Raw genomic sequence first — 139,540 nt, 5'->3', positions numbered from 1 at the left:
TGCACATGTGGCGTTTTCTGGCTGTGTGTCAAAACGAATCCGAGCCTCTCCCTGCGTGTGTGATTTTTTTTTTCCAAATTCTGGAGGCAGACCTGGTCTATTTCGCAGTACTTGATCACAGACGTCGTGTGTTGAATGTTTCGTTTTAAGGTGCACGGATGCTGCCTTGCACAGTGCACAATGAGTGAGAGGTGTACCTGACCCCCCGCTCATGCAGGTCTTCGGGTTCGATGATGCGACAGATTAGCCGTGTTGCTGTTGATCTCTGGCGCACCTGGAATTAGATCACATTACCACATGGCTGCGTGGGCGTCGCTGACTGGCAGCAGCTGTCTCTTGAGGTTTTGACCGAGCGGTTGGCACATCAGCCGGACGCCTTGCCACGGGCACTGAAGCAGCGACTAAAGGACACACGAGTCCTTCAGGGATTGAGATTTTTATGGCGACACAAACAAATATGCAGCGGGACTTTGGATGCGGCGGGCTGTGGATTCATGACAGAGGGAGATTATTGCCCACAGTATTTAAAAAAAAGCCCCTCTGATGCCAGTCACTGCTATACCATATCATGTTGCATGCAGCGTGCTCTGTTTAGACTGCAGAGAGGGAGAGAGACAGAAGCAGGGAGGGGGAGGTGGTGGTGCTGGTGCTGGTGGAGGGAGGGGATGTCGGGCCTATACTGCATACATTGTCGAGGGGCTGCCGTGTGGATAAATGGTGACTCACTACACCATCACCACTCGCTGATTGTTTCTTGGAAACACCCTGGCCATTGTTCGTCTCACGCCTGCTCGTGTCGTATCTGTCCCGCTTCACATGTGCACGAAACGCCGCCGGAACGCAGCCCGGCTGATTGATGCCGACAGAACCAGCCAGCTGCGCATTGCGTTGTTTTGGTGCAGGTACTGTTTGATTTCCCGTGTCTGGAAGCTCGTTTGTTCCAGACAGCACTCTCACGTGACGTGCACCGACTCCTCTTTCGCTGTAGCATGACAGTGTTTTGCTTTTTACACACGATGACATTGGGTGAAGAACATGCTTTTTACTACTCAACAGATGACGATCAAGCTCCAAATCTGTTCAGTTTGTAAATCCACAGGGGGGAGAGAATGGAGAAAGGGCATCAAGGGCTTGTTTTCAAGTCCCCTTGAACCAGAAACCAGATGACGGCCTGCATCCCCTTCAGTGAAGTGTGTGTGTGCTGAAAGCCGACTGCGGTTGTTTCGCAGCGCGGCTCAGGTTTTTTTAGCTGCATGACAAAATCCCCCTCATCGATTCAGCAGAGACTCTGTCGCATTAGCAGCTCTGAGATGTGCCAAAGATTCCCCGCGGTGGTCAGATGTGCCTTTCTCTCTGTTTTTTTCGTGAATGGTGACCCATATTCTGGGTTATAGGTCATAGGAAGGCTCGTCTGACCAGGATTTCCTCCCACGATGTTTGCATTATGATGACTTCAGTGCTAATTACCACACATTAGATACAGTAGGCTATATTTCACAGAGGTTAAAGATTTGAAACTGCATTTGTTACAAAAAAAGTCTTCATTTCATTGACAATTGTAGGTCATGAACTCGCCCTGAGCTTTCTTGATGAGAGATGAGTAAATAGTACAGCAAGGCAAAGTTCAGCAGCCACCAGCTTGTGGTTTACTGTAAAGACAAAGCAAACAGAAGTTGGAAGCAGCTTGCTAATCAAGCAGCTCGCACCTTCTAGCTTGTTTGTTTAGCTCGCACCAGAGCCGGAAGGTAAAGAAAAGAGTGCAGGATGATGAACACACGGCGGTTTTACACTGAAATTAAACCTCATGAGTGCTGAGGGTTTGATTTTTATTACCTGTAGACAGGATGCGCTTTTCTGTGTGGGTTATCCAAACAGGCTGTTAGCATTAGCAACAGACAGGAGAGCTCCATGTTTTTCCATGTTTGTCTGTTTGAACAAAACCAGACCCAATCCGGTGCCATGGAGATGATTTCAGACACATTTCATGCGTTCTGATTCAGGGTGAAGTTAAAAGAAAGTGTTGTTTTTCTCCGAATGTGTCAGCGACGTGAGCGTAAACAGCTCGGCAGCGGGGTGAATGGCAGGTCGGGTTCAGAGACCGCGTTGAGAGTTTTTTGTGTCCACTCAGCCCCCGCGGGACCACCTCTCACTTTCTCAAAGACGCTCCGCATGTAAACAAAAACAGAGGAACAAAATGGCCACCGCTGCAGGCTGCGGCCTTCAGAGACGAGGCGGCGGATCGTTTTCTCCTCCTGGTGAAGCATCACTTCTGACTTTATTTCCTCTCTGGGACACTTTACAGCATCTTCAGAGCATTTTCTCCTCCTGCAGCAGCCGACAAGCAGCATATAGTCAGCTAGCATGGTTCATAGATGTGACATACTTGTAAAATCTCTCTTCGGTGCTAAAACCAGCTTCTCTAAATTTAGTTCCATTCATCTCCTCACAGAAAGTTCATCTTAGCTCCCAAGTGATCTTTTCCCTTTTTGAAGCCTGAATGATAATAATAATAATAATAGTAATCAAAGGAGTGGAGGATTTCACAGTTAAAAGCAAACTGCAGTGAGAAGGTGATGTGTGCTGGCAGGTGCTGTCAACGTCTGTCCACCAGACTCTTCTCATCCATGAAAGTAACTCAGGGAGAGAAAATGAAAATGCTTAGAACAATTTGAAGTGGGGGGATGGAAAAAGAAACCAGAATGATTTCAAATGACAGATGAGAGCTGAGATGATCACTTAAAAACACATCAGGATCATTTGGTTCTGTTTTTTTTTTTCTTTGTTTACCAATGATGAATAAAACCACTAAACCAAAACTTTTCTGACAAGTGGACACATCTACTCAGCAGTGTATACCGTAAATGCAGTATAAATGCTGGTCTGCTCCAGATTCTGAGCAGACAAGCTCCTTGGACCACACCTGTGATTTCCGGTGTCCCTCCAAAAGGGTCCCATACCCCAAGTTGGGAACCACTGCACTGAAAAAGGAGATGCAACATTTGGTTCATGCACTTGGACTATTTTCAAGCATATTCATTAAAATAAAAGCTTTATTATAAAAGTATTTTGTATATAACAGCAGTGACAATTCAATTTAAAACTCTTTGGCATCAAACATAAAACATATGAATATATGTAAGCTATGCTAAAGTCATGCTATAAGTAAACTTTAAACGATACATATAATCACATGATCAGTCAAAACAGTAACCGTGACTTTTCTCTCTTTTATGAAAAAACTAAATTATAGTAGTATATCGCTCATTAAAACAGATGGATCGACGAAGAATAGATGAATGGACGGATGGACAAACATTTCTCCAGATTATAGACCGGTTTGCTTGAAAACGAGCGGATGGAGCTAATCGGTGACTTTATTTCTTCGTATTATCCTTTGAAATGAAGCTAAGTCAGTCAGGTAAACAGAAACACCCAAATAAAATCATCACTGGCCCACATCAGTTTCATATTTCCACACATACATGTGCACTTTGAGGGTCAGATTTCACTACAGTGAACAGATATTTCACACACACAGTGTGTGTGAGCTTTCAGTCTCACATTGACATATCATTTTCACCGCTCCATTAGCTGCATTGTATCGTATTTGTAAGCCTCCATTTCTCTGAATAACAGCGTTTGTGTACATCTTATCCACGCGTCGCTGGAGCGCAGTCTGACGTGACTCAGGCTTCAGGCTGAGCGTCACACGGACGGCAGTGTGTGTCCAGGTGTGCGGACGGTGTGTCCGTCCTGTCGAGCGCTCACACTCGTGGGGGACGTGCACGTGGGGTCTGTGTTTGTGGGCTCCCTGCTGTGTAATTTACGATGCTGCAGTGCAGCTGGGCAGGCTGTGGCTGCAGCGTTTCCTCTGCGATGCTTCTTCAGAAACACGGAACGTTTCCTCCGTCAGACGTGTCCGAAGGGGTTCCAATCCATGGCTCTGTCAGCAGGCTCGTTATCTGTTTTTGATTTTGTGTTTCAGGGTTAGTCTGAAGTCCCAGGTTGTACTGTGTGGATTGCTAATGGAAGATTATGTGCTAATATCAATGAATGAATGAATGAATGAATGCTCTGAAATGAATGAAAAACAAACAGTATCATCACTCCTGAGGACTATAGACCTTTTTTTTCTGTGCTTTCCTTTCATTAATCTTTAACTGTTTTTATTTTTTTTCAGATTCTTTTTTTTTCTGATTTTATTTTTTTCTTTCTGATTTATTTAATTCACTATTGAACAATATTCTTTTTATATTTCCAGTATTCATTGGCTGTTCACAACACCTTCATGAGGCATATCTATGTTTAATTTAACTATTGAGCAGCTTTAAATGTTTTTATTTCTATATTTTATTCTGTTGAATCGGTATCTCAGACAATAGAAGGAAGCAGAGGTGTGATTTGATATTTTTATCACCATATTTGTGGTTGAACTGTCCTCTCAGTGCCTCTAATAGCTTTTTAATGTTTTTTTATGGTTTCTGGAGTATTTTAATTGGTCAGACTTGTCCCTGTGGGATAAACCTGGAGAGATGAGAAGTCCTTCATATTATTCTGTCACTATCTGTGAAAATATGTGGGAGAAGAAATAGTACGAAGACAGAAAATAATCTGTAATTAAGAGTAAAATGCTGGCACACTGCACCAGCTTCATGTTAAAATGTTGGTTGAGAGCATGTCAAACATCATAGTGTTTCATAGCAAACATACAGTTCTGATTTGAGAACACATTTCCTTACAAATAAGGAAAATTGTAGATCATTTTAGAGATGATCTTTTAATGCACGGTGCATTCAGAATGACAGCATTTTAAATTTGAAACAAGACTTGCAATTAAGAAGTTGCAGTTAAGAACTTCATTGCAATTAAATCACAAAAATATGTGGGATTCATTAATTCAAAAAGTTCTTATCTCATTCCAAGGCACAAAGACGTTGAGAACATCTCTGTAAGTGTTTGTATTTACAGTGACTGAGTTTGTTATTGTCACATATCATTGAGAACTTACATATAGTTTCATTGATCACTGGATGTAATCAGTTTAAAAATGTACAACAGCATGCAGAATGACGGCCTGTTTGCAGAATTCGTTAATGTTCTTACATTTTTTACTTAATTTTACTACAAAAACTATATGTTGGTGCTTTTTAATTGAAGGTGATTTATTTTGTTGTTGTTCAGAAACATCATCAGCTGTTTTGGGTGCAGGTTTAAGAGTTACCACACTGGGCTCCATCTCTCTCTGTTGAGGATTCCTTATAAAAACAAATCTGGAGGTGTGCTGCATGTTTCGCCTCCGCATCGCCTCGCCCTGATGTTTATTGCCTCATAAAACAGGAAATCCACTGCAGGATGGCTGTCCACCAGATCTTCTGCTGCATGCTGGGGAACACCAGCAGCCCTCCGCGTCACGTTTTGGCTGAAACAGCCACGTGGTTTTCACTGTGGCCGGGTGACGGTGACGAGCTTGGGGGACGGCGGCGTGTTTCGGCGCTGATTCTCCTTCCCCTCGTGCTCTGCTAGCAGGCTGATGAGCGGCGGTGCAGCTCGGCGCCGACGGCGGCCTTAAATCACCTCCCGCCCTTCATGCGTCTGGCCTCCGGTGGAGCCGCAGCATCACCTGTCTGAGCTGCGGTTGTGACGATGGAGGCAGTTTGTACATTAACGAGGAATGAGACGCTACTAAAAGCGGCGCTTCCTGGATTCATCAGCGGTTTCTGAAACACCAACATCCACCCTGATTTATGGTAAAAGGGAGCAGAGCTCAGCGAACTCCGCCTCCCCTCCCCTCCGGGCGAGGCTGGAGCACGTCTTGTAGGATTTACGTATGTGTTGTATAATGTGCCCTGCAGGCCACCATGATCCAGATCGTGTCTGAGCGCCTGTGTTTCTCCACACGGAGGGAGTAGTGCTGGAAACCCTTGTGCAGCTTTTATAGTGAGTTTATTCATAATGCAGGGTGTGATTGTAGTAGAGGGGAAAGAACTAAACCGATTTCCAATCCAATGTGACGTTTAATAGTAACAGGTATGACAATACCTCATCTCAAAAAAGTTTCAGTACTTCCAAGTCCAAGTTAAAATTACAATACTTGTGTACATTCTTTTTTTTTTTTTTTTAGCTCTTTCTTCATTGATCTCAATCGGACTTTTCCCACATTTACTGTAGAATTCTTTAGCTCTCAGTGAGACCTAGAACATTTAATATGAAGACACACAAATTTGCAGTTCAAATATGCACAATTGCTATGTCATTTTCCACTGTTGCTCTGGATTTTTAAAGCTGTTTCTATGCTCATAAATAAAGAGCTTCATTGGTCATAAAATTCCTGCAAAGTCTTTCAGGATTTGAAATTGTCTGAAAGTCAAAGTATGTTTTGTAAAATGTTTAAATTTACATACTTGAAAAGATTTCTAAACCATATATAGTTGTGAAAAAAACCAACAAAAAACCAAATAATATATTTTGGAATAATGCCTAAAAATACATACACTATTAAAACATATAACAACAAACTGTAATTAAAGTATAGTGGACTAATAATTTGTCATAAATACAGCTTGCAATTTGAACTTTTTCATAATAGTTTTCAATAAATTGATTAACATAATTTCAAATTAAATGAAATAAGACTTCAAATTGGGACTAAACGTATTTAAAGTCTGATAATATCTGATCATGATAGTATTAAAGAAGTGAAATATTAGTTATTGAAATGCAAATTTGGAACAATAGTTGTGTGGGAGTTTCCATAATGTTGTTGACTTTCTGGTGCAGGTAGTGATATAGATTATGTTTCCAGCTAGTTTCTAAACTTACTGGTTCGTAATTCATCCATAAAATGTAAAAAAAGAGGAAACACTAATATATAACCATCACACTGCTTTATTCACCACCGGCCTAACAAGTAAAGCCAAGATCAGTTCTGGATTGACTTCAACATGAGGATAAAGAAGTGAAATGACACATCTGGGCTGGTTTTCAGTGTCTGCTGTCCAGTGTGAGAGTCGGGTGGGCTGCTCCTGTTCGGACCCTCAGACTCTACAGCGATGCAGCCCTGACCCTCTGAAAGCTCTGCTCTCTCTCACGCTCACGTCACAGTGTGGCTCTTCAGGCTGTCACGGTTCCTGGAAGGACGGTTCGGACTCATTGTTCTGTACCGTCCAACATCAGAAACACTCACATGATCCTGAATTATAAAGCCTTCCAGAGCAGAGATGGATTCTTTTAAATTATGAGGCGACTCTTGAAGTTGCAGCATGTAAAGTGTCAGTGCGTTCGACTCTGCAAAACAAAGAGCTGCTGTCTTGTTTTCCAGCATCACAAAGATCCATAGAGAATCCTCTCACACTGACAGCTAAGGAGGGCAACAAATAAGCCAGAAAACATTTTTGCCATCAGTTAGTTATATTTTACTTTTTTGTTATAAGTATGGGACATTTATCTAAACCTTTATGGAGCACTCATTAAATTCACTGGGATATTTTCAGATGAAGTACTTCATTGGCAGTAGAAATACTATTTCCCTGAAATTCTGTGAGGGGCTTTTTATTCACTGCCCAGTGTTTGTGTTTGATGTTACAATGTTTTTTGCAAAACAAAAAAAAAAAAACAAAAACAAAAAAAAAAAAAGTAGCCCAAATATCACTTTTTAGATGCACTGGGTGAAAAAACAAAACAGTATTTCTGTCAAGAGAAATGTGATGCAGAAAAGTTCTTGCACAAGTTCTGTGTATGTCATTTGTAAATATTGTGTTAAATCTGATGAGTGAATAGATAAATTGACCAAAATCAAACATATTTCACAGTTTATGTGCAATGTTTTTGACGGACAAAGCAGAGAAATGATCCCGTAGGAGTCTGATTTACAGTAAAATCCATGTTTCCTATGAATGCAATCATGCTCCAGTTGGACTTTTTTATGTAGAAAATCAAGAAACGACAATTTGTTCTCCACGGAACTTCTTACTTTTGTAGTCTTCTTGACATTAGTCTTTAGTTTGTTTTTGGCACATTCGATGTTGAAGACGGACTGAAGTCTTTTAATCCAGGACTGTGATCAGAGTCATCTTCATTTAAAAGCAACACGATAACCAATTAAATGACTCTTTCCTTAAATATAACATGTTATCAGCTAAAAATCCGCGCTCTCACAGCTCATCACTGCATTTCATTTTTGCATGATCTTGCTGTTTAGTGTAAAACAAGTGAGGAACGCTTTCATAATAAAAGTCTTTCTGTCGTTTCTCCCTAAGAAAAAGGATTGAGAGTAGATTATGTACACATTGATTTGAAAGTTGTCAGTTGTGTCTGATTTAAAGGGACAGGAGAGATATTAAAAGGCGAGACGGAGATTGGAAATGTTGAGGCGCAGCAGCTGTCGGGGGTTTGTAATCTCCCTGCGGTGGAGTGTAATTGGACAGGGTGTGAAATATGCAGAGGTAGGAGTGCGCAGGGACTGGAAATAAGGCCATCTTCATATCTTTTATTGTTGCTGTTGCAGCAGAGGCGCCGAGGACGGTGACGGATGGACGGACGGGGAGCTGGAAGCGCCGACGTCCTGTGAAACATTCATGAGCTCGCAGCGCCTCGGCTCCACATTAGCTCTTTCTCATTACAGATCAGTGTGGTTCTGCTCCGATAATTGCATCTAAACCTTCGACGGCCGCCGCGCAAAGTCACGTTTACACTGCGCCCCGCCATGAATTAACTCAGCAAAGCATGTCGAGAAGTGTTGACCGTTCACCTGAATCATGCTTCGGCCTGCAGAGGGCACGACCCTTGACGCCATCCACGTCAGACACGGGCGCAGTTTTTAGCGGTCTGTGGAGCCGCCTGTCTGGCAGATGTTTGGAGGAAAATGAAGGTGTTGATTACATGAAGGGTCCAGTCGCGTCGCTCATCCTGACAGATGGAGTTAGATTAGTCTGAGGAGGAGGCGGTCGCAGGGGGCAATAACTCATTTCACTCGGGGCAAGTTATTAACGCCGTAGCACAACTGCTCGGATCTGGTCCATCAGTGATTTAGTGCCTAATTATTTTGTAAAGGGTAAAGGTTAAGGTGACACCCAGCACGCACATTTACTACTACAGCAACATTCATGCTGTTATAGGAAGCGTTAAGCTCCTCACGCATTCAGAAACTAAGCAGAAAGCTGAACAAACTATACTGACAACAGAAGAATAAATATTTTAAATACTGTATAATGTGTATTTTTCATGCTCTGTTGTGCATATTGACGGCACAATAACCATAAAGTAGCGATATATTGCACAGCTCTAATTATAAGATATATTGGTTATTAGCTGATAAGAATTATTGACATTATAAATCAGTTCGATTCAGGCTTATTTTTTAATATTACACACTGTAGATTATAAACTTTTTGTATTAAAGAGAGAAAGTGGACAGTGCTTTAAAAGTTGATGTCAGTCAAATCTTTAAATTTATTGTGAAACTTTTACAGAGTAAATGAAGAAGGGCTGAAGCAGGTGAAATGTTTTCTTTCCAACTGCTGTATTTTCTACATTTTTATAAAGAGTAACCATAAACCCAAATCACATCGATCAATTACCATATTAACCTTTGAAACGTGCCATAATGTAACATCTTTATGGTGATCTAATAAACCAAACTACAGCAGTAATAGAGAGAGGGGCTTAATCCTTAATCCATCTAATATCCTTGATGCAAAAACCTGCAAAATAATATTTTATTTCCAAGAAATACACTTTTATTTGTGTATTATTTTTACATTATCAGCTGTGAATGCCAGTTTAATGATGTACTTACCTAAAATGTTTTTAGGTAAGTAGTATGACAAGTTCTTTCAATACTGGATTTGAAAATGGTTAAAAATGTGACGTTTTTGGCAGACGTTATATCATTGACTATCACTGCATTACTGCTACTAAATGGATATAAAAGTCACTATCAGCACATGTATGGCTCAGCCGGTGATGTATAGTTTTAATATGCGAATAAAGGAAATCTGGATTTCTGCCAACAGTTTCTATGCCCAACCAAACTGCCGTTAAAGTCCAATATGAACTCATGAGGCGCCTCTTGTCCAGTCAGGAGTTCGGACTTCCTGTGAGCGATCGCCAACGAGCTGCTCGGTCTTTAATCGGACGGGAATTCGTTTCACAGCTGACGGAGCAGCCTTCTGGTGAAAAGACTCTTGATCCCCGTCATGTTATCCGCCCGAAGCCATTGAAGTGGCGTGTCCACCTGATCTGGTCACTGCACACTCTAATAAAAAGATCTGTGCAGTTTATGGGAATCGAGCAGCAGCTGATCAGGGATGTAGTGAGAACATTTCACCGCTGGATGGGATTTCACTTTCGTGGTTCCTTGTGAACAATATTTAACATAAATGTATTTCACACCGTTTCTAGAGAATTAGCGTGTTTCTGCTAATTTATTTCTACTGTATATTTCAATAGCATCTGCCATGCGACCTTGCGATGCTTGTTATAATATCACATTTCTTTACGGTTTTCTCAGCAAACTGTTATTTGTTAATATATTTATGCATTTATTGGCGGTTTATATTATTCTATGGTCTGTTCCTGTGGCTTTTTGACAGTTTTTGTTACTTGTTTTTTTGTAAAAATGATTTGTTTACAGTGTTAAATGAGCGGTGTGGGAATTTAGAGGCCTGGGTTTATCCTTGATGGTCCACTTCAGTAGAGATTGTGTTTCTGTCGGTCTGAATCCCACAGTTTACATCAGCAGTCCCTCTCTGAGACGTTATGTAAAAAATTAGATGCACCTGTCAAAGAAAACCAGAATCAGACACTTTCTGTTGAAAGCTCCTGTGTTTTGGACAGTCAGCAGCGATCAGAGACGATCTGAGGGGACGCCAGGGTGGAAGGTGAGGAAACAGTGGTCTGGATGGTAGAAAATGAGATTGCACGCTCAGTGATCACCACGTGTGGTCAGACGATAACAGCTCTGCCTCTTTCCTCCGTCTGTTCTTATGTAAACCTGATAAGAGATTCATCCCAGCGCCGGAGCAGGCACTGCTGAGGGCAACTAAGACACAAAACATGAAGCTTGTAATTGAGATGTAAAGTAAAAGGTCATTGCAGCCTGTTAAAACTTAATTGCCTGAATTCGGTTATGTAAAGCGAGCGAGGCCGGCCGACCACGATTCCTTCTTCCTTCGGCGAGCCGTTTCTGGAGAGCGTTTGTGAGTCTGGCTGGATTCAGACATGAGGCGCTGCGCTGACCACGCTGAGCTTTATGTAACCCAACATGGCCGGCGCTGATGTGAAGCCATGCAGGGGAGCGAGAGGAGGGCGGAGAGGGAGGACCGTGTGAGAAAACAGTGCATGGAAGGCAGGGTCAAAAAAAAAAAAAAAAAAAGAGAGAGAGAGGAAAAAAAAACACTGTGCAAATATGGACGTTTCTGATTCAACTTCCGAGACCTTCATTTACATAACGCGACCTCTGAATGAGGAGTGCGATGCTGAAGGAGCTGTGCGGAGAGCGGGACGTGATCATTGCTATGCAGGACGTATACGCGGCTGATTCCCCCTGCAGAGACGCATGCGGCCGGATTAATGCACCAGTAATGACGCAGAGCTTCACGGCTTTTGTGATGTTGTCCCAGCAGTAAAAAGCGGCTTCATATCCTGCAGCAAGGCGGAGGCAAACACTGCAAAGTCTCCCTCTACCTGAGACAATACTCCAGCTCTCCCTATCATTACCACTTGATCAGCTTCTGTGTGGAAGCTCAGGGGTGATATTTTATTATTTTCTTGTGGGGGATGCAGGTCTACAGCAGCACACAGGTGACTGGAAGCAGTCGTGCATATTTGTCTGAAGCGAGAGTCAAATAATAGATCCTGGTCAAACTAAACTCCTGAAAGCTTGCCAGAGGCGCTGAAGGTCAAAGTAATGTCATCCTGCGTGACTATGTGTGTATATATAGTATTTATACAGTCACACTGGATTTTACATTGTAAAGTGTTAAAAGTATGGGTCCAAACACAGAACCCTGTGGCACTCCATGATTCATTTTATAAGCTGAAAAGACATCATTAACATGAACTAAGTGGATTTTGTCCTGTAACTATGATTAAAACCAGCTTCATGTGGCTCATTTATGTGAAACGACCTGTTAGAGTCTCTGTAGGAACATGTTATGGTCAATAGTGGGATGAGGCCATTATCGGTAACTTTGACCCAAACAATTCTGTATTTGACACACAGTTGAGAGAAATGAGTTCTCTGCATGAAGCACATCTCAAAAAAGTGTGAAGGTCTGGTGTAGAGGAGGGGAAGGATTTATTGCATAAGGTTACTTTATTTTTCTTACGTATTGAGTTAATATATCATGAATACAATACTCAAGAAAGTATTAAAGGGTGGAGCAATGATATAATCCTCTTTATTTGTTTGCAACTCTGCTCGTCTCACATGTGTTGTTGGTCAAGTCATTTTTTATTAGCATTAGTACAATGAAGCTAGTTTTCTACATACCTAGTGTTTCAAGTCCCTCAGGATGTGCATTAAAAAAGAAAGCTATTTGTTTTCTGAGGCTATTGAAGCAGGATTACTGCTGAGTCGAAAACCAGAGCATTTATAGAATTTAAAGTTGATTCTCAAAAGGCGTTAAATCACTCGGCAACACGGTTGACTTGTGTGTAAAACTTTTGCGACTGATGGCAGATTGATTTCATGATCATCTTTTATAAGGAGCTCGACAAACTGCTGGTTGTGTGATTCTGGTTCTTTGACCTCCAGAGATTGAAAGATGCTGACAAAATGTTTCTGTCTTTCTGTGGTCAATCCGTTAAAAATCGCAGTCAATGCTTGCTGCGTTCAAGCATCAGTCACCTCATATTCACTTTCCAACTAACAAGAAATGATCCTGCAGCCCCCCAACCCTCCATTACTGTATATCACCTCTTGCTTTTACAGAGTTCCTCAATTTGTTTTTCTTCTGCACTCAGCAGAACATATTTCCCTTCACCCTAAAGCAGCTGCTGCGTAATAAAACGGACATCAGCGGAGAGAAGACAGTTTATCACCTTGCTCAAGGGCAGAGTGACGGGACACATTTCCACTGATGGATGTGTTGGATCTCAAGGAAAAACTGCACTTTATATGATCAAGTGCGATTAAATTATTCTGTTAGTGTGGAAACGGGATCAGAGGATTAGTCTTTAAAGAGCTCCAGTGGCAGAGAAGAAGAATCCCGTGTCACCTGAACAGTTTCCCAACTTCTGTTTACCATCCCGTCTTTCAAAAACTGACAGTAAAAACATTTTATGTCAAATGATTTGGCAAGATAGACCATATATGCCAAAACATCTTTACAAATTGAAATCAATCATTCAATGTTTTACTTGGCTACAGTGTTTTGTACACAGATAAATGTATTTTCTGGCCGTGCTTTGTCTTTGTCTACTATCTTTGAGTATTAAACTCAACATCAGATTTTTTTTAAGATCATTTTTGCGCAGATGATGAAGTGATTGTATTGTTTGTGTTTTTTTTTTTATATCGGAACATTTTACATAATAACAATAAGAACATTTTTCATGGGGCTTTAAAAAAGTCATGTCTCATAAAATGCTTGAATAACTGTATGGCTAGACAGTCTCGTCATCTCGAAGAGGCTAGTGTCTGGGTGTGTGTGTGTGCGTGTGTGTGCGTGTGTGTGTGAGAGAGAGAGAGAGCTGCTGTATTAATAAGCAGGAACTGTCCGTGTTGTGAGAGTCAGCGGTTCTTTCTGTGGTTAGGGTCCTGACGTGACCTTCGAACAGTATCCTAGCAACCCAGTCTGAACTGGAACTAACGTTTGTGACCTCCTTATACGTTGTCTAACCAGGCAACTTAGCAGACGCATGAACCCAGAGGAGTAACGACTTCTGAAATGGTGATAATGCGTTCGACAGTGGTCCCACCTCGGTTATCCTCTCCTTTGTTTTCTTCTGAGAGATAAGCAGAGGAGATCAAACCAGTGTGAAACGTTGATCTGGCTCCTGGATGTGATCGCGACACGTTGCTTGGTATCACATTCGCCGTGTTATCTGAGAGCGTTAATGCATGAGAGGATTCAGCTCCAGGAGGAATCACAGTTGTCTTCTCTCGTCTCTCTTCCAGCCCTCCCCGGATTCCCACTAGGATCTTCTCTTCCCTGTTGGAGACCTTCTCCACCCCCCACATCCAGCAGCCATGGCAGATGACGCGGACATGCGCAATGAGCTGTCAGACATGCAGCAGCGCGCCGACCAGCTGGCCGATGAGGTGAGAACCGCACGTTCGCCACGTCAGATGTAAACAAACGGAAAAACATGTGAAAAAGATTCAGTTTCACAGTTTCTTCAAGTGGTCCAGAAGCAGCACTGATAGATTTCCACTGTGCAACGCAAGATCAGAATGAGCTTTATAAAGATCATCAATCTCCACATCATGCAAAGCTTTATTTGATAAAATAACTTCAAATGTTTCCTCTCTGGAACAGCAGCAGCCTTTCAGGGAGAATAGGCACATTAGCATGTTGGGATCGGCCTCGGTCTGTTTGTGTACGACGTGTGTGCAAGTGATCAAAACCGCAACCTGGACAAGACTTTATGTAACATCTCTAAGCAGGCGTGCGTGCGTGCGCACGTCAGTGCGTGTGACATGACTGTATCTGCTCATGTTGCATACAAAACTGGCTCACATTCCTGTAGGAATTCATGCATATGAGCGTGTGCATGTGTGCGTGCGTGCGTACGTGCACATGTACATGCGTGTGTGTATCCCGTCGCCAGTTACAGAAAAAAAAAAAAAGCAAGAGAGAAAGTCTCTGTCATGGCCCAGAGCAGATCATCCCACACCCCTCCAGCTCCACATATGACTCACAGAGGCACAGCTGAGCAGAATATTAAATACGCACAGACACACACACGCACTCACACACACACACACACACACACACACTCACACACACGCATACATAAGTCATGCACAAAATGGCGGCACCAGAATAACACTTTTTGCCTCTGTTGCGCTGACAGTCGCAGAAAGACGACAGCGTCTGGACGGCTCACATCAGAGGACCTGCAGACAGAAATCAGAATATCGGTGAAAGAGAGGATTCAGTTTGATGGAGAACAGGAGGAGGGATTTAAACTCACGCCAAATGAGAAGGGAAGGGGAAATATGGCTGCGCTGCGTCCGGACAGAGACGTTGCAGATCTGTCCCAGCACGTGCTAATAATAGGCCTCCCATGAGTTGGATGATTGGGGGCATCAAAGCCTGCTCTGATCATGAAGGTTTAATGTTTTTTATTGGCAGCGTTGCTCTTTTTCATGCTTACATTGCAGGTGTGTTTTCTCCAAGACATGCTAATCCAAATCCTCACCATTAGCACCATGTTAGCTAATCGACTGTTGGTTCATCTTATCATATTCAGGTCTGAGACCTCGGACGGTCTTTCTGTGTGAGCTCCAGCTGACACGGTGTCAATAAACGTCCAGCATTGATTATTTTCCGTCCTGCTAATTGCTCAAATCGACTCGCGAGCTAAGCTTAACAGGCCCAAGTGATATTGCGTTGTTTTTGTGTAAAACCCTGAATGATTCGATTAGCACTGATCAGAGAATCTAACTGTGCGTTTGTGTTTCTTCACAGTCACTGGAGAGTACTCGTCGTATGCTGCAGCTGGTGGAAGAGGTAAGAAGAAGCCACAATGCTCTCAGTCCTGCAGACCACGAACAGCTGTAAAAAAAAATATAAATTCAATTTAAGAGATCAGGTTTATGTAAATTACTCAAATCCAACTTCCTGCAGTATCTTTGATGAAACATTTTTGCAGAAGAAATAATTTAATGTGCTGAGATATCAAATTTCTTGCCGCTTTGGGAATTTAAAGTTCTCGTCTGCGTGGCTATTTCATTTAACTCCTGTCTTGTAATTCTGTTACTGTTATTAAAATGTTAATTTCTGGCAAATTTGTGGAGGCAAGAGTGACAAATACCTGGAGCAGGCACAGAAAATTAATCCACATGAACTTCAGTCGTACTTTTGATTACAGCTCCACAGATACTGTTTATGAACGATGGGAACTGGAAGCGGACTTTATTCAGCGGCCTCGTTATTTTCAGCTTCCATCAAAGAGCGCCGTGCCATCGGCGGCCGCACAGCCAGTGTGATCGTCTTATATCAGAAATCTGAGTTCCCGATGCGGCTGTGATATACGTAACATTGTTTTCATCTAAGTGCTTGAATCCATTAGTGCCTGTCAGGCAGGAGCGAGAGAGCGATGAGTCAACCGCGTTAATGGCACTTTACAGGAAGTGAGCTGGCGTCACGCTCGGCGGATCGTCGCCCGCTCATGCAACATTCATGGCAACAAATAAAACTGCGATCAAACTGGGAGCGGTGACGGCAACAAGCGGGAGCGAGGCGGACTGGAAGGAGGGCAGAGAGGGTGGGGAGGGGGAGGGGGGCAGATACCCGGCGCTCCTCTCAAGGTCATATTGATCATCAGCCGGCGTATCTCGGCGAGCAGCTCCACCCTGAAACTGCACCGCAGGCGAGGAGGAGGAGGAGGAGGAAGAGCAGAGCAGCGAGAGGAGAAAGTTTATTGCAGATGGTCAGAGAGACGGAGGGACAGCTGAATGTACGAGGCTTTTAAATATGATCGCACCGTGCGCAAACATCCAGCTGGAAACGTTACAGAGCAACAAAATGGAGGAAGTGAGCAAGGCAGTTGTACGTCGCAGCGTTATGTAACTGAACCCGTTGATTTTCTACTCTTCTTCACTGAACCGCTTCTGCTCACATGAAGCCTGCAGTCCAATTCACTCTTTGTGTAATTCACCTCGTTGTTTTTAGTCGGAAGTCATCTTTTTATTTAATTTTAAAGAGCATCAGATAGTAAGTGAAACGACTCTGTAACGATATTAAATACCTGCCAGTAGCGTTATAATTTTGGCCTTTTTCATAAAGCCTCTAACTTCATAGCACTCCAATAATGTAATCGGATATTTGATCTATTATCAGAACATTTTGTCGTTAATCATGAATGTGGCTGCAGTGTTCTGGATGAGCTTCTTCCTGTAAACACGGAATTAAAATAATACGTTCTACTGAATTCTCTGAACCTTGATCGGTCAGAAACCCATTAATTCTTGCAATATTTTCCAGATGGTAGTAATCTGATTTGACTCAAAAATATCCTTTTAAAATTTGATCACAGTGTCCTATAATGGTAAATGGATTTCTCTTATATTGCACTTTTCCTCCACTTGAGCGCTTTATGCTGTTACTGACATTCACACACCACTGGAGGCAGCTCCGTCCATCCACTGGGAGCAGTTTGGGATTCTGCGCCTTGCGTCTTGTCAGTTTCTTAAAGTTTCCGCCTTTAAAAAAAAAAAAAAATCTATATTTTCCATTCATTTTAATGGCACACTCTGCTGCTTCTTTAAACCTTTAAAACTCACAGTGACTCAGTGTACCACCTAGTGGCACAGTGTGGTTTTACAAGACAGTTTGTACAGAGATCAGCATATTTTCGACCAATAAAGTTTGATGTGAAATAAGCAACATTTTAATGTTTCCACATGGTACTGTATTATATTTCTTGACTGAGAAGCCACTTTTTACACGTGCCGTATGTAAGATTGCAGCTTTGTTTTTTGCATACGGCAATATATCAATGATGGTAAAACCAATAAATTTCAGGTATATCAGAAGGCATACAAAACAGCTCACTGTAACAACATGTGCAGCATAATGAAAGACTGCATTAAACACTCTATATAAACCGATCTGGAGAGATATTAGGACGATTTCTTTTCAGATTCTGTTTTCTGATAATTCATAGTGTTCACTGCAATATTCAATAAACTGACTTTTGAAGTTATTTCATCCCAGTGATTCTGTTTGATTACTTGATTTGATTCTATTGTCAATAAATGAAACAAACCTATTCAGGAGCTCTGTGAATAACAACCTGAACAAATCACATGAAATCACGCAAAATAACCATATAATGTGTGTTTCATGTTAAATATTCTGTTTAAAAGTCATTAAATGAACTTTTCTATCTCCTGGAAATGTCTCACCTTTAACAAGGAGCCAGTTATAACAAATTATATTTATCAGCTTGTCTTTTCCTGATTTTGCTCAGTTATTTGGTATTGAAGCTGACCTGCTGATTGTTGTGAAAGGGATTATTCTGAGAATTAAAGGATATTTACTGTATATAAAATACTCTGAAAGAAAGGTCCGAACTTGCACTAATTTTATATATACTGAATGTCCAAAACAGTTACTGATTCCTCTCATGTTAACATGCTCTCTGTGCTTTTTGTTTTTCTGAAAAAAAATAAGGAATATTAAAGTAAATACATTTTACTTGGAGAGAAGCTTCAACCTGTCAAATTATTTTAATCTTCTTAAAAATGCTGCGGCTCAGTTTGATTCAGCGGCGCTCCTGGGAGGGATCCTGCTCCATCGTTACGGGGTTTTTCCTCGGAGACACATTTGGGATTTCTCTCGGACAGAAGCTTACTGAGTTACAGAATAATTTATACATCCGTTTCCTTATTGCTCCCCGCTCACTTCGGTGTAGCTTTCCTCCCGAATCTGCTGAGGAGGCGAGAGGGAGCGTGTAATGGTGTGTGTGTGTGTGTGTGTGTGTACACACACCCTGGCCTGCAGAAGCAGATCTGTGCCTATCGGTGCGAGCCAGGTGCCTCGTCTTAGTGCTCATAGAGCAGCGTCTCAATCCGTCCCTCCTCAGACTCTGTTACAGGACCGCCGCGACGCCCAGCTGTCATCAATAGCTCCACCGCTGGAGGGGAAATGGAAATATGAAGGCTCACAGAATAGATATATTTTAAATTTCAGCGAAAAATAAGAAGATGTTAGAACTCCTGGGTCTTTGCTCCTGCACTGAGAAACACAAAGAAAAATGATATTTTTATTATATTTTAGATATATTTTCTTGCATGATTTATATCAGTGACAGCATTGGCAACATTAGTTGTATTTAGATATAAATTTCCAGTTCTTCTGTTCGTTACTGACCTTCATTCCGTTTTATCACCTCCCCTCCTGTGTTTTGTGGATTAGAGCAAAGATGCCGGCATCAGGACTCTGGTCATGCTGGACGAGCAGGGAGGTAAGTGTGTGAGTGTGTGTGCGGGGCAAACGGCCCACGGTGCAATAACTGAGCTGTTCACCACCATCAGTGTCGGCGTGAAGAAGATCCAGTAAATCATGACGATAGTCACACTCTGTCAGCAACACATGAACTCCTGTAGCTGCATTAATCGTAAAGAAGCCTTTGTGCATGCTTGAATTGTTGCTTGTTTTCATTTAACAGCTAAACAATTTCATTTTTTCCCCCCAGCTTTTGTTTTAAAGTGATTTCCCCTGGTTTTCATTTGACACGGTTTATTTTGAACACGGTGAAGGTCGCACACTTAACTTTGGGGACATTTTCTTTCTTTCAGCTTCTTTTGACTTTTGTTTCATTTGGCTAACAACTTTCTCCTTTCCTTTTTTTTTTTATTATTATTTAATTGCCTAACTGCTTTTTGTTTGCCAGCAGCTTTCCTTTTTTTTTTTTTTTTTTTTTTTTTTTTTTGGTTGTTTGTTTGTTACCCAAGAGTGACCGTGAGAGGAGATCTCAAAAGTGCCAAAACATGAACCAAAGTGCCAAAAACCTCCAGCTGGGCGAGCGAGGTTGTCTCTGAGGTAGTTTGTGGCAGCGTCATTTCCAGACTGCTCTCAGATCTGTTTGTGCCGTAAAAGCCTTGCAATTAAATAAAAAAATAATAAATAAATAACATACAGTTTTACCCCTTGTGGGGAAATACGTTGAATAAGTACTGCTGTTTTTTTCTCAAAGAAACATTGACTGCATCAGTCACTGAAAGTCAGTGAAAAACTATATTTTGTGCCTTTACAAAATAGAATGATTCTTTTTTAAAACTTAAAGAAGTATTATACAGAGCCAAATCACTCAAGTTTTACAATTTATAACTTACAACCCTTTAATGTTTGATAATCTTCTCTCTGGATTTCTGGAACTGAATGGCTGCATGTTATAAAGCACTTTGAATATGATTTATTGGGCATATCCCTCAAAAATAATAGCACGAGTCTTATGTGCACAGGGCTCTGCACATGCAGTTTTTCCCAATTTTTTAAATATTTTCAAGTTTAATGCATCGATCAGGTGAAGTGAGTGGAGGGAAAAGAGCAAAGTGGGCAAAATACACAGCAGCAGCAACATCAGTCTCCATGTTTCACAGTTCGATCGTGGATTGAAATCATTACTTTGAAATGAACAAGAAATAACACAGAGGTTGGTCTCATGAACAACAATATTACGAGAGTTCAGGATAGATTTCCAAGAGGCCGTGAAGCTCAAACAGGTCTGAGAGGAGCTGGATCATGTTCCATAATGAGCAGATTGAGGACGTGAGCGATCGAATTAGCTGGTAATGACAAAATTCTTCAGCCACATGCTGATTTGTACAGTCCCTGGGTTTTAATGAGCGAAGCCGCCTGACCGGACACACTGAGGCCACCTCTGACCCCTGGTGTATCGACCCCCGGTGTATCGACCCCCGGTGTATCGACCCCCGGTGCAGCCAGTCCACCTGTATCCCTGCAATCGATCACTCTCACGAAGGCTGGGGTTGCTTTGCTTCTGGTGACACCGCATATAAATCCCAGCTATTAACCGCCGCCTATTTTCCACACTGCCCCACTTCACTAACCCGAAGAGACCCCCCCCCCACCCACCCCCCACCCCGTTACCGGCTGAATACATTAACATAAATGCATGTGAACCGGGGATTTTACAAATCTGAGACAGTCAGCGAACTAATATGTGAATCCGTTCCATTTCTCATCACGCCTCACCCTCTCACACTCTGCCTGCTCCCGCGTTTCCGTTCATCGCGGTCAGGTTGGAGGTTCTTCGTGCCGCAGAGCCGCCGCCACCAACCCCTCAACCACCGCATCCGCATGACAGAAGCCCCCCCGACGCTGAGAAACCAAGAGCCCAGTCGAACTTCGAATCCTCTCAGTTGCACAGCTCTGGCAGAGAAATAGGTGAAATAGGCTGAGTCGGTCGTTTAATCCACAGACCATAACAACCTGATCGGTTCCCGCCACAGATACCATTAACATAAACAATGCTGAAAAGAAACACTATTTCAGTATTGAAAGAAAAAAAGGAGGACGCGTTATCAGATCTGCGACTGGCGCAAAATGTGTTAAACGGCTTTAGGTAAAATAAAAACAGCACGTTTACACAAACGTGGCCCCTGAAGTGAAAAGACGTCGACACCCCAGGGCCAGATCACCCTCCTGGGTTCAGCACTAGAAGCTTGTTAGCCGGGTGCGATAGCTCAGAATGGCTTATTGATCTGCAGGTCGTTTTATGTGAAAGTATGTATCACAATGAATATTTTTTTTTGGGGGGGGGGGGGAATCAATAAAATGGATGATATTTTCACTATTTGTAATGTGTGTGAAACAATTTTCACATCAGCCAGCTGAGCTTTCTAACAGCAGCACCGTTGTTCAAGAGTAGGATTGATCTGCTCATTTAAGAAAGTGGATGAACTCTTTGTGAGGCTCTCGCGCCGCTTCTTCAGCATCGCCCTGTTGAAAGAGTTTCACCGTTCAACCCAGTTCAGCAAATCGAGGGAGCGTGCTTACTGTCGTGATCTGATTTTCGAGGCTTTTTCAGCCCATTTTCAGACTCAAAATCTGCTCAAGAGCACGTAATTGTGTTTTACTCCACCGAATCGATGCACTCGGCAGAGACGTCGATTAGTGTTAATCTCACACACACACGCGCGCGCACAGACACACATACACACTCACACATACACACACACACACACACGGCTCAGTTGCTGCTCATCATAATTCATATTTCTGTGGATCAGTCAATGAAATTCATTCCGCTACTGTCATCCTTTGTCCTGACCAGAGCAACTCGATCGTGTCGAAGATGGCATGAACCATATCAACCAAGACATGAAGGAAGCCGAGAAAAATTTAAAAGATTTAGGGAAATGCTGTGGGCTTTTCATATGTCCATGTAACAAGTAGGTACTGACAACGTGCCCCAAAGGTTTTTTTTTTTTCCTACATATGTGGTGGCGTCCAGTTTTTCCTCTTGTTTTTTTTTTTTTAATTTAAATTTTTTTGTTTTACTTTCTTTCGTCATAGTGCGTGTCTGAAGTTGTTGTCTTCTCTCCTTTGTCCTCTCTTTATCTCTCTTCTCGTGCTTCGTTCTGTGGGGGAAATATGACTTGTGTTTAATCAGAGCAACTGGAGCGCATCGAGGAGGGAATGGACCAAATCAATAAGGACATGAAGGATGCAGAAAAGAATTTGAACGATCTAGGGAAATTCTGTGGTCTTTGCTCCTGTCCATGTAACAAGTAGGTGCTGCTTGCCTGCCTGCCTGCCTGCCATTCAAAAGATACCGATCAAATATCCAACTAATCAAACTATGATGATGATGATGATGATGATGTTGATGATGATGATGATGACTGAGGTAGAAGTGTCCGCTCTGCTCAAGCTCCAAATGCACTCTGACCCTGGCCCTTTGACAGCTGAATCACCCTCATGCTTTCAAAACACACACACACACACACACTGCATTAAAGTCCAACTGAAATCTGAATCCAGGTTGATTTTCAGGAAAATATTAATTGTACGTTTTCAGCACATCCGCATTTTGCCAGTTAAGCACACTATCCTGATTTAAAATGCAAAATTCAGTTTGAAATAAGAGCAAATAGAAACAGCAAATCCCAGTGCTTCATTCTTTTTGACACTTCTACGGCCATGCGATGTAAATATATCCCCTGAAGATGTTTATTGTTTGTGCACGGAGTCGGTAGCAGCTCCCACACGCGCCCGGCTGTGTTTGTCACACATTGCGGCTCGGAACAGGTGGAGCTGGTGCCGGCGGTCTCTGGTCCGTTTGGTTCAGACGTGACGATGGCGGACGGCCAAACTGTCACAACGCCTCGGCTCTGACGAGCCCGAGACGTGAAGCGCAACACAGAAGAGCGCAATAAAGAGCAGAGTGACGAACACCCAGCGTTAAACTGTCCATACCAAGAAAACAAACTGCAAAGAAAAAGTAATTTCAAATGGATTAAAGTATTCGTGATTTAAAAAAAGATTTTTAAAGTTAAAAATAACCAAAGAAAATTCAGTTTACTATATGTAATCTGGAACGACTGTAATTCTCTTTCAAATTTGATTTTCATCGAAGATTTCTCATTCAAGAAACCCGATATAGTGAATTATCACTCAGAATCTGCTCATCAGTGTGAGATCTGACAGTTAACAGGTCTACTTTACTTGGATTTAAATATTTAATGCTCTGTCTGATCGTGGGAAGATGTGAGGGGAAGATGTTCACCCCCTCCCTCTGTGATATGAATTATCCAGCAAAAAGGGGATGTGTTAACATTTCCATTCTTGTTACTGTGATTACAGAAAGAAAAGAGAGAATTTTGTTTCTTCGACAAAAATTCCAGATGATAACACTTTTGGGTGTGTAATCATGATCTCTTCTGCTGTTTGAACGGTAAATAATGTGATGAACGACAGGGTTATAATAATAATTGTCTTAATAAATTGGGAATGTTCAGCAACCAAACTCTAAAAAGACTACTTCAGTTCGACTTTAATGCAATTTCAGATCCTACATGTACACACAGTGTGGATATGCACATGCAGTCACCTCGGATTATTTTTTATTTCTTTTTCTACTGGATTGGCCTCCAAACACATCAATCCCCTGAGTTTAAAGCTCTGAGACTGCCGGTGCATCAGTCTGAGTCAGTGCTACACGATCAGCCCCGAGAAGCTGCACCACTTCTCCCAAAGTCTGTCCCATCGACACTCCAGTGTCTCATTCCGCACTGCCCATGCACTCTTGTGCAAGTAGGTTTGTGGCACCCGGGCCCAGAAAGTTCAGTCCTCCACGTACTAGACGCCCTCCTCCACTCAGCCAAGGCCACGGTTCATCGACAAGTGCCTCTTTTTTGACAAGTGCCCTTCTCCAAGTTCTCTCAAGCCTCCACTTCTCCAAACATCTTCATAGCAGGAGTCATTTACATGCAGCTCTGGCTGTTGTAGGAGTCCCTCTCCATACGTTTAGAGTCTCTTTTCTCTCAGCGCTGATGGGACTTCTACAATGTCATGTCTGCAGCTGTTATGACTTCCCAAATGTTAAAATATCAAAACACTGAGATTCAGCCCAAAAAACAAAATAAAGGAAAAAAAGAGCAGGGCTGGGGCTCCTGAGGCATCTTGGTGCTGTGATCACCTCTGTGCGTTCTTAGCCTCAACTGGGTTTGAAAAAAACAAGAAAACAAAAAGTGGTGATCTCAGTTCCAAAATGTCTCGGGTGACTCCTCCTGTTTGACACTTCTCCTCGTCTCTGCATGACCTCTACCACCACCGCGCCGCTCTAACATCCAGTAGATCCTCACCTTCTTTCGCAGGCTCCTCCTCCCCCCCCCACTCCCCTCCCCTCCCCCACCGCCATCTTTTCGGAAAGCCACAAGTGCCAATGGAATGGAATGAGTGGCGAGCATGACCCTCTGAATGCTCATGCATGCATGACGATGCAACTCATACAACAGCAATGCTACACCCGACGATGCTAAGATCATGATGCTGATGTGAACGATGAGGATAAATGTTGATGACGAGGATGAACGGACTCCTTTCTTATTCACGTCTGAGTGGTGAAGCCGGGGGGGCTTTCAGGCGAAAAGGAAACAATCGGCCCTGAAATGTAGGAATTTTAGATGGTTAGTTGGTTCAGAGTTCATGATATGTTTAATTCATGCAACAGCATTTCCAAAAATATTGGGACTTTGTGTGAAACGTGGATGGAAACAGGACACGGTTATGTGAAAATCATTTCAACTCTAAACTATCACTCATAACAAGTTGATGAAAACACTTCCAAAAAGCTTGGACCAGTAGAACCCTCCCACACTGCTGAATGTAATCCTGGTAGAGTATATTCTAACTAAATCAAGATGAATTTATTGCCTCAAACATCTTGATTTCCTTGCAGTGTAATGTTTGGGTCCAGTTTGTGTGTATTTCTTAGTAAATAGATTGAGTAACACCAGATTGTGGATATTTTTGTTATCACTGTACAGTGTTATTTAAAGGAATAATGTATGACTTGATTCAGACGTTTAAAACTGTTTAAAAGAAACAGAAATGATTGTGCTGTGCAATCAGAAACTCTTCATGCCAAAACAAACCACAGAATCTTTTAAAGGATTTCTTTGCTTCTACATGTGCTAAAAATTTCTTCAAGGGGGCTTTTTCTTAAGCAACAGGGAACAAGGAACGCACACTGTGTGTGTGACCTGTAGAAAAAGAGTTCAGTCTGAAAATGATGCACAGATTAGGAAATGCTTATAAATTATGACAAAAAAGACCCTTATGTGTAAAGTAGTATTAGTCAGTAGTAGGAAAGTTTTTCACTTTTCAGAAGAAAAGTGCTTTTTGAAACAGTTTTCATGTTGTGTTTGTACTATTTTCAAGTTTTGATCCTCAGCACGTCCCTGCTTCTTCCCTCAATTTACACTTCACACAATGTCTTAAATTCTGAGGAACTGCTGTTGCAAAGCAAGGATTTTGTAAATTCACCAGAAACAAACCCAGAAACATGTAATGTGTTTGTTACACGACAGCAGAAAGGAAAAACGCTTTCAGCGTGCCGGAGCTGTCAGACGTTAGGAGGCAGCGAACGCAGCACGGGAGGACAAAGAAACCGCAGCATGACTCGATGAAAGCAGAAAGAGACAAACGGGAGTGATCCGCAGTGTCGCTGCGAGCTGGAAACTGGGTTACAACACATGCGCAGTGTGATCTCTGAAGGGATGGAGTCATGTTAAGAGACGTTTGGAGGGAAGAAGAAAAAGAAAGAAAAAAGCGGGTGCATGCACGTCGTGGTTGGCCTGTCTTTACACGCCTCCATGCGGCGTTCCAGCTCGGTGCTTGCCCTGTGGTTTTTCTTTTTTTTTCTCTCTCTCTCTCTCTCTCCCTCTGTGATCCCTGCTGCAGTTTCTCCGTGGTGCCGCCTCTCCTGCAGAGCGCTGTGCTAAATTAACCTTTATCCAGCACAGGCCGCTCTCAGCTCAGGCTCCTTTGCTCCTCACATGTAGGTCAGCCATGACAGATCGCAGAACCATCACCTGTCGATCAACACCAGAATGCCAAAAAATAAATAAAATAAAACCCACAGATTTTCATGGGAGTGGAAGTGAGACTGCAGCTCGCTGGGTTTCTTAATCCCCTCAGCGTGCTGGATGTCTGTCAGAATTAGCTGACTCCAGGATTTTTGGCACTTAATGCCTCCATATTCTGTCCGCTGATTGGTGGACTTGCAGGTCACTCGAGGAATGAATTAGAGAGCGAGCGAGAGAGTTCAATTTCTCTCCAGGATCTAATCAGATCATCTCAGTTCAATCATGGCAGAAGTTGATTAGAGATGTGCGTCGCGTCTGTTTTTGCCGTGGCGGGAAAGTAGACGTTAAAGGAGGAGGAGGAGAGGACAAAAAAAACGTCAAGGAAGAAAGCGGAGTGAGAGGGAATGATGCAAAGAGCAGGGACTCAGACAAGGGAGGAGTGTGTGTTTACCACGCTGGTGTGTGTCAGCGGGGACAGAGAGCCCAGCAAAGCCTTGCCTCAGTCCATTTCTATTAATAAAAGCAGTGGAGGAGGCTGAGCCATCCCTGATACAGACAGAGTACATTCACACAGCTCTCCAAGGTTACACAGAACTCAGCAGAGACATTGTTAAAGCTGGCGGAGAAGCGACGGGATGCCGCTGAATGGACATTTCCTCCCAACGTGCCTTAAAATGGAAGAGACAGTGAGGCAGCGTTAACCGGAGAGGTGTAAAATGTGCGCCCTATCTATCAATCCCACGCTGTTTTGTTGCCGGATTTGAGAGTGAGAGGTCTGACAGACGCAGACGGCGAGGTGGCGTTTGCTGAGCCGCGTGGCTCGTGTATCGTGTTGGCGCAGCTGGATTTGTCAGCACAAGCTCTGCTGCTGAGACAAAAGCAGATAGATACCAGTTTCAACTCACTGTCAAAACACTGTCTCGCTGCTACCTGGCATCAAAGATCACCAAAACCTGGGAAAAGTGGCAATATTTTCTTTAAATCATCAACTCAAGGGCGGGTGGGGTGTCTGATGAGGCCTAGGTCTGTTAAAACATGGCGTTACTCTCTATTGACTCCCTCTAGTTTCCTGTTTTATTTTCTTTTGTCTTTTTGGCAGTTTGTTCTCTGCATTGGTCGTCGTCCCTCCTGACAGTGTGCCGGTCCTGTACACTCTGTGTTGTGTGTCTGCCGAAAGCTTGTCTCTTCTCTGTTCTCTGTCACGTCGGGACATTTTAAGTGTGGGAGTGGGGGAGGGGTGGATTATGGCCACACTGCAGAAGTAGGTTGATTCAAAAAAAGGAAAAAAAAAAAATGGGGGGGAGGGGGTAAACTCACTCCGAGTCATCCGAAAATCTTGCAACATTCAAAACAAGTGCATGTCTAGACGACGCCAAATTGTGACTTAGCATACAAGGCTTGCCTGATTCTGAACAGTATGTTATATACCTGCTCGATATAACATCACACACATAGCTGTGTTCCAGCAGAATGAGCCTGTACCCACGAAACCCAAACTACCAACCAGCCCATGCCTGCTACGCTTTGCTTGACTTAGTCTAGTCCCCACCATATATTTATGTGCTGGATGCATGAAACCAATTAACACCTCTGTGTCTACTGATCATGCTACATACTGATATATATCTCTTTACATGTGATATTGACGTACCTCGAATCTGGGGCTCTCTTTCTTAATGGGAATAAGGGGAAACTAGCCTGGTTGAGGGGACTGATGAGTCTCTCGGTCCAGCCGGCTGACTAACTGTCTCTCCTCGCCCTCCGCATCGCTGCCGTCGGCGGCCAGGATGAAGAGCGGAGCCAGCAAGGCCTGGGGGAACAACCAGGACGGGGTGGTGGCCAGCCAGCCCGCCCGTGTGGTGGATGAGCGCGAACAGATGGCCATCAGCGGAGGCTTCATCCGCAGGTAACTCCCAAAGCTTCTAGCAGGCAGGCGACGAGGCGAGTGACTGATTGATTGGTTGGTCGGTTAGTTGAGGACTGGATTGATCAAGTCTCTCAACAAAATACTTGTATTTTCTTCAAACTTATTGATGAGGTAATATCTTCTCTTTGATATGAAGGGCAGTTTCATGGATCAAGTTTCATCCACTCACCCACAGCACTTGACATAAGGAACACTTTGTTTTTATTTTATTTCATTATCTTGTTATTTTAGCTGGTACTATCACAATCACCCCGTCCATGAGAGCTCAGACTCAGGTACGTTTGGTTGTGACTTAACAGTGAGAGGACCGGGACCAAGCCAGTCTCTGCAAAACCTCTTTAAACAAGTTCTTAAGACAAGTACCCAAAAGGCTTGCTGGCTCACTGATTTCTTGAAAGAGTACAAAATTAGACAGTTCCCTGGATGGAGGTTCATTGAATCACTCGAGCCAGCTCTCCACAAACCTGTTTCTGTCCTCGGCCACTTGGGGGCAGCCTTTACACAACTTATTTTGAAATGGAAGGATGACATGGTGTAAAATTGACTTGTATTCAGAAACAGATACAAGAATCTTTTCTGTATTTGCTTCCCTTCATTGCACTCACAAACATATATATTCTACGGGTCGGATGACTCCCAATGAGCATCTGCTGCCAGTGTGTTGTAAACATCTTGAGAGAACACAGACTTAAAAATGCCTAAAAATGCTGGAGTTTTTTTCTTGTTTTTTTTCCTTGAATTTCCATTTTCCAGTATGAAAACAACATGAACAAACCAAAGTCTGAAGGCTTTCAAGTGAAAACATGAAACCATTCTGAGACCGCAGTGTATCATTAGAAAGTCCAGGCGTTAAGTCTCACTCTATCATTTTAGCATAAAAGGAGATTTTGAGGTGGATCTTTGTAAATTTAAAAGTAAAAATAAAAATGAAAAACTGAAAAAGCATTTATTACCATTTCAGTTCTTTAGCGATCCATCCTGATACTGACTTGTTAATGAAATTAATATCAATCAGTGAATCTGTATCAATCAGCCAAGCTGTTTGAAGTTTTAACAATTTGCAGATTTTAAAAATAATGATCTTTGTTTTGACTGAAGAAAAAGCAAAATATTTCATATTTTATTTTCATTTAACTCATTTAGATCAGCATTTTAAAGAAATATTAGTTATATGTGACTGTTAAATCTAACTAAACTCAGCAAACTGTTGCTACATGTTGCTACAACTTTTTCCACCTCGCAATGCAAGCTTACACCACCAGATGGTGTATTGAGTCCTTCAGAGAGACATCAAAGAAATATGTAACCCAATACAAGAAGAGCCTCAAGCTCCAGACTAATGACAGACCGGCTCTAAAATAAACCAACACTGCCACCTCATGTACAAATGAGGATATTTAATATTTTTCCATTCCTTGTGTTCAGGGTAACAGACGATGCCCGGGAAAATGAGATGGACGAGAACCTGGAGCAGGTGGGCGGCATCATCGGTAACCTGCGCCACATGGCCCTGGACATGGGCAACGAGATCGACACCCAGAACCGCCAGATCGACAGGATCATGGAGAAGGTGCGCATGCATGGCAGAGAGTCCTTATTCATTCACAATACATTATGACCCATTATATATAGGTTAAGGTGTTGTTCTAAATTGGTCAACTAAGCCACCCATTGCAAGTCTTGTTAGATAAGACAGTGGTGCTAGTCTCAAGTAGAAGCTATAATTGAACACATTTAAAGGACCAAATACTCACCCTCATCCACTCCTCCCCATTCTCCAGGCTGACTCCAACAAGACCAGGATTGACGAGGCCAACCAGCGCGCCACAAAGATGCTGGGCAGTGGCTAAGCGCCCTGCGCCCGGAGCGTGATCGTGGCTGGCGTCCCGCGCCACACATCGACAGGCGCTGACATGCTTTCATCATGGTATTGACCTTCTAGGTTTGCACACATGCACATATCACCTCCCCTCCCCATTGTAAATGTTGTTCTGTGTGTTGTCTGTCCAGCTTTTTCAAGATGATTGTCCTCGTAAAAAGATGATTTCTTATACTCCGTATATCATTCTTTCCAAAGGTTGTATATAGTGCTGACTTGATGGCTCTCTAGCTCACCTGTGAAGTTTTTATTCTCTTCTCATATATATATGTATATATATATATATATATATATATATATATATATATATATATATATATATATATATATATATATATATATATATGAGAAGTACACTGCTCTGGATGACAAGTATATAATAGGAATGCTATACAAGCTGTTTGTGTTTGTTTTGGTTCTTTTTCCTTTCCGGTATCTCAGTATCGTCTTAGTAAAACTGTGTCATTCCATCTAGGCTACTGTCACGCTCCTTATTTTGGTGTTGTCAGGACATATAAAAAAAAAAAGGGAGAGGACGGATGGAGAAGTTTTTACTAAACGGGCGGCACAGTCGAGGGGGATCGCAAAGAGCACTTACAATCAAAAAAAAAAATGGCAGTCGTTGGTCTATTTTCCTTCATCGCAATCATACTGAGTTACTGTTTAGACAATGTGCAACTAGACTCTCTGTAGCTGTATTAGACATTGCATTCCAAGTGATGTGAATTGTGCGTTTCTCTGCATGACAAATGGTAGATTTTAGTCTTCTAAATAAAACCTGTCTGAAAAATATATATAAAAAAACGATAACATGGCAGTAGCAAATTGACGAAAACGCATGCTCAGTATTAGGACACAGTTGATCGTTCCATACTCCTGCAAGTTTGCAATAGTGCCACTCTTTCTGTCTCGATATATTTACCGACTGTGACCATCTCGTTGTACGATAATGCAAAAGGGATCAAAACGGTGTGTTTGAAGTTGAAACAAAGAAAATAAAATGAAAAAGAAAAAAAAAAAAAAACATGAGGACTTGGGGTTGTATTGCAAAAAAAATTTAAAAAATGACCTGTTTTCTAAATGATTATGCAGTTCAGTGATGAAGATGTTGATTATGTGATGAAAGATGAGGACTGGTTGTGTACTGTAACATAGGTTTTGGATGCTCTGAAAAAAATAAAAATAAACGTTTGCAATGTAAAGCAAAGACGCATATTTCTGAGAGACCTTACTTTTATAAGAAGACTGTACCTGTAAGTTTATTCTCCCCGTGTGGTTTGTTATTGGTAAAAATAATGATACTATTGAATAACCATGGTAACTATACTCTGAAACAAACAAAAAAAAAAATACATACAAAAGGGTTTTTTTGTTGCTTCTGTACTTTAGAGCTATGCACACCAAATCGCCAAAATGTCGAGTAGTTAGAGTAAGGTGATTAAATACCTAAACCTGAATGACACCATAGGTTAAACTGTGAGATTGATGTCCTCAACGCATGTAATATTAAAGACTCCCTCTCTGTATTCTGTCAGTGTGTGAAGTGGTGGACATTTTGTAGCTAGCTGAATTGATTAAAAGTAATAAACCCTGGCCGCGCTGTGTCTGTCGTTATTGCTCACAGGCTTGTGTCTCCCCCTCTGTAGTCCAGGGCGACTTTTACAGACGACATGTCCCCATTTCCCCTGAACAGCCAACCACCCGCTCTTTAAGGGAGGCCAGCAAAGCCTTTGATTAGAGCACTGACAGTCCAGCAGATGGAAGAATTACATCTTCATCTCTCGTGTGGTTTTATTCTGGCCTAAAATACACAGTGAGTGAAATGGAGAAGGAGGAGGACAATGTAGGCTATGAACACTGAAAAGCCAGTGAGACAAAAGGAAAACTTTGTTCAGTGACTTGTTTTGCTGATATTTTGAAAGAAGCAGCTTTTATTTTGAAGTCATGATTGTGTGTCCCTCATCAGTGAAAACACCAACTTGACCAATAGAGAGGAAAACTGAACATCACAACGCTGCTTCTAAATAATAATGAATGAGAACTGAGTACAGACGTGAGCCCAGCCCTTCACAGGAATCCTAATTCTGTCCTGAAAGAATTAATCATCCAAGACTTTTGGATTGTTGAAACTTTATGATGCAACAAATATAATCTAGTCTGGGATAGTCCCCAGGTCACACATTTAAAATACTTGTGTTTGGAGTACGCCTCCTCTCCCCTCGGGTTTCTCCTTTTTGGATCTATTTTGTCTTTTGTGGGTAAATTAAGCTTAAACCAAATCAAACCAATTTTATATATAAAAAAACAGATTTTAGTTGCATGTGGGCCATTTACATGTAGTCGCACACTGACGATGTATCTAAAGAGTTATTTTTTGAAGTTGTGTTTTATTTATAGATTTGCTCAGAAACTTTTGGCTCTCATAAATTTACACTAACAAGTACCGCGATGGGAAGAATAAAAAAGACAGAACACCTGCATCAGTTTCCTCCATCTGACCGAGTGAAGCCTCCGCCCTGAATCTACCTGAATGGATCAAGACCAACTGGACAAAGAAACCAGCAGGGCGGCAGACATCAATTATTCCCAGTTTTCAATGAGGTTTTTACATTTCGAAGAACGTGAGGAGCTCACTGATGGAGCCAAACAGGAATTTCATCCTGCGTTTGATCCATGATTACAATAAATAAGGTAATCAGTGCAAGTTTCCATTAACAAAGTCATAACATCTAGTTGATTTATTGTGCCATAATTTCGTATTTAGGTGCAAATAAAATTGAAGGTGGAATAAAATGAAGGCAAATGAGAGTAAAACATCTGTCTGGATGTCAGAGATGGACTCTGGGGAGCTGATAAGAGCATTTAGGCTCATAAATGATGCTTCGATAAGCTTTAATACGCTTGAATCAATCAGGCTGAATGTACCAGTGCACCTTCACTATGAAGCATTTATATATGATAATATACTCCATGAACCAAATATCAAACATAACGCTGCGCAGACTAATATTTACCATACCATCTTTATTTATAAACACTTTCATACAACCATGGATGGAACACAGTGCTGTACATTTTAAATATAGAACACTAAACAAACAGGAATAAAAAAAAAAAAAAAATCATGAAAACAATGAAATATACTCATGCTGGGTGGAGAGCCAGTGAGTAAAAGAACGCCGATCGTCTGACCTGAGAGACCGAGCAGGAGCTCTGAAAGGTCGGGTGGAGCCGGATCGTTTAAGGATCGAACAAAACAAATTAAAAAAAGATTAAAATGAAGGCCTAAAACACACAGGCCGCCAGTGAAGCGAAGCCTCAGTGGGTGTTGTGTCGTCTCTCATCCGTTCTCCAGTTAAAAGACGCACAGCTGTATTTTGAACCAGCTGGAGACGTGAGAGGGAAGACTGGCCGACTCCGAAGTGACGAGAACCACAGTCCTCCAGACCAGAAGTGAACGACAGGAACCACGGGGACAATTCTTTTTTTTTTTAAATTGAGCTACCCAGGAATTAATGAAGTCGAGGTGTAACCGAGTATTCATCCTTCTGTTTCTGAGGAACATCGACTTGGCTGTCGTCTACAGAACAATGACAGGAGATAGTGGACAACAGGAGAAGCAAAAGAAGGGAGAAAAGAAAAAACACTAAGACTGAGACAGCAGTCAGAACTGTCAATATTTGATCGTTTTGTGAAGAGATTTTATACAGAAAACAATCATGTGAGAAGTTTTTAAAGGCTGATTTTAGGAAGCGGAGCATGAGGCTGTGATGTTTCCAGTCTACATGGAGGTGGGAGCTCCAGCAGCCTCCTCCTGCCTGCTTCTCACTGAGAACTTGATGCCGTAATTGTGGAGCCGGTCGATCAGGCCGGTCTGGCAGAAGGCCGCTCCGGGTGTGTAAACTCCTCCCCTGTCGATGGCAACACACACACACACGCTGAGATAAGAAGGAGGCTCATGGGCGGAGCGTTACAGGGAGGTGGAAACCAGGAGCGACTCCACTGACCTCCTGGGGAGAGAGTGCAGCTCGTTCAGCACCGTGAAGGCCGACTGGACCAAGGCGGAAACCGTGGCGACGTAACCGGGTTCTGTTCCCACAACAGAGAGGGAACCACAGCGAGGAGACACAGGTCTGATTTCAGGCTCGTGCTTTCCAGTGTGGAGGGAACTGCTTAAACCTCCGGGCAGTTTTCTTAAACTTACATTTACTAACCAGATAATTGTCACGATTTTTAGTTTTATTTTCAAACTGTTTGACAATGAAAATATTGGAGCAGACAAGGTGGTCTAACCTGCGCCCACAACCTGTGTGCAGATCTTGGCGTTGGGCCGTCCCTCGGCAGGGTCCGTCCCCTCCGAGTAGCCCTCCCCGTAGAACGTCATGCTGAAGCAGGTGTCCACAATCTGAGAGGACATGGAGAAGAAGACGCATGTCTCACCTCCATGTGTGGAATTAACAGCAATCCTGTCTTTTCAGCTGCTGCCTTAAAGGGAAATCTTTAGGATCAAACTCAAAATAGCTCAGGGAGAACATGCAATACAATTTCAAGAGAAATGAGCAAAATGAGAGCAAAGTAACCTTTAAAAACTTTCAACTCCAAACTTTTAACCTGTTTTTGTGTTTATACTTGATGCTTTTTCAAATAAATCTATAACGAACAGTTGGAAATTATCTTCAGGAAACAGGTTCAACCTGACATTATGTAACTTTCAGCATATTTCCATGAGCTCCTCCTCACTGATGCCGGTGCTATTTCAGTATCAATAAGGCAGCTTTCCAGGGATCGCTGCAGCTTCCTGCTGTTCTACTGAAACAACGTGAGCCTCAGTGGAAAAATCACAACCAGCCACTTTTTTAAAGGAAAAATTAGAGAGATGGCCTTTGATAGTTTGACACTTATCAAGGTTATCCAGAGGTCAAGCTGAGCCTGTTTCTGACACTCCTAACTTTAAATGAAGTGCACTCTAATCAACTTTGAGGGTCGAGTCTCTCTGAAGGGACAGGAAGCCACCACAGAAATCACATTCAACTGATCCAATCGTCCCTCTGTTTCATCAGTCACACACTGTGAGCAGTGGTAAATGGCTGACTGTAAAAAAACACCCAAGTACAAACAGACCTGTGCAGACAAAATGTACGGACTTTAAATGATTTCAGAACGACTTTGTTTACCACTTCTGATCAGTCATGACTTCATTCAGCAAACAACATATGTGTGTATGTAATAACTGTGTTACCTGTTTTGTAGTTGGACCGGCTTTGGAGAACAAACCAAAGGAGAAGAATGATGGAAACTTCAAAACAAAAGAAATAAACAGGGTCAGATACTGTACAAAAGCTAAAATATGATCTTAATTAAGCAATGTTCACTAATGATGTCAAAATCAATCTGCAATATTATTTTGGTGTATGCACCCTTTAAAGTGCTTCTTTGTTTATGGAAGAAACTCGTGAGGGGGACACACCATCGCTGCTCTTCTCCGTGCAGAAGAAAATATTCACTAATAAACGCTGGCTGTAGGTTTTGGATTTGTTTTCCTGTGCTGCAGAATAAAGTTGGAGCTAATCAGACGCCCTCCAGCGACCGATACATGACGGACGAGCAGCTTCATATCTCACCTCCTTAAAATTCTCCACACACGTCCCGGCATCTATATACAGAACGCATTTCCTCTCTCTGGCGTTACTGCTGACCACTAAACCCGATTACACCCTGAAGGAAACACACGAGCCATCAGGGAGCTGCAGGCACGGTGCTGGCTGGAGAACGGGGGCTCGGACCACGCCCTGTGGCGGCTCACCTGACTTCAATCAATCTTAGTAAAGATAAAACTACTATATTCAGGTCTACAAAGAACCTCAGGCTGAGCAGTGCGGACACACAGCTGAGACACAGGGCTGAGCTGAACTCACTGTAGTGAGCAGTTTCCTTCCCAGGCTGAATTTGACCATGACCCAGAAGAGGAGGCCGCCGCACAGGAGCTTGATCACAGAGAGGAGGCCGCCGACGCCAACGAAGGCGCTGTACTGGACCTGTGGAGGCGAGGGGGAGAGGCGGAGGAGGGAGGAAGCGCGGAGATGATAACGAGGGAAATTAATGGTGACAGGATCGGGGGAGGGGGGGGGGAAGATAAGGAGGGGGAGATTAGAGGTGCGCGAGAGAGAGGGAGAGGAAATGAGCAATGACGGACAAGAAATGAGCGGAGACGGGAGCGCAGTGATTAAAAAGTGGAAGTGGAGGATGGAGGGAAAGTGTGGAGGTGAGGGAAGGAAGTGAATGAGTGACGAAGGGGAGGAGAGGAAAGGCGTCAGAGGGAGTAATGAGTGGTGGGGGACGAAGTGACGAATCGCTACACATGACTCAACATTTTTTTCCACGCAGCTGGTAGATGGTGGCCTAAACAACCTAATGAGATAACTTTCATTAAGGCCGCCGTCTCCGGCTGGATCCGGATCAGGAAACCCACAGCTGACCCGGTGACGGCAGGAGCAGCAGAGCAAGAGAAAAAAATCTCCTCAGTGTGGGTGGAGAAGTCGATTCCCCAGAGTCAAAACTGAGTCGGAAAAAAAAAAAATAAAAGAAATGACCCTCTCTCTGGGTGCTGCACACTGAATCTGCATTAAAAAAATTTAACAAAGAACAAATTCCTGACAAAAATCAACGAGTGGCAATGAGGAAGGACTCTCCCAGAATTTTATTAGAGATTTTCTGAATGATAATGCTGAGTTGTGCCTGAGGTCTGAGCCCAATCACCTTTTATCATCAAAATCTCCTCAAACTGCAGAATACCATAAAACTCTACAATACCTCTGTCTGCCTGCAGGGGGCAGTGTTGAGTACAGGCTACATGTTTTACTGCTGCTTTTCTTCTCTGCTGAGGCAATAATTCATCTGTTTTGGATGACTGCAAGTAATGAAAATGTAGGATTTCATTAATGAAACATTTAGAAAATATACACTACTTTCAGCTTGGGTGTGGCATGAAGAAAAATCTGATATGAGATATGAAACAGTAATCAGTGTGCAAGCTGGTAATAAACAGAAAATTTAAGCTCTTTCATATATACTATATTTACAAATTTACCTGTGAAACAGTCACTATGGAAATATAAATATAATTATTTATTCAAAACGTATTCATGCAAAACAAAGTCACTGAAGTATTTAAACTGAACATCAGAAATACATTAGTAAACTCTGAACTTATGCTTAAAATACCTGAGGTTTTCAGGACTATTAAAGTCATATGTTGCCAGATAACAATGAAAATGAAAACTGGGGTTTTATTTTACAATAAACTTCATTGGATCCTGTAGAGAACTTTCCTCCAACTAACTCAAAACACAGGACAAACAGAGACACACGCATTTTCTTCAATTTGGGGTCACTAGTCAGTCTCAAATGTTTTTGACTGTGGGGATCTCTGGAGAAAACCCACACATACCGAGGTACAACACGCAAACTCGACACAGGATGAGACGGACCGACAGACGAACAGAAAACAGTCGTGTGAGGTGATGGTCGTGGGTCTTACTGGCGACTGCTGCTGCTCCTCATAAAGGAAACGTTGGGTTCTCCGAACAACGGAAGGGTCCGATCCCATAAAGGGGATGACGTACTGCTGCATCTCTTTACTGAAAAACAGAAAACCTCTGGACACACACACACACAAATACACATATTACTCCCAACAGAAAGCAAGAGTGATCTGTCCTCACCAAACCTGTCTCTGCCTGCAGCCTCAGCACTGTAGCATTCAAGCTCATTTCATCCATTGACAGCCTCCTAAATCTGTCTCTCCATCCCTGCCAGGCCCTGCGTTCCACTCAAATCTCATTACGATGAATATAAGTCACTCTGCGAGACGGTTAAAGTCTGCAAACTGCAGAGCTACAATCCTGCAGAAACGGTGCCAGAGTGAGCGCCACATTTTCATACTGACTTCAAAGCCCTGAAGTTAAACTGACAAGAGTACATCAAGACGCATTTGTACCACCAGATTTATTCAATCAGGACTGCAGTGTACTACTTTTATAGGACAGTAATTGTAATTAGAGTGGTATTCAGGGTTGGTTAAATTAAAAAAAAAAGGTACATAAATATCAGTGGGGATTTACTTTCTGCTCCGCGGAGTAAATTTGATTTACCTTGTACTTGGCTTCTTCGCTGCCAGACCCCATGTTCCAATAAAGTGAAGTGTCTCAGCCAGACAGTAATCGCTCTCTTATTGCCTCACCTCTTTTCCACTTTGGCTCCAACACGCGGCAGCGGCTTGTGGCCAAACTTCTTCCTCAGCTGGCGGAGGGACCCGCTGTCTGCGAAGCCGTAAACTGCAGACTGCCAGGTGGCGTCGTGGCCAGACGTGCCCTGCAAGATCACGTCACTGTGAGGGAAATCGACGATACACGGAACGCTCCTCCATTTAAAACTCAGATGCTCCATGAGGACCAACTAAAGGCTGTAACTTCATTAGAGCAGCTTTTCATGATTTATGGTTTAAAAAGTTCTTCATCATTCTACGGCTGGTCCGGCAGCACTGGACCTGCTGACACACAGCACCGAGTGCTTGTCATTTGACACCAGCCTCATCCTGTTTACTGATGACCATATCAAGAAATCTACGAAGAGGTCATTTAAACAAGACACATGTCCATTTACACTCTGTGTGTAGTTTGTCACAGCATTGTGAAGCCTGAGACTTTTTTTTAAGCAGATAATCTAATTTTTTAAGCCACATTTAATATACACATTTAACCTATGTTTTACATAGACAATAAAAACCAAATAGACATAACATTATAGGAGGTGAACTGAATCTCTTCTTCATGGCACCTGTCAGTAGGTGGGACCTGTCAGGCAGCAGGGGAACAGTTTTTCTTCAAAGTTGACTATAAGCAGATACAATGGACCAAGACTAAAAACTGCGATCTACTAAAACCACAAGAAAGGAAATGTGATCCAGATAAGAAGTGAAAGCTGTCAGTCGTGGTCTAATCCCACAAATCAAACTCCTGCAGAGGTCAAAGCGAGTTCTGATGCCAGTTTGTTGTGTAATGGGTGTCTGAAATCACTACAAGAACATTCAGAACTGGACCACTTCAATAACAAGTAAGACTAATGGATCACGGTTCCTTTAAGATCATGTGAATGGGAAAGTACAGGGCACCACTAAGCATTGTGGGAAGAAGGGAAGTCAGTGGTGGCCGTGTGAAGCTCTGCCAGAAAACCTTTGGTCCATCCATCTGTGAAGATATTCATTTGACTTGCAGTACCTACCTACGCACAACAACTAGTTTGACGTTGCCTTGGATTAAAATCTTAATCCGATCCAGCAAACAAGTCCAACCCATGCAGGCTCCACTTAACAAAGGACTTAAAGGATCTGCTGTATCTCTCAATGTTTGACATGTTTCCTCTCGATTGGTGCAGGACACTGCAGTACTGCTGCACACTCGTTCGCTATTGGGATTTCTTAAAATGGATTGTAGGGAAAAATGGATTGTAGGGAAATAAACTAAGAAAAAGTTGCGTGTATGCAGGTGCGGTTTCTGACCGCTGCACTTTACCGGAACACAATTCCTGCCATGTGCCTCAAGTGATAACACCACATTTACATTGCAGGTAAATGTGCTAATCTGAAATTGATGAAAATATGAAAATCGAAATATTGAGGTCTGTTTCAGAATTTACAGACACACACAACTCTCCATAGAAAGAACCTAAAGCTCAAAATAGAAACAGATATAATCTCACTGCAAGGAAAGAATGTTAATTGCTACAGCGTTGTATGGCTCAGAAGGGTTTTTTTTTTTTTTTCCAAGTCAGAAAATTTGATTCAAAGGGAACTAAAGCATTCCAGCAGTCCAACAAGGAGAACCAGTGGTGAACCGAAAGTTTTCCTTAGATGTGTTTGTTGGTATGTGTGGTTGACTGTTTCTCTCTGTTTGCTCTGTGATGAACTGGAGGGAGGGATGAAGCGGTATAGATGACGAATGAATGAATGAATGAATGAATGAATGAATGAATGAATGAATGAGGGCTGTGGTTTGGAATTGAATGCTGTGGTGGTTCGGATTACCTCAGGTCCACTGATAATGTCCAGGAAGCTCTCCACTGCTGTCAGAGTTCCTAAAATGCACAGATCGCACAAAAAGATTTTCAAAAAAAGTTCAAGAGCTCCAATGAGCAGAGAAAAATCTGTGCAAAAATACAATACAAAGAGTGAAGTCCAGGTTGTGTTTCCCACCTTTGAACTGCCTCTGTGTGTAGATAATACCCAGATCGGCTGGAATGGAGTCAAAGCCGCAGCTGCCGATCACATACACTCCTCTGTCCAAGGCTTTACTGTGATACTCCAGCTGCATGCGCTCCAGGAACTGTGGGGAGTATATGCACAAGCACAAACAAGTCAGTCATTGCAAAAAAGAAATAAAAAAATGCACTCACTCTTCGGTATCCAAATATTCACTTCCTGCTCACTACATCCTACCTGAGGCTCCCCGCAGATGTCCAAGTAGTGAGCTCCATTCTCTATGCAAGCTCGGACCACTGGCTCTCCATAAAACCTGTACTGGGAGGAGATGGACAGAGTAAAGACACGTATATGCAATTTATTGCGTTCATAGTACAGGTTGTGTAAAGCAGCATCTCGAACTTACTGGTCCAACACAGTTGAGAATCACCACACCTTGCTGACACATGACGGCCAGCGACTCCTCGACAGACACATCCGCAACAATGATTTCAATGTCTGTCCTCAGCTCCGGCATCGCTGACAAGAGAACAGAAAGGAGAAATATGTCACTGACAGTAAAGTCAATCCGAGGTCTGAACCTTGGATGTGTGATATTATATCGCAATAAACACCTGTAAGAGTTCCATTGAAACATGAAAGTATAATAGACAAGTTTTTTTATTGTCAGTTACTTCATAAAATCACCTAATCTCAAAATATCATAAATGTTAGCTTGGATTATATCTTCATTTGTGCAGTAGAGATGAAATGAATTTGTGTGTCAGGGAAAGTAAACCTGACAGTCATCATGGGAACCACTGCTGACTCAGCAGTTCTCAATCACAGCCTTCGCAGAGAGGGTAATTCCCAAAAGATGACTGTTGAAAGAGCTGCGTTTAGATTCATGGAAAGCTGACTAGAAGAAGCGTCAGTCTGAGGAGAAGTTGGTCATTTAGAAAGTTGACGGAGCCTCACAAGGACCAGACTGAGGGTAGACTAAGATCGTCACGAGCCTGGAAACAGAGATGGACTGGACCAAAGAGGAGTGAAGAGGCTGTTTCGAATCCAGAGTGAAGGGTCCCAAATGCCTTTTCTCTTATCTGCTGACAAGCTGTATGGAGGAGATGCTGCTTTCCTGTTCCAGCAAGATTTCCCAGCTCTCCACTGTGCCCATATACCCCAGAGCGGCCTTACTGAGCTGTGATTGGCCGGTCGTTTAGCCTGACCTGACCCCTGCAGACAGGCTGTGAGTTTTTGTCAAGAGAAAACAGAGAGATTTCACAGCCAGATGAGACGAAGGCTGCCGTCAAAGAAACACACCTGCGGGTTGATCTTGTCCGTTCCACTAAACACGAATGCAAGACATCGTGCAAAAAGATTGAGTACATTTAAACATTAAGAATAAATATTATAGTACTGCAGGACATTAAGGTGAAATTTGACAGAAACGTTTTGTCTTAGTTTGAGAAAATGATCTAAGTGCATTGACAAGTGGAATATAGTTACTACTGATGCTATTGCTTTAATATACCCAATTCGGATACTTATTAATACTACTGATAATTATCCAAATATAATGAGTCAGGAGGGCACTGTAAAACCTACATAAATTTGGAGGAATATCTGTGAAGTCTGAAGAGTCATACTGTATGTATTGTAAAAACAAAAGATAAAAATTATCATGTAAAAAATGACAATTAATCGGACCAATGTCCAGCAGTACGTTTCAAGACCTTTATTTACCACAAACACAAGTATAAACAGCTCAACGAGCATTGAAACAAATGTGTTTTGCACCTGTTCCAGTCTGACACATAATCAATGGTGATCATAAAAATTAAGATTAAAAACAGCTTAGAGATTAGAGCAAGTCCAAATGAATGTGAGTGACCTGCTAGCGTTTCAATAGAGCTTGTAGATGTGAGGCCGCGCAATTACATTTAGAGTTCAATTCCAGCTGCAGTGTGTGTGGAGTGAGGTGGTTTGGCTGCAGGGGGCTCCAGCCTGACAGCGGACACTGAGCTAACAGCTAGCCGCTCTGCAGGACACTCCGTCCCGGAGACCTACCCAGCTTCTCCGCGGTTCGTCTCAGCACGTCCTCCAAGCGCGGTCTGCTTCTGCCGGCCACGGCCCATTTCAGAAGGCCAGTACCCTCCGCTGCACACCGTGCCACCTCTTCCACCACAAACTGTCCGGTGAAGCCGGTAGCACCGAAAATAACAATGTGATACGGCCTGTCAGTCGCCATTGTTTTCGTGTTTTTAAACAACTTTATGGCAGTGTGCAGGTTTACTTTAAGGTCCCGCCCATTACGCAGGGATGTTAGGTTGATTCTGTCCGATGATTGGCTGAGCAATGAACGTAACAGTGATGACGTATGAATGGCACCAGTGGGAATCGACGCCACATTGAAGCGATACGTCAACGCGTCCGCCATTTTGGACCGGGCAAGAAATCGCACTACAGGAGTTTCATTCACAATATGCCTTCATTAGGATCAGGACAGCTAGTGATTAAACACACACACACACACACACACACACACACACACACACACACAGTCAGAGACAGGTGTGTATTTACTCTCCGAATTACTTACATTAGACTGTTAATTAGACTGCACTGGTAAAAAGGTTTTTTTTACACATTTCAGCTTCGAACATGTTAAGTTCACCAACTTTTCAATACTGAGAAAAAGCAGCTATAAAAGCTAACAAAATACAGAGACACTGACAATGAGTATGCGCTATGTATTTCAAAGGACTGTAAGGATGCATCATACTGAGGCCGCAGAGGGTCCCTACAAAAAAAAAAGTAAAAAGAAAAAAAAATAGCCCAACCATGTGGGTAAATGTGTTTTCTTGCCAAATGAAGATTCTGAGTTTTTTCAAACATGCATAAGGACATCTGGTCCATTACATAAACATTTAGATTTTATAGATTTGTTGACCTGACAGTTGTTTTTTTTTTAACTCCTGTCAGTCAGAATTTGTCATCTGTCCTGACCAAAGAAATGAACTGTGAGTAAATAGTATAAAGACAAACTGGTTAGGATTTTAACTTTTTGTCAGGCAGACAGTAACTCAAAGAGAAACCACTTTACACAATGCATTTTTTCCAGGAATTTGTGAAAGCAATTTTACCAACTGAAGTCTGAATAAAAAAAAAAAAAAACACTTTGAACATTTCTGCATTTTAAGCTTAGAGTTCATTAAAAGCAGCATTCACTAGTTCTTTTTTTTTTCCAGGAGGCATTTTACATTTTCTAAACTGTCAGTATCTGAATTATTCATATTTGCAACTATTCATGTCAAAACATGTTTTTTCTTTCTAAAATATTAAAGACTTGCATAACAATATTTCTACACATACATTTTTTGGGGAAATAATGGAGAATGTGAACTGGGTTCAGAGATCTCAAACTCAGATCCTGGAGGGAGGCAGCCTTCCATTTCAACACACCTGAATCTCACGAAAGTTCCATCAAGATTGAGCAGAAAGCCGAGCGTCACTGCAATCAGCTGTGTTGAAGCAGGGAGACATGGAAAACATGCAGGGCTGCAGTCCTCCAGGAATGGAGTTTGAGACCTCTAAACAACCGTCATGAGACAAGTTAGTTTTTGCTTATGTGTTGCAGCAATAGTCATCCCCCAATAACCCCATTCGTCAATACAAAATTAAGCATTGCCCTAGATCAAACCATCCTAGTGTGCAGTGGCTCTATTTAACAGCACATGAACTCAAACCACTTATCTTGACATATTTAAGGGGATTTTGCAAAATACACTTTTAAATCTCAAGTACCCCCACTTGAGAACCACTGACCTAGAAGCTACTGCAAACATTTCCAAGCAGCTCAGACAAAAATACTTTATTCTGGGCCAAACACAAAGTAGGAACACCACAACCTGACATATTTTTGAAATGAAGAAAGGAAGCATGTAGTCATTCAGCAAATCTTTATTTATGACATCAATATAGGACATATGGAGAAAAAAAAAAATCTGCTCAATACTCCTCTCCCTCGTCTTCCTCTGCTGCACTATCCGTTCCAACCTCCTCATAATCCTTCTCCAGGGCGGCCATGTCCTCTCTGGCCTCGGAGAACTCTCCCTCCTCCATACCCTCGCCCACATACCAGTGCACAAAGGCTCGTTTGGCATACATCAAGTCGAACTTGTGGTCAAGCCGAGCCCAGGCCTCTGCAATGGCAGTGGTGTTGCTCAGCATGCACACAGCTCTTTGCACCTTTGCCAGATCACCACCAGGAACCACAGTGGGGGGCTGGTAGTTGATGCCCACCTTAAAACCAGTGGGGCACCAGTCCACGAACTGGATGGAACGCTTGGTTTTGATGGCCGCGATGGCTGCGTTCACGTCTTTTGGCACCACATCACCACGGTACAGGAGGCAGCAGGCCATGTATTTACCGTGGCGAGGGTCACATTTCACCATCTGATTGGCTGGCTCGAAGCAGGCGTTGGTGATCTCGGATACTGAGAGCTGCTCATGGTAAGCCTTCTCAGCGGAGATGACGGGGGCGTAGGTGGCCAGCGGGAAGTGGATGCGAGGGTATGGCACCAAGTTGGTCTGGAACTCGGTCAGATCAACATTGAGGGCACCGTCAAAACGAAGGGATGCGGTGATGGAGGACACAATCTGACTGATCAGCCTGTTCAGGTTGGTGTAAGTAGGACGCTCAATGTCGAGGTTCCTACGGCAAATATCATAGATGGCCTCATTATCTACCATGAAGGCACAGTCGGAGTGCTCCAGGGTGGTGTGGGTGGTCAGGATGGAGTTGTAGGGCTCCACCACAGCAGTGGACACCTGGGGAGCTGGGTAGATGGAGAACTCCAGCTTGGACTTCTTCCCATAGTCCACAGACAGACGCTCCATCAGCAGAGAGGTGAAGCCAGACCCGGTGCCACCACCGAAGCTGTGGAAGACCAGGAAACCCTGAAGACCAGTGCACTGGTCAGCCTGCAGACACAGCAGAGAACTGTTACTGTACTGGTCATTTTCAGGGAATAATTTAAGACCACTCCAAAACAACTTGCCATTTTACGGATCCTGTCCAGAACCAGGTCAATGATCTCCTTGCCGATGGTGTAATGTCCACGGGCGTAGTTGTTGGCAGCGTCCTCCTTGCCAGTGATCAGCTGCTCAGGGTGGAACAGCTGGCGGTAAGTCCCAGTGCGCACCTCATCTAATAAGACGAAAGGTCATCGAGTCAACTGATCAGTTTTACAGTTTCTCACTTTAGCGACGATCCTTACCGATGACGGAGGGCTCCAGGTCCACAAATACCGCTCTGGGGACATGCTTCCCAGCACCGGTCTCGCTGAAGAATGTGTTGAACGAGTCATCTCCTCCACCAATGGTTTTATCGCTGGGCATCTGACCGTCTGGCTGGATCCCATGCTCAAGGCAGTACAACTCCCAGCATGCATTTCCGATCTGGACTCCAGCCTGGCCAACGTGGATAGAGATGCACTCACGCTGTGGAAAGAGGAGGAAGAAACTCAATCATGGATGTTTTATTAGTTTATTCAAGGTGAGATGAGGGAGTCGGGGGGGGGGCATCAAACTTATGAGACAGCGCTGCCTCACATTTGTGAATAATCCCCCTCCTGGAGACTGAAGTCCCAAATCAACCCAGCCTATAAGCCGGGAGGAGGTGACCTCATGGAAACTTCAAAAGCAGCCGAAATTCCAGACACAGCGGATAGAAACAATGTGCCGACGCTCTCTCTCTGAGCCCATTATCGTCACCACACACAAAAAATGTGGCAAAAAGAGAGAGAGACAAAGCCAGAGCAAACACTGCAGTATTCAAGTGGACAGTCAGTCCAGATTTAACCTGCTGAGTGTTACTCATCACATGTCAGGCCCGGGTCAATGCAAGGTCCTAATAGGAAGAAAAAGGCTCTTTTGTTAAGAATCAGACACCAGAACATCATGACTAGTCACCTGACATGTTTCTCAGGCATTCACCCTCCACGTTTAACCCTTTTCTAAAGATATAGCCAAGAGGATGTTTACTTCAGGCATTTAATGTACTTTGAGAACAATCCCTCTCTCATCAAGGTTCAATGATTAGACAAACACAGCTGCAGCTGATTAAAGAGATGCATTAGAAGAAGAGCAGACTGAACACACTCCCAACCCTGCAAGATTAAACCTCTGAAGTTTTCTGTGAACGGGGTTTGTTCAAAAAGCCTGTGGTTGCAGTTTCATAAAGGCCTGGCCCCCACAAAGAGGGAGAGCTTCAGGCTGAATGAACATTGACCTTAGCAAACTGGGTCAACAAGTGCAGAGAAAGCAAAACCTGAACTTGAGCACGAGGCATTACAGCAAAATTTAAACTTCAAAAATATCATGTTTTGAGTCCAAATCCATACTAAAATACAGGATGATTAAAAAAAAAAAAATCTTTAGATTCAACTAGTTAAAAACAACCCGTTTGAGAGGAGTCATTAAAACTCCGAACTCACCATGTTTCCTGAAGTTGAGGGGTTTTATTTTCTTAAGTAGAGGAATGAGGAAGAGGCAGAATGAACTCCCACAGATGGCCTTCAATGCGTCCTGAGTGAGAGTGAATGGAGAAGTGCAGCTGGAAGGGCGTTCTTATAACAAGTTCAAGGCTTATCTCATTGGTGCAAAGTGCCACAGGCCCAAATCCTATTGGTTAGAATGTGGATCACTTTGGTTGACACTCCCAGAACTGATTAAAGTGAAGGAACTCAGCTGACTGCTTGTTTTACTTACTGGCTTTACAATGTCTGCAAAGTAAATAAAACTAGCTTGTAATGTAATCCAAAACCCACATCCAGAACAGAACACACTCAAGATCAGATGGTGTCTTCTTTTTTTTTTAAACAACTGTCAATTGCCACTTAAAATTGCAGCATGACTGAGTTTAATTCAAAAATCAATAAATACTCTGTTCTGCAGTGTGTTTTTTATATTATTCTTATTTCTGTTCTTTAATTCTCCCGGCACATCAGCCTGCTGACATGTGAGCAGTGATCTGTGTCGAACCGGCGCAGAGAGTTCTGATCCTGCAGGGCCGCATTCCTCCACAGATTCAAGGTGTTCTCAGCTGGGTGTCAGGCTTTCTGCAGAGCTCGATCCACTCATTAAATTCAAACATATCAGAGCAGGGGAGCATTGAAAACAAGCAGGACTGCAGCTCTCTGATATATACTATAACTTGTTAACTTTTGGTAACTGATAATTGTGAAACTTCTCTTGCAACAAAATAGCCTTTTATAGGATTTTGATACACACTGACTGTTGGCAGAGTTTTCAGTCAGCAACTACATTATTTTTCAACTGCAAAAAAATGGGTAATGTAGAGGTTGGAAGAGATATTGAGCCAGATTTAAAGGTGTAAGGAGTAGATTGTACACTTGTTAGTGTCAGGCGGTAAAAGAAAAAGAAAAACTGAAAAATATTCGAGTACATCTACTAAAATAATCTACTTAAGTAAAGTTCTGTTGGGGCTGTGCAAGCAGTTCAACATGGTGGATGGGAGGGAGCTCAGGCCGACACTGCAGAAGAAATGGGAGAGAGGAGGACATTAACCAAACTGAAATCCCTTACAGACAGCTCCTCTCACCTCCAGCATGAGAGGCTGTGTGCACAGAGCGACTCATTCAGCAGCAAATCGCTGTATCTGCAGTGTCAAGAGAGAAAACTGCTACAGGCCCTCCGTCCCCGCAGCAGTTCAATTCTTCAGTAATGATGTTATCAAGCATAGCATGACCTTATGTAAGCCCATTTATGTACATGTGTATGGGCCATAAGGTGTACATATACTGCACAAATGCAGTTTTTCTGGGGCCTGGCCATCTGTGTGGTGTGTGTATGTGAGTGTATGTGCTTGTTCCCTTCCACAGTATTTGAGGTTAACTGGTCCCGTAGGTGTGACTGTGAGCGACTTTCTTTCTCTCTGCAGTTGTCCTGTGACTTGCCCAGAATGCAACCTGTAGCCTACCTCTTAACTGGGCTTTGCTCTGCTGTCCTGTGACCCTGAACAGCAGTTGGAGGATGAATGGAAAAATGGAAAAATGTATTTCTACATACAGTTGTCTTTTTTTTTTTCAGATGATCTCTGGGTGTGGTATTCAAAAATTAAACTTATCTTATAGTATTTACCTTAGTATATTGCAAATACTTTACTTCCCATTTCTGGAGTTTGATGTGCAGATACATTTAGTGTCAAGATAAAAGCATGTGTTGGATATAAAATATTTTTCTAATTGTTTATTTTATGAATATTTTTATTCTACAGTAATTTTACTGAAATGTGGACACATAATTGTTTGCTGGTTGATAAAGTGATTTGTTGCAGTATTTTTAATTGAATCGTGAACTCAAATATGGGCCATTTGCCCGGTCCAATATGGCGGCGACGTTGACGTACGATGACCAAAGACGCGTCTATGCAGTGACTTCATGCGACCTGTAGGGGTCACAATGCTGCAACGATATTAAGTCTGCATTTTTATCATCAATAGACTGCTTTGTGGTTCAAGAACAGTTTGCAAATGGCAATCAAATAACTTTAAATGCTCATGTCGACCTTCTAAATCTTACTTGTAAACATGTTTATCAAGAAAGAAGCGACTGCATGCCTCCATCCACACTGCAGCATTATATCACACACACGTTTAAGGATAAATGCATCCAAAAGATGAATCAAACGTTTTTTTTATAAACAAAATAATGTAAAACAGGATCGGAGAGAAAAGCATAACGACTGTAATAAAATCTGCAGGTAATATTTGGCAGTTTTGCAGCATTGCAGCAGTTTTTAATTTGGTGTAAACAGCGACACTACGTGGCAAAAGTTAGGAATTACAAGCACTATCTCCTCGAGCACAGTCGCATAAAAATCTTTTTATTATCACGTTTAAAATGACATTTAGGAGCATTCTGTCAAGGTTCTGCATCAATAAATCTTGAACATAAATACAGACACGCATAAAGGTGGACTGCATAATGCAACTCATGTTGGTAAACAAAAACCACAGTGAGAATACACATATAACATCTATCACAAACTAAATCTTCAGTTTTAAATGAAGAAACATGCCCGTTTCATGTCGCTTTCTCTGCTGAGAGTAATATTTTTAGTTGTGTTTCCTGATCCAGCCAGAATCTACACCTGATGGCTCACTGAGTCTTTTTTGAATGGAATGAAATTGTGATTTGGTCCCTAAAATCCATACAAAGCTTCATTTTCTTTCAGTGTCATTGTATATCTGTTAGGACATGGGTAGAAAAATATCATACTACAAATCCTGACAAAAAGAAAATAACTTTTGGGCTGCACACTGAGGGATGAAAACTGTAAAACACAGAGCACCAAAAGTATAAAAAGGCGGTGAGTGCCTGAGGTTGTGGAGGGTCTCTGAGATCACTGCACAGCATGAGAACAAGTACGATCACTCAACTTAAGACTGGCTGTCTATGAATCATATTGTGATGCCTAATTTTTCTCAGGATATTCATATATGAAAGATTTTCCCCAAAAAACTAAGTGGAAGAGGGCCTTGGGGTTTGTTTTGTTTTTGTGTGTGTATGTTTTGCTGAATTTCTCTTAAGTGCGAAATGTAAAAAAAACAAAAAAACAAAAAAAAAAAGTTGTTAGCTGACTTTTACTTTGTTTTAGCGATGTCTTTTTTTTTTTTTAGCAGTAATGCTTATCCCATTGGGAATTCAGCTTAATGCCACTAAAATTTGGTTTGCCAGAAAGCTTTTTTTATTTTTTTGGTTGACATCGAGACTAAATAAAGAAGATTTTGGAGAATAAAGCACAAGGCTTTAGTCTGCGAAACATTAAACCCTCAATATAGGAGAAATAAAGTCTGTGCAACATCATTCTGAATGTGTTCAGTACTTAAGTACACACAAAAAGTTCAAGATCTTTGAGTTGGACAGATCATTTCTTTGTTATAACAATGTGTTGTGGAAATAAATCATACAAATTTTGAGAATGTTTGAGAATAATCAGACTTTCCAATGATCTAAATGAGCAATCGAACAAATAAATCCTTTTTTTGAGTGTAGTTTACATTAAAAACAAATCTCAGATGTGTAGCCCTGTCAGGGGTTTTAACATTTTTCTCTGAGAAACCATGATATGAAAATATCATCCAGGTCATGATGCTTCAGTCTCTCCTGCTCATATTATCCAGACTGTACTTCTAAACTTTCAAGTGAAAGTAGGTCTGCATCTACAATTTATGTCAGATGAGAGTAAAGTTAAACAACAGTTTGCTTCATAATTCATTCAAAAAAAAAAAAAAAAAAAAAAATTAATGCACAAATACGATCCTGTTGATTCTAACAATATCCTCACTTCCTCTCCTACACAGAAGAGTCAGGAGTGCTACAGCTGTGGGGGAAACACGACTACAAAGACCATCTAGTTCTCTGAGCGAGAGTACTGGTGTGTGGCGTAAACAGCAGTAAACAGGGTTTGGTTTTTTTTAATTTCACTGGTCAGGCGACACGCCACATTGTTCTTCTGGAACGCCTGAGCGCCTCTTCAGTCACACACAGAAAGGATGCGAGCTCTTCCCTTCAGACCGGCCGTGGAGCATCCGGGCGGCGCGTCCATCCGTCCACGTCTGACGCAGCTCTTGTGTGGATTGTGGATCACAGGTGACGGTGGGTCGAGGTGGGGGGGGGGGTCTACGTCCGGAGGGGCAGCCAGCGGCCCAGCCCTTCGAACACCCTCCGCACGGACGTGACGTAGACGTCCACGTTGTGAGTGAAGTCGGTGCAGATGTTGGAGTAAGTGTCCACCAGGGTGCAGTAGAGCGCGGTGCCGCCCACGCTGATCACCACGGTGACCAGACAGAGCAGCAGCAGGATGAGGCAGGAGTCTCCGCCCACTTCATCTGCAGGGAGGAGAAGGAAACCGGTCACCTGTGTGGAGTCCCAATAAAGAGCCCACAAAATTCTATTCTTCTGGATGGATGGAGGGAAAAAAAAACAAAGAGTGATGCCCTGCAGCACTTGTGCCAGCTTTTCCGGTCACCGTACCTTGCTCTATGCCGTCGTCCGGCTCGCTGAAGCGAACTTTGCGTTTGGAGTTCTGTTTGACGGCAGTCGTGCTCGGCGGAGGCAAACCGTCGAGAGACGCTCGCCTCCGCTTCAGGATGGAGACCAGGCCGTCCGGGGAGGAGTTCTACAGGGGAAGAAATGACCAGTCAAGACTTAGTGAAATAAAACAAACATAAATAAGGATTGTAGTGACTTCGGGGTGGGAAACATAAGGCTCAAACTGGCTGCTGGGATAAAAGTAACAGAGAAGTGAACTACAGTTAATAAATGAATAAGTGTATGAGCATCAAGCTTTGTGAATTTTACCTATTCTGTGTAAATATTCTCATTTACATTGACTGGCAGTGAAGGAAGTAAGAGAGAGCATTTAACACCACAGCTGTTCATTAGTGGAAGCTTGAGAGGCTTGTGAAGACCAGGCAGTGTTTACAACCAACAGCTCAGGTAACAATTTCATCACTTTGTTTGTTTGTGATGGTGTGGAGAGGCTCTCCGGGGAGCAGGCTGCCTTTCAGCCAGCGTCAGCTGGGAGGGGCTGCAGCCCCCCGAGAGCCCCCATGGGGTGAAGCAGGTAACATCCCAGAGGCATCACATGATCATACGTTTGACAATACTTTTCAAATCAGCTTTCATGCTATGTATTTCTTTATTTGCTCTTTACGCCTATATCCATCCTGAAGTCTGATCGCTTGCTTCTCCATTGAGACGTGGAAACGCCGGTTTAAGAGCTAAAAATAAAGAGCAAAGCTCAAACGCCGCCCTGCCGCTCACTCTCCTTCATAACGGACTCATGTGACGGCCGTCGGCATCGCCTGCTGCTCTAACATATGGGTCAGTTGTTACGTGAGGTCAGTGGGTCGCAGCAGGCAGGCACACTGCAGAAACATGCAAACTTCCATCAGTCACACTTTGTTATTTGAAATACATATATTGACGCGATGAAGTGATTTATAAAACATTTGCATTTAAGGAAAAACCTCTACAGGGTCGAGGTTTGACAAGCGAGTTTGCGTTTGGTGTTTTGCAGGATTAGGTGATCCCTGTGGGTGACCTTGGACCCCTACCTGCCACTCTGGACACTGCACAGTGGCTTCTTATGCATCGGTTTGAACAATGTTTGCTTCATTTGTGTCCATTCTGAGTAGCGTTTACCCTCCAGTGACTTTAAATGTCTCAAAAAAAATCCAAAAAAAAAATCAGAATATGCAAATATGTGGCTGAAGCTCTGAGTGACCTCTGAACCCGAGAGAATTTGAGCTACGGAGCATTTGGATCTGGAGCGCAGTGGCTGAGGGGCTAACAGAGCAACAGCAGCGTGATTTAACCATGACAGAGGAACACATCTCTCACATACTTGTCGTGTTTTAACGTCCTCCCAGGGCTTCTCGGGGGACACAGCGCAGTCTGTTACACACATCGCTCTGTCCACAGCCGTCTATTATACGGGCTGTAAAATCACGCTGCTCGGCCGCGGCTGAATAAGCGATGACGCCCTACTCAATGGCTTTTCTGTGAGGATGTAAATTGATGTATTTCCATGACTTCCGTCCTCTTTGCTGACGGTAATGTATGTTTAAAACCCCAGCAAATGAATAGATGACTCACAAATGCTAATACTAATGAATAGAAATATAAAATCTTGCTTGAAGAAAAGGGAAAAGGAGCCCTTCCCAGTTAAACTTCTTCTTTCTTTCTGTTCAGTGCTGCACGTATTCTGAAAGGCTCTAATTTCCAGGACCTGATGTTTCCAATCAGGCTTTGGCTCGTTGATGCAGCACTTTTTTTTTTTGGCAGGGCAGACGTCCCCAGAGGGAGGACACACCAACGAACACGGGTGGAGTCGGGGGGTTTCTCCACAGAGAGGCTCAGGATGAGCTCACGGATCGTTGACGGGTGTGTCCCGGCAAAGACACAGAGCCGGGGAGGGTGTGGGATTTACAGGAATATTTTCTATTACGGTGAAAACAGAAGAAACCAGAGAGAGAGGGAGGAAGACAGGCTCGCAGATGGGTGGAAAGAAGGCAATAAATGAGGTTTCAAATAGAAATAAGTGTCCAGGTTTTTTTGTTTGTGAGTTTTTGTAGTTGCTTTTAAAAGAAAAGAACTAAATGTTGGAAAGAGTGAAACTGATTTATATAATATTCTTCAAACTTCCAGTAAAAATCATCTCTGAAAAGGCAGAAAGTCCCACTTGAGGCCTTCAAAAAAAGGCTTTAAAATCATTCTAATCACCACATGGGAAAAATCCTTACTAACCTACACATCAAGGTAAATTTAAGGTAATTTTTATTTTTTCCCCCCAAACACATTCATGTCAGATAATATTTGTCAGACCTTGCAAACAGCACTGAACGCTTTACTTTCAAGCAAGTGTGTGTGTGTGAAATTCTGAGTCATGTGACCATGTGGCGTTGTTTGATTGGCCACAGTGAGTCAGGAGCAGCAACTCTCTCCATCGAAGCAAAATGAGATTATTTCAATACATTCCAGTCAACAGAAACGGTTAAATCCAGACTGATGCAGTGAGAAGCAGTTTTTGTATGAAAATATGTCATAAAAAGTAAAACTGAACTCGTACCCCTCCCTTGTTGGACAGTTTGGCCAGGTCCTTGTCTGAGGCCTGCGGGACTCCTGTTGGCCACTCCACCTTCACCTCCTCCTCCTCCGGCGTCTCCTCGCACTGCTCCTCCTCCTCCTCCACCTCCTCCTCCTCCTCCTCCTCCACCTCCTGCCCTTCCTCACAGACCTCCTGCTCTCCTCCGTCCTCCTCCTCCTCCCTGCAGCCCGTCTGTGTTGAGGAGCCCTCGGAGGTCTTGCTTCGCTCTGCTGCTACGTCCCAGCATGCCGTTGCAGGTTTTCTGGCTGGAAAGTGGAAGAAAAACAACTGAAAAATGAGAATGACTGATTAATGTCGGGGTGACTAAAGATTAATTAATCACATAATTAGGCTTCGGGCTAGACTTTGAATTTAGACTTTAAATTCAGGTTTTGAACTGATTGTTTGGACTGATGAATGCTTTACGCTACGGGCTGAACACTGCCTCTAACTGCAAAACAACAGAATTTAAAACATGCAATTTACAGCGCGAGTAATTGTGATAAACCGTGGAAATAATGCAATTAATCATGATTAAAAAAAAATATCTTTTGCCAGCCCTATTGGTAAGTTTTCGAAGTTTCAATTGATCATTTTTATGACTTTGATTAGCAATCATCGCATGATTACACACCACACTCTTGGCTAATGTGGTAAATATTGGAATTAATAATAATTAAAAAAATCATTATTATCATATTTTCTATAATATACAGTAAGTCACTGGCATAAAGGGACATTTTTTTTTTCTATTTCCAGATGTAACGGCACTGCTGATAATCCAAAACCTTAAAATCAGCATAATGTGCAGTTTACAGGAGAATATAAAGAACACAGATCCTGATGCTTCGAATGTTGGTTGAGCTCAGTAACAAACACGAATCCCGGATCCCTGGTCTCTGGCCGTCCTCCAGCGTCGTTCCTGTGGTTGTTTACCTTTGTCGTGTCTTGGCTGCAGCGTCTGGTTCCTGGTCTGAACTCCTCTCAGCATGGCCATGAGCTCGTTCTCCTGAACGAAGCGAAGTCACAGTTCACCAAGCGGGGAAAGTTTTGAACTGAGCTCAACAGTGAAGCAGAAGGTCGGAGCGTCTTACCTCTTCCTCGCTGACGGACGGTCTGAGAGCCAAAGACGAGACAAACCAGAGGAGGACAGAGAGACACAGAAGTCAAGAAAGGTCACAGAAACTTTCCGACTTTATTACTCCGAACATCAGTGAAGCTTTTGCATCAGAACGTGACACACGCTGTCCGTTCTGATCGAAAACACCTGCAGTGAAAACAGCTGAGGCCTGAGCTGAGGGACAGAACATCGTCTGGTATTTGTCTGCGTCCAGCAGGAAATGATCCTCCTGCGGAAATCTCAGGAATATTGATTCGCCCGGCTCATCCCTCCACATGCACGCCTCTCCCTTTCTTTTTTTGTTTTTAATAAATCAAAGTCTGGGTTTGATTTAGGACTGCGGGAATGGGAGGAATGTGTGTTGCTGTTGACGTACCTGAGGTGGTTTCTGCAGATCTGGCTCAGGGTCTCCATGTGGTTCAGGCCGATGGTTTCAGCCTCAGCTGGAGGAGGAGGAGGAGGAGGAGGAGGAGGAGGAGGAGGAGGAGGAGGAGGACTCCCCTCTGCGCCTCTCCTCTCGCTCCACTGGCTCTCTAAAAGAGCAACACACAAATCAAATGCACCCTCTTCCACAGAATCACACTGCTTTTAATCAGCGGAGACATGAAAAAGAGGAGACGGGTACCCCAGTCCTCCTGCAGCGTGGAGAGGTTGGCGAGCAGCCGTTCATGGTAGAGCTTCTCCAGCTGGAGGAACCGGATGGCCCACTGGTCTGGTGCCACCGCCGGTTAAGGACAACAACCATGAATATTCCAACAAGTCTATATGCTGTGTTGCTCAAAGTGACCTTGAGAGAGCCAGATCAGTGTAAAGAAATACGAAAACATGAAAAGTGAAATGTGAATGAGGTCAAATTTAAACATTTAACGATCCAACTTTGTCCATTTTTGAGGTTTTTCAGGTTTATTTGTCAGGTTTACACCTTGAAAGGCCGGACTGGACTGACTTTCAGGCCCGTGGGCCGTACGTTTGACATCCCTACCATCTTTTTGACCAAAAAAACACCAAATTAAACTTGTGCGGAGCAGAAAAATACATTCAGCTTTTAAAATGAGGATAACACAGCTCATAAATGTGTATCTATAGTTGAGCCATACATATGTACACTTTTTAATCGCTTCAGTCTTTCTGGACAATTTTAAGAATTTTAGTTTTGTTTGGTTTTTATTTAGATATTTTCTTTTCAGTATTCAGTCATTTTTAGCTATTTAGCCTTTTCCACCATTCAACTGTTAAATGTGTCTTTCGCTTTCTCAGTCACAGTTATTTACTTCTTTTAGCTGCTTTAACTGTTTTTTTTTTCAAACAGTAATCACTCTTTTGAGTTGTTCTGCATTTTTCTACTCACAATATGTATTGGCAAATGAAGAGAAGGCAGAATTACACCAACGGGAACATTTTTAAATATACTTGTAAACAACACATTGTATTATTTCTATAAAATACTGGGGTAAAGGGAAGAAGCCACAGATGAGCCAATCCAAAAGTCGTCAGTTGTCATTTTTTTGACCGATCCACTTCAGCAAAACAAGTGAGAATAGGGCTTTAAATGCACACACACACACACACACACACACACACACACACACACACACACACACACACACACACCCACACACACACACAACACACACACATTCATTCAAGCAAACTGAGCTGCATTGGGTGACATTTAAAGGAGACTTATGTTAATCTCCGTTATGTTTTCTTCTCTCATTTTGAAGCTCCACTAACGTGACCTTTCATGTTTCTCAGCTCAAGTCTATTTTAGACGAGATTTTCATGCAACCTCGAAACAAGAATTTAGCTATATGCTGCTTGTAATTTGGCATCAGCTTCACTTCTTGTAAGTCACAGCCTGAAGAAAAGAACCATTAAAAAGAAAAAAAATTCAAAATTCAAAAGAGTGAGCGACACCAACAGCGACTTCGTTCATCCATCATTTTAGTCGATCTGTGTGCAGAACTACGTGCAGCACCAGTGTTTAAGAAATAGTCTGACTTTGTCAGTAACAGAAAGCTTCAAGCTCTTCTTTCTGAGTTCCTGTGCCTTTACTGTCCTATATACCACAAAATCTCTCTCTGACAGACACACATGAACATATAAACACACACACCATCCTCCTCACAGCCAACAGCTGTTTCCAGGACAACGGGACAAACAGCCTCATAGGAAACGACCACGGCGAGGCCTTAAGGGCTTTGAGCCAAAGTGTGGGGAACACCCAGTGAATGAGAGGCAAACGAGGCCGAACAATAAACCCGAGGCACACAAGGAGAAACGCTTTTCACCCTCTGACATCCTGCTCTTTAGCCTTCACTCGCTGGTCTGACCAGGGCGAAGCCAGAGGTTCGATTCTGGAGTCATGTGAACATACTAACCATAAGACACAACATGGTTTTTGGTGTTTTGTTTTTTGTTGTTTACTCTTTTCGGCACATTTGAACATGTTAATAGTTTAAAACCAGTGTAAGTGCTCTCAGTTTTGGCTCTTTTCCTTGATGAATAATTGCTGTTTCATATTGGCAGGAACTTGTGCAACCTTTGGATCATTCCCAGACTTCAGCATGAGCTTTGTAAAACAACAATTATCTTAAAATAAATGTGTTTTTGCTTTCAACCTGCTCAGTGAGCAGTATTTTGTGAGCGCACACACTGAAAACCAAACATCCAGGGGTCAAACGGACCGGCCCAACGCTGTAAATCAAGATTCAAAGGACAGATGGTTTACAAGACGGGTAATAGAAGAACACAATAATATGAAATGGACAACAGCACAGAAATATCGAAATTTTTGTACATCTATCATGTAGGCAACACCACGTCTGTGCAGTAAACATGGAGCTTCGACCATTGAAGAGTGACATTTTTCTGTTTCTCTAACTGACCCAATACACCATCTAGTGGTGGAAACTTGAATTGCAACAGGCTGCAGAAAATTGGAAAACTCGCTGAATTTGGTAAACAATACATGCTGTAAATCGTTTAATTTAACAGATACTTGAATACGAGGAGGAGGGGGAAGTCGGGAGGTCAAGTTTACCCATGATGATTGTGTGTTTTAATGATCCAGGTTTCTCTCTCATTACGTGCGCCCGTCAGGCTCTGTCACGACTCTGCTGGAAAAGCCTGGTAACTGACTAATGTCACAGAGCATTAAAGCAGACAGCTCAGGTCACAGTGATCTGGAAAGGATACAGTCCTGCTTGTGCGAGTAGGCCACTGCAATCTGAGGAGGAAAAAAGCCAATCGATTAAACAGGGGCGAGTGAAATCACTCAGTGGCACAAAGTACAAGTCATTAAATCACATTTCTGCATGCTGAACATGTAAGATAGTCAGAGAAATGTTTCTTTTTTTTTTTTTTTTGCAGAATTGGACCAAATCCCTTCAAAGACGAGGATCACATGTTGGTGTCACACCAGAAAACAGACATGCAGGCAACCTGTGAGACAAGAAGTCACATGCAGCTACTCAGGACAGGGATTAACATGTCTCCATAGGCTTTTTTCCCCCCATCCAGCCTCATAGCTTCATATCCACCACCAGACTGCATCATCTAGTCAAGCTTTCATCAACATTCTGTAATTGAGCGTCTTTCGCTTATTTCCTAAAGTGATGCCTTGCAATGTGATTGAACAGTCATCCTTTCACACCATAGGAGAAGACCAGTGCAAACGTTACTAATCGAACATGAAACAATACGAGTAAGACAGAGAACATCAGGTTTAGATTTCTTCATACTGAGGAGGATAAAAACATCAAGATGAAGACATCAAAGCTGGAGCTGCTGCTTGGTTTTCTTAAAGTATTTATAAAGTTTTGACTCTGATCAGTTCAAATGTCACAGTCGCACTGTCATGACTGCTTTATCTTAAAAATATTAGACAGCTTAAGTTTGATTCCTGGTGACACCCAAAGCAGAAAAGAGGACAAGCATGATGATTTAAACATGTTTGACAGGGACAAAAGCAGCACGGCTGAATCAGAGCAGTTCCTGGTCTGCAGTGTCTCTCAGAAAGGAAACCAAGACTAATGGATGCAAACTCAGTACTAAATAATTCACTCTGATTGTACTATGCTGCAAATGTTTTTGTCTAATTTCCAGCAATGCTGCACCTCATTTGCTGTTAAGACTGCTGCTGCCGGCAGCAGCGACTCGCTCCTGCGCTCGCTGAGACAAATGAATCACGTTGTGAACGTCGGGAGGAAGCTGCGCTCCGCAAACCGTCGCACGCTCCACATGAAAGACGCTGATGTCTCGCTGCCATCCTTTTCAACCCAGAGCACAGGCTATATTTATCACACTGCTTATTAGTGTGTCTGTTGAGCACTGCGATCGTCATGTGCAGGAAACCAAACCGTTAAGGGTTGCCGGTTGAAATCCAGGTAATATCTTAGCTCCTTTACATGACGCATGAAAACTATCCAGGAAAACCTGGAGTTTAAGAACCAAACCAACCAGCAGGACCGCCACAGAAACATGCACAGATCACAGAGACAGAATATTCCTCTCAGAGACACACACACACACACACACCTGGTGCAGGGAGTGTGGCAGCAGTGTGTAGTCGCTGTGTTCTCCCAGGGACTGCAGCGAGGCCAGCAGCTCCGTGCTGAGGCCCTCAGGTCCGCCTGCAGAGCCTTCTGGAAACAGAAAACACACACACACACAAAAAACAGGTTAATATAAAGCTTCACAATATTCACATCTTCAAGTTGACTTCCCATCCTTTGTGGAAGAATACATGTGATTGTATAATTACATCAACTGTGTAAATCCATTAAATTCAAACCAGTGGTATCATGTGCAAAATGTGCTGGAGGAGCTTTCTCTAGATAGAGACATGGAATTGATAAACCTGATTAGATCCTGAAATGCAGAATGTCTTCATGCAGCCAACGGTGCAACAGGGATTGGTCTGTTTCTGTTGAATTGTTCTGTTTACTGAGAACACCAGAACATTTAACCCTTCCATAATGCTCATTTTTAATGCTATCACTGTCTGGTAACAGCTGTTTTTAGAGCATATGGCAAGATTAATAATTGGTAAAAAAATTTACAAAGCAGAGACTCTTTTTTAGGGTTGAAAAAAACATACGTTATCACTCAATACTTCAGTGTTTTGCATAGAACATGAAAAAATAACAGCTGACAGTCAAATGTGAGCACTGCTGAACCAACTTTCTCCTTAATCGGACACATGCTGGTGGATCGAACAAATATGTTCATTTTTTGTGGTTGTACAAATAATAAATATTATTTTTATGAAAAGTTACTTAAAAAAAATGAAAATTCAAGTTCAGATATTTAAATTTAGGGAAAATTTGGCCAAAGCAAAATGTCAGAACAGGTCAATTTTCACCCAAACTGTAATGTAATGGTGTTGAAGTTAAAGATATGTTGCTGTGATTATGTGTGTGTGTGTGTGTGTGTGTGTGTGTGTGTGTGTGTGTGTGTGTGTGTGTGTGTGTGTGTGTGTGTGTGTGTCTTCCCCAGAGGATACACTCCACGATAAGAGCTCGGGGGGGCTGCGATCAGTGGCGCCAGCAACAATTAGCGGGAGCTTTATGGTGCAGCTCTTATATAACGCTGCTTATCAGCCGCGGCTCTACAGTGACCGTATGGAGCATCGTCCTGATCATCTTAACCAGATGCTGAGCTTCAGGAAAGCTTTCCATTGTGCGTTCTCAATCTCGTGAACATATGATACTCAATATAATGAGTATTGCGATAACGATTTGAGATTTGTTCTTTCAAACGACTGCGCTCTGGTTTTAGCCCCTTATTTACACATCATATGATTCAGAAGAAGAGCAGTTTGGGCTTTATTGTTGTTTTTGATCATTTTTTAATTGAATTATGTGCTTAAAATAAATGAATTAAAAGTCTTTTACCTGTGTTGCCGTCTACGAACAGCCCTCCGTCTTTGTGCGCGTCCCCGCTCCCAGGACGCCTGGCCGGACTGGCATTTTTGTTCCCCATCACCTCGGCGACTGCGGCGCTCTCCCCCTCGGAGCCCCTCCGGTGGGCCGTGGCTGGGTCTCCCCTCCTCTTCAGGCCCTCACTGGGAAAACATTGACTTCGATCGCGATGCTTCTAAGGGAATTACTTTGGGAGTTGTTTGCACTTGTGAGAGTTCCTGAAGGGACCAGGGGGGGGGGGGGGGGGGGGACGCCGCGAACGCGAGTGGAGGTGGTCTCGGCAGGTCCGGCTTGCGGTCACTCTCAACAAAGCATGTGATTTAATCCTCCATCACCTCTCCCCGGGTGGCCAGGAACAGACGACACAGAGCGGGAAGGCGGGACTGGAGACCAACTCACTCCCAGCTCCTGCAGGATATTTTCAGTCCTTTAAAAACTGTTGAAGAAAATGAGGCACATTTTAACAATGGAACAAATCACGTCTCATGTATGCAGCACGTTCTGTTCTGGATGCAAAGCGAAGGTGAAGTGTACCTCATGCCATTGAGTAAATGGGTCTAAGCTGTGACGAGCAGCTGATGCACGGCGGAGTGCTTCATTCTTAAGGACGCTGGGGTTGTAAACATTAATGCGGCAGCTCACACAACAGGAGCGTGTCGGTTTACATAACCTCGGCTGTCAGTCTACAGAGCTGTGGTCAGGGTGTTTCCCAGTCAGCTCAGGCGAAACACACCAGTCACAAGCACGAGCTGAACAATCACAGTCTGCAAGCCTCTGATAGTTCGAGCGTTCAAGCGTTAAAACCGAGCTTGAGCCACGTTAAAGGAGGATGTATTAAGGGTCTCAATACATCAGACAACAGATATTCAAAGGTAGCGTCTCCCTCTGCAGGACATATACAGTTTGGATATAGATTCTAAAGGCCCGACATGGACGTCTCCGCCGGTTGACAACACGCGGCTGTCGAGTTGATGATGAAGATATTTCTGCATCACGAGATTTACATTTTCAGGCCGGGTGGTTTGAGGGTATGAAAGCGGTGCGACAGTACGCAGTCATGTGAACCGGGTGAATTCTCCAACCGGGAACGAGACACAGAGTACAAACAGCAGCTGCAGAGACCGACTGAAAGATGAAAAGGCTCTAATCCTCTCTGTCTCCTTAGCTTTGAATACATTTCAATTGATTTGGTGAACACATTAAAGGTTTTCAAAAGAGCTCATCTTTATATTAGTAGATATTTAGATACTTGATCCTACAAAAATAAGACTTGGATGTAACAAATCAACTACTCTATATCAGTAAGTGTAAAAAAAATAAGATGGGTAAAGAAATGAAGTCAAGTACAAAAGTAAAGATTTTTAACCCTCATATTAATCAGATTAACTCCTACACTTAAATAAAGCAGCCTTGTATGAACATGTCAATGGTCTTTAAACATCAGTTTCCACATTTTAATCATTTCCAAACAGGGTTCCTGAAATTTTCTAAGAATTAATCATACAAAGATAGATTGACAAAGATAGAAAAGGGGAACCTAAAACTAATATTTACTAAGATCATCTGGTTAAGTTTTTAGTTGAGTGTTTTTTAAGACACATTTCTCAAACTCAGTGTGCTGTTATTGTAATTAAAATGAAATAAGATGTAGTGAAATCTATAATCAGGCAGGATTCCAAGTGTGGCTTGGGAGTTTCTAAATTACAATCCTTTGTTCTAAACCACTAATTGTTTGGGGAAGAATAGTGTGGATGAATTGGAAATGGAGCCTAAAGTGTTAACTGAATAGTTGTACATTAGATGGCGGTATTAGCTTTGACTTTATTCTTTGTGTCCCTGTAATTTTTTATTTTTTTTTCTGGAAATCATCACATGTGCGCAGGGAGAACATGCAAACACAACATAAACCCATCTCCCTGGAAGACTAGGGCACTACCCACTTTGTATTAAAATGAAGAAGCAGTGAAAATCAGTGTGAATAACTGTAAAATCAGGACACGCGTGTTACAGTCATCCAGCTTTCCGCTGGAGCTGAGTTGTTGGTGTGATTCCCGTTATTTCCCTTCACCTCGTGGATAAAATGTAAAGAAATGTCGCACCAGTGGGTGGCGGGCACAGGCACGTGTCCGTGACGCCGACGCCGCTGCCGCGCGCAGCCGCTCGCTCGCGCTGCATTAACCCGATTTACACCAGCTTAACTCGATTTTTAGCATTCAAAATCAACATTCAGACCAGAAACCGGCTCGGCTGAGTAGAAACGAGCTCTCTGCGTGTCTGGGTCGGCTTGTCTAAGACAGGGTGTCGAGTTTATTGCGTTTTTGTTCTTTTTTTCTGCGCCTGATCTCCGCAGGAAGATAACAAATCAGTACACTTGTCACTTTGTGCTCGTGACATCCCGCTAACACCCCTCTGAGGGGGAGCATATGTGTGTGTGTGGCGGTGTGGAGGAGGATGGAGATGTACTCACCGCTGGAGGAGGTCTGGGGGTCCGGGTGGGCCTCCACAGCTGTTCTCCGGCTCTCTCTCCCCTCCTGCTCCGTGTTTACAGTCCAATCCGGGGATTTCTCTCTCTGCGCTCCCCTCCTAATCGCAGACACACAAACATCTGCCCTGCGTGCTCACTGCGGGGTTTACTGCGCCGCTTTATCCTGAACATTACGGTAAAACATCAGGAAGCGCAGTTTGGATAGATCGGTGGATGAACACTTTTATTTTCAGAAGGGTTTTTTTTTTTTTCGTAATTTGCTTCTTATGTAATCTGTCCTCCATATCTTGAAATATCGTCATTAATCCATTCAAGACTGACATCAATTAGAAATTCCTATATCCCATTCACTGATTCCGTTTACACTAAGTAAAAGTGCTACTAAGAACTGAATAAAATAAAATAAGAGTTTGAAATAATCACGGTACGTTTTGAAGCCTTTTGAAAATAATGGATGTGATTTGTGGGAAAACACTGACGCCTGGTGGAAAAATGCAGTACTGCAGGGGGTGGTGGGTCCATGGCTCAGGGCTCCATGCACTGATTGTGAGAAAGTTATCAGTTTATCGAAGCAACTGTACATGTCATCCCCTGGATTAGAGCATAAATTGTACCTTTAGAAAATATATATTGACTTATTTTTAACTAATTTGTAAGATTTTAGTTTTTTTTATCTAATGTTTTCCTAAAACAGAGTTGCACGATTGTCCTAATGCCTGTGTCTGTGTCAGGGGTTTGTAACTCCAGGTAACAAGATCTCCTCTAGACTGCCATGTGTTTTATTATGCAAAACGGGTGAATCCATTGTTTCCCAAGGGAGTTTTAAATGCAGAGACACACCACACACACACAAACCACAAAGCAAAACCAGCTAATGGTGTTCATACAGCAAACAAAAGATTGTCTTCAGTTTCTTCACTTCTTTGTGATCTCAATGTTTGAGTTGGAACAGGTTTTCCACAAAAAAAAGTGTCCCAATCAACAAGACTGGAACGCAAATCCAGTGATGAGTCCTCAGAGGGATCACAGCTCTACACTATGATGACATTGGAATAAAATAAATTCGCTATTGACATTTTCCTAGAGGATCATGTAGCAAAGGACTGAGCCAGCATTTCACCAAATGGCATCCAAAAATCCAAACTTTCATTTTAAGCCTCCACAACCTACGGGGATTTTCACTGGGATTAAATAAGAGCAGATCAGAGAGAAAAGCTGAGGCTGAGCAGTTTAGAGATAAAACTAGACAGGAAAAGTCAACCTGGTTTGAGGAAAGATGGCAGATATTTTGGTAGAAAGATGGAGATGGAGGGAGATTCTGAGCAAAAAGAAAACTTGAAAGAGTAAAAGTTGCATTGGTGTTGAAGATTTCTGCTATTTAAAGACGTTGAATTGAGACTCCTCGATGCTTGGAGCTCTAAGCAGCTGCTAACATCTGGGTCAGAGCAGCATTTGGTCAGAATTTGCTTCACCAGAGACCGATCCCAACCGCGAAGCAGTCAAATCAGACGTCCCTTGATCGTGTTCGGTTTTATTATTAATTCAGTAAACAGAGAAAACAAGGTAAAAACAAACGTACCGATAACATTGCATTTCCCTTTAATGTATTCATGTTCCGCAGCCCGCCCCTCCGGGCCGTGCCGATCCGCACAACGCCTTCCAAACATTCATGTAACATACTATGTACTGGACGTGTTGGCTGAAAAAACACACACACACCAACACACGAGTGTGTTTTCAGCTCCAATTTAGTCAAACGATAGCTTAAAATAATGCAAACCGTCAGCAACATCTGATTCTTCCTTTATAAATCCCCTATATCGTTCACTGTCTGATGGTTTTATCTCCCATGTCATATTTATGCATTTTAAAGTCATGTTTGCCTCATGTGTAAAAACTACAGTCATGGTTTAAAGCAGGTCCACTCGACTCCGGGCTCCTGCTGGAGCGGAAAGACCTAAAACGTGCAGGAGGTCGGCCCTCGAGGCCGAGCAGCTCCGGTTTGAAGGTTAAAAATCCCACATGGAGCCAGAGGGCTGTGAAATAAAAACACTGCGACTGAAATAAAACCAGACATTAAATAAAAGATATGGTCGATAATGTTTCGCCGTACAGATCCCAAACATTTCCCCAGCAGGCCGTTAGCCGTTTGGGAGTTTTGTGTATCAGACAATCATTCAGGCACTCAAACGATCCGTGGACACACGGATCACATGGAACCCTCGGGGGGGCTTCTTCTTCATGTAAAGAGTCAAAACTGCAGAATTCCTTTCTGAACCATTTCAAGCATTAAAAAAAAAAAAAGACAAACAAAAAAAAAACAATGAAATAAACATAGAACACATGAAAAGACCAAATAGCACCACAGAAAACGTGGCCTTATTTCCCAGTTTGGTGGAACTTCACCCAGTTACACCTTCTGCACCGCCGGCTGCCCCGCCCGCCGGCCCGACTTGACGCGGCTGCGCGCGTACACCCGTAAGAAAAGTGCCAGGAAAACCACGGCGACGCCGAAGCCGCCCACCACGCTGATGGCGTGGCCGTAGAGGAAACACGACAGGAGGATGGCGATGGCCTGCCGCAGCGTCATGATGATGGTGAAGACGGCGGCGCCGAACTGGTTGATGGTGTAGAAGATGAAGAGCTGGCCGAACGCCGAGCACACCGACAGCAGCACGGCGTGGAAGGCGAACTCGGAGTGGCGCGTCATGAACGCCAGCGAGTCGAAGAAGGCGCCCTGCTCCAGCAGCGAGCCCACGGTGAACAGGCAGGAGAACAGGTTGACCCCGAACATCATCTGCACCGACGACATCTTGTACTTGAAGAGGTTGTCCTGCCAGTTGGAGGTGAAGCTGTCGAAGACGATGTAGCCCACGAGGATGACCACGCCGCTGAAGGTGGTGACGGTGGACGGGTGCTTGTTGGCGGTGCTGGTGAGGAGGAACATGCTGACGCCCACCGAGATGAGCGCGGCGGTGAGGTACTCCCAGTACTCGTAGCTCTTCCGGGACACGATCTTCCCCATGAGCATGACGGGGATGACCTTGGAGGCCTTGGCCAGCACCTGGGTGGGGAAGCTGATGTACTTGAGCGCCTCGTACTGGCACCAGCTGCTCATGATGTTGGAGAGCGAGGCGAAGGAGTATTTGTACATGGGCACGCCGTGGCGGAGCTGCTTGAACATGACGCACCACAGGCCCGACACGGTCAGGGCCAGGATGCGGTTCATGAAGACCAAGAACTGCGAGTCCTTGAATCGCTCTCCCTGCTCGTCTGGGGATTTGGCGCCGTACGAACGGGTCATCACCCGCTCCTGCAGGACCCCCCACGTCAGGTACGACGCCTGAGAACAAAAAAAAAGTCAGTGACTTTTCAGTTTTCTTAAAGAAATGTGCAAATTAAAAATATTTTGCAAAGCTGTGGTTAAAGACGCGCCGCATCACGTTTAATTGCTGCCACTTTAGTGCATCAAGAGTCATTGTAATCACCACTTCGTTCTTAGTTCACCTCTTCTGAACTGTCAGGGTTTTACTGTTTATTGGATAATTAAAAACAACTCGGCTTTTATTGTGTTTGTTCGTCGTAAAAACTCACCAGTCTGTGTCTCATTTCCAGTTTTTGTTCAATGATCAGTACCGACGTTATCGAATGAATGAATGTTGATTTTCCACCATGTTGTTTCATTTGTGTTGTTTTGAGCTAAAAATGTTGTTTTTCTCCCCTTTAATAGCTTCAATTACTTCAACACTCTGTACAATTCAACATTAAATAAATTGCATTTTATATAATAAATCTCACACTGAGCCTGACCAGAGCATACCCCCCCCCCCCCATGTTAGAAGTACAAGAGACCAACTTCAGCCAAGTTCACGTAAAAATGACTCATTTTACTCAACAGAGAAACTCCGTCCTGAATCAGCAGGAACCGATGTTATCTGAGACGGCTGCTGGGGGCGAACGGTTACAGAAAAAAACCTAGATTTTTTCATTCATACATGTTGTTAAACTACGTCATCCAAGTTAAAGCCACAGTAACTCCACACGGTCTAAAAGAAGCACTGAAACCAGATCGCGATCCTTAACGGCTTGTTTTTCCAACAAACTGGTGTTTCATCAACCACAGTTACTCATAAGATTCTGATTATGGAGCGAGTGTTTGTTCCTGGCTGGATGACCCACCTGCAGTCCGGCAGTGCAGATGATTAGCTTGACGGCTTGTTTAACCGATGAGCCCGACTCCCCGTCGAGCCTGGTTGTAACAGACGCTTCGTCCAGCTGACTGGTCTTGGCCTCGTTGCCAAACACGCAGGTCTTTATGAGCGGATAGCAGATCCCGCTACCTGAATGAAACCAACACACCCAAAACACATCGTGACGCTTTTTCTGTCGCCGCTGGGACGCACTCGAAAACGAGATGCCAGTGTGAGACGCGCACCGACCTGTTTCTAGGTAATTGGTACGTTTGAAGTAAGAGATGAGGAGGTAGCCGGGGATGATGATGGTGGAGTATCCCAGAATGTTGACGAAGAATCGGAAGAGCCAGACATCGTACCAGCTGTCCAGTGAGAGGCTCTCCGCCGCCACGGTGGGAGCAAGCAGAAGTAACACGAGTGCATGGCAAACCCTAGAGAGTGAAACAGCGCAGCGCGTCAAAAACAAACCATCGCTTTAAATACAATAATGTAGTCGCACATTCTGTTTTAGCCTGGTGTAATAAAACACCAATCAACCAGCAGGAAGGAGTCTGACAGGCTTGAAATCGGTCCTGCAGCAGAAGAAAACAGCTGCAAACATAAAGTCAATGAAGAATTTTTGCGGTGCACATGAAGAAACAGCATGATGTGAACCAGAATACATCCACAGAGGACCTGTACTCCGTCTTCTGTCGTGCTCTAATAGGAAAAAAATAGGAGCTTTTCCAGGTATTGCCAGAAAAGAGTACCAGTGTGTTTATTTATGGGTTTGCTGACAGGTTTCAAATGAGTATTTAGGAAAGAAAAAAGATATGTGCATATGGTTTGTACGCAATCATTATTCAAAATGAAAGGACACATTTTGAGAACCAGACTGGTACAGGATGTCATAATGGAGACATGAACCCAAAGCATCAGTCATCACAACGTCAGGTTTAGACGCATGTCATCGTCTGATGAATGCCTCAGACAGAATAATGCGTCATTGTCACAAAGCTCAAACTGGTTTCTTCAACATGCCGATAAGATCACTGTACTTAACTAGATTCCAGTCACCTCCCCATTCAATCAGAACACAGCTGAAGCATGAGACAATAAATATCAGGAGCTACATCAAGCTATCAAGTCAATCTGGAGAAAAATCAGATCAATCTTTCTATAAGTGAGTGTATGAGTGAAAGTCGTATCGTGATCGTGGTTGTCTACTTCATTTTCCATTGGATCAGGAGCACATGGCCTAGATCTGCACAAGTCTTTTCTGTCTGTCAGTAACACAGATTTTTGTGGAGAGTTTGCACCATCAACCACAAAGCACACCTGGGATTATATCACTGTCCTCCATCAGGGCTTGAAATACCAAAGGCGTGCAATTATAAAGAAATCCATAACCCATCCAACCAGTCATAATCCTACGAGACACTGATATCTCTGACACACCTGTGGCCCAGGGTTGCTGTGTAAAGGTGTGCTTCTTGCAGTCGTGGCAGTGAGATGGATCCTGTTTAACCAGAGGGAGAGCGAGAGAGAGAGAGAGAGAGAGAGGCAGGGCCTCCTCCCAGGGGGGCCTGCGAGCCGGAGCAACACAGAGCCTCTTTGTGTGCGACTCGGCTGTGGCCCGGTCAGCCAATAGCCCACTGCAGCGGGACCTGGGCTCCGAACAAGAAGCTTATTACATGGAGGAATTCACTGCACTGGACGGGCGGCCAACCCACAGGCTGCCGTACCAGAGAGCGAGAGAGTGCAACGGCCAGAATTCACCTGAGAGGAAAACGAACTCCTCTAAACAAGACGTTCACATGATGGATCAAAGCAGCCAATTATGGAAGTGTTGCAGGAAGAGCTCAGGATGATTTAATGTTGCAACAGGGAACACACCATTACAGAGTGAAACACAAGCACATAAATACTCTGACAACAATATTACGCAACATGTTTTCATATCATGAAAATATTACTTATTACACTAAAATAAATGACATACAAGGTGGTCAAACTCTGCAGCTATTTAAAGTTCACTGTCTTGCTTTAAAAAATGGAGTTGCAAAGATGAGGGTCTTGAACCTCAAAACTTATTGGAAAACAATCCGCTCAAAAAAAAAATTCTTTGCATTTAAAAACAAGACAGTAACAGCACTGACATAAAGCAGGATGACAGCTGAGGGTGTGTTTCTGCGACTTCTTTTGTCTTTTAATGACTTCACATGCCATCCTTAAATATTTTGCTCATACCATATTTCAGTACACCTTAAACACACATTTAAACTCCTTACATTTACTCTGCGCTCCTCTTTCACAAATACCACACTTCCAACAACAAACGATCACTTGCTTTAAGCTTTTATCACTTGTTTCTTGCTATATATCACTGTAAACGCACTTCCCTTCTAGGATTGTGAGAAAGTACATTACTATACGTATGGACGAATTCATCTATTTGTTTCAGCCTCTTGGCCAGCAAGTCATTGTAAATAAGAACTGGTTGTTAATAGACCTACCTGGTAAAATAAAGAAATATATCAACCACTCAAACAGGTCTATTGTGTACATCTACTTTGACACACCTTAAGTTAAACTTAAATCGGGTGATGTCTGATTACAGTGGTTAATGGTTAATAAAAAAAAAGTACAGTTAGATGCTAAACCCATCCATTTGTTCGTTTTCCTTTCCAGACTTGGTTAACATGTGTAAAATGTTATCAGACCTCCCAGCTCAGTGTGAAACCTGTCAGCTCAGATTTTGCTTCTCAGAAGACGTTTTTTTTTTTTTTTTTTTTTTACCTCCATGAAAAAGTCTTCATCTTCCCTCACGGCACGGCCGAGCCCCGGCGCGGCGACTCCCGTCCACACAGTCAGACGTGCCCGCGGCGAGCCGGCCCGAGGCCGCGGCGGCTCCACCACTGGAGGCTCCTCGGCAGGCGGGGGTACGGTGCTCCGGGAAGGCGGCCGCCGCCTTCAGGTCCGGGACGTCTCAGACTGCTCTCCTCCACGGCAAAACTGGTCGGAGGGACCGGAACCGCAGCACGGGAAGCCGGAGAACGGGAGACGGGAGGCGGCTGACAGCGACACTCGCTCCCCCTGCTGGCGCGGAGGAGGAACTGCAATGTTCTCAGCTCCATATTATAATTTTTAATATTTCAAAAGAAAATAACAATGATTACAATTTGCTGTTAAAATAGCATAGCAAAAGTAAAAACTAAATGATGGATTTTCATGCAAAGAAAAAATAAAAATACAACCAAAAATTCATAGGTTTCTGTTCAGATTTCACTGCAAATAAAGAAACAAATAACACAAGACAGGCTTTATCTTACATTGGTTTCACAGCAGCCTCAATTTTTAGGTTTCTTTACCTCACATTTGTCGTAACCCAGATGATGAATGTGGAACTTTTCAGTTCCTGTGAAACTCAGCCGCTGTTTGGGGGAAGATCAGAGTCAGAGCTGCTCCAATCTGTGATCCCTCTGTGAGTGTGACAGGGCCGCCCACAAGGCGTCAAAGTACTCTATGTAAAATGCTTGTTAATTTAAATATATTGACAGTTCTTTGAATAACAGTCTTTCTGTTTAATTTGCATGTTCTGTCTGCTTGTGGTTTTACCCACTCATGTGATATTCATCTGTGGCCTTAAATTGCCCATAAGTGTGAATTTGTGTGATTCTGTACTTTCTGACTTGTTGACATGGATACATGTTCAAATAATGGCCCGAACAGCAGACATCACACTCACGTCATGACTCTGGTACAGGAAATTCACAAAACTGGGAACTCAAAATATTACTAGTTGGAAAAATTCCCACTTTCAAGGTAGAAGCATTCATATCAAAACAGGAAGCTGCAAACATATTTTTAGAAATGAACCTCTTTGTTTTTGGGTGGGCGGGGGGGGGGCTCGTATGCACTCTCACCTCATAAAGTTCAGGTAATTTTAGTGGAACACTGAAAAGGTTGCTTTATTACACACAGTAATAGAAATACAAAGGGAAATAAAAAAAAAACATGCTTTGTTTGAACGTATCTTCACAATGACAGGATAAAAAGCCAAAAAGTCAGTTTGAAAAACAATCTGTGGATGAATTATTAAAAAAAAAAAAAAAAAAGTTATTGCCCAAAATGAAGCAAATCCATTCATGAATCACTTCCTTACCAAATATCCAACTCAGGATTGACGGCACTGGAGCAGATCTCAGCTGAGTACAGGTGAAGGCCGCATGCACAGCTCACCAGTCCGTCACAGGGCAAAGAGAAGCAGACAATCCCGTTCACACACATATAAAACAAACATAGTAATAAACAGAAGTCAGGAATCAGATGTCCAGTACAGTTATAATTCAACTTGTGTGAATTAAAAAACGTCATTCGTTTAAAGTTCGGATGTTCATTAAAAGTACAGAATTGAGTTTTTCACAAAACTCATTGTGCCGTAATTCAGTGCTGCTCACGTATCTTTGAAATGAGGTCTGTCTCCTTTTCAAAAGGCAGGTATGAGCTACAGAACTCGAATCCTTTCCCATCACCGCTGTCTGCCTCGGGGCAACACTATTACGACCTACTAGATGTCTCACAAATAACTTCAGAGTTTCCCAGGTCACAGCTGAATGGGGAAGTGCAGTTTGTTTTGGAACTCTTTGTTCTAGCTGATAACCAGGGATCTGTCTGAGAGCTGCCTGCACCAGAATCCGCGTTTGCACATGAATGTTTTCCTAAAGCGTTTCGCAAAACTGTTCAAAGGGAGAGTCATTTTCTAACAGCCAAAGAGATCGAGTTTTTCTGGCCGATTCTGCGCTCCACTCAGCTTCATGTTCCTGCGGGAGCACAGAGCAAACCTGTTCGGCTCCGAGGGCGTGTTTATAAAAGAAAGATCAAGTTGAGTGGAAATTCCAGGTGTCCAACGGTCACTCAACGAGAGGAGCCAACCAAAAAAAAAAAAAAAAAAACGATACACCTCGACAACAGGAAGCAGAGAAAAGAGCTCTGTCATCAGATATCATTCCCGTCACATGTGGAGGATCATAAAAATCCCCACAGAGTTTTACCGAACATGCCCAGTGTCTAAATACATAAAGAAAGCTGTGTTTCCACACAGCATCCCACCTCGACAGTCACGCAGGATGTCGTGCATATCTGGAATAGCTCCTGCGAAAACTCTGAGGGAAGCTGTCTGCTAACAGCAGATCAAACCTGTGGCGTCCGGGTGTGTGCAGACATCAAGTCAGTTAAAATCTCCTTGTTAAAAACACAAAAACAACCCCACAAGAATCATGAGTTTTCGTCATTTTATTACAAAATAAATGAACTGCTCATATTTACTAGACAGGCCAGTGTAATTATGGACAAGAGAACAATAAGTTTGCAGCAGATGAAGGCAAAGATGAGATAAATAGAGACAAACCGTGACACAACGTAAAGCAGCAATCTTAAAACTCAAAGAGAAGAAGCTTCATTTTTGGGTTATATATTACATTTCTGCCTGTGCTCATCTGCAAAAAAAAGAAAAAAAAGAAGGGCTTCAACAATCTTTTTCTAGGTTTCAGATTTTTCTCCGTCTCTGGTCACATTTGTCAAAAAGTCTTGCTACAACATGACAATTTAAGGCCCAAATTTAAAAAAAGATGAAAAATAAAAATCATAAAATCTCCAAAGCAGTAAAAGTTTGAGAAACGATGGAGGTTACATTTCAAGCCACTGGAACAGGATTAATATGTTAAAGAGGTAGAATTTTCTTAATGGAAACTTGCTGATGCTGTTGGCGCTCACAGTGAGGCGGGTTTGTGGCCGAGTCCGACCCTCCAGATGCACGGGAAGAAAAATACACATAGATAGCAAAAATAATTCCTCTGATAGATTTCCTTTCATATCAGTGTTCAGTGAATGAGAATTACTCTTTTTTTCTGAGGGAAGTAGGATTTATGTGGTGCGCGTACAGTATTGTCTACGTATTAGAGTATACTACAGATAGACGACTATTTAATGAAAAATCAGCTTGAATAAAGCTTTTTTTTTTTTTTTTTTTTTTTTTTAATCGATGGCTTCAGGAAACGGTGCAGCTCAATACCTCACGCTAACCACCGACCGACCAGAGATCTGGATGTCGTCGAAGGGAAAAAGAGCCAGAATCTGAAAGACAGATGAAAAAAAGGATCATTGAGGCGAAGAGGGAAAAAAAACACTTAAAAAAACGTTTTATTTGAAAAACCTTTAAAGATATTTTCACTATTTAAAGTAGTTTTAGTCTCTTCACAAGACAATCGCCCGGGCCAGCGCCTCTCGGTCAACAATAAAAGCTCACATCGTCGTTGCCGTCCGCCAGATCCAGCGCCGTCTCGTCCTCCATGTTCCGCAGCATCGTGTCGGCGCCAGACTGGCAGAGGAGGTTGGCGATGGGCGCGTCCTGCCGCCCCACCGCCAGGTGCAGCGGCGTGCAGCCGTTGAACATGGCGGCGTCCACGTTGGCGCCCCTGCTCAGCAGCAGCTTCACCAAGGCGATGTCGCGCAGCTCCACGGCGAAGTGGAGCGCCGTTTTCCCGCTGGTTCCCTCCTGTCGGGGGGGGGGGGGGAAGTTGGTACGTTTAAATGCTGCACGACAAGAGGCGGATACCGAAAGGAAAAGCTGGAGATTGTAAAGTTTGACTCAGTTACGCAAAAAACGAGAACAATTAGAGGAATAACGATTCGGTACTGTGGATGTGACGCACGGCGTTATGTTCAGCCGGTGATTTAAATCAAGGGGAATGTCTGGGCCGGTTTTGGGACTGACCGCCATGTTCCCTTCCATCAATAGAAAGTTAAGAGCAGCTGGCGAGCCGAGCCCTAATCATATCTCAGATCTAATTATGTCTCCCTGAATCTTGCAGGAAGCGCTGAGCTCAGCTCATATCACTGTCAGCGTTGCACAAGTGCAACAGCTTTGATGACCAGAGCGCAGCGTGAGGCCAGACACGAGCAGGACTACAGATATTCAGAGTACTGGTTCAGACCGAGTCATTTCAGAATGAAACACTGAAAGACACAAAACAGGAGATGCTCTCAAGTGAGGAGCCACAGACTCACCTGGATATTTAGGTCCGCCTCCTTTTTCATGAGGAGCTTCATAACTTGATGTTGCCTGTTGAGGGCAGCCAAGTGAAGGCAGGCCAGACCTGCAAGCACACTTCATTTCAGAAATACAAACTACTACAGGTCACATCTGCTTTTTGACGAGGAAAAAGGGTAATTCCCAATTCTTTTCTGGATTAACCTCAAAATCGCCAGTCAAACTGACCAGGAAGAGTCCACTGCATCGATAGTCTCTCCTCACCTCTCCAGTTCTGGGTCTCCAGGACCGGCACGAGCTCGCCGGGGGAGACGTCTCTGGTCATCTCGGTGGCGCAGTCCGTCTGGCCGTGCTGGCAGGCCACGTGCAGCGCCGTGTTCCCGTCCTGGTCCTGCAGCTCCAGGCTGACCCCCTTCTTCACCAGGCCCCTGACCACGTCCGTCAGGTTCAGGTAGGTGGCCAGGTGTAGAGGACTCTGGAGACCACAGAGGAAGACACGCTGGGATGCAGTTCAAAGCTAAAATAGTTCACTGGGCTTCAAAGTGTGGGGCCAGTGAAGATTGAGGGGCAGCCTTCACATTCTTTGACTATTTAGAACATAAAAACAATTCAAAACAACGCAATCGATTGAAGTTTTGTGCAATATCCTCACGTGCTATTTCTACAACATCACTGTTCGAAGCTTACTTTGTGAAATATTCCAATTCTGCACATAATGCTGCTTTAACTGCGGCGTTGGACGATACGGACGATGCTGCCTTGACCACCTCCACATCAGCGACTTATATCTGGATCTGTTATCACACTCCCACCTTCTGCTCTTTTGCCCACCTAACTGCCCCTCGGGGCTAAATAAAGCATTTCCTGGTTCTGATGTGGCGACCTGATTAACACCTCAGGATTGTGAAAGCTGCATGAAAAAATCCGGTGATAATTTTAGCCTTTCTGAAGAATTTTTCTCAAACTATACATGTTGTTTAGGTAACCGTTATACTGGAAAACTGATTTTTATTACCTATACATAGCATCTAGTTGCGTCTTTGACCAAGAGTATATAACACTGAACTGTCGGTTATACATATAAATGAAGAGAGTGATAAAGAGCTATTTCAGAAGAGGAAGTGACTGTTGGATCTTTGATCTAAAACCGGCAGTGAGGCTGCACTCATCCATCCTGTTCAGTCTTTTACGCTTCTGTATCACCTTTGAGCAGGGGCTGGTGGTGACGCCAGCTGACTGAGGGTGACAGCAGGGTGAAACGTGGCCACCAGGTCAAATAAAAAGATCCAATCTCTTTCACACCGATGGGCTGATAAGCTATGTGTTCTGCAATCGTACAAAAAAGCAGCCGTGCAAACATAGAGGAAAAAGGAAAAAAGAAAAGAAAAGAAAAGAAAAGCCGTATTTGTGCATTTATGAGGGGGATTTTCTTCAACTTGAAGCTTTTGCTGGTGTCTAAATGTAAAGTCTCAAAATGACTACTGAGAGGAAATTAGGCAACAAAAAAAATGAGTCAGTGCAAGGCTAAGTGCTGATTCTTCATTTCACACATTTCCTTCTGTCATATCTGTTAGTTTTCTCTTCACTTCAGGTTAAAAGAAAAAAATCTCTGCTCTGACTTTCTGAAAAGCGCTGGAACGAATCCTCCACCCACATCCACACAAGGATCCACTGCACAGCTCCCTGTGGTTCTATTTCTACATGAGGTAGAGGAGGGGAGTTTCCATGCAAAGTCCCTTATGAGCTAACACTGTAGCCACCCACAGTGACGCCCCTGTGAGAGGCCCGACTGCAAATAAAGAGGAACAGCAGTTCTCTAGAAGAACACAGATATAAATAATGCCGCGGAATAATGAGGAAGTGCTTTTCAATTACAAAAATTCCAGCAGAAGCTGCAAAAACCGAAAAAAAAAAAATAAAAAAAAATCCTGCTGCACTCACCTGGTATAGATTGTTTTGGATGTCGAGCACTTCTTTTGGGAATAGCTGTATCAACTCCTGAGCGAAGGACGTTTCTTCATGGATGATTGCTAAGTGCAGGATTCTACAGGACAGCAAAGGAAAATTAACGTTCTCATTCTGAAAGCCCGGTTTTGCTCACGCTGAGCAATCAATACCCCTCCCAAAAAAAAAAAAAAAAAAAAGTGGAACATTTAGCTTGTTGACAGAAACCGAGCATTTCAGCAAAATGTTGCATCACAGGTTTCCTCAGTATTCAACTCGAAGTCTCACATCAAGTAGGCTGAATGGCAAGACTGAGTGGCTGGAATATTGAGCAATCCAAACGCAGCAGTGCAGCAGGTTGCTACTGGATACCCAAAGGGAAAAAAAAAAAAAAAATCACCTAAAACTGTGAAAACAAAAAACACACAAACCTCAAAACCAGAGCGGGAAGTTGTAGCAAACAAATATGTGCACAAAGCAGGAAATGGAACAGAGCTTTGGTGCTTAATTTAGACAAGTCAACAAAGCTCTGATATGGCAAATGATTTCAAAAGATAAAGGTTCGTGTGTAAGCTGATCGATTTGCATGCCGTTGTGTGCAAATTGTAGGCAGAATTTATATTCTAAGAGGCTGGAACTGATGCTACAAGAGAGCGATTGCAGCTGCACGCGTTTAACTGTGAAAGTTGAGTTGTGAGTGGTTCTTCTTTCATGTAAATGTCATGTAACCAAAGATCGGACGTCAACCGTCTGCTGCACAGACAGCGGGGAATGAAAAGTTTCCACAAAATGTAGCAGCGCGCACATAGAGGTTCAACTTTCACCTCCATGCATTCACTGCTCATTTTAATGTGCAGTGCTACTAGACAATAAAAACAGTGCCTGGGGTCTGTTGTCAGTGATTAGAAGAAGACGGCTTGTTCAAAAAATACATTTCATTCATTTAATGGCTAAAAAATGAGTATCTAATGAAACCAAACAGACTCACTACAAAAGACCTCATATCTGCTTAAAAGGAAAAGGTTTTAAATGTTCAATTGAATCACTTACGGTTGTGTAATTCAGAGTTTTACAATCTTAACACTGAAAATTGTTAATTTATTAATAAAGAATAAAAGTCTTGAAGTGTGTGTTCGGGCCATGTCAGTCCCGTAAAATTTGCCTCAAAACTAATTTCAAACGTGGTAAAATGGCTTTTGAAGAAGACACTCACTGCTGAAGAACTGTACACTGTTCTCCAACAAAAAAAAAAAAAAAGCCAAAAAGTGACCACTTCCAAGAAGGGATTTTCTACTTCATCTGCAATTCGGTTCTGGAAAATAGAGCCGGATCTTTTGCACTATGAATGAAATTAAAGAAGTGAGGCACAAACTTAATTCCAACCAACAGCATAAAACTACATAACTTCACCCTTAAGATTTCTTGATAGCGGTTACATAATCTATTTTCGCGGCAGCATGTCATAGCTGGATGATTGGAATATCTGCAGGCAAACATATCTGCACAGATCGTCAACACTGCGTGCAAATGTCTCAGAGAGACTTCCTGGTTTGAGTAAGACTTGAATGAATATGAACTAAAAAAAAAAAAAAAAAAAAAATCCCACAGGGGAAAATGTGCTACTTAGACCGACAGCAAAAACTCAGAGTGATGTGTTTCAGGTGTGAGAACGAAAGCATGTGGCCCTGACAAACAAATGAAATGGAAACGCAAAGAGGTCAGAGACGCGACGACACTTCTGCAAGCACTATGACTGCGCAGGTCGTCGGCGAAGGCCACGGGGCTCATCGACGAGTCGTGAAAACGCAGCGATGACACAGCCATCTCTGTATGAGTGGGTCAACCGAGGTCTTGCAGGGGCTGATGGGGCGACGTGTGAAGCATGAGGCGCTTCGAATACGCTCTGAGTCAAACTGGGAAAAGAAGAGCAGCAAAAAGTCCACTAAGCCACAACTGTTGTCTTTTTAAAAAAAAACAAGTCTGCAAGAAAAAAAAGGGAGGAAGATGAAGAGAGAAGATGGTGGATTGTGGGAATTAAAACATGCACACACTGTCCTATCCTGATCAACGAGTTTCTTAGATCAAAAGTGGTGCTGCTACCTCACAGCATGTGCTTTGTCTGAGCTGCAGGGGGAAGTCCAGGCCTATCTGTTTCACTTCTGTTTTCTGAGAGGCGCCTCACAGGAGCCCATCCACTTTCATGACATGGACAAAGTTCATGATATGTAATATAAAAAAAAAAAAACAGCAACTCTGCAGTATCACACTATGCTATAAAATCCCCTTCAAAACCAGTATCACGGGAAAACGATGTCTCACATTCTGTGAGATTTATAGACTCCATAAACATTTACGGGTGTATTAAGTACTCAAGTTGGACAGAAAAGTAATGGACAGCTGTGTGACGGACTGCCTTTAAATGAGTTAGGACCATTTTACATGCAAAACGCCACTGTTTCAATTCATATGAACTATCATGGGGAAAAAAACATTTTCTACACTAATTAGCAGGATGAGCATCAGCGTTCTTCAAGTAACAGATGTGCTGAATCAAAGTTAAGTATGACCACCCAGGAGAAGTCGCTCAAACTTCAGAGCTTGGATGTGAGTGTAGACAGGAACCTACGTGTCTCCCTCCTCTGTGATAGTCCTCAGTAAGTCCTCCTGCTCAGAGAGTTCACAGGTCTGAGGCTGCTCCTGGACGGCCTCTGCGCCGGAGAGCGTGAAGGACTGCACGATCTCCGACAGGCTCTCCACTATGGACGAGGAGCCGTACGCCGAGTCCAGGCGCTCCTCCCCGGCCGTGGAGAACTTGTCCCGGGGTGCGGGGAACTCGTCGCGGGGCTCCTCGGACTTCACTATGGAGCGGTACGACTCGATGCCCGAGTCGGTGCGGTTCTCCTCCAGCAGGTCATCTTTGCTGCAGCCGTCGCTCGCCATGGCGGCCTCTGTCTCACCTCTTCTCGGTCTCAGTCTCTCTGTCCTTCCCGGAGGACTCAGCGGCTCGCTGCGGGGGTCGTCGCCGCTCGGTGCTCGGCGGTGCGAGCGGGGGGCAGCCTGCTGCGGACACCGGAGGAAACCACCAGGAAGGAGCCGCCGCCGCGTCTCATGCCACTTCCACGCCGAAGACCCGAGAGCCGCGCGGCGTTCCGCTTTCCACGCAACTTCACGCGCGTTCAAAACATGGCAGCGGCGGCGGTTAAAAGGCAGACGAGCCGAGCCGAGCGAGGCGAGTCCGGTAACAGCACGAGCTCCGGGCGGAGGGCATATGAGCAATGAAAGGCGATAAGGGGGAAGAGCTGTTTTTGTCACGCGGGGGAATCCCCAGTGCGCGTGACTATACGTACACAAACACGGCCGCGCGTGCACAAAACTCAAGCGCGCGGTGACGGTGACGCGCTCAGAGGAAACTCAAGAGGGCTTTTTCAAGTTAAAGGTCTAAAGTAGAGACTAGAATATTAGTACTATTTTACTCCCTAATAAATAAATAAGTAGAAATATCACTTTGCACTGGACCTTTTCAGTTTTCTGGTTGAAGCAGTGACTTGTTGAAAATGTTTATAGAAAGCATTTTGGTTCAAGATTTTGTTATTTCTTTGGGAATTCAAAACTTTGAAGTATCCCCCTATAAGTAAATGAATCATAGGTTGTAAGGTATATTTTACATTTATGTTTAAATTTGGTAGAGATTCAGTGTCGCAGGCACACCATCTCAGTATTTCAGCTGACTCATTTTACAGTTTTTTTAATATTAATCACTGGATTATTTACTGTGAACACCTTTATCAATTCATTTTCTGCTAAGGCTGTTGTTGTTAGTATCACTTTTATCATTATATTCTGAATTTCTTTCCAGTGAGAGGTGTAGGATGAGGTACATAGAACAGTGATCTTACCTGTGCTGTACAGTAATATTTTTGCATGGATTGGGAAGGAGATCCAAACCCTTGCTGTTATGTAAAGTGATATATTTGATCCAGGGCTTTCTTTCCCCACTACACAGATGTCATCTAAGATATCATGTATGTACTGTCTAGAGCTTCAAATGTCCCAGTAAATAATTTATGAAAACCAAATCTTGGAACACTTTATATGAAAAAGACCTTCTCATAGAGTCAAAGGTCTTTTCAGCATCTAATAATGGTTATTTGTGTTTGTATTAGTGTGATCTAACTAAATATATATCATGTTCTCCAGACAGACTGATGAAACCAGTAGATAAGAGCTGTTAAAATATTTTTGATTCTTCTCATACCACAGATGTGCAGTGAATGTGAACTGTCACAGTGTACTTTATCTTCTCCATCTTTTTTGTTAAAACAATATTGATCACATGGAGTTGGAATTTATTTTCTCTCTTGGAAGCTTTTTAAAATGTTGGGGTTAGCTGTTTTCTCATATTTTCATACCATTCCAAAGTGACAGGCAAGTCCCCGAGCACAGACGGGTTCACTTAGGAAGCATAGTTCACGTAGTTCACACTGAGTATAGGGATATGCCTACACTGAGAGTTGCTCCTTAAACCAAGACATCGGACTTTGGTCAAACCTTGACCAGTGGTCGAATCTCTCGGACCATTGAAGATCTTCACTTTCCCGCATCATTTAACAAGCATACCATTATAACACCAGTATGGATGTTACCCAAATGGATTGGCAACCAGGATCAGGAACCAGAACGATCTGATGAGAAGTTAGCTCCGGGAACGCTCCGAGAACTGAATCACTCTGTGTTGTGACCTCCAAACTGGGAGAGTGGCTTCAGCAGATTCCTGGTAAAACATGGGAGACGTCTGTCCAGAAGACCGCAGCCCTCGGAATAGCTCAGATACTGTACATAACCCTGAACTTCCAGGAAGCCCGTAGCTGACTCAAACTTTAAAGCTGGAGAAGATATTAGATATGCATGATTCATATATGAAAATGAACAAATAATCAAGTGTTTTTAGAGTTTTACATAGTACAGACAGAGCCATATGCATTGGTTCAATATGCACAACAGCTGATAACATTACATGGTAGTCTTATTCAAACAACTATTTTTGCAGTTAAAGTATCATATCTTACTTGTAAATTTAAAAACCCATACTTCCCTTTGGCACACTGCCTATTTTCAGCAGCAACAGCCTGTGAGTTTTATTTTTAAGGGCAGCACCGGAAGACTCGTCCCTCCAGCTGTAAATGGTAGCAGCAAGAAACAACACACACAATATTATTCATGGACTTAAGCCCTTTTTCTGAGAAGCAGCAAAACCTGAGCTTGGTTTATAAAAGGCATGCACATTTCCAGCTAAGTTTAAAGATGTAGCCACACTGTCAGTTTGCAATTTCACATATGATATTACACATTTGTACAATACCTTAACTTATAGTTCAATAATTAGCCTGGATAGTCATTGTTCCCGGCCTCAAGTCAACAAGAAACAATACAACTTGTGCACTGAACTTAAAACTGTAACCCCAAGGAATTCCGAAGTATTGTGTGTTGTTTCTTCCCAACTTTATTTGAAAGTGCTTGTTGTGGTTTGGCCTTTAGAGGGCTCACTTCCACAGCAGCTGATCTGCTCTCTGACAACCACATTCATCATATATGCAGGCTTTAAAACCCAACTGGCTGTCAGAGGCTGTCAGGGAAAAGCGCTCACTGCTGCCACGAGCTGCCATCTGTTTTCATCATCTGCTCTTATGTTTACTTATTCCACTTTATGCCAGCAGTCAAGTCCAATGTCCACATTGTGGGCTGTGATACACAAAGGCTGGTGTGTGTGTGTGTGTGTGTGTGTGTGTGTGTGTGTGTGTGTGTGTGTGTGTGTGTGTGTGTGTGTGTTCTTGTATTTCTATCCTTGTCGGGGCCAAATGTCCCCAGAAGGATAGCAAAACGTGGAACGACGTGCCTTGTGGGGACCTTTTTCCGGTCCTAAGTAGGAGAAACAGCATTTTCTTGGCCATGTTGTTGTTACTGAAAAAAGTAAAAGTGCAAAAACATTTCTTTCGGGTTAGGCTTTGTTGTGGTGTGGGTTAGGGTTAGGGTAAGGGTCAGGGTTAGGGGCCAGACATGAATGGGAGTCAATGGACGGTCCCCACAAGGATAGAAATACAAGACTGTGTGTGTGTGTGTGTGTGTGTGTGTGTGTGTGTGTGTGTGTGTGTGTGCCTGGATTTCAAAGGGAGGATTTCTTTTTGTGTGTAAAAACATGTGGTGTGTGAGGAAAAAAAATTAGGCCATTTTCTTTGATACACATTTAATCTTCTTAATGCCACATTTATTGGATTCCACATTGAAATTGTTCATCTAATCTCATGAGGAAGGCATGAGGAGGCTGAGTGTTAAAATAACACTATCAAACGAAAGCAGGGAAACACGGAGTCTGTAATTTAGCTGGAACTGAGAATGTGTGTGTGTGTGTGTGTGTGTGTGTGTGTGTGTGTGTGTGTTTAGGCTGTCTGCGAAGGAGTTTGAAAACCATATAGCCAAAATGTTGGTTTTTCTTGTGTGGGATTTCAGAACAATAACCACAATTCAGGATGGACTTCAACTTTTGTTAAGTGCAGGGAAGATCATTCAGATTTGTTTCTAAAAATAGCAGACTGTGATCAAGTTAAATGTGCAAAGCATGTCATCTTTCCAGTTCCCAGAGTAGGCTATATTCAAAGAGATAAGATATGAAGAATTAGGTCAGACCTCAAGTAAAGTAAGTAAAGCAGAAGCAAAATATCTCTGCAAGCACATCTTATGTCTGAAATAAGTACTTTTGATTCAGAATATTAAATCATTGAGGTTTACACTTTAAACTCAAACATTAAAATAACAATAACTGGCTCTGGAGATTGAACCCTGCTTCACTTGGAAAACAAACTGTGTGATTTCACCTCTTTGTTGAGTCTCTGGATCCCGTGTTCTGAAGTCATGCCAGATAGTTACTTAACAGTAAAATTCCCCGGGGTTTATTTGTGTTGTTTTAGCACTGGCGTGATGACAGGAGCAGTAACAACATGTGGGGAATAATAAGAAAACTTCAAACTGCTCTGGCCAGGCTACACAAAAACAACAATGACAGTTGAAAGGAGCTACAGCGTTCTCCGCATGCATACTATAGTTAGTTTTATTACATAAAAACAGTGCCCACTAATGGCCAAACAGGAAAACTACACAGTATTCAGAGTTTCTGTGGTTAAATGAATGGACATCTTCGAAACGTTGGCATTTAAACGAGAGGCTTTTGTGAACTGAAAACGCAAAAAAAGACGCTTTTGCAGTTGAAACATTGTCATGCGAATAGAGTCTAAATTAAATTGCCTGCAAGTGTAAATCAGATTAATTGTGCCTTGATCTGATCCTTAAACCTGAATTTGTAAAGACGGATGGATGGATGACAATATTTTTGATTTTTGTAAAACTTGATAACCAAGCTGTTTTCCAGTTTTCACCCCATCAGTTTATTTATACATTGATATACAATCAACATGCTTTCTTGGAAATCATCAATTTCTTGAACATTCTTGAGGCAAAGGTTGAGATTCCATATGTTAAATTCTAGCATAAAGTATTAACCTCTGCATATAAATTGTGACAGGAGCAGGCTGGGTTGTAGACAGTGCACAGCTAATGGGATGCTGAGGTCGGGGTGGGGTGGGGTGGGGTGGGGATTTGGGGGTGTCCCTTTCTTTAGCAGCGCCCCTGTGCGTCATTTGCATAAAAACGCGCATGTGCGCAGGGAAATGTGTGTATGTTTATGTGTGTGTGCGTGTGTGTGGTTGTTATTTACAGCCTGGTGTCGAGCTGGCAGCTTCACACGTGCCGCTGTTCGTCGCCTTTGTCCCGGATCGCGGCTCCCGGGCTGCCATGGCCACGGTCTGTCTGCGGGGAGAGGAGCCGACCGCCGCCTTTGTCGTCTCCTAACATCACATCCCTCCTCCTCCTCTTCCTCCTCCTCCTCCTCCTCCTCCTCCAGTCTGTGCAGCTCTCTGTTCCGTGCGCCTCGCGGGGAGACAGGAATGACCGCGGCTGAGGTGGAGCGCACCTGAAGACCGGGTTCGGATGACGCGCCCTCGTGGCGGCTCCCCTCGCGCGCCCGGCGCGCTGCCTCCTTCTCTCGGATGATGCGCGCAGGGAGGATTCTCGGCGCGTCTGTCCATCGCCCCGCTCGGGAAACCCCCCAGTCCCATGCACCGGTGTTTGTGTCGTTACCACCATGTCCCCCGCGTCGGCTGCGACTGCCAGTGAGAGCAGCACCACCACGGTCCCGGAAGAGGAGCCCGACGCCCCCCGCGAGGAGGTGAGGACCCTCTGATGATCGTGGCACGCGCCACCGGCAGCAGGCTGTGATCATCACAGTTTGGAGATTAGGAATTTGCCTGGTGCGCGCACATGTTTCTACTCCAGATTTATTGGCCTAATAAGCACAAACACATGAACCTGTGACCAGGCGCGCGCCCGAGCTCGTGGACGAGGATGGATTTGCGCTCCTTTTTTTTGTGTCTACCCTCCAGGAAAGTGTTTTACAAAACGGGGATGGGAGAGCAAAAAAAAAAAAAAAAAAAGGGTCCCACACGGGATCTAGTCAGGCCACAGAGTGAAGAGGAGATCAAATAATAGTTTTTTTTTCTAATTCACCAAATACTCATCTCTAATGAAACACAGCCAGAGGCACAATATCTCAGCAATTTCAGACAAAGAAATCTGGCTCCAGACAGTGCCTGTCTGAAAAGGAGGGACGTGAAATCTTTAAATAAACATGAAAAGTCTGCTGAATTCCACATCCTTGCATTTGAAGCCCACAAATAAAACAGGCTCATTAGAGTGTCTTTAATTTTGGCTTCTAAGGATTCAGCTTGACTGCATGGTTAAATACTCCTCATGAGGCTTTTCTCTTATCTTTAAAGACACAGTGTAGACCTCAGCTACAAACACACATGCTGGATAAGTTACATATCCATTACACAAGAGGCTTTTTATATAACCTGGCTGTTCTTATTATGTCAAAAGAAAGTGTGTGTGAGTGTGAGAGGCATGAGTCCTGAAGACTTCCTTTACTTAGATGTTTTCATGCATTAGAGTATGGGGCAGAGCTTTATGAATAGGTTTATAAAAAAATACAAAAAAGATATATTGAATAAAATATGCAGCTATGTTGAATGTTGTTTCTGCAGTTTTGAGGCTTGAAGAGCTGTTCTGTTTTCTGGTTGATATAAATCAGTTAAATAAATACAAAAAATAGCTATAAAATGTCCAAAAAGATAGAGAGTGACCAGACCTTTTATTCAATTTTATTCTGGTTCTATTCAGAGTAATTTGTTACACATTTCTAAACCATTTCACAAAGCAAGAATACCCATTTCTCAAGTACATCTCCAGATACATTTTAAATTTCTCTCCTCATTTTTGTGCAGTGTGTCTCCTCCTTTTAATGATTAATGAGAAGTCATCTTCACGACCTGCTCGTCAGGTCACAGGAATGTTTTAGTCTAATGTATGAAGACGGTCAGCACCGCTGCGTCCGTGGTGGTTTGTCAGTTCCTTTCTTTTCTGCTGTCCACTGACTTAATGAGCGGCCCTCTTCCTGCTCTTTCTACAAACCTGCACGGTGTCACGTCCCTGTATGCAAAATTACTGAATGAACAAAAACAAGACTTGCTTTACTGTCGGAATTTAACGAGAGCTTGTGAAATGTAACGTGAGCGCCAAAGTATGTCATGTAGTATTGATTGGATTCATGGAGCACGCACAGGATGCTGCTGAGTAAATACCCTTCCTGGAGCAGGTTTATCTCACTGGTGAGTTCCAGTGTTAATCCCTTTACGCCCTGTGCGGCGCAGCCTTGGCGAGGGCCTCGGGGACCATGTGACCAAGGTGGGGAAGGTAATTATGCAGGAACAGCATCTATTATTTATGTTTTCCTGTCACTTGAAGAGGACGGAGCTGACATGTTGGGTTCAATACATCAATGCAGTGATGCTGCTGTGGTCGACGTTGATCTATGGACTCTCACATGTGCAGTATTAGCTGATAAAGGTCAGATGAACAGCTCTGCGTGGAGTATTCGGTGTTTATAAATGGCAGACCGTGTCCCACCGCCATGTTTATATGCAAATTGTTTTTAAATGGATTTTATTCAAATGCCCTCCCTCCAGGGGCTTTGAATCTCTGCCAGGTTGGTGTGTTGCTGACTGTGCCCGTACAGGGCGTGACGAGCTCTGGAGCTCTCGACGCGACCACTGGGGCTTCCTGTACCCCGAGGTGATAAAGGATGGCACTGGCGCTTTACTGCCAGAGACAAACGGCTGCTTTTTTCTGCCCAGCTTAGCATTTAAAGAAAAAAAAAATAGCCAGAATGGAGATGGGTAGAGGTTCGCCAGTGTCAAAAATTGACCCAAAAAATTGCAGTACAGTCAAAATGCTCCTCAAGTTTTAAGATCCCATTATCTTCAACGCTGGATGCCTGAGATCTTCAAGCTCCCAGGAGACCCTGCTTTAAGGACAGACGTGTTTTTGTATGAGGAGCCACTGCACGGAGCTCAGAATTGATCCCATAAATCATTGCCTGTGAACACAGCCCAGTGAGCAATAAACCGATGCAAGTTAACGCTACACCGTGGAAAGAAGATACGTGAAAACAGCTCCGTCCTCTAAGAGCCACAACTTACCTGAAATGGTCCGAGGCAAGAATGAAAACTGTTCTTTGGTCAGATGACTCAAAATTAGATTAAAAAATATATATTTTTGGCAAACCCCAAACATGTCATTTGTGCTGTTTTTGTTATTAGTTATTTATTGCATGAGGTTACATGTTGTCTTTGTGCCTGTCTGAATTTCATATCTTTTATTAATAGAAAACATGAAATGAAAACACAGGTAAAGATTGTTTAACCGCTCAAATATTCAGAACATGCTAATATTTTACATGGAATGATAAAATGTCAGACTGAAATCTTGCATGTGTTGTTCAATGTTTCAACTTTTGCTGGAACTGGGGTTGTGAATGCGCAGCCACCCAACAGTCGAACAAAATATTGCTCAGCTCTGAGCTCACAGCAACATGTTTTGTAAATTTGTACATATCTAATTGGGTTTTATCACTAAATTGGAGGGCGAATATTGTGATTATAAGAAGCACAGACCAAGACATGAGCAACCGGCTCGTGTCTCATGCATAAACTATGCAAAAGCACTTACAACGCAGAATATTTCCTTAAATATTTTATATGCGTGAGTCACTGCTTTTTAAGTCGGTTCTAACAAGGCATTTAGGTCATGGTTTTTTTTTTTCTTTTTAATTTAGTTTGTCTTTCTATCAGAAATATGTTTTTTTTACATAATTCTTCAAGGTCCTCGTTGTGTACAGAAATATTTATCCACATGAGTCGATTTGCACTAACTATGTTTCTTTCTCATGTGTTTTGCAGCAGCAGCCTCAGAAACAGTCTCTGGCCAAATCCTTGTGTCAGGAGACGCACTGGAAATGCCTGCTGCTGTCCCTGCTGATGTACGGCTGCGTGGGCGTGATGGCCTGGTGCCAGGTGACCAAGGTCACGCGCCTGTCCTTCGACAGCGCGTACAAGGGCAAGTCCATGATGTACCACGACAGCCCCTGCTCCAACGGCTACATCTACATCCCGCTGGCCTTCCTGGTCATGCTCTACGTGGTCTACCTGGTGGAGTGCTGGCACTGCCACACCCGCAACGAGCTGCAGCACAAGGTGGACCTGGACAGCGTGGCGGAGCGCGTCCAGCGCATGCAGCAGGCCACGCCCTGCATCTGGTGGAAGGCCATCAGCTACCACTACGTGCGGCGGACGCGGCAGGTGACGCGGTACCGCAACGGGGACGCCTACACCACCACGCAGGTTTACCACGAGAGGGTCAACACGCACGTGGCGGAGGCGGAGTTCGACTACGGGAACTGCGGCGTGAAGGACATCTCCAAGACCCTGCTGGGCCTGGAGGGCTTCCCCGTCACCCGGCTGAGGTTCACCAAGTGCTTTAGCTTCGCCAACGTGGAGTCGGAGAACTCCTACCTGACGCAGCGCGCCAGGTTCTTCACGGAAAACGAAGGCCTGGACGATTACATGGAGGCCCGAGAGGGGATGCACCTGAAGAATGTAGACTTCAAGGAGTACATGATTGCCTTTTCCGACCCCGGCCGGCTCCCCTGGTACGCCACCAACTCCGCCTTCTGGGCGGCGGCGGCTCTCACCTTCTCCTGGCCCCTGCGGGTGCTGACGGAGTACCGCACCGCCTGCGTGCACTACCACGTGGAGAAGCTGTTCGGCTTCGACTACGTGCCGGCGACGCCGTCCGAGGAGCGGCCGTACTGCAGACACATCCCGCGGGTCAACACCATCGACAGCACGGAGCTGGAGTGGCACATCCGCTCCAACCAGCAGCTGGTGCCCAGCTACTCGGAGGCGGTGCTCATGGACCTGGCCCAGCTCTCCGGGAGCTGCAACAGCTACTCGGTGTGCGGCGGCGGCTACCGGCAGAACTGCGAGCGCTGCCACCGCGCCATCAGCAGCTCGTCCATCTTCTCGCGCAGTGCCCTCAGCATCTGCAACCCGGGCAGCCCCCGCATCCCCTTCAGCGCCAGCCGCTTCTCGCTGGGCCGGCTGTACGGCTCGCAGCGCAGCTGCCTGTGGAGGAGCAGCGGCAGCCTGAGCGAGCGGCCCCGCGCCACCGAGAGCACCCGCTGCCTGTCGGGCCAGCAGGCCGGCGAGGAGAACCCCCCCGCCTACCAGGACGCCCTCTACTTCCCCGTCCTCATCGTGCACCGGAACGAAGGCTGCCTCAACCACGACCACCGCTCCCTCCACAGGAACGGCTCCTGTGTGGAGACTTCTCTATGACCCGGAGTGAAGAGCCACGTTGGAGCCGGGTCTGGACAACACAGAGCTCCAGGCCGGTCGTTTAAAGAGCCATCTACAGAAACTAGAAACATCTACAGACCATACTGCCAAAGCGTCACATACCACAGAGTCACGTTCTACTGTAAATGTGATATTTGTACATCTTGGACATTTTACCAGGACGTGACTCACACTTCCTAGTATTTGAAACCTAAAAAAGGTCATGACTCAGCAGCAGCCAAAGAAATTGGTGAGAAATTCGAGCGGAAACTACAAGTAAAGGTCATTAAACCGTGAGGCAGACATGAAGTTCTTCATGTGATTTGGCTGAATAGAAATATATGAACAGTTTTACTAAAACAAACAATGTCTTGAAGGTCATGTTTACTAAAATCTAACGTAATTCTCTGCATGTAAAACATTCTGACAGTGTGGCTGATTGATCCAATACGTTCACTTGTACAGTCAATACTACAATCTATTTTAAAAAGAAAAAAAGAAAAGGTCTGGTGCAGATTAAATATCAGCTTGGTTGCAATGACATTATACTCCCCTCTTGCCAAATATAGCACAGGAGGAACATGAATAATTTAGTACGGGAGGACTAAAGGACACGGTAACATTAAATCAATCAACACTTCCTCAGACTGTCTCCGATGTACATTTCGCAAACTCACCAACGATATATAGTGATTTCTTCAAAATTTCATTTAATTTCACGATTGGGAACGTTTTGTATTCAGCCTACCTCCCATTTAAGTGCCTCACATCAGCTGTTACTCACAGATTCAAGCAGAATAGTAGCATGTAAGAGGAGACGCCGACATTGCTGGATCAGATCTGACTTCACGAGCCAAATTCTCGACAGTGGGGCGGTAAAATGTTTTTCACATGATTTATTTATTTATTTTATTTATTTTTTTTTTTTGCTGACAATAAAGCAGGTCTTGTGTTTCCAGCTCCGGGCTGCTGCTGATGCGTATCAGAGAGACAGCCAGAGAAGTGGCCATCAAAGATGCTGGAAATAGGCATGGCCCTGGATTCACTACTGATAGTGTCACATTTAATAACAAGACAGGATCACTTTTAAAGAAAACCACGTCCTCTCAGCTCACTGCGTGCGGCTTCTTACGGTGGATTTTCTTTTACAGCCAAGCCACGGACAATTATCCGAGTAATGTTTGACTTCGACAGCAATGACAATTAGGCACGCCTCAACTTCCTGTTCTGTTACTTTTTAATCTTTTTAAATAGTTTTATAGTGCTTGGTTTAATGGTTTTAAAGGAAATAACTACCTGACATCCCTACCTGACAAATTTAATCAACCCTTGCATCTGATAAGTTCAGAAACCAAGTGTTTAACTGTTTGACTTCTTTTCACAGCTCTAATTCATCTATGCAAGCTCCCCAAAACTCAGGATGGTTTTCAGGGTAACGATTTCAGCAACACTAAAACACCCAGTTAGCACTTCTCCCTCCTTTCAACTCTACTTCTGCACCATGGATCCCGTTTCACGCCTCTGTTTTATGAATATGAGGTGTAGTTTTAAAAAGAAAGGATGTTCAGCTAAACTCATCACTTTATAGCAAAAGTTAACAACAAAAAAAGTATATGTGGCTGTAAAAATGAGTTTTTACTTCAGGATTTGATTCAGGTTTATTTCTGGTTGCACAAGTTTGTTTATTTATTATATGATATTGTGTTATTTATTTGTTTATTTATACATCACTTCATTCTATGAGCCTCATCTATGAGTTACTTGTTTGTTTTTCAGGCCTGTTTGCGAGATTTTGTAGCTTCTTGCTGTTATTTCCTTCTGTAATAAACGGTTTTTATACGGTGCACTTCATTTGAATTCAGACATGCAAATCCCCCCTTCATAACGATTTAAACACTTTATATTTCGCTTCAGACTCCGGCTGCTGGGTTTCCTACAAATAGTTATGCACCTGAACTATTTTTGTGTCTCATTTGTTTTAACTGTTTTGAAACCGAGGCGTAAAAAAGACAACACAGAGGTTTGTTTCCGAGCAGCGCGGGGCGATCTGTCGCACAGACGAGTGAATACAGCGTACATTTAGCTATGTGAGGACTCACTGTGTCATTCATTCACAGGGATGGAGAAATGTGTTTACCAGTGCAGTGTTTACACAGCAAAAGTGGCAAAAAATAACAAAAACAAAAAACTATCAGAGTTGAAATGATCAAAAAACTTGTGAATAGATGTAGGCATCAAAGTTCTTTGACTCCCTTCTTTCATGTTGAGTTTAGTTTTTCTGGCATATTCAGGAAATGATCTGTTCATTTAAAAGCCGTCCGGTGTCGGCCGCCTGTCTTCACGAAGCTCCCTGAGTTCAGCAGGACCATGATGCTTTGGGACGCATCTCTTTACATTTAAACCCATTTTTAGATTTCTCAAATCTGTAGAGAAGAAAGGCTTTGTACTGTAAATAAAATAGAGATGGGCGTGTAGAACGGGTGTTGATGTGGATGTTGATTGTGAATGTGTGCGTGTTTCACACACACACACACACACACACACACATGCACATACTGTTGATAAACTGTTTATCTGCTTTTTCCAATGACTTTATTTCCCTTTAAACATGTTTCTACGTCGTTTTTGTACATCTTTGAATACTTTAGCTTTCAGGAGGATCTGACTTCATTAGAACACCTAAACACAAGAAGTACTCATCTTTTTAAAAGACTGTTAATTGATTTGTCAGTGTCTACTTTGAAATTTTGTAATTTTGACTAAATAGGTTCACCAGAGCGTGCAGAGTATAGCCTCAGTCGACATGACTGGACACAGTGTGACAGTAAAAACCTTATTACATGATTTTTCACTTGAGGTGTTTTCTGTTGCTGCCTGCAAAGTAGTTACACTGTTTAGAGGTAGATATAGTTTAAAATACTCTTATGTATCCCAACACAACCACAACGTTGCCTTGATGTTACATAAGGACTAAATACCAAATATGTATATCATAGTTGAAAAAAAAGGCTCAATAAAATGAAATTCTCACTGAAATGTCTGGTGTGTGTTTCAATATGACAAAACCATAAACTGAGGTTTTGTGTCTTTGAAATGACTTTTTTTTTCCATTAACATTTCCCGAGAAGACATTTGATTTGGTTTGATTTCTACTGTCATTCCAAATATATTTTAATTTGAGATGCTTTGTAATCAGACAGCAGTCAGACATTGGTGATGCCAGGTTGTTTTTTTTTAATTTGCGTTCCTACTCTTTTCCTTCCTCGAGCCTTTTCTTGTTCTCTGAACCCTGGTTTCTGCGAACCATCTTGCCGATGAAGGAGAGACTCCGCTTGTCTGCTTCTGTCAGGCTGAGGTCAAGTTCTGTCAAGCTGGTGTTTTCCGACACACCCTCCTCCAGAGCCTTGCCTCCAACCTGCACACACACACACACACACAAACAGGGGAGTGAGCAGACAAAGGAGCACTGATGCATGTTCATGTTCACACATCACAGGATGTTGCTCCTTCAGACCCCCATAAACCTTGAAAAGTCTCCTCTCAGCAACTCTTCCCCTTCGAAAATCACATAGATCCTACTATATTTACTGTTAGCGTCACTAATGTTTTATTGTTTGGTCTGAAACAGCCGTTTCTATTTCGGTGCAGCACGGACCAAGGTAGGAGATACTGATGGTGCTGCATGTTGCGTTTCTGCGACGTGGCTGATTTTTGATCCTCCGCAGTGTATTCCAGTCAGAGACACGGTCGTGAAATCTTGGAAGAGGAGGGAGCGTGAGGAGCAGTGAAATTCAGATCTACCTCTCACGGGGGAGACAACACTTACTCAGTTTTCCATTATTGCATGTTTTCCCCCCACATGTCCATTAATAATTTACAGTCCCTGTAGTTTAAATATGTTGTGCCAGTTTCACTGTGCGGCACGATGATCACGTTTCCACATGTCATACTGCATCAACTTAACTTTCAGGTTGAAAAAATTCACCTTTTTCCCTCTTCTCATCAACCTTTTGAGGGTCACCACTTAACTGGACACACCTTCAAAACACACACCTGCGCAGGTAGAAAGGAAAACTGCTGTACTGCTTGTAGGATAGTGAACCTGCTGCTTACGTCTCCCAGGATGTTACAGGAGAGAACGAGGCTCCTCAGCGTGTCATTCTGTGGCAGCACCTTGGCGAGGGAAGCGGCAGTGCGCCAGGTGACACCAGTGCCTCCCAGGTGCAGGCGACGGAGGGTTCGATTGCTCATCAGTGCCTTGCCGATGGCCTGACCGCCCTCATCCATCAGGGGGTTGAGACGCAGGTTGAGAGACAGAAGAGTGGAGTTTTTGGACAGGGCGTGAGCGATGGCTTGGGCTCCATGGCTGCTGATTTTGTTGTCAGACATGTCGAGGATCTGCAGTTTGCTCCTGTTGAGGAGTTTGCCGACGGCTCTGGCTCCTCTGTCCGCAACCCGGTTGTAGGAAAAATCCAGCTGGCTCAGAGACGGGTGGTCCAGGAGGGACTTCACCAGCACCCGGCACTTTTTATCCTCAACCTGGCTGAAGCGGAGCCTCAGGACCTGGAGAAAAAATAACACAAAATGAGTCACAGCCGTTCCCTAATTGACCACAAGGGTAAATATTCAGTCACATTCAGATGAGGCTCCATCATCTGTCAAGTTTTAGAGCTATGTGCTCACCTTCAGAGTCTGACAGGACTTCAGAGCCTTGGCCAGGGACTCGCAGTCTTGGTCCGTCATCTCAAACATCTTCCATTCAAAGTTCATCCCGCATTGTCTGACTCTGTACACCAAGCTGAGCTCCTCCAGGCTCGTCAGCTTGTCCAGCAGGATACTGAAGTCAAAGTGGGCCATTTTAGAAGGGCTGAACTCATTCTCGGGCTCTGAATCCGATTCGAACTCCTCTTCCTCCTGCTTGGGCTCTTTGATTGGCAGCAGCAGCTGGGCGACGTCCAGCCTCTTCACGTAGTTCCGACAGAGCGGGACCATGTCCAGGACCGTTTTGGGTTCCGTCAGTCCAGGAATGAACAGCTCAATCAGGTTCTCCAAGTGCCTCTCGAAGAACATTCGCTTCCAGCTGTGGCTGTAGTGAGACACATCGCACAGCTTCCACCTCTGCTCGCAGCACCGCCTCCAGTAGAGCCCGTCAGAGACCAGGGTGGCTGTCAGGCGCAGAGGCAGGGCCGGGGACAGTCTCTCCTCCATGAAGGCTTTCTCAGAAGGGTTAAGTCTTTCAAAGATGGGCATATTTGCAACAGCTGAAAGGGAAGAAATAGACATTCCCTTATTGCACACACCTATTCGGGGTGTATTCTGGTGTAAATCACGTAAGACATGAAAAATATGATCCACATTGATCATTTTTAAATTAAACTAATTTTTTTTTTAAAAAAAGTTGTCCATCCTCACATTTCTAAATCAAAATCCAGTCATGAGATCAAAACAATAAAAAGCAGCATACCTTCAAAGTTATCTACCATGGAGAGCAGACAGAGTTTGGACAACCTCGGCACTAAAGCCAGGGTCCAGCTCGGATCTTCAGCAAGGATCCTCCTCTTCATCTCTGCTGTGTCCAGCAGGCCTCCTCTTGTCCGCGCTTCAGAGACTAGTCCTGCTATATTCGTTCACTTCTCTGCTGCTTAATAAAAATAAATAAATTAAAGACATAAACTTGTTGTGTCAGCAGGTTTCGACTGAATATATTCCCGTTTGAAGTTCAGAAGCCAGCAGACTATTTTGGCGTGCATCGGTCTCCACGGTAACCGCACGCATGGTGTATTCAGAGTTTCAAGGGAATTCGGGTTTTCTATCTTAAGTTTCTATTGTACAAATGAATAATTACGTTTATCCTTCATTTAGTTTGGTGTTATGTTCAAGAAGGCTATAAGCGAACACATCTGGGAAAACGCAGTGACAAGAATGGGGAGAAATTCCTGGTGTGAGTCCCGACTCTGCATTGAAAAGCCAAATTTCCGAGGAGTCCTGAATGCAACTTACCTGGTGCGTTCATAGTACACTATACAAGTGTGTAAAAACAATAACTACATGTTGTTTTTTTTTATTGTGAGAATATGTTTAGAAAAATAAATGTAATCTCATGACTCATAAAGCCACAGCATATAAATTAATTAGTCTTTAATAATGGTGGAATAAACTGCAGACATATTTACAAATCAATTACTATAATTTTTTTTTTTCACTTGAAAATAAAAACAACAACATTGAGAGAAGTGTAAAGAGTGTTTGAGCTTGTTGCTTTGTCTGAGTGTGACTGAGCACCGATCAAGCTGTGAAACAGTCACACTTCACAAAACTGCCAGATGGACTTCGGAAATGGACCGTGGCTCTTTTGGAAAAGAGCATATTGGAGAGGATCCATGAGCAATACAAACAACAACACGAAGCAGGTGCACAGCTACAGTGCAGAGTGAAGAGACTCGCGGCTGTGAGTCACTTAAAGCCAAGTTCTTTTCTATGTAAAGCATATCCAGTGACCCAGATCGAGACTGGCATTTCACATTTGGTTATAAGAGATAATTGCATCTGGAGGATGTGGAGTTAGAATCTGATATTGCTGCTATCATATAAGATTCGTATTACACTCTACATCCCATAACCACATCTGTGATAATGTGAAAGATACTGTATACCATTACAGAAAGAGAACATAAAGTCTTACTGCTTCACTGTCTGAATGGAAGCTGAAGCAACATCAGTGAGAAATTTATCACAGTTACACATATTTATCACAGATGAACTTCCTGTTGACAAGTTATTCCTTTCAGCTCGAGCTGCTTTCAGTGTGAGAAGCATTTCACATGAAGACAGGTATGCAGTAAAGCTGCCTGTGTTTCTGTCTTCAGGGGAAGAGATGGCAGAGAGACAGAGAGAGGTGGCTGCTGCTGGAATGGCGAGGGCGCTCAGAGGCCGGACGGAGGAGTGAGAGGCTCCGACTGCAGCCCCGAGGGAGGCCGTCACTGTCGTCCTGCCGTAACGCGGCCTGACAGACACACGCTTCCCTCGTACTCCGGCTTTAATGGACTGGCCTGACAGCGGCCAGCCACGGCACAGGAGGAAAACCCCCAGTGCACTCTGGGTAAAGTCAGAGGTGGGGGGGTTCCTGCATCACACAGGAACTGCACAGGATCCCCCGTCAGCCTGGTACGCCTGCTACATGGCATAAGGAAACTGTTAAAGATTTTTAGTAGAAACAGAATGAAAAACGGGGACTAAATAATAAAATTGGCTACTTTTCTGACAAGAAATCTTCCTGGAGTTGAAAAAGATGTAACCCAAAGTAAATGCAAACAGAATTTTATTTCCTGCTTTCTATGCATGGATTTACTTAAAAATCAGAAAAGGCAAAATGTCAGCTTTTTAACCTTAGTTTCCCCTTTAAAGAAGTTCAGTTTCTGAATTCCTGTTGTTTTGTTTTTAATTTACATGCAAATATAAAATATGAAGATAATAAAAATGAACAATTTTATTGAATTTTCCCTTTAATACACTGCATTAAAAACTTCCTCTGGTAGGATACATCAATAAATTAATATTTTTCATTTTGAAATAATTTACTTTTTTTGTTTCAACCAAAAAAAATGTCACTATTTTCTCTGCATTAAAACAATTAAATTCTTGTGGAAATTAAACAGAAACTGCACAGAGGATCCCTGCTGCCTGCCTGCAGGTTCTGCATGCAGACTTCCGTCTTTATTGTTTCTCGAGAGCCCAAGGAGCTGTGGCATTAGCTGCACTGCAGCAGGTGTGCAATTACTAAAAAACCAAGGATTTAGGGGAAAAAAAAGAAAAAAAGTTTTTGTTTTGTTTTCCTGGGATGAAAATTTTAAAACGTGACACTGACTCCAGCAGAGATCTGCAGGAAAACTTGAAATGTGAATTACTTTACAGCTACGATGGAGTCCTGTTGAAACATCACAGGAGTACCTAAGACGTGGGGCAGCAAAGCTTTCAGAGTAATTAAAAATATATAACACCAGTGAACATTTACTGACTAGTGAGTTTATTTAACAATACAATGAAAACATTCATTTTCTGCATAAACATTATTTGAAACCCTATATTTAAGAATTTTACAGTTTAAGTCGTAAAAGTCAAAGATAAATACAGCTAAAAAAAGAGAACGCTTACAACTTAGAGAAAAACTTGATTTTTCAATTTTAAAAAGGTTTTTAATTAAGCATTTCCAAATCATATTCAGAGCATCTGGCATGACATGGTAGTGTAGAGATCAGCCACACAGTTGGGGTGTCCAACATCCTCACTTGAAGCCGACTCAACACCACCACCTAGTGTTCAACAGAGGCATGACTCGCATCCCAAACTGCCCCTTTAAGGAGAAGCCGTCAGATCAAGAGAGGAAATTCATTTTTATTGTTTTGGGAAGTGCAAAAAAATGTTTGCTTTCTGTGTGAAGGTTTCAAAAAGAAGTGGAGTAAAAAGTCATACAAACAAAATACAACCTATCTACAGTCTATTTAAATTAAGATAAACATGAAAAAAACTGATTTATTAGAGGCAAAAATATATATCATAAATTTATTAAAAAAAATTATACATTAAGTCAGTTCATGTCGACAGAATCTTAAATCTCACAGAAATTTAACTTTAAACCATCAGAACCTGCAGAAACGGCTGAAAATTCAGGTCAGAAACCTTTCTTTAGCTTAATTCACAACAAAAATACATACAAGTACAAAGAGCTCAGTTGAAAACAACCTTTGAGCTCTAAATCCCAAACCCTCGAGGAAACATCTGAGAGAAATGGAAAAAAAAAAAAAACGAACTGTAAACCTAAAAGTGACAGTGTGACAATTAAACTAATTCTCAACTGACGCTGCGGTTTACTGACGTCTTCAGTCGTGGATGAAGGTGTGAGGTCAACTCCTGAAACAGAGGAGGGAAAAGAAAAACAAAAACAAAGAAAGAGGTTTAATACCTGGGAGAGGATGAACTCACTGTTTGCAGAGGCTGTACTGTGTAAAGATAAGACACATTACAGAGTAAACAGGCGGCACCTTGTTCCCGCAGTTTTGACTCTTCTGACGAATCGTGCACAAAAGTGGCAACATGGATGCTCTTGATCTGAAAAAAACCTTTTTTGTTTTCATACAAAACATTTTAAATCTTGATTGAATAAATATTTTTACATGCGATTAAAAATTTAAGCCAGGGATGTCGAATCTATGGTCAGGGGGCCCAAAACCAGCCTGAGAGAGGCTAAATTAGGTCTGGGTTACACAACAGATCGAGTGAACACAATTCATTTTGAAAAGTTTAGAAAATGATGTCCGTTTACACAAAAACAGCAAAAATGCTGATAACTATAGTTTTTATGTTGGGCCACTAGTGGGTGCTGTTGGATGTTTTTGTGACTAAACCACACACGCAGAATGCACACATATCCTAATTGACAGCTGTCTTACACCATACAGAAGCTCTGTGTTTCACTGACACAACGGGGAACCTGAAAGTTCAGACACAATCGCTGTGCTGCCATCTTGTGTTGAGAGCTACTAAACACCGCTTCAAATTTAAAGCCGAAAGAAAACATATTTATGGATTAAATAACCTTGAGCATCTTATGTGCAGTCATTGCAGGGTTTTACTGCTGAGGGTGAGAGGAACATTAGTCCAGGAGCTCCTGACGGGTGGAGGCTTTACGGTCGTTTAATATGATCGATGTGGTACTGCTGGTGAGAGCACTGTCAGCTGTGAATTAATGTTATATCGGTCAAACCCGGCAAGGACTTTAAATCCAACTGGACTGAGACTTTCATGCATATTTTAACACCTTTTTGTTTTTTTTGTTTTTAAATCTACGCTGGATAAATAAGAGGAACTAAAGCAGTTTTGAAGGAAAAAAGCAGGTCCCAACATCACCAGGAACATGTGGATTTCCTGACGCACAGCGAAGCAAGCGCACCTCTCTTTGATGAGGGCCTGCCGTCGCGTCTTCATCTCGGCGCTCAGGTTCTCCACCATGCCGTCGATGCAGTTGTCCAGCGCCAGGCAGCGCGTCTGAGACTGGATGGCCTCCCGGCAGATGGGACACTCGTCTTTCTTCTTGCGCCACTGATTGATGCAGTAGCTGCAGAAGCTGTGAGCACAGTTGAGGATGACGGCCTGCGGGGAATAACAACAGAAAACTAGGATTACTTTTTTCCCCCGACTCGTTGATCCCGCAGCGCACCTTGAAAACGTAACAACTTTCATTTAGTCTGCCTCATCAAGTTTCTCACGAGTTTCCTCCGGTGAGGGGAAAACAAAGAAGAACTGAAGTTTACCTTGATGAGGAGTTCTGCACAGATGATGCACTGCAGCTCGTTCTCCAGGACTTCGGTCACTTGTGTCACCACTTCATCTTTCTGCGCTCTCGCCTTTTCCTTTTCCTCCTACATACATGCGTTAAAAAAAAAAAAAGAGAGAAAATTAACATACTGCTAAAAACGTACCAAAAATGTAATCATTTTGACGCGACCTTCGTGACTTCCAGTTCTTTGTTTTTGGCCGACAGCATTTCTTCGAAACCTTGTCGAGAGACGGCGAGTTCCTCCATCACCTTCTTTTGCTGAGGATGTTGAAGGTGCATTCAAAACAAAAGGGCAGATGCAGCATCTGTTAATTTCAATTTAAAACATATAAGCCAACAAAAGACACCAAAAACTCACGAGGTTATGTATGTATGTCTACGTGATGTTAGTGTTTCCGAGCAAGTTAACCACAGTGGCACAAAGTAACGGACAATAATGGAAAAGGGCAGGACTGAAGACACGCTGGGTAAAACTGCAGCTGAACTCTGAAAGAGAAATACACTCGGGTTACATTTGTACTTCATACCTCTTGCAAGGCTTCTTCTAGCTGCTTTTTCAAATGCTCCTCTTGATGCTGTGTTTTCTGCTCCTGAAGGAGTAAGAAGATGTTACACGTGGATTAAAAGAGACGATCTGGAGTGTCGCTGCCACAAGTCTTCTTACAAATGAGCGCACAAAGTCAAACGTTCGACGAGCCTCACCTTGAGCTGCTTTTTACTTTCATTGAAAGACTTCTCTAACAATTCCATCCTGTGCATTTTGGAGCGGATCATCTCCAGAAGGCCGCGCGACACTGTGACCTCCTCCGCTGGGAGGGAGTCTCCGTGTCGGTGCTTTCCTTCCAGCAGAGCTACCTGAGCCCTCATCATCCGGATGTTCTGGCTGTACCTGAAAACAAACCAAAACTAATTACACCAAGGACCTTTAACGTGCACGACAGCGTGGCTGCAGGGCAGCAGTCCTTCACAGGGCAACTGATCATATTGGAGTTATTTCTTCAAAAATAATTTATGACGATGAAAGATTACAGTGAATTACACACAGATTGACTTGGATGGTGTATATTGTATCTGCAACAAAACAGACTCAGGCTAAAAGTTGATTTTATTCTGTTTTCCTCCCTCAAACTATATTAATCATGTAAAAAAAACTATTCACAAAACCTCAATTCACAGGAGTCACAGACAAAAATAAAACAAACTGTGTCTTAAAGATTACACTGGTGGTATTTAGCATTATTCAATATCTGTCATCAAAATGAGCCTTCAAGCAGATTTACACTTCTTTAGGTTAAATAATTGGCTATTTGATGAGAAATTTTGTAAAAAAAAATGACGACAATTGTATTGGTTTGGGGGAAAAAGAATGAAAAGGTGGCTTACATTTGCAGCTTTTCCAGGTCAGAGGTGTTGTCCACCTCTTCCTCCATCTCCTCCTCCTGCTGTTGCTGCTGCAGCTGTTTCATCTGCCGTCGGCGTTTCACAGACAGAGGACAAGGCTTTGAGACTGACTCGTCTAAAGAGGGCTTCGGCTCTGAGGTGGACGGCTCTTCTTGTTCGGTTGCCCGCTTTCTCTTGAGGTTTTCCTGGATGACAATCGTCTCACTAGTCTGCCTCGCCATGCAGAACTTCATGTCTTCCTGTGGACACCGGGTGAAGACGTAGTCGAACTCCACTCGGTCTCCACCCACAGGAACTCCGATCTGTACAGAGTCTCCAAGCTTGAGCGGAAAATGCTCAAGTGGAGGTACACGCTTCCTGTTCACCCAAACGCCGTTAGGAGACTGAGAAAGAAAGGGGGATCGTTTTTTTAATAATCTGCTTCAAATCATACTGACAGTGACGGATATCTTAGCATGCACCTGTAAACTTTGAAAATTCTAATCTTTCATACAAGATTTTTTGCACATATTCTGCATTGCAGAATATGTGCATTGCAGAATATGTGCACTTCCAGCTGCAGTTCCCAATAAACACACAGGTACCAGCCATAACATCATCAGGGAATAAATTATTTGTCATGGCAACTGTTGACAGCTGTGAATGTGACATATTAAGCTGCAGAATAACTCAAATGAGGATACATCAGTTTGATGTATGCGGACTGAAACAAGTTAGGTCATGTTATGGCTGATGAAGCACAAGTAGATGCAGAATCTTAAAGATATTTGGGACTGGGCATCGCTAAAAGGGCAGGCTGAGTCGAGCTGGGAAACGGTATCGGGTCACCTTGTTGTCCATGACTGTCCACCGTCCTGATTTTTGACTGAAGATGCAGTGCAGCCTGGAGATCATCAGGGGACAGCTTGAAGACACCAGCTGGTAATTTACCATCGAGTTGCGTCCGACGCTGGTCTGAAAGCACAAACAGCAGTTCTGTAACTCCTCCACGCCATGATAAAAAGGAGGATAAAACCACAAAAATCAACGTAAATCCACAGAAAAGTCGAGCGAGCTTCATTTTAAAAGCAGCTAACATTAGCAAAAAAGGTACCGTGGTATTTTCGGGTAAATGCAGCCAGTCTGACTTTCTCCCCACTCTCATGAGGCAGAAAAACTCTTTTGAAGAACTTTCATCCTCTCCGACATTTGAATTTTCCATTTTATCTCCGTCTGTCAAGCGGAGAAGCCCACTTGCTGATGTAATGTGTCCCTCAAAGTTGCATCGCCGCCATACACCGGAAACCACTCTACTTCTTTTAAAGGAAGAGCGGGACATTTAATTCGTCAACGCGCTTCCGGTGGTCAGCCATATTGGATGGGTCCCGAGACGCGCACCGCCATATTAGATGGGTATAAGTGGAAAAATGTCTGTATTTACTGTGGAGTGTAGACACAATGCAACACATTACAAGACGCAAGTAACAATTCCACTTCCAAGAGAGCGCACATGCCACCAATTTTAAAGTATTAGCTTCTTGTCAGCTTCACAATTGATTTTAAAATTCTTTTGGTTTGTTTTTAAATACCTGTTTTTCTTTCCTGTGACTCACATGTGAAACACCCTGTCTGGTGGGCTATATGTATGTATGTATGTATGTATGTATGTATGTATGTATGTATGTATGTATGTATGTATGTATGCATTTATTTATTTATTTATTTATTTATTTATTTATTTATTTATTTATTTATTCTCTGCAATGTGCCCCTTAAGTTTGTATCATCATTCATGATTTTTCTTTTTGGCATTTTATCAAGGTGTTGAAGACGTTTTATTTTATTTCACTTACAATGCTTTTCACTTTTACTCATGCAGATAGCTCTGCTACTCACTCAATAGCAAAAAAAAAAAGAAAAAAGAAAAAGAAAAAAGAGGCATGAATCATTCTTATGATAATCCAGATTTTTATTGAATGTTATACATATATGCATTGCCTGTTGTCACAACTTAAGTTTCAGGTCTGAGCTATTCCCATCTCTGTTGAAATTGTCAGGTGTGTCCATCAAAAAAACACAATTTGGAATCTACTGATCATCCTATCATGCTTGTTTTGTCAATCTTTGTCACATGAATGCATCATCATAAATTAACTTCTCTGGAGTTCAAATAAGTCAGCCCATACAATAACAACAACTTCACAAAAATGCCTGGCCAGGATTTGAACCAAACATTTTGACTATGAGGCAATAACAACAACTATGTTCCCACTGAGAGGACCTTTTACTCTTTAACTATCATTTATTTGTTATATTCAGCTGTGTTCATGCACAATTATGTAGATTTAGTGTATGCAATTATTTTTATTTAATTTTTTTTTAATTTTCAAATGCCTGTAAATCACATCACAGAGTCTCAAAAGAACTGCATCCATAAAGAGTGAGTGATAAACATTAAGTTAATAAAGAAGCTTCGGAAGTGAACCTCATTTATTCATGAAAGTGCACTTGAGGTGTAATAACTCCTTCTCATAATTTTTGTAAGTGCTATTAATGATGAAGTGACAAAGATGGGGTTGACATATATGCTGGAAACATGTAGCTCTGGAAGGACCATTAGTGTGAAGAAAGGAGAACACAGGAAGCAGTGCATTGGAAGAAGATGATCTACTACTGTGACAACAATGAAGGGAAAAATGCAGAAGGAAGAAGATGTGTGTAAATCAGACTCATCACTATCAACACATACTTGCTCACTGGCACTTTTTATCTCCAGGCATGTTGCAATCTTTCCTGAAGTTTTCTATTTTGGGAAGAAAAGAAAAACAAACCCTTGTTGGCTTCAGTTAATCATCAAAGTTCTCTGTGCAGACATTTTGAATAATGATTATCTCTTGCTTCTGAAGTATGGAGAGTCTGAGTCTATTTAAGCACATTAACCAACAGCATGCTGCCCCAGACTTTAATTAATAAATGCACATATCAAGAAGATTTTTTTACAGCCTGAATAATAAACATTTTTGCTACAAGCATGTAGGTCAGAATGTTATTCAAATTGTGGGAAATTTAAATGGAGAACTCACATATGGCGTGTTTCTACCTACCCACTAATATACCATGTACAAGTCAGACATGGGGAACTGGGCTATGTAGAGTCCCTATCACCATGCTATTTACTTAATTTTTTAAATATATATTGAACAACACATGTACGAACTGAAAATGTAATCATCAAACAAGGCAGACAGATAAATAGAATAGAAAAGATCATAGCTGCACAAGAACATCAATAGAGGCCAGGGTGTATCACACAAGGCAAGACCCCAGGTGCAGACTGTGCAGGGAAGCCCCTGAAACAGTACAGCACATCACAGCAGGGTGCAAGATGCTGGCAGGAAAGGCATACATGAAACGCCATAACCAGGTTGTGGGAATAGTATACAGGAACATATGTGCTGAGTATGGACTGGAGACCCTAGAGTCTGAATGGAGCAAACCTCCGAAAGTGGTGGAGAACAACCAAGACAAGATCCTGTGGGACTTCAAGATTCAGAGGGCCAGTCGAGATCGGGGCATGAGGGGCAGTAACCCCCAAGTTGGATGCATGGCTCAAGGAAATACCAGAACCACATCTGAGATCTCTGTCCAGAAGAGCGGTGCTAGGAATATCTATAAGATCCTGCAGAACTCTCAAGGTCCCAGGATTAAAAGATAAAACAGGTCAAAAATAACAAACTTTAACATAAAAACTTATTTATAACAGAGGAATATATGGTACTTTTCATGACTCTTGTAATTTCTTTTGATATGCCTTTATATATACAATATTGACATATTATGGCATAAAATATTTCGTTTGCATATTAAATTATATTAGTATTCTCATTGTATTTCATTTTTTGTAATATTACTGTTATTACATAATCGTCGTTTCTTTGCTTTTTTTCTATTCTATTCTATTCTATTCTATTCTATTCTATTCTATTCTATTCTATTCTATCTGCTCCAGCGGTGTTGTGGCACCGCTGTGCACTCGGGCGACCCCGCATCCTGAAACGCGCGCACCCCGGGCTCCGGGCGGGACTTCCTCTCTGGTGCGGATGCGTCGGGGCGAGCGGCAGCGGCAGCAGCGGCAGCGGCAGCAGAAAGGGCTTGGTCGGGGTGTCACCGGTTTGGACAGCACGTACACCCGCCTGGAGACGCCGCCGGAGCCCCGTATATGAGCCTCCTCCCCGGCTATGCTGCCCTGAGAGCGCCGCGAGCACCGCCCCGCCAAAATGTCTGATGTCAACAAGACTGTCCAGAAATGGCACGCGAGCTTCAGGAAAGGCACAGACTTTGACTCGTGGGGACAGTTAGTCGAGGCGATAGATGAGTACCAAATGTAAGTTGCATTCAACATGTGTGTGTATGTGTGTGTGTGTGAGTGTGTGTCCTTGTCGTTCCACGCCGCTGCCTCCTGCCGGGCGTCTCGCGCGGGGCGGCGTGCTTCTTTTCCTCCCCGCTTTAAGCCGTCTGCCCCTCGAGCGTGCAGGGAGATAACGGAGATAGCGGGGCGGGTGACAGCAGTGTGTGCACGAGAAGTTATCATCCGAGCTGTCAAGTCCGCTTTCAGCGGCGGAGGAGCCCTGCCTGTACATGACGTGATGTGGCAGTGCGTGTGTGTGTGTGCGTGTGTGTGTGCGTGTACGTGTGCCTGTGTATGTGTGTGTGTGTTGCATCCCTCCATCCAGTCATGGAAAAGCGGAGCTGCCTGCAGTGTGTGTGTGTGTGTTTCGTTATGTGTCATGCGGAGCAGAAATGGGCCAGCACTCCTCGGAGTATTGAGAAACAGCCCGCCCCACCCTCTCATTGTTATGGGTGGGTTTCATCTGCGCGCGCGGAGGAATGAGGAATGCTCCCCCTGCCTTCTCAGCACACAGCAGCTCCTCGAGGAATCCTTCAGCATGTCACCTTCTCTATCCCATAATTACTGTTTTTGTCATCGCTGCACAAATCATGTAAAAATGTCAACCCTAAAAAAAAAAAGCAGATTTTCTTTCACCGGCAGGGGGCGCAGAGCAGCCCTCAGAGTCCACATGAGTGTTATTTATTAAACTTTTGCCTCTGTTTCTGCAGCCTGGCCAGACAACTGCAGAAGGAGGGCCAGTCGACCAACTCGTCAGACTTCACAGAGGAGCAGAAGGTAATCATTATCTGTACAGTCTGCTCAGGAAGCTGGGATCATTTACTCAAACCTCTTTTTATTCTAGAAAACTTTGGGGAAGATTGCGACATGCCTGGAGATGAGGAGCGCCAGTTTGCAGGTTTGTTAAGACTTCCTTGGATCATCCTTTGTGTCTTCACCCATCCTTTTCCATCTTTTCAACTGAGGGGTGTCAAATGCATTTTGACATCGGGGCCACGTAAACCAAAAATTGATCTCAATAAATGACTACGGTATATGAATAACAAGAAGATTACCATTAAGGAGTTTACATTTATTAACACCACTGCCCCTGGTGGCCATATATATATATTGCAGTTAGTGTCAAAATTTCCCACATTTTGCGACCTGGATTAGACTCTCTGCCGGCCCGGTTCTGGCCCGCGGGACATACGTTTGACATCCCTTCATCTCTGGGATCACGTTTTGTAATTCACTCTATTTCCTTCAAACTAACACTGATTATTTAATTTAAAATACATGTAGTTTTAAACTTTTTTCCACAAATTGACATAAACGCTGATGTATTTTGGGTTGTAAATCTTAAATGATTAACTTCCTGCTGTGTTTTGTCTGTTTCCTCAGTGCGCTCAGTCAAAGGAAGAGTTCAAGTTAGAAGACCTGAAAAAACTGGAAACCAGTAGGTTTTTAATATCATATATCTCTGGATAATCTGTGGTAAATGCTTTGATTAAATGTTACTATTTTCTTCTACAGTCATTAAAAATATTCTCACCTACAACAAGGAGTTTCCCTTCGACGTCCAGCCGGTGCCTTTGAGGTAAAACTGAAAGCTTCAGGGTTTACATTCATTTTCAGCTTGATGTAAATAAAAAAAACTCCAAAACATTTGTTTAATTTATCGTTTTGATTTGAATAATTAAAACTGGTAACTTTGATCAGGGTGACAAAAATGTCATTATTTAAGAATATATGAGACACATGAGCATCACTAGAGGAATCAGATTAAGTCAAAATGCATGAATTTGATATTTTTCTTATAACTTATGATATATTAAAGACCAAAGAGGTTAATTTATTCACATATTTATGTAATTTACTGTTTATTTGCTTTGTGTGCTCACGTGCATTGTGATGAGCGGACTGACTGCTGTGGCGGTTTCTCGCCCTCTGGCTCAGGAAAATCCTGGCGCCGGGCGAGGAGGAGAACCTGGAGCTGGAGGAGGAGGACGCCGCGGCCGGACCCGGTTCAACCGAGGCGTTTCCACCTCGAGCTCCCGGTACGCCACACTCACTCAGCGGAAAGCAGAAATCCACCTACCAGCAGCGTTATCTCACGTGTTTAAATATCTGAAATATCTGCTTAAACTGGGAAAATTTTATAATTTATGTTCAAATATCTCACATCTTCAGTCTGGTTTGACTCACCTTTGTCGTCGTACAGGTACCTTGTTGCCGCGGTTACCGTCGGAGCCTGGGATGACACTACTCACAATAAAGATTGAAAAAATCGGTTTGAAGGACGCCGGGCAGTGCATCGATCCCTACATGACCATCAGTGTCAAAGGTCAGTGGCGCCCCGAGGCGGTCCTTCAGCTCGTTCTGTGGCCGCTCCTCCTTCAGCGGTCTCCTCCTCCTCCTCCTCCTCCTCCTCCTCCTCCTTGCAGACGTGAACGGCGTGGACGTGAACCCGGTGCAGGACACCCCGGTGGCCAGCAGGAAGGAGGACACCTACATCCACTTCAGCGTGGACGTGGAGATCCAGAGACACGTGGAGAAGTTACCCAAAGGTGAGGCCAGTTTCCAGAGCGTGAACCGGAGCGCGAACGTGAAAGTGTGTGTGTGTGTGTGTGTAACGTGTGTAACGTGTGTGAACGCACGGCTTCCTCCAGGAGCAGCTATCTTCTTCGAATTCAAGCACTACAAACCCAAAAAGAGGTTCACCAGCACAAAGTGTTTCGCCTTCATGGAAATGGACGAGATCAAACCCGGGCCGATCGTCATCGAGCTGTGAGTGGAGCCAAAGCTGCCGCGCGCTTTTCAAATCCGCCGAACTAACTGTTTTTTTCTCTTTTGTTATCTTTCAGGTACAAGAAGCCCACAGACTTTAAGAGGAAGAAACTGCAGCTGCTCACAAAGAAACCGCTTTATCTCCACCTTCATCAGACGTTACACAAGGACAGCTAAAGACGCTCCTCCTCCAGCATCCAGCCAGCTGCTGCTCTGCCTCATCTCATCCAGCAATACTCAATAAGACTCTTCCTTTACCAGGAGTTTATGAAGGAAAAAACAAAACAAAAAAACCCACCATCGGCTCAGAAAACCTGAGGAAGTGTTTTTAATATCCCAGCTGTAGCATGTCGAGCTCATCGTCAGTCTTCCTTGTGGGAAACAAAACCGAATCACTGCAGGTGCTTCAAACTTGAGCTGAAGTCTCTTTCTCTTACTTTTATTTTTTTTTTTCGAGATTCGTTTGTGTCGTTCAACCTTCACATGAAGCTTCGGCAGAACATATTTTGGAAGCGAATAATTTTACCAAACTGTTCAAAGTGAAAGAAAAACCATTCAGACTCAAGTGCATCTCAAAAACATGCGCATTTTCCCCAACAGTGAAAACAGTCTTAAACAATCGTGAAACTTTGTTATAATGTTACAAGTAAATAAGTAACTGGCGAACAATTAACTTTTCAATAATATTCCTATTTTTGAGATGCATCTGTGTTGTTGGTAAAATCTTATTATGTTTATGAATTGATGGTTCCTGCTTTTGTGTGTTAGTTTGGAACCATTTAGGCTTCAATGGCAAATTTTATTCAGCTGTCAGTCCTCAAAAATATTAGATAAAACTCCACCAAAAATAACTACGAGAGACTGTGGATTTCTTCATAATGGTTGTTCTGAAATGGAAATGAAAAACATACAAAAGCAGGAGCCTTGTAATCAATAATGGAATAATGATCATTTGAAAATGTATTTTTTTTTTTAACGCTTCTTCAATAATGTAACATCTTCCTTATTGGCTTTCTCACATTTAAAACAACCAAAATGATCACGTTGCTGTCTTTATCACATGGATGGTTGCTACGGGAACCATCAAACGGAAAGCAGTGGGTGTTCTCTGTACTCTGAAACGATTTTCTTTAACATTTGCAGATCTAATTTTGACAACCTCAGAGCAGGCGGAGCATCCCTCTTGCTCTGTGACGTCCCTCACAGGGGGCCCCGGACCCCTGGTTGTGTTTTCTTTTATAATGCGACTAAACTGGCCTAAAAAAAAAAAAAAAAAGGTGCTTTTCTGAATGCATATTGTGTATTAAGATCTGTGTAGTTATTAAATCTGAATTGCACCAATGAAACATACACTAAGAGGTATATCTCAGCAGTGAAACACTAGCACAGGGTCTCGCTACTGCCACCTAATGCACAAAGGTTGCATTGCTCAAATAGCACCTGCTGCACCTTTAAGAACGAACTCAACCCTTTGCCGCAGGTTCCATTAAAGGTTTTCCAATCCTGTGTTGAAAGTCCCAGTTTGAAGCATCTGATCTGCAGTGAAGCACAGAACATTTTGAGTTTCCACCCCGGCTCCTGCAGGTGCGCTTCTTCACTGTAATATTTCAATTTTAGATTTTATTTTTGTAATTTCACACAAAAAAAACATGACTGTAAATTAACTGTAAGATACACTAACAGATGAATATACAGTACCTGTGAGTGTGTGTGTGTGTGTGTGTAAGCGAGTGTGCTGCGTGTGTGAAAGGACTGACAACTGTTTTGAAATGTATTGAACACTTAAAATGCTTGTAATTTCTAATAAACTACAAATGAGACTTGTCGGATTGGTTATTGAGATTATCTATTCCTAACTGGCCTCAGTGTGTGTGTGTGTGTGTGTGTGTGTGTGTGTGTGTGTGAAGCACATCTCCATTAAACATCCACTGCTTTCACATTCTTTATTATTAAAAGTTCTAACAACATAGTAAAATAAGTTATACATCTGGCCATCAAATTACATGACTTGCTTATCAGTTCGTACTAAAGCAACAGCTTTGGGGAAAATTATGATATCCTGAAATGCTAGAAGCTAAACCTCCCTCCTGCTCCTCTTCTTAAAGTAATTTCCACAGGAAATGACGTTTAAAAATCTGCCCTCATGAAAAAAAGAAAGAAAGCTATATATTCATTAAAATATCAACATATATGAAGATCCTCTGGCGTAGAGTCAAGCATTATTGCACGATAAGCTGTTGAGAAAAGTGGTGACCCTCATGTTTCAGACGACTCGAGATCCATTCATCTAGGGACCTTTTCTCAATGAACAATGATTTTTTTTTTTTTTTTTTAATTATTTGAGAACAAACATGAAAATAATCATGACCTGTTTGGACTGGATCTGGGGTGTTCTGTGATCAGTTCAGTTTGGGAGGAGGAGGCGGGGTTTAAGGCTTGGCCACGGCTGGCCTTGCTGAGTCCTGAGGTGCCTCCTGCTGGCCGGGTCCGCTGTGGGCGCCCGCCGAGTTCTGCAGGGGGGGGTGCGGCGGCGGCCCCGGGGGCAGGTCCATGTGGGGGCCGCCGTGGAAGCGGGCGTCAGGAGGGACGGGTGGGCGTGGTCCCAGGGGCCCACGGGCATCTGAACGGGACGAGAGGAGCGGAGGTTAGACGCTGTTAAAGACAGTCTGACGCAGCGACAGAATCAACAAAAGGTGTGATACCGTGTGACGGAGGCATCGGTCCGAAGTGGTGCGGTGGAGGGGGACGGAAGTGAGGCTGCGACGGACCCCGGATGTCCATGGGGTGTCCCGGGCCGGGCCTGGGGAGGAACGTGTGTCCGTTGGCCGGTCGCGGTCCGAACTCGCCCCCCATGGGTCCGGGAGGGGGCATGCCCGGGTAGCCGTTGGCGGGCAGCGGCGGCCCGTGCAGAGGAGGGGGGACGTTCGGGGGAGGGCCGGGCGGGAGGTGGTAGGGGCCGGGCCGCGGCGGCCTGTAGGGCCCGGGCGGGGGCAGACGGATGTGGGGTCCGGGGAGCAGGGGGTCATGGGGCCCGTGTCCGGGTGGAGGCCCCTGCGCCATGGAGCCCGGAGAGTCCCTTATCGGCGAGGCCAGGAAGGATCCGGGGCCCTGAGCGAGACGGAGACGTGTGACGGAGCAGAACAGCAGGTGTGTGTGTCGACTTCACCGCGGCACATTTCAGTCATGCACAAAAGATCCACGACATCCGCCCGCAGACCGTGAGTGTATTTAGTAAAGGCTCAATCACAAGACCAGTCACCACACACCCTGATTACTCCAGGAATACAAAGATCAAAACACGTTCAAAAATGCATTAACCAGGACACACTTTCAGTGTTTCTGTGAAAACCACACACAGCCTGAAAGCTTGGTCAGCCCCGCAGCAACAAAACCCGGCCTTTAAACTCCGCTCGTATCCAAATCCAGCTTTAGGGGAGCACAGCGAGCACCTGGACCTGCATACTCACAGGCTCTGGACTCTCTGTGGAGGCCTCAGCCTCCGCCTCTGCTTTTATCTGAGGATCTACTGCTTGTGTCTGTTTTAGAGCAGGGACACACACAGCAGAGATGTAGGCAGGACCTAAAGGGTCTACACTTCCAATAAGGGGAGTCTGATCAATCGAAAGTAACTTACAGATCCATCCAGGTTGGCTGGAGAGGAGCTGCGAGGGCCCACCATGTCTGGAAGCAGAGAGAAAAGAGGTAGAGTGTGACAAGCAGGACCAGATCACAGCTGGAAGCTGTTAAACACAAAGACAACAGAGGACATACCCATCCCAGAGATGTGTTTGTTCTCGGCGTAACGGCCGTGTGGATCTGACGGAGGCCGAGGACCTGCAGCAAGAATAAATATGAGTAAAATCCAGCTGGCGCCCGCAGAGCAGGGAGGGAAACAGGGCAGGAAGTGTCAGGGAGGTAGAGAGCGTACTCCGCCAGAGCACCAAGAGTTTCAAACAATACAAATACCCTGAAAATGCTTCATTTTCAATCCAATGAATATCTAGACTTGAATTTGGAAGTTGAGTAAAACCTTGATTCTCAAACCCAATTCCTCAAAGTTGACCAATTTCTTCTTAATGTTCCCATAAGAAACCACATCAAACTGTTTTATTTAAAACATTTTTAGGTTTATTTGATCATAAAAAGCAACACAAAATAAAACACTAAAATGAAGGAAAAACTGGAGTATTTAAGGGATGCGTCTGTTGAGAAGTTAAGAGGAGGGTGATATTTTTATGATCTGTTTGGCTTTTCACTCCCACTTTTTCATGGAAGAAAACCAAGAGGGATCATGAAAGCATAAAGAAAAACTTCCCAAAATAAAGTACAGTGCCGTTTGGAGGCTGAGAAAAGTGTTTCAACAATGTCTCTGCTGGCTGTTGCCGGGCAACATATTCAGAAACTGTTGCATTGACGAATTGGAAATTTATCTTTTGTGAACCAATTTGTTGGGAAACCAAGGCTCGACTCCACAATGGTATTTAATGAAAATAAAAGGACTGTTTGAGCAGGACTCAAAATGCATTTTCAGAGCATTTACAAGAACAGAAGGACAAGAGAAGGACAGTCTTCATCACAGAAACACTTTTTACATGAACTAAAAGAAACAAAACGGGGGCAGGAACCAGGAAGATGCAGGTTGGAATATGAACTGAGAGGGAGGAAAAAATGAGAAACTGAAGGTGAAGGAGCTGGAAGGAAAAATAAAGTCAGGAGACACTGAAAGGGGACGAGGCTGAAGGAGGTGAAGGAATCCACGTGGACTCACCATACGGGTCAATTCTTCGCCCAACTGGGGCAGAGGGGGGGCGTCTGGGACCCTCGATCATTAATGGAGGGGACGGCGCGCCCCCACTCACAGGAGACGGCCCGTATGAATCACCTGTTACAACCAAAGCATTGATTTACTGAAGCCGAAAATCACAACGCGAGCTGCAGCGAGGAGCTCCTCCGCGACGTGAGGCAGCGGCTCCCTCTGGCGCCCTGCGGGGGGAAAGGAAGCGGGCAGGAGGAACGGAGGATGCTCACCCTGGTGAGGGCCGGCCGGCTGCCCGGAGTTGGGTCTGAAAAGAGGAGCGCGGCGCTCGTTCAGCTGGGAGGTGAGCACGGCCAGTCTGCGGACGGAACAACGCTTTGATTAGATGTGACGGTAAGAAACACCATGAATCTGTTTTGAACAAATCTTGGACAGATATCTGTCTTAGAACATGAGGAGGAGAAGTAAAAAGTTGCTAGAAAAATTAATACTCGACAAGCTAGACAAGAGCTTACTTTTCACGAAGCTTTGAGGATTCCAGCTTCTCCTGGTTCAGAGCTCGCTCCGCATTACGAGCGTTCACCTGCAGACGGCAGTGAGGATGAGAAGGCAAGTTCAAACTGTTTCAGATCAAAAATCTGCTGTTTTATGTGAGTGAACTGTGTGCAACATACCCAGTTTGAATGAGTTTTATTTTCCTGTTCTTTAATCTGAAAATTCAAAAAGAGAAAGAGATCAGTCCAGGAGTTTCACAGTAAAATGTGGTGATATAGAGACAGGGTTCCAGCGAGAGAATCAGAACCGAACAGCTACTGTAAAGAGGATCACCTGCTCTTTGTAGACCTCCTCTGTCTTCTTCATCTGCTCCTCCATTTCATTAATGCGCTGCCTTAAGACTTTAACCTGCTCCTCGGCCTCCACGGCTTTTCCTCCCACCTCGGACAGCAGGTTCTCTTTGCTGCGCCGCTCCAGCTCCTCCTTTGTTAATTTCCTGCGAAGCCACAGAGACACTCCTTCAAACAACAGTCCTGGCTGTTTATCTTGACAGAATATTGTTCTGTAGCGTTTCATTCAAATGCAAGACCATGCCGAGCTGTAATGCAGAATCACGACACTGCAGTAGCTTTTAACGCTGCTCAGTTCAGTTGGACTTTGGATTTGGCTCATCTTTATTCAAATGTTCTTCCAGTCCGCAGAGGAACTGGGCATCGCGAAAAGAGTTCACTCACTGCTGCAGAGCGTTTTCCTTCTGCTGGTACATCTCCACCATGATCTCGTTCTTCTGCTGGAGGATCTTGAACTGGTTTTCCACGTGGCTCTTCTCGCCTTTCAGCGTCGCGATGGCGTGTTCCAGCTCCTGGTGTTGTTCTGTTGCAGAACAGAACAGCGTGTTTAGAGAGATGCCTGCCAGATTGTGTGTGTGTTGCGACTGAAACTCAATAAAATTCAGTGTGACAAACCTTCCAGTGTCTTTCGGGCCTTTTCTTCATTCAGTAGCTTTGCCATGAAGCGATCCCGCTCTTCTTCTACTACACTCAGAGTGGTCTGGACCTTCAGAAAAATAAGGTTTGTACATTAAAATACTTTTATATTCTTACTCTTCACATTTGGTGCTTGCAAACGTGGCGATGCCTTACCCGGGTAACATCCATCATCTGTCTGATCCTGTTCTTAATGTCTGTTCTTTTATCTGAAGGAGACAAACACAGTTAAACTAAATTCACCTCCAAATGTTTTCATTTTCACCCTGATTTAATGACCGAGCTGCACTCACCAGGTTCTACTTCACCGTTTTCTAAAACTTTGGTGTCACCTTTTTGAGAATCACAAGCGTCCAGATCTGACAGAAGGTCCGACAGCACCTGCACACACACAACATGAGAGAGTGTGAGCCAAGTGGGTTCCAGTTAAGACTTTAAGACGAGGTGTGGCAGTAGTTTACCGACTGACCTCCACGTTGTGATCTTTAAGCACCACAGAATCCTCCAGGTCTTTCTGGGACTTTTGGTAGACTTTAATCTGCTCCGTCAGCTCCTTGTGTTTGTCCTCCCAACCTTTAATGGAAGCTTTGAACTGCAAACATGAGCAAAAAACAGAAATATGTAGTACTCTGATGTGCAACTACTTACAAAATCTGTAGAAACTTTTCTACCGTTTTGTTTTCTTCCTTTAATGCAGCAAACTCTTTCTCTCGACATTTGTGCTGAACATTTCGGGCGTCTTCTCGGATCTTTGCTTCATCTAGGAGGACCGTAGTCTGGAGAAAAATACAGATTATTAGGTGGACCGATACAATAAAGACACAGTAAGACTACAGAGTCTTGCAATATGCAGAAGGATGTGAAATTCTACCTTAGCCAGAGCTTCCTGAACCTTTTTCCTGCTGAGCTGCAACTTCTTGTTTGACTCCTCTAATTTTTCAATCTGTTAAAAAAAAGTGAACATTTAGTATAATGAATTTGGGAAAAGCATTTGAAATATACTGGAAAGAGAAAAAAATAAATGTGCACCCTGGCTTCGTTTCGGTGATAATTTGCTCGCTCCTCTTCGAGGAGTTTTGCGATTTTTTCCCTTTCTTCCATCATCTGTTCGCTCAGTGTTTCTGCTTCTGAAACTTTACTCTGTTAAAGTGAAGACATGAGGAGTCATTTAAAAGTGCAGTATTAGTTATTGACAATAACTCGTTTTGACTCCCACGAATAGTTCGAAAGAGAAAAGGGAGCAACAAATATATCATCTTCTCAGCTCACCTTGAGGCTTTCCATCCTCTTCATCGTACTGCTGATGGTATCCTTTGACTGTTTTTGATGCTCTTTCAGTTGCTCAGACTTTAGAGGAAACACACATTAAATTATACACAATTTATTGTCTTGGAAGATCCTGTGTGAAAACCTTTGTAACGAATCTCACCTGTTTCTCAATTTCTTGTAATTTGGCAAGAGCGTCCGTCTTCTCTTTTTTGAGTGCTTCGATTTGCGCTTGAAGCTTTTTCTCATCCACTTTTCACACAACACACACGTCACACAGTTAGCAACAACATACACATCTGCATTTGGTATTATTGTGCAAATAAATGTGTAAATATTTACCAAGATATTCTCTCTTCTTTACCTAAAAGCAGCGGAAAAAATATTTAGTGCAACAACTTCATTAATCCTAATTGTACACAAAGACATTATTTAATCTTGGGTGTTCCCGAACATATCGACAAAAAACTTGAGCAGAGAGGAAAGAAACTTTATCACAATACTTACCGACAATACGGTCCTCCAGAAAAAGAGGGTGAAGGTCACGACCCCAACCAGAGCAGTGACGGCAACAGCTTGCCAAGGACACCCAAACAAAGTTTCACCCGGCTTCCACTCGTCTGGCAGTAATGAAATCATCTGCAGACACAAGGAAAAACATCGGTGGCGTTCACACCGACAACAGAAATGAAGCCAGGAGAAAAGGCCTCAACATGGAAAGGAGCTGTGTGTCAAGTAAGAAAGAGGAAAACACCTTTTCATGCATCAACACCGGGACTGACCAATGCAAAGAACACACAAGCAAAACCAATCATGTACAATGGCAGTGACGGTAATTGGCACAGTTTATTTAGAGCTACGAAAGCAATGTGGGAAACGCATCTCTTTTTAAATGAAACACAAGCAAAAAATAAATAAAACAAATTAGAATTATTCCACGATGTTTTTAAATATGTGGAACATCCACTAATATACCCCCCAAATCTTTTGAGCGTGCTTGTAGAGCAGGAAACAAGTCTACTGTGTTTATGGCACTCAAACTTTACTATGTGGAATTTGAACTGTTTATTTGATTAGGCCACCAACTGAACATTTTGGAGCTCTAATGAAATGAAAATACTAGAGCTCAAGGCTTCGTCAATGTCTGCAAACATGGGGACTATTTTTATATTTAACAATCAATGCATCAATATGGTGCACTGTGACACAGCTGGAAGCGAGTCATGAGTGAGCAACAATGTTAATGCTAATATAAGATGAGTAAAGATGCTTTTACAAGTTTTTTTCATCGGTACCAGTTGAACACAGAGCTGACCCATGAATCGTTACGGATAAAGGACAGATGAATTTGTATAGTTGCAGTACAAAACTAGCACATTCACCTGCACATGGAATTAATCCTGGATTATCCAACATGAATGAAACCTCTGAGTCTGAACCAATTCAATGAAGACAAATGCAAGTTCCAGTAATGATGTTCCTGCAATTTTCAACTAAGTCTGGTGTGCCTGCATCGGACCTTTTTTGGTATCTGCACACATGATCCTCCCAGTGAATATTTTCACACTTCAATAGCGGTTTGGAAGAGAAGAGCTATGCAGAAGGGATCCTTCTAACCATATCTTGCATTTATCCTGACAGACACGATTTGTGATCTCAGGAAAGCTTTTGAATGAATTACAATATTCAAAGAAGAGCAAAAAAGCAGAAGAGAGAAAATGAAACTAATGCAGAAACCTAAAAGGTTAGATTATAATGCTCCTCATCTCAACATGGTTTCCAGACATTTTCGACACATTTCAGAAGTCGTCTTGTACGATATATCAAAGTAAGGTAATCACATGGAGGAAACATAGTAAGAAGACTCAGAGAAGTGGAAGTTACTGTTCTAACACAGTTGTGAGGCTGCGTCAATAACCATCAGCCATTCTGTCATTAACACGTCAGCAGGCCGTGATAGCAACAATTAATACACGACATGTGGGCTCAATCTCACTTACATGTTGCAGTGCCTTCAGAAAAAGCATGTAAACATGATCCGGCTCCAGTACGGGTCGAGACAAGGTTTCACTCTCCATGTTTTCAAGCGGTATCACGCCAGACACTTGACTGACAGGAGCTAGCTAACGTGCTAACACAATAGCAAAGTAAACGCTAACGTGAGTTAGCCGCTAGCAGGTGAAGTGCGGCGTCCCGAAAAACAAAAATACAAGAAACGTCGTCACAAACAGGAAAAGCGTGAGATAGCAGAGATGGCTGGCAAATAAATCCACCTGCTAGCGGGAACTGAAGCCCGGTTCACTACTGTTTCAAACAGGAACACAACCGACGATGATAGATTATCTACATTCAAATGTCAAATAACACTGAACGGACAAAAGCGGCGTATAAACAGTTAGCCCTCGGGCTTTTAGTCTACTACGTGACGCCGTGTTAAGGTAATAGGCTGTCTAAACATGCCAAAATAAGGCCTGCCGGTAGTGGTAGAGAGTCCAGCTTCACACCGGCTGTGAACTTCAGCCTTCAATCGCACCGTCAACAAGGAGCACGGGAGGCGTTCAGGGGAATCACAAAATTTTATGCTTCCCAAAACTGCTGAACTACACTAACATGCATTGCCTTTGTGAGAACAAGGTCAATACATTGAATATGTACAGCATTTTCAGTATGCATTTGACAGTGAAGAGATCACAAAAAATTATATTGCTAGCAATAAAATTTTACCCAACTGACAAGTTAAAGCTCCGAGTAAGAGATATTCGGGCAAACTACCCGCATTGGAAATTATTTTTCCGACTATTCCACTAGTACCTGAACGCAGCATGACTGCAAGAAACCCGACGGTCTTCCACTGGCATAGTATATTTCAGAGGATATCAGTGGCTAATACCGTGACTTGAATCTGTTTTATTGACCAAAAACATTATCTGATACTAAAAAAAAGTAAAAAAAAAAAAAAAAAAAAAAAAAAAAAAAAAAAAAAAAAATCCCGAAATTAATGAGTAAACCATTTGTGCTCATGCAAGACAACAGTTTTGACACACAGGCACATGGTTATATTTGCATAACAGTATTTTTGGGGACTAGTAAATGAGCCATGTGCGTGTGGTGAAAGTAGGGTATGAATTTGCATATACCTGTCATGAGTAGACACTGTTTCCATAGTCAATGAGGTACTTCTTTAATCTTTGCATTGCCATGAAATGGTGACACGTCTCAATAAAATATATATGGAACACAGATGCATTGTTTACTCCTCATTCACTGTTCATAATCAGAAAAATATTGAGTTTACTGTCATAGAGGGTCAAAACAGTCATTAGTACAACAGACTAGAACTGATCAAGCAACTTCCTTGCAGCTTCACTCCTTGTTACACCACATTCCTTTATAACTGTGATGAAACACTGAAAACAAGGATCAAGCTACAAATGTCAACATCTTAAAATTCTTACCACAATGGTCCACTCTGTAGTTTTATTCTTCATCATTGAAAGAATGCAGCCAGTGTAAACAATCCCAGATAAGAATAATCCCACACTGTCTCCTTCCTCTTCTTGACTTATTTCAGGCACTGGCTCCATTGAATCCACCGGTCCTAACCAAACAAGATTTGTTTTCAGTGATTTGTTATGTGTGGTATGAATGAGGGACATGATAAACCTTAATTTACAGAGAACATATCTATGACTTTAAAGTAACAAAATCTAAAAAAACTGAAATTCTTCACTTAATTGCTGAAACCCAAGAATTAGCATTTGAATGTTAACATTTACTATTTACAACATTGTTTATCACAAAGAGTAGATGCTTTCTTGAAAATAATCTGACAAACAATTCAATAAGACGGTGTAAGATTACCGACCTGAGGTGGAATGATCAACTTCCACACCAAGGCCCATGTCTAAGGGATTTTCCAGAGAGTCTTGAGGGACCTTCTGCATCTCATCTGATGTGCTGAACGGCGGCCGATCGTCTTTGTTTTTATTGAAGTGTCCTCCATCCTCCTCCACATTGATATCTGGTTGAGCAGGACCTTCATCCATTGTTATCTGGTCCTCCTCCACTTCACCTGGCTGTTCTAGATCCTTCACTGTGAGCATGTCCTCGCTCTCAGTCACAGAGATGTCATCAGGTTTGTCTTGAACAATCGGAGGAATGTCAACTGAGGCACTTAACTCAGGTTCATCTGTGATGCAAACAGAATTAGCACATGGGAGTTGGATCAGTTTTAACATCTATGGCTGGAACGATTGGGAGATATTATATTTATACAGATGTGTGAATGTTTACATCCCATATCAACTCATGGCAGCACACAAACACTAACTCGCAGCAGGCGTTCTCTACTTTATCATAAGAGTTGAATGGACTAAAGGCCTGTCACAATATTTCAGAACTGTAACTAGCGATGAGTACATTGAGTTTTAATTCAGTTCACCTTTTATTTTTCAACTAAACTCAGCAACACGTCAATATAAGATTAGCTACATTTGCTGCACTTACATAAAAAAACTATAAAAACAGGTTTTTCTGTTTCTGATCAGTCTGAAAAATGAGTCTATCAATTATTTTAGACAAATCCTGTTGCAATGTGTGAACTGCAGTCCCTTTAAACTCAAGGACAACGTGCTCCTATTATACCTGGAAACTAGATACTATTTTTATGAAGATCTGCATTAATTTCATCTGTGAATAACAAACTGTGGTAATATGCTGCTGTTGTCTAATCTAAGGGAAAAGCCCAATGTGCAATGCTGTCTGACAAAATACTTAAATTTTCACAGAAATCAAACCTACCTTTTGTGCTATCCAACGCTTCTCCTGCTGCTAACGGCGTGCTGTCATTGGTGGTTGAATATTTCTGTCTCAGGCTGAATGCGAGCTCTTGAAATTCATCTAGTATTTGAGTTTCCTCATCAATACTGCTACTGTCCGTTTGCTGGCCAAAGTTATGTTTTGTGCTGCGACGGTCAAGAATGTTCTCAACATGATCCAAGATGGCGTTCTCGGAAACTTCCAGGATGGCCTCCAGTGCGCTCTCAATGTCATGAGTTGTGGTTGCATCTGACAGACGGGCTGCCCGTAACTCTGCATCCATGTCATTATACATGGCTTCTATTTGATAGAGGTTCTGTAGACCCAGGAGCTTCTGGGCTCGCTGCATGCTCTCCTGTGATAGGTGGTCTCTGAGCAGACTCAGTCTCATGACGCTGTCGCTGTACTCAGGCTCTGGACTTGAGGGCTGAGCCGTTTCAGGAGAGTCTTCGGCAGCAGCATCCGATTGTGAAAAAGAGAGCGCATTTTCATCTTCAAGAAGCTCTTCTTTCTGGTCGTCACTCTCTTCCTCCGCCTCCGCTGCGTGTGGCTGCTCTACACTACCATTACTTTCTAAATCACTTGCTAACTGCGCTTGTATGTTATTAGGTAGACTGGTACCTACGATACTTTCATCGTGCTTGATACCTGAAAGCAGAGACTGCTCCTCTTGCTCTCCTTCACTTTTACTTGTGTCTACTGCTTGTTCAGTCACGGTTTGGTCGACATCCTGCTGTGCCGCCATCCTGCTGTTCTGTATATTTACATTACTATCAAGCACTTCTGAGTCATCGACACTGTCCTCTTGTGTTTTCTCCTCTGTGGGTTCGGTTGCATTAATATCAGGCTTTTCAATCTCAGAGCTGCCTGAAACATATTTTTCCAACACTGGATCTACTGACGGCACCCTCTCTTCCGTTTGGTCTTCTGCTTCATCGGTCGGTTCCACTGGGTCATCCAAAGCCTGCTCGTGTCTCACCACTTCTCTATCATTCTCCCCATCATTTACAAATAAAAGCTTTTCAGCATCGTTTATATTTGGCTGCATGGAGTTGGACTGTGGAGGATCTTGAATATCTGGTTCTGCGATCTCTGGAGGTTTTGGAGACTCTTCAGGTTGTGCTTCTGCCTTTACTTCCTCAGAAACCAGGGGGTGTTGTGCAGTGGATTCATCCTCCTGATCCTCATCGTCCTCTTCCTCTAAACTCACATCTGGAGTCCTCTCTCCCCCGGTGACAACTGAAAACATAACATCTCCAATTGACGTCCACATGTTCCCCTCCTCTGCCTTTGACTCGTCATTTTGCGCTGCTGGTTGACTTTCTGTCGGTTTCACTGAATCAGATGATGGAGTGTTGACGGTTTCCTCAGCAGACGTAAGCAGAGGAATTTCAGGGACGACGTCGTTGTCGTCTTCGGGATAATATCCCTCATCTTCACTGTCCTCCTCTTCATTTGGGGTGACTTTCGTGGTGATTTCGTCGTCGGTGGCGACGGCATCAAAGGTTGTCCCGAACGTAGTCTTTACATCAGGGATCTGCACTTCTTCGGAAATGGAGACGGGTTCGTGTTCTGTGGGCTCGGGGACCACTTCAGATATCGCGGGAGTGTCTTTGGTTTCACTGCTGTCTGACACAGTTCCCAGAACTCTGTCTATTTCATCCTCGTCAGGTGAAACAACTGTAGTGGACTCCGCTGTATCCGTCGGAGGCGATTCAGTCAATGTGTCATGAGGCACATGTAAAGAGGCACTTTGATCTTGCAGGTTATCATCACGCTCAGCTGGCTTTTCACTCTCCGTCACTTCTTCCGAGTTGTTCTGTTGTGTTTCCTGTAGTGTTTCTTGTTGTTGCGTTTCTTTCTGTGCGCTATCTGCTTCTGGGATTTGGTCAGTTTTTCCCTCATTCCCCTGATGAGACGAGTCTAACAGCAAATCTATGTCGTAGTTATCAAATTTGTCAAATCCAGTGTCAAAACAGACAAAATCTGTTTCCTGAAGAAAAAACACACAAAAAAACAATATTACAAATATGCAAAGTAACATGGCCATAAGAAAGGAGCAGTTATAGTGTGTCAAATGTACATACCTCTGCTGGAACTTCAACTTCTTTATCAGTATAAAGATGGTTTACAGCAAGAAGATCCTTTGGGAAATAGCCAAAGTTGCTCCCAACCTATTGACAAGGAAACACATTGAGGATTTCAATACAAAATAGCCAAAGTACATTAAAAAAATATTCATTGCAGGATAATGGTATACTTACACTTCCTGCCCACACATCTGCCCTTCTCCCGGACAGTTTGTAGTATACATAGACTGTTTCAGATTTCTTGAATGACAGGAACCGACAATCTGGCCCTGAGAAATCTTTCACAGCTTTTCCACGACAAAGAAGCACTGAAAAAGCAAAACATCATGATAAGGAACAACAGCTGGTACAGTCAGAAAAGCAAAATGTGTTTAAATTTCATGGATTTATTAATAAATACAAATATCTATTCAGCTACAAACTTTAACCAGGGGGTCCCATTGCCCAGCTTATGAAGAACTAATGCAGAAAGTTGACTAAAAATTCCTGAGGCGAGAAACATTAATCTGTAGGAATGCAGACTTGATGAAATCCTTCTGTTTCTTCCTGCAACACTAAACAGAGCCTACCCAATTAAAACAGAGTGAGGGGTATACTGAGCACTTTCAGGACCAATGCTAAAGATTAGGTCAGTATCTTCTTATGCAGAATAGATTTGGTAGCACTAAAGCAGCACTTTTATACAGCGCCTGCCTACACCTTTTTACACGTTTATTTCAGCACATGCATCATTAGATGCAAGACAGTAGAGAGAACAGCTGATGCAGCAGAAAGGGAAATGAAAAGGTGCTAAACGTGTTCTTAATAAAGGCATGGCGCTGTGATTTGGACCATGTTTTCATGTCTTCGGTCTCAGGTTTTGTAATTGTTCACGCCTTATAATAACAATAATGATGTAACGGCGCTATGTGAAAGTCCCTATCAGCACTTCCTTATAGGATGCCTTTCTGCCGTGGCTGTTTTAAGTGATAAGGTTTTATGTTGATGAGAATTCACTGAACATAACCAGATGTTTGAGTAGATCCAGTTTATGTTGTGTTATATATACAATTGAGCAAGCTTGGATTTGAGTTTATTGCCAGTGAGGCTATTGTGATTTATTAATATTTGAAGGAACCGGTGAATCAGCTGTTGTTTGTGCTAGCCGAGTACAGCACGCCGGTGGCTAATTAGCTGCTAACGTTAGCTTCACGGTCCCCGGAGCTAAGGCCGGAGCAGCCAGGTAACCGGCCAGCTCCACCGCGTCTACCCGAAAAACCCCACCGAGCGGCGGGCTGCCGTGACCGACAACCCCGAGCATCGGACAGCATCAGGATGCGCAGCGAGCGGACGCCAAGGTCGCAAATATCGACCGGCAACAGGTCAAGAGATAAGGCGCAGTTTATGGAGGATGGAGGGGGGAAGGACGCATCCCCGGAGTCCCCCCTCCTCTCTCCCCGGAGCTGGGAGTTCACGAGCCCGCGGAAGAAAAAAAAAACTTACTGCTGCACTCCTCGTCGGCGCATCTCTTAAAGTCGGAGAACCTCTTCTCCAAGGCCGCGGTGGAGATGAAGTTGAATAAAAGTAGTAAAAAGCCTCGTCGGCAGCAGTGTTTGGCTGCCATGCTGGCAGGGTGGGAGCCGGGCTCGGATCTGCTGCTGAAGGCTGGAGCATGAGCACTGGGCGGCACGAGCCCAGGCAGCCGACACGTCAGCACAGCGGATCCGGCTGGGTGTCGACTCTGGAGGGCTCTCCTCCAGGATGGAGCTCCAGCCCCTCTCACACGCTGCTGCACCCACTGCACCCACAGGCCACGCAAACATGACAACACATGCTTTTCACACTCTGCTTTTAGCTCGATCTGTCTGTCCTATGCCATATATGTCTTTTAGCATGTTTCTTTTGTAAACATCTCTCACTGAGATTACCTTGTAAAAACAAATATAGAAGAGAGTAGCACTTAACTGTCCAGTGCAAACATGCTATCATTAAAGCCACTTCACTTTATGGTAAACCTGCTATAATTAGTTGCACAGTAGTTAAACACTATTGCATCATCACCTTCGTTTGTGTGGATGTTGGTGCACTCTGTCCTATCCCTTTCTCACCTAACTTTTAACCACAACAGAAAGTCTCCACCTCTGACATTGGTTCTGCAGGTTTCTTCCTGTTAACAGTGTTCTTTTCCACCACTGCCCATGCTTACTCATATGGTATAGTTGGATTTAGCTTGGTGAAAAAGTGCCATGAAATGACTGGGGTTATTAACATTATATAAATGTGCAGTGGTTAGATGCCTCACAGAAATACAGTCCTGGTTTGATTGGTATACTGTGGCACAGGATATGGATGGATGAATGGATGAATGTATATCATATTGTATATGGAGTGAATCATTAAAACCTTGGGTCAAGCAATTTCTTTTGGTCAAAGAAATCCCACAGCTCTTTATCTTTGAAGAACAGTCATCATTCAGTCTGCTCTTAGAATAATCTGGTAAAACACCTACTTTTCTCTTTATATTTAGCAGACTGAACTCGAGGGTAATCTTATCATGCATATGTGAATATTCACACAGGTGTTTGGTGCATGCTAATGCACATTTACCTCCTGTTTGGAGCCCTCAGTAAACAAAGATACTGTGGACTATTTGTTGTAGAAAGATCCCAGTCAGCAAAGAAAGCAGGGAAATGAAGGTAGATGAAAACATGATCAATTTTTTAAACTTGTAAAGAGTAATAAACAAATAGTATAATTTAGTAAAGTGATTGTCCAATACTTAAAGGCAAGCGAATTCAAATTCTTTATATATCAACAGATACAAGGTAACTCATAGTCCCTTAGAAGGAAATAACAAACAAGGCATTTAATAATGGCATGGAAAAAGAAGAATAAATAGTGAGAAAGCTTTATTTGAATGAAGGAATTAAGTAAATTTTTATTTTTTAAATGGAAAGCTAACAGGTGGTGTTATTATAAGGCCAGGTTTAAAAGAAGTTAGTGCAGCGGTCCTATAAACAAATGCAATAAACACAACAGCAAAACTTAAGAAATAAAAAAGCAAAATACAATGTTTTCAATCAGCTCTGATGAATGTAAAAACATTATTCGGTGATTATTCTAAGTTTGATGACATATAGATATATGAGCTGCCGAATTAAAATTTTCAGATTGTTCAGCGATAAATTGTAAATAATAAAATAATAAAAAACCAAAACATGGAGAGCGGAAGCGCAAGTCAGGAATTATGTCAGCATTTAGCCCCGCCTCTTCCACCTATGGCAGCCAATCAGAAGGCAGTGTTCTCTCCACACTTCCTGCTTGCTTCGCGGTTTGAGAGCATGTCAGTTCATGGAGCAGTTGCTTTGCAATGTTATCAGTCTACATCCTGCACTCTCTCTGTGTGAGTCCTCTCTCTCTGTGAGCTTGAACTCTCTCTCCCAGTTGGATTTGGACGTGAACGAGCTTCTCCAGGTCAGCGGCTGATGTAGCTTCGACACGTGTTTTACCCTCAGAAACATCTCTGTTCACATTGAGGAGGTGAGTCAAAATCTGGTCTAACTTTGTTCAAACTACAGCAGTTCAAGTTGATTTCAAATATTTGATATTAAAGGAGAAAGTTTGTTGGTATTTAGTCAACGCTGAAACACCACCGCTTTGTAATAAGTACCAAAACATGCAGGAAGTTTCCGTGTAGTGGAAATGACTGAAGCAGTGAAGTCTGCTGTAAAGATATCTGCAGTATTTTGAAGCATATTTGTACCATCGTAACGCCTGTCTGTCCAGTGCCTAATGGGTCCTGATTTAGGATTAGGACTAGGATTAAATATCATTAAAATATTGCGACTTTAACTTAAAACTGGACTTCAAGCATCGTGGATTCTGAGCCTCAACACTCTTTCTCCAGACTCTGGGACCTTGATTTCCAAAAAAAACATACGCAAAATGTGCTTTATATGGGGGAAAAAAATGAATTTTGCTCCATTGATGCAGAAGGAGGCAAACGTTCAAGAAATAAAGGCTTGAAATATTTCACTGTTATGTGTCATGAGCCATGCTGGTTTGACTTTATGAGTGACAAAAAAACTGAACACTGTCATGATATTATTTTTGGAGACATGCCTCTATACACTCTGTTGATTTATGCCTTTATACACGAAGTACTGTGCAGATTGTTAAACATCACACACCAAGCACTCATTTAAAGCTCTGTTCTTCCCAGGGCTTTATAGACATCTTTATGACTCAGATTATTGTCAGAGACTGCTCAATAAATCAGTACCATATCTAAAAACTAAATACTGAAATCACGCCTTGGATTGGTTGGGTCAGGAAGAACATGCAAACTCCACACAGAAAGGCCCCAGCCAGGATTTCAAGATGATTGCGATGATCAAAAAGTCTGAGCATCCTAATAATTTCCATCATTAATCTTACATTTTGCAGCGGTATTGCCATTTAAACTCAGATATTTTTCCTCCCTCAGGTTCTTCTTTTGGGCTTGGTGATTAAAAAAAGGGGAATCGTTGAATCTCAATTGCGATGGACGACTTGGAAAATGAGCTGTGTTCCCTTGACGAAGACTTACATGAAGACAGTGACTTCATTGAGAACGACTCGAAAAAAAGGAAAAAACCAAAGCTTCCTCTGGCAAACGTCATGCGTGGTGGTGAGTATCACATTCATATCTATATATTACATACATACATACATATTAATCAGAAGATGCTGTGTATTTTCCAGACGCTGTGCGTGAAACGGGGTTTCACCGGAACACCCGCATGTGTCTGGAGCACATCAGAGACGCCATGCTGCACCACAGGTGGCAGGAGGCAGCGGAATACATGGCATGCTACAGCCAGATTTTAGAAGACACAGCGCATAACAAAGCTCCGCAGAATAAAGAGGTACGTTTGTTTTTTGGTGCACGTTTGATTGTTTTGTTGTCTTATTGGTCAAACAAAAAGTTGAAGAGTCAGTTCCTCCAATGTTTTCTAAATTTTGAATAAATTACTGTTAAATTAAAGCAGTTGAATTCAGTTGTGTTGGGGTGCAATGCTGAAATACTTTAAAAATGTGCAGAAATTTGTAGGAAATTTAGTAAAATGTGTCAGGTCAGTAAAAATTGGCGTGATTTGCAGTGTTTACTAGAATAAGTTCAGTAAAGTTTTTTTTTTTTTTTTTTTGTGGTGGCCAAGCGGTTAGGGAAGGAAGCTCGAAAGGCATTCTCTGAACTCCACACTGCTCAGGAAGAGCAGATCAAACACCTGGATCACTCGATCCCCTGTAGCGATCGGCTTTCTCTCATGCAGTCCGTGATGTTAAAGCTCTCTTTCAAATTTCCTCCCCAGACTGTTTGGAGAATCGGCACCGAGATCCTTCATCATCATCCCAAGTCGACCCTGGCGGATTACAAGAACATCTACGAGAGAATGAAGCAGTCCGGAATTCGACATTACCTGATGGTATTCTGGCCAGTGAAGCCTCAATCAACGTTCATGTTGACGGCCTTTCTGATCAACTGATCAGAAACTTTTTTTTTTGTTTTTTTGTCTAGATTTGCTTGGAACAATCTTTCCACCTGATGCTCCACGGCCACGTTGCAGATGCCAAGCAGCAGCTCTCTGCAGGCGAGAGCTGGAGGTACGGGAAGGAGTCTGCAGCTCAGCATCAGAGGATCAAGCTGGTCCAGGCCTACAGGAGTCTGCTGGACTACGTCAGCTGGTGCGAGAAGAAGTCCACAGCCAGCGGCAGCAGTAAGAAGAGACGAGACTAGGCACCCCAAACCATCCATTATTCACTTGACAGTTGTTCAGGCCTCTCTCTGGTGTTTCTGTGATGTTATACTGCCGCCTACTGGTCATATCAGGAACTGAACGTGTGTATTTGTGTATACTGTCAAAAAGCCTTGATAATTCATGAATTCTTCATTTAAAGTGTTTTTTTCCCCCTTTGTTTTACAGAATATTTTGATTCTGATGACCACCACAGTGTCCACAGCTACTTCAGGCAAGCCTCTGTGAGTCTGAGGGACATTTTGAAAAGTCCAGGCGTCTGGGATCCCTTCATCCTGAGCTACGTCGAGGTGAGCGCTCGTGCTGCACATAACAGATGTCTTTAGGTCTTGTACTGACAGCACTGCATATTTGGAGATGTTTTTAATTCAGAATAATGTAACCGGATGTATTTAAGATCGGGTTTTTTTTCAATCCATTGATGCCATTGTCAACTTTACACTGTGCGTTGGTTGAATTGGCAGATGCTGGAGTTTTACGAAGCTCACGACGAGGCTCTGAAGATGCTGAACGACTACGCCTACGACAGCAGCTTTCCACCGAACCCCAACGCCCACGTGTACCTGTACCAGTACTTGAAGCGACACAACGCTCCCGAGAAAAACCTCATGAAAGTCTTGAAGGTATGAAAGGAAATGGAAACTTCTGCCTCCTGCAGTTCCCAGAAGTTACGGAAATTTTATGCCGTCACGTTTCTGTGTCCCACTGCAGGTTCTGTACGCACTGGTGCCGAGCCATGAGCTGGCGCTGGAGTACACCTCCCTCCTGCTGCGCTCAGGTAGAAATAGTTTGATGAAAGAAGTTTACCTAACACATTTATTCTTCTGATCTTTGTTTGACAGCTGTAACATGGAACCTTTGCGTGTTTTTTTTTTTTTCCAGAGAAAAGCAATGCTGCCCACATAGCTTTAGAAGTTGTTCTTCACATGCTGGACTTTGCCTGCTGGAGGAGAAACCTGGGCGTGTGGGAACAATTACAGACCATTATTCAACAGCTGCAGACAAAGTAGGTACAAAGTGACGGGAATCTTAACAGGAAGCTCTGGGCGTACTGTAGTCGTGCGTGTTTGTGTTTTTGAACAGAGCCGACTGGCAGGGCGTCGTCACTGAAAAGATGGCTCCGAGGAAGGACTGGTGGCCAGCGCTGCATTTCACCAGCTCACATGCAAGTCAGGACTCTGGAGAGAACCCCGAGCTGTTCAGAGTGAAATCCTCGCTGAGTGAAGTCCTTCTCCCCGGTCAGTCGGAGTGCAGTTTCAGTCGTCATCAGAGCCGAGTCTGAGTCTGAGCCATTTAATGTTGTTTGAGGCACACTTCAGGTTATTCCAACATGTTTAATATCTATAAGAGGTTTCCACTGTTACTACTTTATCATGACGGCTGCAAACAGGTTAATTTTATCTCATATGAGCCAGATCAGTAATCCAGACATACGACAAATATTCTCTGTACTTTTCACTCGGTTTTATTCCATAAGCCGCGTGCTTGACACTCCTGCTTCAAATGTTACTGGATGCCAATTGAACTTTTTCTCTGCTGTGGTGGATTTTACTATTTTTAGAGCAGAAATGGAAGAAGAAATGCAGTTTATTGCTTGGGGTCAAGTTCCTCTTGTCCCATTTAAGCTGCCGGATTAATGCTAGAGTGCCAGATACTCATGGTAGCATGAAAACACAGTGCGGCTTTAACGCACCAGAAACCTTCAGGAAGGACAGCAGTTTACAAATAATTCAAATGCACAGCATGGGGATTGGTTTCTTTGATATATTTAGAAAATATATTATAGAATATCATTGTCAATTTGGCCCATAATTTAAATGCAAAGCTGCCACATACACTGAAATAAACATGCATACATTAAAATTAGTTGCATACACATAACCATTCACCACCAGAATAACACAGAAGCTTTAAAAAAAGGTGTTTTGCATCAAAAAAGCTAAATGTTGATTGATATATTTTCTGACTTTCTTACTTTTGTTTAAGTAATGAAGTTAAATTAGTAGTTTTTCTTTCAGCAAAGTCTTTTTTGGCATAAACATTTTAACTTCTACTTTCATGAAGAGTACTTTTGCAAACTCTGGATGTACGAAAGCTGCTGAAGAATGCTGTGCAGTGGTCAACACTCAGGAATATTCTTTTTTATAGCTCATTTCCCTTCATGATCTGTTATACATTTATGAAATAATCAAGAACTAACACTGACGGGATGGAGGAATTTCTGAATTAGATAACACTAAATTACAGGACTGTCTCAGAAAATTAGAATATTGTGATAAAGTTCTTTATTTTCTGAAATGCAATTAAAAAAACAAAAATGTCATACATTCTGGATTCATTACAAATCAACTGAAATATTTCAAGCCTTTTATTATTTTAATATTGCTGATTGTGGCTTACAGCTTAAGAAAACTCAAAAATCCTATCTCAAAATATTAGAATATCATTAAAAAGTATACTAGTAGGCTATTTAACTAATCACTTGAATCATCTAAATAACTCGAAACACCTGCAAGTGTTTCCTGAGCCTTGAAAAACACTCAGCTTGGTTCAGTAAACTAAATCACAAGTATGGGGAAGACTGCTGATCTGACTGCTGTCCAGAGGACCATCATTGACACCCTCCATCAGGAGGGGAAGACACAAAAAGAAATTTCTCAAAGAGCAGGCTGTTCACAGAGTGCAGTTTCAAAGCACATTCACAAAAAGTCTGTTGGAAGGGAGAAATGTGGCAGGAAACGCTGCACAACCAAGAGAGATGACCGCAGGCTTAACAGCATTGTGAAGAAGAGCCGCTTCCAGAATTTGGGGGAGCTTCAAAGACAGTGGACTGAAGCTGGAGTCCAGGTATCAAAAGCCACTGTTCACAGACGTGTCCGGGAAATGGGCTACAATAGCCGTATTCCCACGGTCAAGCCACTTCTGAACTCAAGACAACGGAAAAAGCGTCTGACTTGGGCTATGGAAAAGAAGCACTGGACAGTTGAACAGTGGCCCAAAGTCCTCTTTTCAGACGAAAGCAAGTTTTGTATTTCATTTGGAAGTCAAGGCGCCAGAGTCTGGAGAAAGGCTGGAGAGGAGCAAAATCCAAGGTGCTTGAAATCCAGTGTGAAGTTCCCACAGTCAGCGATGGTTTGGGGAGCCATGTCAGCTGCTGGTGTTGGTCCACTGTCTCTCATCAAGCCCAGAGTAAATGCAGCTGTGTACCAAGAGATTTTAGAGCACTACATGCTTCCTTCTGCTGAAAAGCTCTATGGAGATGATGATTTCATTTTCCAGCATGATCTGGCACCTGCCCACAGTGCCAAAACCACCAGTAACTGGTGTACTGACCATGGCATTACTGTCCTCGATTGGCCTGCCAATTCCCCTGACCTGAACCCCGTTGAGAATTTGTGTTGTATTGTCAAGAAGAAGCTGAAAGACACCAGACCCAACAATGCAAATGAGCTAAAGGCCGCTATTGAAGCATCCTGGGCATCCATAACACTTCAGCAATGCCACAGGCTGATTGCCTCCATGCCACGCCGCATTGATGCAGTAATTCGTGCAAAAGGATTCCCAGCCAAGTACTGAGTGCATTAATGGACATTTTCAAATGTTTGATTTTGTTTTGCTGTTATAATTTTGTTTTTTTACTTGGTCTGAAGAAATATTCTAATATTTTGAGATAGGATTTTTGAGTTTTCTTAAGCTGTAAGCCATAATCAGCAATATTAAAATAATAAAAGGCTTGAAATATCTCAGTTGATTTGTAATGAATCCAGAATGTATGACATTTTTGTTTTTTTAATTGCATTTCAGAAAATAAAGAACTTTATCACAATATTCTAATTTTCTGAGACAGTCCTGTATGATCCTAGCTAATTATAAAAACGGTCATTTTTTTGATAGATCATTGGGATATGATTTATGTTATTTAGGAGTTCATAATTTATCTTTCTTGAAGGCAGGTGTAAGATGTAAGAAATATATCACTTGCAGACTTTCTTCTAATATTTTTTTTTCTTTTGTTTTTGCAGACTGTTCACTGAAGTACACCACTGAACAGAAAACCAATGGAAAAACACCTGACAGTACAACTTCAGGAAACAATAAAGTTCCCATGTCATCAGGAGGGAAGAGAAAACTTCTAAAAAGGCGTCTCGATGAATAGTTGATATAAACTTGTACAGTTTTTTTTTTTATATATATAATTTAATTATAGACTGAAGCAATGCAATGCATCTCTCAGCCCTCGCTTTATTTATTTATTTTTTCAAGTCCCTGTTCCTTCGTGTTGAGCTGAAGCGACCACTACGTGGCGCTGTTGCTCTGCGCTTCTCGCTGTGGCGGCCTGCTTCGCCTCCTCAGACTGGACTCGGCGCAGCGCCGAATGTCGGCATTACTGCCGCCTTCGTGGCGACTGTCAACATTTTTAACGAGAGCTGAGTCTGCGCCCGACCTCGGGTGAACTCCGACCGCCGGACGGCGGCGGGGGGCGGGGGGTGGGGGGGGGGGCCTTTAACGTCACTAGCGAGCGTGCACCATGCAGAGCCTGGGGGATTTGCTCCCTGTCATCTCTGCTGTCACGTCACAAGACTCATCCCAGAACCTTTGAGCAGCATGTTGAGCCGCCGACTGTCAGGTGGTCGCCGCCGTGCCGCCGCCTCAGTCAGACTGGGAAACGTGGAAGACGCCTCAGTCTTTCTCTACAATAGAAGCCTTGTATTTCCCCATTCCCTTCATTTACTGTATCTTAAAAAGAGAGAGATATTTTGCTGAGTTTTTCACGGCGAGACGAGAAGCTGGCCTTCAGACGCTGCTGCTGCTTTCTCTCCTCAGCCTTTTGCACCGAACCATGAAATAAAGTCTTGCATCCAGCAGCATGCCAATTTAATAAGTGAAAGTGTTTGTAATGATTCTGTTTGGGCTTGCCACAGTGTTGGCTATGCAGCAGCTCAGTCATCCGTGGTCTGTGTGTGTGTGTGTGTGTGTGTGTGTGTTGCTTTGCAGTCATTACATAAACCAAAGCCCAGAGCACTTGCCCTACCAAAGGAGCAGCTGCAGAAGGGATCTGGGAATACATAACACATGTCATTTGAAAATTCAAAACTTGTAGAGCGGCGAGGAGGACGGGGAGGAGGGAGCCGGTCACTGCCTTGGACCTTGTCCTGGTCGTGACCTTCTCGCAACTTTTCCAGCTCTTTTGAATTTTCTAATGGCCTGCGCAGATGTTCACAGGTCGCATTACCATTGAAGGTACGATCCCTGTCTTCGGCCGTCCGCCTCCTGTACTGTTCATTCGGTTCGGGGTCGGAGAGGTGGAGCCGATCCCAGCTGTCGATGGGTGGGAGCAGGGTACGCTGAGCAGGTCGCCAGTCCGTCACGAGGCAAACTCGGGAAGGAAGACACGCTTAAGGACAATTCAGAGGAAACAGTTTGCCAAATGTGCGTGTTTTTAGAAACTACACAGAGAAAACCTGCCAGAATCAAACCAGGGACTTTCTCACTGTGAGATGAATGTGCTAACCACTGTACCTGTTCAGTCTCATTAGTACCGGGGTGTGTTGACTCTATCTGGCTTAATGTCTGTCTTGAAGAAATTAAAGTATCGCAAAAAAGTTAATTGTTTTGTTAGTTATTTCTGCATCCATAAAATATAAGTTGAAAGATTTAATGCATTTTGGAATTTTAATTTTGGCTTGTGCTTAAAAATGAAAAAACAGGAAATAATCTAAATCCAGTGACATATTGCATTTTGAGATTTCTTTGTCCTGCATTTTTGATTTTACATGACTTTTAGGCAAAACATCTTTTAAAAAAGGCTCAAAGTATTTCAGCGTTGGTGTAATAACTATAAGGAAACTTCACTTTTATATTGAGATTTGTTGAAATACATCTGTGCACTTTATGGGGATATAGAACGACTGATCTGACTGTAGAGAGCTGACTGCTGTTTCACGTTGCACTGATCGTCTTTCACCACACATTGTCTCGTTAGTGCCTGGAGGAACCTGAGGGGTCTGCGTCCCGCTGAACGGGAAACGGTCTGGCAGAACGACGTCAGGCAGAGGGCGTTCACAGCTCCTCCTGGCTCCACCGGCCGGGTCGGGTCCGGCTGGGTGAGACGTTGATGTATGTTCACCTGGGAGCGCACCCCAAGGTTGTTGAGACATACTGTAAAGTCTATCAGTCTGGGGAGGTGGGATTGTGGGGGGGGGGAAGCTGCCTCTTTGGACTCATCTGACGACTCTAACAGACCTTTTAAAAACCAGGAAGACATTTACTGATGTCCCGAGCCTCTGCTCACCCCACTGTGAACTGACAGCCTTAATAACTGTGCGATTAATCATCCGTGCAGAGTTGCAGAACCGATCTGTTGGGACAAAAACAAAGGGACTGTGTTTGTGGAGATGTTTTAATTTTATGCCTGATGGACAACAACCTTGTTGTTGTTGTTGTTGTGTGTTTGATATTAATTGACCCCCTCCCTCATCTGTTATAGTCTTGCTTCTTTTTTTTTTTTTTTTTTTTCCCCCTGCACACACACACACACACACACACACACATATGCTGCAGTCGGTGACTCAGGGTCTCGCTTGGTTGGTCCGCAGGGCTCTGAGGATTTGTAACCTAAAATCCAGACTTGCACAGTGAGAGGGTAACATCTCAGTAACTCCGCACGACATTTGAAGTCTGGTGGGGCTCGGGAGGGGAGGGAAAGAGCAAGACGGGGTTTCGGTGGAGGGTGGAGGAGGGGGGGGCGTTTGGATTGTGATAATTCGGACATGCAATTTGGACTTTACATACTGATGTGTTTGCCAGTGCTGTGTGCCACAAACAGATAAAACGGGACAAACACGAGCCAGAGGCCTCCGCTGAAGGTCAAAGTTCACCGCAGGATCAAGTGGAGCAGTGCTTGTGGAGTTTCCATGTTCTGTGTTTGAGTTTTTTTCCCACAGTCCAGCACATAAAGACTAATTTGTGAATTTGAAATCATCCATAGGTGTGAATGAGAGTGTGTGTGTGTGTCTGGTTTCTGATCTAGCTTCAGAATGGCCAGCAGATCAGAGGTGTATTCCAGTTCACAAAATAAAAGGCCTTTTTTTTTTTCATTTCCACATTCACAATGCTGGAAGATAAACTGCTTAAGGGGGAATCGAGTCTCGAGGAGCTTCAGTGAGAAGGAAAGAGAACAGATTCCCAAAATATCCTCCTCGTTCAGTCTGTGAAGTTAAAAGTGACAACTGCAATACCTTTGTTCTCGCAGTGCAGCTGCAAAAATAGCTTTCAATAATGTATTAGGAGAATAAAGACTGAGCTGATTTCTGGGGAGGCGGCGCTCGGCTCGGCTCGGCTCGCTGGATGTGCCAGGACCAGGAGCTTTCTCTGGGAAAAGATCAGGCTGGTGAACACAAACTGATCCTCTCTGACTTCCAAGATTGCTCTGCTTATCCCTGTGCTTGAAATAAACAGCTTATTTATCTGCATACATTAACATGTGATCTCATGTCTTCATAATGAACGCTTCAAACTTTTCCCCTGAGGTGTTGTGCACGCAGACAGTCTGTTTTTAATGGAAATGGATGAGGTGATGTACAACCGTAACACCGAAAGCAGACAGCAGGAACAGGAACAGGGTTGGTGAGTTTCTTCTTTTGATGACTCCTGGTGCACAACACATTAAAAACTATCTTGGTTCTCTTTTGTTGCATCCAAAATCGTGAAAAGCCTCTTGACTTCGTGCAACATTTAGGCAAATCTGACAAACTAGCAGTGAGTTAGTGAGTTTCCAGCTGCATCGCTGGCGGTGTGTCGTTCTGCTGCAACACCCCAAATTAGAAACATCGGCTCCTTTTATTAGAAAAATAAAGTTTTTGTTCTCGTTGTGATGTTCTATCACACACACACATACACAACTTAATGAAATCTGAACACAATGCAACCATCCATTTTCACAACATTTCATCGTAACAGTGAAACTACCATACACTTAAAGTTTAGTATAAATAAACAGATTTTTGTTTTTTTCATGAAAATTAAAAAAACAGCATCTACATATCTACACATTCCAAAAGATTAGATTAAAAAAAATAGCCCTTCAATCACATTATTTAAATAGACAATCCTTAGAAGTTTTCACTTCATAACCTTTCACATGTCTTTTCAGTGATTATCTGTTTTTTGAGATCCACACTCTTTAAGTCACTATCCCCCCCTCCTGCAGGGGGCGCTCCAGTTAACAGTAAACGCTGCTTGACTTTGATGTAATGGATGTGCAGAAGCATCCTTTTCCATTTATTTCTCAGATTTAGCTTTTTATCTTCACGTTAAAATATTTTCATTTCGTCAGGCTCCCACGGAAGCGTCTGAAGGTATGAACTGAGCAGATAAAAATCACTTCTTGTTCCTCGTGTGGGCATCTTTTGTGAGCGCTCACATGATGTAATCCTCTCATTTTGGGCCTTTTCTTGTCCTGCTGATGACTGTTGTGACTACACAGAGAAGGACAATGGTCCCTGTTTTCACTCAACATGTAATCTTAGATCTCCGTCTCCCACTCTGTTTCAGAAATGAAAGAAGCATAATGGATATTTACACTGCGTGAGGGGTGATATCACACACACACACACACCTCCCCTGCAGTCTCCAAATGAAGTGTGTGTGTCACAGGTTGGTGCAATCCTCTACAGGTGTAGAGAGGTCAGAAAAGTTTTCTTTTTTTCTTTTTTTAAACCTGAGATCAACGAGTTTCCAGCGTATGCCACACTGACTCATGTGTGTATCTGTGACTCATGTCGTCCCTTCATGTCTGTGATTCTGTGGAAGCACAATGAGCAATGAGCAAACAAGCTCAACCTGACCCAGACAAGCCTCGTTTGTCTGCATGAGAGGAGATTGTGCGGTCGGAAAATACAGCGCAGCCCGGTTCAGACTGAATGAATGCGGGAGCCGAGCAGCGCCGGGCCTGTTCGTCTCGGCCGGCGCTTCCCCTCGCCGATCCTTACATCCGCACGGCTGTTGATGGAGATGATGTGGCCGAAGCTTTTACATTTCAACAGTGCGCAGATGTGATTGCGTATCACTGCGACACATCAGCTGTGTGGGGGTCAGATCATGCTCTGTAATGAGAGCGTCAAATATCTGGACGAGAACGAACTGAAAATGGCAGCATCAAGATAAACTGCCGACACGCACGGTCTTATGAGGGGATGCTAATGTCTGTGTTATGCTGCTAATGCAGCCCCGCAGTGACTGTTACTGACAGCCACAATTATTTATGTGGCAGGCGGCGCAGCTGAATGGGTTCATGATTAATGAAGCGCTCCTCCTTGAGAAAACGGGTGTTCGGTAATGTGGAGACTGTTCAGACGTTCACACAGCTCTGCCTAATTCTGAAGCTCAGGTAACTGTAACTAGATTACTGATGTTTGATGAAGTAGTTTTTTACTAGTGCTACTGTGAATGCCTCTACATCCGTAGAGGTGTTGCAGAACTGTGGAGTAGTTTAGATCATTCATTGTGACAGAAATAGAAGCAATCACCCCCTCACACTCACATCTCGGATCTATTTAAAGCTGCCGATTTACCTAACAAATGTGGAACAAAACAGGAGTAACTGAAGAAAAAGCCACACAGGCACCCAGGGAACATGCAAACCTCACACAAATAATACTCATCCTGGGCCTGAGTGTAAACCACTGCGCCACTGTGCCATCCCAAAAGTCAACATTATGAAATAAGCTGAAAAGATAAACACTGTTATATTGCATTGTTCTGTAATTCAGAACATCGCTTTAATTCTTTTGGGGATTTTTTTTTTCAAGAAATATCCAGTGGGGTGAAAAGCAAGCTCGTAGCTCAAGGGTCACTGGTTTGAATCCTGCAGAGAAAGGGACATCAGCACAAATATTGCACAATTTTTGGTAAATATATAATCATATGAACCAAAAATCAATGTTTCGACACTGTTCATGTCATTCTGTTAGTATTCATGTGGCAATATTTGACTTAATGTACAAGGAGTTGGACAGAAACAACAGGTAAATTACCTGAAGAATTATAATGTAGTTTAAGCTGTTATTATGATGGACAGAGGACATACCGGAGAAAGGAAAACCTCATCGAGGATTCATGGGTGCAGTGCAGGAAACAGGAGGCAGGTCATCAACAGATGCAGCCTCCAAATGGAGCAGTGAAAATACAAAGAGGGATTGAACATCTTTAAGAGAACGGTTTGTTTATTTCGACAATAAACAACTGGCTTGCTTGACTTCATTTTGCATGTTATGTTCTCGTCCTAATGGCTGAGTTTGCTCGTTTTGTTTCATTCTGCCAGCAAAGTCGAAGAAAAGAACAGAGCAAACATTGATTTTGTCCATCTGTTGATGTTTCCCGACGGTGGCTCACAGCCCCCGGTTCTCATGTTCCTTCTGGAAATTTTCTCTCAAATGGAGGCAAAACATGAAGAAATCTTTCTTATTAAGCGGAGATTTTCTTTTTAAATGTAGATGACTGGGAAAGTTTGCTTGGGTTTGATTCTAAGCCTTATAAGTTCCATTGTCCTGGATGATGAAGGAACCTGTCACCCCTGTTGGTTGATTTGTGTGTTTTTAGACAACAATGGGGCTCTGTGGCGGAGAGGAATGAACAATAAGTGTTTGTTTCTTTCCACGTCTGATGATAGGAATAATCTGCCCTTTAACCGAGCTGCGATTCGAAGCCTAGTGATAGGAAAAGCAGCTCAAAATATCCTCCCTCCTCTGAGTTTACTTGTAAATCTTTACTGCCTGACCTCACTTGAAACAACACAATTTTCCTTTTGTGTCCGATTTAAAAAAGTAGAAGAAAAAAAAAAAAAAGAAATTGAAAGAAGCTGTGATGATGTGCTACGAGCTGGCATTTCACCGGTGGCCTTTAAATTTGCTGTTTGTGTGCTTTTGTCCTGTGTTTAACCGTGTGTTAGGTCAGATTAACAAATGGTGAGGCCGGTGGCG

General features: G+C 43.2%; 12 protein-coding genes across 19 annotated transcripts in view; 4 read left to right on the top strand and 8 right to left on the bottom strand.

Annotated features, from left to right (window-relative positions):
* Nucleotides 1-30,190, top strand: part of snap25a (synaptosome associated protein 25a) — a 31,535-nt gene extending 1,345 nt beyond the window's left edge. The window contains exons 2-8 of the mRNA XM_030109557.1: nt 14,120-14,263; nt 15,636-15,677; nt 19,089-19,137; nt 22,312-22,429; nt 28,017-28,136; nt 29,583-29,727; nt 29,939-30,190. Coding sequence (XP_029965417.1) covers nt 14,192-14,263; nt 15,636-15,677; nt 19,089-19,137; nt 22,312-22,429; nt 28,017-28,136; nt 29,583-29,727; nt 29,939-30,007 — 615 coding nt within the window. The 5' untranslated portion in view covers nt 14,120-14,191 and the 3' untranslated portion in view covers nt 30,008-30,190. The remainder of the gene's footprint in view (nt 1-14,119; nt 14,264-15,635; nt 15,678-19,088; nt 19,138-22,311; nt 22,430-28,016; nt 28,137-29,582; nt 29,728-29,938) is intronic.
* A 2,856-nt stretch (nt 30,191-33,046) lies between these two features.
* On the bottom strand, nt 33,047-42,563 carry LOC115401601 (saccharopine dehydrogenase-like oxidoreductase). The gene is made up of 12 exons (XM_030109879.1): nt 42,341-42,563; nt 40,698-40,810; nt 40,529-40,609; nt 40,286-40,415; nt 40,118-40,167; nt 38,276-38,406; nt 37,574-37,691; nt 35,952-36,071; nt 35,276-35,332; nt 34,330-34,441; nt 34,044-34,125; nt 33,047-33,947 (listed from the first exon to the last, which is right to left on the bottom strand). Exons 1-12 carry the CDS (start codon nt 42,519-42,521, stop codon nt 33,818-33,820), a joined length of 1,305 nt encoding a protein of 434 aa, XP_029965739.1. The 5' UTR covers nt 42,522-42,563; the 3' UTR covers nt 33,047-33,817.
* Nucleotides 42,564-44,217: 1,654 nt separating this feature from the next.
* LOC115401600 (tubulin alpha-1C chain-like) lies at nt 44,218-46,886 on the bottom strand. Its single transcript, XM_030109878.1, has 4 exons — nt 46,771-46,886; nt 45,553-45,775; nt 45,334-45,482; nt 44,218-45,256 (listed from the first exon to the last, which is right to left on the bottom strand). The coding sequence occupies exons 1-4, from the start codon at nt 46,771-46,773 to the stop codon at nt 44,282-44,284; spliced, it is 1,350 nt and encodes a 449-aa protein (XP_029965738.1). The 5' UTR covers nt 46,774-46,886; the 3' UTR covers nt 44,218-44,281.
* Nucleotides 46,887-50,396: 3,510 nt separating this feature from the next.
* On the bottom strand, nt 50,397-55,544 carry cnstb (consortin, connexin sorting protein b). The gene is made up of 6 exons (XM_030109896.1): nt 55,448-55,544; nt 55,046-55,067; nt 54,888-54,960; nt 53,934-54,217; nt 51,335-51,479; nt 50,397-51,189 (listed from the first exon to the last, which is right to left on the bottom strand). The coding sequence occupies exons 1-6, from the start codon at nt 55,483-55,485 to the stop codon at nt 50,981-50,983; spliced, it is 771 nt and encodes a 256-aa protein (XP_029965756.1). The 5' UTR covers nt 55,486-55,544; the 3' UTR covers nt 50,397-50,980.
* A 9,450-nt stretch (nt 55,545-64,994) lies between these two features.
* On the bottom strand, nt 64,995-84,673 carry slc35b2 (solute carrier family 35 member B2). Of its 2 annotated transcripts, XM_030109893.1 has the most exons (4): nt 70,452-70,707; nt 67,920-68,104; nt 67,660-67,820; nt 64,995-66,823 (listed from the first exon to the last, which is right to left on the bottom strand). In XM_030109893.1, the coding sequence occupies exons 1-4, from the start codon at nt 70,469-70,471 to the stop codon at nt 65,891-65,893; spliced, it is 1,299 nt and encodes a 432-aa protein (XP_029965753.1). In that variant the 5' UTR covers nt 70,472-70,707; the 3' UTR covers nt 64,995-65,890. The 2 variants fall into 2 exon arrangements, with proteins under 2 accessions (XP_029965753.1, XP_029965754.1); XM_030109894.1 differs by lacking the exons at nt 67,660-67,820; nt 67,920-68,104; nt 70,452-70,707 and adding an exon at nt 84,668-84,673.
* nfkbie (nuclear factor of kappa light polypeptide gene enhancer in B-cells inhibitor, epsilon) lies at nt 73,624-79,973 on the bottom strand. Its single transcript, XM_030109895.1, has 6 exons — nt 79,274-79,973; nt 76,645-76,747; nt 74,968-75,178; nt 74,721-74,809; nt 73,960-74,208; nt 73,624-73,787 (listed from the first exon to the last, which is right to left on the bottom strand). Exons 1-6 carry the CDS (start codon nt 79,585-79,587, stop codon nt 73,719-73,721), a joined length of 1,035 nt encoding a protein of 344 aa, XP_029965755.1. The 5' UTR covers nt 79,588-79,973; the 3' UTR covers nt 73,624-73,718.
* Nucleotides 84,674-84,816: 143 nt separating the features above from the next.
* Nucleotides 84,817-89,487, top strand: tmem151ba (transmembrane protein 151Ba). Its single transcript, XM_030109892.1, has 2 exons — nt 84,817-84,922; nt 88,050-89,487. The coding sequence occupies exons 1-2, from the start codon at nt 84,839-84,841 to the stop codon at nt 89,484-89,486; spliced, it is 1,521 nt and encodes a 506-aa protein (XP_029965752.1). The 5' UTR covers nt 84,817-84,838; the 3' UTR covers nt 89,487.
* A 3,246-nt stretch (nt 89,488-92,733) lies between these two features.
* On the bottom strand, nt 92,734-95,065 carry drc5 (dynein regulatory complex subunit 5). Its single transcript, XM_030110838.1, has 4 exons — nt 94,951-95,065; nt 94,170-94,747; nt 93,600-94,049; nt 92,734-92,901 (listed from the first exon to the last, which is right to left on the bottom strand). The coding sequence occupies exons 1-4, from the start codon at nt 95,048-95,050 to the stop codon at nt 92,734-92,736; spliced, it is 1,296 nt and encodes a 431-aa protein (XP_029966698.1). The 5' UTR covers nt 95,051-95,065.
* A 2,433-nt stretch (nt 95,066-97,498) lies between these two features.
* On the bottom strand, nt 97,499-102,495 carry rnf8 (ring finger protein 8, E3 ubiquitin protein ligase). Of its 5 annotated transcripts, XM_030111030.1 has the most exons (10): nt 102,314-102,495; nt 102,049-102,174; nt 101,203-101,603; nt 100,522-100,708; nt 100,347-100,409; nt 99,988-100,077; nt 99,794-99,901; nt 99,433-99,632; nt 98,525-98,591; nt 97,499-98,393 (listed from the first exon to the last, which is right to left on the bottom strand). In XM_030111030.1, exons 1-10 carry the CDS (start codon nt 102,419-102,421, stop codon nt 98,334-98,336), a joined length of 1,410 nt encoding a protein of 469 aa, XP_029966890.1. In that variant the 5' UTR covers nt 102,422-102,495; the 3' UTR covers nt 97,499-98,333. The 5 variants fall into 5 exon arrangements, 4 of the variants coding, with proteins under 4 accessions (XP_029966890.1, XP_029966889.1, XP_029966891.1 ...); XM_030111029.1 differs by having other exon boundaries at nt 97,499-98,591; XM_030111031.1 differs by lacking the exon at nt 98,525-98,591.
* A 2,813-nt stretch (nt 102,496-105,308) lies between these two features.
* On the top strand, nt 105,309-110,196 carry aida (axin interactor, dorsalization associated). The gene is made up of 10 exons (XM_030110003.1): nt 105,309-105,583; nt 106,318-106,384; nt 106,452-106,505; nt 106,991-107,045; nt 107,123-107,186; nt 107,546-107,646; nt 107,811-107,933; nt 108,034-108,156; nt 108,259-108,376; nt 108,454-110,196. The coding sequence occupies exons 1-10, from the start codon at nt 105,477-105,479 to the stop codon at nt 108,551-108,553; spliced, it is 912 nt and encodes a 303-aa protein (XP_029965863.1). The 5' UTR covers nt 105,309-105,476; the 3' UTR covers nt 108,554-110,196.
* Nucleotides 110,197-110,304: 108 nt separating this feature from the next.
* On the bottom strand, nt 110,305-124,436 carry mia3 (MIA SH3 domain ER export factor 3). 2 transcript variants are annotated; one of them, XM_030110000.1, is made up of 28 exons: nt 124,270-124,436; nt 122,962-123,095; nt 122,785-122,871; nt 120,680-122,690; nt 119,745-120,068; nt 119,335-119,477; nt 116,387-116,518; nt 116,222-116,243; nt 116,043-116,131; nt 115,883-115,960; nt 115,643-115,753; nt 115,485-115,556; nt 115,285-115,389; nt 115,083-115,205; nt 114,907-114,994; nt 114,770-114,822; nt 114,593-114,683; nt 114,362-114,500; nt 113,961-114,123; nt 113,807-113,842; nt 113,648-113,715; nt 113,405-113,490; nt 113,145-113,258; nt 112,148-112,210; nt 112,011-112,057; nt 111,844-111,912; nt 111,079-111,484; nt 110,305-110,996 (listed from the first exon to the last, which is right to left on the bottom strand). In XM_030110000.1, exons 1-28 carry the CDS (start codon nt 124,388-124,390, stop codon nt 110,806-110,808), a joined length of 5,166 nt encoding a protein of 1,721 aa, XP_029965860.1. In that variant the 5' UTR covers nt 124,391-124,436; the 3' UTR covers nt 110,305-110,805. The 2 variants fall into 2 exon arrangements, with proteins under 2 accessions (XP_029965860.1, XP_029965861.1); XM_030110001.1 differs by lacking the exon at nt 111,844-111,912.
* Nucleotides 124,437-126,109: 1,673 nt separating this feature from the next.
* Nucleotides 126,110-134,561, top strand: taf1a (TATA box binding protein (TBP)-associated factor, RNA polymerase I, A). Of its 2 annotated transcripts, XR_003933004.1 has the most exons (12): nt 126,110-126,306; nt 127,253-127,435; nt 127,510-127,673; nt 128,118-128,231; nt 128,324-128,522; nt 128,730-128,851; nt 129,026-129,184; nt 129,273-129,339; nt 129,444-129,567; nt 129,645-129,799; nt 132,584-133,802; nt 134,545-134,561. XR_003933004.1 is itself a non-coding variant. In XM_030110168.1 (11 exons), the coding sequence occupies exons 2-11, from the start codon at nt 127,309-127,311 to the stop codon at nt 132,715-132,717; spliced, it is 1,365 nt and encodes a 454-aa protein (XP_029966028.1). In that variant the 5' UTR covers nt 126,110-126,306; nt 127,253-127,308; the 3' UTR covers nt 132,718-134,137. The 2 variants fall into 2 exon arrangements, 1 of the variants encoding a protein (XP_029966028.1); XM_030110168.1 differs by lacking the exon at nt 134,545-134,561 and having other exon boundaries at nt 132,584-134,137.
* Nucleotides 134,562-139,540: the final 4,979 nt, after the last annotated feature.

The sequence above is a fragment of the Salarias fasciatus genome, chromosome 15 (assembly GCF_902148845.1).
Source record: "Salarias fasciatus chromosome 15, fSalaFa1.1, whole genome shotgun sequence".
Classification (NCBI taxonomy): domain Eukaryota; kingdom Metazoa; phylum Chordata; class Actinopteri; order Blenniiformes; family Blenniidae; genus Salarias; species Salarias fasciatus.
This window is presented reverse-complemented; position numbering and strand designations above follow the sequence as displayed.

Coding starts and splice junctions, on each gene's coding strand:
- LOC115401601 (XM_030109879.1), bottom strand. CDS start 42,521: ATGGCGACTGACAGGCCGTATCACATTGTTATTTTCGGTGCTACCGGC. Junction 40,811..42,340: donor ACGAACCGCGGAGAAGCTGG/GTAGGTCTCCGG, acceptor TTCTCTTGTCAG/CGATGCCGGAGCTGAGGACA. Junction 40,168..40,285: donor CACACAGAGGCAGTTCAAAG/GTGGGAAACACA, acceptor TGTGCATTTTAG/GAACTCTGACAGCAGTGGAG.
- LOC115401600 (XM_030109878.1), bottom strand. Junction 45,483..45,552: donor CCTGGAGCCCTCCGTCATCG/GTAAGGATCGTC, acceptor TCGTCTTATTAG/ATGAGGTGCGCACTGGGACT. Junction 45,257..45,333: donor TGGACAGGATCCGTAAAATG/GCAAGTTGTTTT, acceptor CTGTGTCTGCAG/GCTGACCAGTGCACTGGTCT.
- cnstb (XM_030109896.1), bottom strand. CDS start 55,485: ATGGAGACCCTGAGCCAGATCTGCAGAAACCACCTCAG. Junction 54,961..55,045: donor CGTCCGTCAGCGAGGAAGAG/GTAAGACGCTCC, acceptor CGCTTCGTTCAG/GAGAACGAGCTCATGGCCAT. Junction 54,218..54,887: donor GCAGCCAAGACACGACAAAG/GTAAACAACCAC, acceptor TCCACTTTCCAG/CCAGAAAACCTGCAACGGCA.
- slc35b2 (XM_030109893.1), bottom strand. CDS start 70,471: ATGAAGACTTTTTCATGGAG. Junction 68,105..70,451: donor ATGAAGACTTTTTCATGGAG/GTAAAAAAAAAA, acceptor TTCACTCTCTAG/GGTTTGCCATGCACTCGTGT. Junction 66,824..67,659: donor TCTGCACTGCCGGACTGCAG/GTGGGTCATCCA, acceptor TTTTGTTCTCAG/GCGTCGTACCTGACGTGGGG.
- nfkbie (XM_030109895.1), bottom strand. CDS start 79,587: ATGGCGAGCGACGGCTGCAGCAAAGATGACCTGCTGGAGGAGAACCGC. Junction 76,748..79,273: donor ATCACAGAGGAGGGAGACAC/GTAGGTTCCTGT, acceptor GCTGTCCTGTAG/AATCCTGCACTTAGCAATCA. Junction 73,788..73,959: donor TGGCGGACGGCAACGACGAT/GTGAGCTTTTAT, acceptor TCTGTCTTTCAG/ATTCTGGCTCTTTTTCCCTT.
- tmem151ba (XM_030109892.1), top strand. CDS start 84,839: ATGTCCCCCGCGTCGGCTGCGACTGCCAGTGAGAGCAGCACCACCACG. Junction 84,923..88,049: donor CCGACGCCCCCCGCGAGGAG/GTGAGGACCCTC, acceptor TGTGTTTTGCAG/CAGCAGCCTCAGAAACAGTC.
- drc5 (XM_030110838.1), bottom strand. CDS start 95,050: ATGAAGAGGAGGATCCTTGCTGAAGATCCGAGCTGGACCCTGGCTTTA. Junction 94,748..94,950: donor CATGGTAGATAACTTTGAAG/GTATGCTGCTTT, acceptor CTTCCCTTTCAG/CTGTTGCAAATATGCCCATC. Junction 92,902..93,599: donor CCTGTAACATCCTGGGAGAC/GTAAGCAGCAGG, acceptor GTGTGTGTGCAG/GTTGGAGGCAAGGCTCTGGA.
- rnf8 (XM_030111028.1), bottom strand. CDS start 102,421: ATGGAAAATTCAAATGTCGGAGAGGATGAAAGTTCTTCAAAAGAGTTT. Junction 102,175..102,313: donor ATTTACCCGAAAATACCACG/GTACCTTTTTTG, acceptor TTGTGCTTTCAG/ACCAGCGTCGGACGCAACTC. Junction 101,604..102,048: donor GGACAGTCATGGACAACAAG/GTGACCCGATAC, acceptor TTTCTTTCTCAG/TCTCCTAACGGCGTTTGGGT.
- aida (XM_030110003.1), top strand. CDS start 105,477: ATGTCTGATGTCAACAAGACTGTCCAGAAATGGCACGCGAGCTTCAGG. Junction 106,506..106,990: donor TGAGGAGCGCCAGTTTGCAG/GTTTGTTAAGAC, acceptor CTGTTTCCTCAG/TGCGCTCAGTCAAAGGAAGA. Junction 107,046..107,122: donor CCTGAAAAAACTGGAAACCA/GTAGGTTTTTAA, acceptor TTTCTTCTACAG/TCATTAAAAATATTCTCACC.
- mia3 (XM_030110000.1), bottom strand. CDS start 124,390: ATGGCAGCCAAACACTGCTGCCGACGAGGCTTTTTACTACTTTTATTC. Junction 116,132..116,221: donor AAAGAAGAGAGAATATCTTG/GTAAATATTTAC, acceptor TTGTGTGAAAAG/TGGATGAGAAAAAGCTTCAA. Junction 115,390..115,484: donor TTCAGGAAGCTCTGGCTAAG/GTAGAATTTCAC, acceptor ATTTTTCTCCAG/ACTACGGTCCTCCTAGATGA.
- taf1a (XM_030110168.1), top strand. CDS start 127,309: ATGGACGACTTGGAAAATGAGCTGTGTTCCCTTGACGAAGACTTACAT. Junction 128,232..128,323: donor GAATTCGACATTACCTGATG/GTATTCTGGCCA, acceptor TTTTTTGTCTAG/ATTTGCTTGGAACAATCTTT. Junction 128,523..128,729: donor GTCCACAGCCAGCGGCAGCA/GTAAGAAGAGAC, acceptor TTTGTTTTACAG/AATATTTTGATTCTGATGAC.